Source organism: Platalea leucorodia (assembly GCF_965183815.1).
Source record: "Platalea leucorodia genome assembly, chromosome: 9".
Lineage (NCBI taxonomy): Eukaryota > Metazoa > Chordata > Aves > Pelecaniformes > Threskiornithidae > Platalea > Platalea leucorodia.
In genome coordinates this window covers 17,998,551-18,118,534 of record NC_138831.1, presented here as the reverse complement: position 1 = coordinate 18,118,534, position 119,984 = coordinate 17,998,551, and the positions used below count along the sequence as shown (strand labels likewise).

General features: G+C 50.2%; 5 protein-coding genes across 12 annotated transcripts; 3 read left to right on the top strand and 2 right to left on the bottom strand.

Annotated features, from left to right (window-relative positions):
• The first annotated feature begins 33,085 nt into the window (after positions 1 to 33,085).
• Positions 33,086 to 40,444, top strand: ALAS1 (5'-aminolevulinate synthase 1). The gene is made up of 10 exons (XM_082322141.1): positions 33,086 to 33,389; positions 34,087 to 34,293; positions 35,241 to 35,396; positions 35,478 to 35,700; positions 36,184 to 36,368; positions 36,980 to 37,159; positions 37,366 to 37,530; positions 38,645 to 38,913; positions 39,387 to 39,549; positions 40,146 to 40,444. The coding sequence occupies exons 1-10, from the start codon at positions 33,185 to 33,187 to the stop codon at positions 40,304 to 40,306; spliced, it is 1,914 nt and encodes a 637-aa protein (XP_082178267.1). The 5' UTR covers positions 33,086 to 33,184; the 3' UTR covers positions 40,307 to 40,444.
• A 6,702-nt stretch (positions 40,445 to 47,146) lies between these two features.
• On the bottom strand, positions 47,147 to 74,163 carry TWF2 (twinfilin actin binding protein 2). Of its 3 annotated transcripts, XM_082322227.1 has the most exons (11): positions 74,082 to 74,163; positions 73,684 to 73,786; positions 65,325 to 65,520; positions 61,765 to 61,842; positions 57,490 to 57,668; positions 55,777 to 55,872; positions 54,854 to 54,958; positions 49,508 to 49,633; positions 49,268 to 49,418; positions 48,701 to 48,822; positions 47,147 to 48,522 (listed from the first exon to the last, which is right to left on the bottom strand). In XM_082322227.1, the coding sequence occupies exons 3-11, from the start codon at positions 65,395 to 65,397 to the stop codon at positions 48,355 to 48,357; spliced, it is 1,098 nt and encodes a 365-aa protein (XP_082178353.1). In that variant the 5' UTR covers positions 65,398 to 65,520; positions 73,684 to 73,786; positions 74,082 to 74,163; the 3' UTR covers positions 47,147 to 48,354. The 3 variants fall into 3 exon arrangements, with proteins under 3 accessions (XP_082178353.1, XP_082178354.1, XP_082178352.1); XM_082322228.1 differs by lacking the exons at positions 65,325 to 65,520; positions 73,684 to 73,786; positions 74,082 to 74,163 and adding an exon at positions 71,991 to 72,118; XM_082322226.1 differs by lacking the exons at positions 73,684 to 73,786; positions 74,082 to 74,163 and having other exon boundaries at positions 65,067 to 65,402.
• PPM1M (protein phosphatase, Mg2+/Mn2+ dependent 1M) lies at positions 72,283 to 80,095 on the top strand (the record flags this gene model as incomplete). Its single annotated transcript, XM_082322225.1, has 10 exons — positions 72,283 to 72,497; positions 73,705 to 73,828; positions 74,500 to 74,754; positions 75,279 to 75,391; positions 75,959 to 76,043; positions 76,372 to 76,490; positions 76,944 to 77,007; positions 77,947 to 78,054; positions 78,354 to 78,502; positions 78,769 to 80,095. 10 exons carry the CDS (start codon positions 72,283 to 72,285, stop codon positions 78,911 to 78,913), a joined length of 1,377 nt encoding a protein of 458 aa, XP_082178351.1. The 3' UTR covers positions 78,914 to 80,095.
• A 4,298-nt stretch (positions 80,096 to 84,393) lies between these two features.
• Positions 84,394 to 100,728, bottom strand: WDR82 (WD repeat domain 82). 2 transcript variants are annotated; one of them, XM_082322229.1, is made up of 9 exons: positions 100,364 to 100,635; positions 94,589 to 94,686; positions 91,249 to 91,315; positions 90,954 to 91,053; positions 88,703 to 88,819; positions 87,157 to 87,312; positions 86,964 to 87,033; positions 85,035 to 85,177; positions 84,394 to 84,532 (listed from the first exon to the last, which is right to left on the bottom strand). In XM_082322229.1, the coding sequence occupies exons 1-9, from the start codon at positions 100,522 to 100,524 to the stop codon at positions 84,503 to 84,505; spliced, it is 942 nt and encodes a 313-aa protein (XP_082178355.1). In that variant the 5' UTR covers positions 100,525 to 100,635; the 3' UTR covers positions 84,394 to 84,502. The 2 variants fall into 2 exon arrangements, 1 of the variants encoding a protein (XP_082178355.1); XR_014229227.1 differs by lacking the exon at positions 84,394 to 84,532 and adding an exon at positions 86,297 to 86,450 and having other exon boundaries at positions 85,047 to 85,177; positions 100,364 to 100,728.
• Positions 100,729 to 100,884: 156 nt separating this feature from the next.
• Positions 100,885 to 119,769, top strand: GLYCTK (glycerate kinase). 5 transcript variants are annotated; one of them, XM_082321186.1, is made up of 11 exons: positions 100,885 to 100,981; positions 102,197 to 102,373; positions 102,843 to 102,939; positions 103,661 to 103,863; positions 104,475 to 104,521; positions 107,534 to 107,645; positions 109,661 to 110,056; positions 110,423 to 110,574; positions 112,437 to 112,612; positions 113,253 to 117,516; positions 117,906 to 119,769. In XM_082321186.1, exons 7-10 carry the CDS (start codon positions 109,770 to 109,772, stop codon positions 114,156 to 114,158), a joined length of 1,521 nt encoding a protein of 506 aa, XP_082177312.1. In that variant the 5' UTR covers positions 100,885 to 100,981; positions 102,197 to 102,373; positions 102,843 to 102,939; positions 103,661 to 103,863; positions 104,475 to 104,521; positions 107,534 to 107,645; positions 109,661 to 109,769; the 3' UTR covers positions 114,159 to 117,516; positions 117,906 to 119,769. The 5 variants fall into 5 exon arrangements, with proteins under 5 accessions (XP_082177312.1, XP_082177311.1, XP_082177309.1 ...); XM_082321185.1 differs by having other exon boundaries at positions 100,885 to 101,197; XM_082321183.1 differs by having other exon boundaries at positions 100,885 to 102,073.
• Positions 119,770 to 119,984: the final 215 nt, after the last annotated feature.

Below are 119,984 nucleotides of genomic sequence, written 5' to 3'. Positions count from 1 at the left end.
CCAACATCTTATTCTCAGAGAGAGAAAGAGGTGCCTGGCTGCTCTTCTGTGCTGTGCCAACAGGAGCTCAGCCTTTGCTGGACTTCTTGGTGCTACCATGACTTTGGCGCATGCCTGTGCTGGGACGTCTGTCTTGCTAAGACCACTAAAGGACAAGTGGGAACCCCAGCCGCAGAACTATGTAAGAACAGTGTTTTCCACTGTCCAAACAGGACAGGACAACTAGAAAAGGTTTATTGTTCAAACAGTTTATTACCAACTCTATTTGGCTCCATTTATTACTAACTCTATTAGAATCTATTTCTTACCTATTCTATTAGACTACTTATTACCAACTCTATTAGACCCTATTTATTTCCACCTCTGTTAGGCTCTGTTCACTCTGTAGCTACTATCCCTACCCTAACTACCATGTGCCACGCTGGGTCCAGGCCCATCACCTGCAGCTGCAGCGTTGGTGGCACAGGTGCAGGTGGGACAACGCGGGGCTGTTGGGCTTTGGCCATGGGGTGGCATTGGCGTGGCCATGGCAAGGGCTGCTGCCAGCACGGGCATCGCCAGCTGGGGGTTGCAGCAAGGAGAGAGGCCGGCCCAGGGGACCAGCCCAGCCGCTGCGCCGGGCTGCAGGGGGGGAAGGTGGGAAAGCCCAGCCCTGGTGCCCAAGGTGGCAGCTGTGGCGCAGGAGGTGCAGCCTGGTGCGGTGCCGGAGCAGCGCGCTGGAGGCCAGCCGGGGCCCGGCTGCTGGGTGGTGGTGCCAGGGACAGGGCAGCCCAGAAGCTCTCCCTGCCTGCTGCTCCAGCAGGGTCGGGAAGTGGGGGGGCAGCTGCCTGGGAAGGGGTTTGGGCAGGGAGGTGCTTTAGCCCAGCATTTTGTTGGTGGGGACCTGCGAGGGGGAGATGCCAGCCTGTCCTGTTGTGGAGCTGGTGCAAACACCTCTGTCTCCATCCCAGCAGCGGCTCCGCACGTAGGCCGAAGACCTTGGCTGCTCCCTGAGGGGAAGATGCCTTTGGCAGGGCTGGGGCTGCAGCCAGTGTCCGGAGTGCTGGGTTTGTGGGGTCCCTCCTCATCCGAGGTTGCTTCACCTTCCCCATGTGGTACCCTGACTAGGTCCCTTCTGGCCCCCTTTATTTCCCTCTGGGTGTCCAGCGGTGTGAGGAAGTCTGTTTCCCCAGCTGAATGAATGCAAGAAAATTGAAATCTCTTCCCATTTGCTGCCCGTTTCTTCTGTAGGCAGAGAAGGGCTCTGTGAGTTGAAGAGCACTGCTTCTGCAAGGGAATAGGCGTGCGCCCAGGCAATGCTCCCCTCCCAGATTTCAGCAGTCTCCCAGGGGCTGCTCTGTAGGATCAACTGGAAGTAACACCCTATGAAGGCTGTGCAGAGGAAATGGAAGAAACGGGAGGTGTGCAACCCCCCTTTCCCTGGTTTGGTTCCTCTGCTTCTCTTTGCTCTTTCAAAGGGAGGGACGAAAGCAACATCATCAATCCTGCTCTGTAAAGCTTTTGAATCAACCCCCTCTCTACAGGATCAGGAGCTTTTTCTGTAAGGAGAGGTCTGATCTTGAGGCAGTGGAACTGGGCGATTCTCTTCCCCTTGGCATTTGGATCCGGCCCTGGGAGGTTTGTGAACCTGTGGTGTGAGTGTTAGGGCAGTGAAGGTGAAGACACTAAGGATGAGGACAGTGTGGGCAGAGCTCAGTGATGGGTGTCTGGGCAGAGCAAGGAGCGTCTCACAGAACTGCCGGAGCATCCCTGAAGTCCTGGCCCAGGCAGAGGCAAGGCGCAGATCAGCTGGACTTTGCTGTTACCCTGCAGTGCTGGAAAAGGCCAGAGTCTGGAGGGGAAAAAGGAGTGGACCGAGTGCGGACACCAGCATGACTTCATGTCTTAAATGACAATGAAGCTTAATTTCTTCTTATTTTTTTAGCTCTCAAATAAATGGAAGGTCTGGTATTTCCTTGCTGCACCCCAGTGGTTATTCTTGCTCTCCCCTGGGGTTTGTGCACCCTCTTTGGAGCCTGGGGTCTTGGAAAAGTGAGTTGAGGAGCAATCTGCATGTCCTCTGCTGGGGAGCATGTTGCAAACCCAGTGTTTGCAGCACCTGGCTCAGTAGCTGTGATGGCCCCATCTCTGGGTTAGCATTTTTAAAAGGAACGATTTCATTGAGTGTGTTTTGGTCAGACCTGTGTTCCCACTTTGGTTTGCTTCTAGAGGAGCTTATGCAAACTTGGGAAGCTCTCAAAGTGCGTGCAAGATCTCTGATTTCTAAGAATCTCAGCTTGATTGCTGGGAGAAATGATTAGAGTGCTTGCGTTGGTTCCCCTTTAGTGGGTGAAATATAAACTCAGTCTGGGCTTCTGATATACAAACAGGACAGGACAACTGGAAAAGGTTTATTGTACGAACAGTTTATTACCAACTCTACTAGGCTTTGCTTCTTACCAACTCTATTAACCTCTATCTATTAACAATGCTATTAACTAAACACTATTGACTTGCTAGCAACTCTCTGTGCTCTCTCTAGGATGTGCCGTGCTGGGGTCCATCTGCAGGGTTGGGGCTGCAGGTGCAGGTGGGGCAGTGGGGGACTGTTGGGCTTTGGCCGTGGGGTAGCCTTGGCCTCGGCAGAGCCGAGGCTGCTGCCAGCACAGGCATTGCAAACTGTGGAGGAGCATGAGCAGCACGCTGGAGGTCCTCTGGGGTTTGGCTGCTGGGTGGTGGTAGAAAGAAGAGGGCCAGAGGGGTGAAGCTCTGGCTGCCTGCTGCTCCGGCAGGCTCTGGAAGCGTGGGAGCAGCTGCTGGTGGAGATGGATGGGTGCTGCCGAGGCCAGGAGGTGTGGCAGCCCATCGCTTGGTGGGTGCGGTCATCATGGGTGGAGATGCCTGCGTGTCCCCTGCAGGCTGACCACCCGGGCTTCTGGAGGGGTGCCTGTCGTCCACCTCCGGTGCATCTGGGGCTCTCCATTTGACGCCAACTCTCCTCTTGCACTTTTCCAGCAGCTGGGGATGCTCTCTGTTAAAGCTGGGGTTATAGTAGTAGAGTATCTAAAAAAAAAGCCAAGGAGAGGAGTTAGTTGACACCATCCCAAGACTGGAAAACACCAAGCTACGAGAACTAAGACTCTGAATTGCAAAAGATGAGCATGGCTATTGAAAAGGACTCTCGGGGGCCTTTGAAACCTAAACCTCAGGCTAAAACGTTACATGATGGTTCTGTCCAGTCATCGTCACCCTCGGGTTTTTGCCGTCTGGGAGCAGAGCAGTGTAGGAGTTCCAAAAGCATAGGAACTGCTTTTGAAAGCCAAACACCACGACTTTTCAGCAGCTTCAGTGTGGCTATGAGCAGGCAGGTAATACTCTGGTCCTTAGATGCATCTTCTTGGCATTCAGCAGGTGCCACAGAGAAGGTTTCAGATTTGGTACAGCAAGACACGTAGCAAAGGCATTACAAGAAATCAGGCTATGCTGAGTCTGTCTTTCCATTTAACGGGTTCAAACTCAGGGGATATAACTGAACTGTATTTTAGCTGCGTTCCTACTAGTCAGAAAGACTAACTCAAACCTTCCTGAAAACGGCCTGAGAAGGAAATTAAAACCAGACCGCTGGCTACCATCCTCACCTCCCATGTTTCAAGCCCTTATCTGATGTGAAGGTCCCTCTCTCCCCCAAGACTATTGTGAGCGTCAGTTGTTGTGCGGAGCAACTGCTGTACCTGGCTGTGAGCAGAAGCTGCTGCTTCTTCTGCCAGGAATTCAGGCAGGGAGGCAGATCGTTGGAAATCCCGCTGCGTTTTGGTGAATCCATAGAGGTTCATCTGCCGGAGGAAACTCTTCATGCTCTGCGTGGCAAAAACCCGCAGAGGTCCTCCCCTGCCTAGCACCTCCTCTTTGAAGAGTTCTTCGTTGATGGCCACGCATTTTCCACCCTCGCTCCACCAAATGGACCGAAACTGGTCGCTTTCCACCATTCTCCAAAGCTTCTGTGGAAAGCAGAGGGACGAGAACCCATTGGCTTTGCCCGTGCGCTTGTTGGAAACAGGAGGGACTCGTTTGGTCCCGTGCCCGCCACTGCCAGGCTGGACAGCCCACTCCTCCTTTCTCGCTCGTGTGGCAGTGTCACAGGGTGCTCTTCCCCACCGTCCTGGAAAGCCAGGAGAAGCCGTGTCTGCCCACTGCCCCAGGCTGTCCAGAGCAGAAAGGGATGGTGTTTCTGTGGGAGACAGCTCCCTTTTCATTTCTTTTGTCCCTGCTGTACCGAAGCTTCTCTCGCTTGCCATCGCCCTGGATAGCCAGGGCTGGTCCTGCCAGTCAGCAAGCAAAGGCCAACTGGCGCCGGCTGACGGTGGGCAGCAATGGGATATTCTGACATGCCACTGTGACGCCTGTGCTGCATAGTGGTGACATCAGAGCGTGACATCACGGTGATGTCTGACAGTGGTGCTCTGGCAGAAGGGAGCAGCCAGAGGAGACATTGCTGAAGAGCACTTGTTGCTTTTCACTCCCAGAGCCCCCGGTGGTGGGACTCCAGAGCCCAGAAGTCAATAAAGCTGTGTTGAACAGCTGTAGGCAATGAGAGGACCGTGCTGTGTCCGGCTGCATCCAGGAGTGGGTCCGCAGGGAGGAGCGGGGATGGCTGCAGCGTTGGGCATCCCAGTGCCCTGTTTGGGATGTTTTCCAGCTGGGCACCTCTGGCACCTGCAGAAACGTCCTTACGGTCTTTGTTGTATTGTTGCTGGACGCTGACTGTACGGAAACATCATCCAAGCTGTTAAAGCCGCCTAAAGTTTGCATTCACCTAAATGCAAAGAGCAGTGGCAAGTGTGTAGGACGAAGCCTCTGCCAGGCGCAAGAGAAGGTAGCCCAAGACACAGGGAAAGCCTTGGGGAAAAGGAGGAGGATTTCTCCAGTCCTCCACTTTTTCCAGTGGCATTGCAATACAGAGCCAGAGCAAGATGGCACTTCTTTCTGAAGAGCAGAAAGAAAGAAGGAGGGGAAACTGCTCGACAGGGACTTGCTGTTTCTCTTCTCTCCTGGGAACAGGGTGGCTCCTGTCTTCTCATGGGCTAGTGCAACGCAGAAGCAGCAGCTCCAATCAGGAGAATCCTTTTCCTGACATCTCCTGCCCTAAAGCAGCAGGGATTCCCTGCTGTCAACCCGTTGTTCTTGCAAACTGCTCGAAAGGGGTTGCACTTTTCTATTTTTAACTAATGGGTTCAAAACCCTCAGAAACTCTGCATGGAAGGTTTGGGAACAGGTGAGAAAATGCTGCTTGCAAGTTTTTCAAGTGTACAGCTGGCAGAGATGGGGTAGGTGACACACTTGCTTCGTTTCTGGCAGGAAAACCAAAAGCAGTGGCTTCTTCTCCACCCGTCAATGGCTCGGAGCAATGGAGTGCCATGTCCCGCCTCTGCTGGCAAACCCATGGGTCTGGGTGGGGAAGGGGCCACCCCGAGCACTGCCAAGGGAAGGGAAAGGTTGAATGCCTAAAGGGCAAACCGCACTTTCTCAATACCTGCATGAAGTGTGGAATACTTTCAATCAAGGTGCCACCCAGGAATTTTAGCAGGTGACCTCCGTGTCCATGTCGCTGCTGCCAGAGCTGGCGCAGGAGGGCAGGGAGCAGCTTGGGGGTGCCTGCCCCACGCTGCAGCCCCAGGCAGGGGGGTGACTCCTCCTCCGGCCTCCAGAAATCCCCAAACCTGCATGAGCAGAAATCCCGCCGTTGAGCAGCCAAGGAGCTCAATCCCTGGGCAGCAGTGCCGGGAAAGCACAGAAACCTCCCTCCCCACCAGATGATGAAGTGCCAGAAGTCAAAAGTGTTTGTCTGTGCACCTACCGAAGCCCCTCTTGGTGCCCCTGACATCCTTCCCCAGCTGGCCTTGGGCTTGGCTGCCCTGGCCCCTGCTTGCTGGGGCAGTGTCTCTGTGTTCCTCGCAGGTGACCTGTCCCTGCTTCCATCTCCTCCCCACTGCATGGTTGAGTTTGGCCAGGGGCTCCTTGCCCACCCGTGTGGGGCTGTGGGCACCTTTGCCTGACTCCTGCTCGCGGGGATGGACGGTGCCGGGGGCTGGCGGAGGTGATCCCTGCGTCTCAGTCAGCTGAGCATCACAAGCTGGTGCTCTCTAGTGCTAAGAAACCAGGCTGGGCTCTTCTCAGGAATGGTTCAACTGGTGGCAGATCAGTCGCTTCTGCTTGGTCTGTGGGTGGTGAAATAGGAACTCACCCTGGGGTTGTGCTGAGCAAAGGGGACAGGACAACTGGGAAAGGTTTGTTCTTCAGTTTATTACCGACACTATTAGGGACTATAGATTACCAACTGGAATAGACTCTTTATTGGTAACTCTATTGGACTCTATTTCCAAATCTATTAGACTATTTATTACTAACTCTACTTATTTTTAACGCCAATGGTCTTCATTAACTCAGTACCAACTACCTCCTCTCTGTCTCGTGTGTGCCATGCTGGGTCCACCCCTGTTGCCTGCAGCCGCAGTGTTGGTGGCGCAGGTGCAGGTGGGACAACGCGGTGCTGTTGGGCTTTGGCCGTGGGGCGGTGTTGGCGTGGCCATGGCAAGGGCTGCTGCCAGCACGGGCATCGCCAGCTGGGGGTTGCAGCAAGGAGAGAGGCCGGCCCAGGGGACCAGCCCAGCTGCTGCGCCGGGCTGCAGGGGGGGAAGGTGGGAAAGCCCAGCCCTGGTGCCAAAGGTGGCAGCTGTGGGGCCCAGCTGCTGGGTGGTGGTGCCAGGGACGGGGCAGTGTCGTGGTTTAACCCCAGCCGGCAACTAAGCCCCACCCAGCCACTCGCCCACTCCCCGCAGGTGGGATGAGGGAAAGAATCAGAAGAGTAAAAGTGAGAACACTCATGGGTTGAGATAAAGACAGTTTAATAAGTAAAGCAAAAGCTGCACCTGCCAGCAAACAAAACAAGGAATTCTTTATACGCTGACCGTGATGTCATATGGTATGGAGTATCCCTTTGGTCAGCTGGGGTCAACTGTCCCAGCTGTGTCCCAGCTCCTTGTGCACCCCCAGCCTGCTCGCTGGTGGGGTGGGGTGAGAAGCAGAAAAGGCCTTGATGCTGTGTAAGCGCTGCTCAGCAGTAACTAAAACATCCCTGTGTTATCAACACTGTTTTCAGCACAAATCCAAAACATAGCCCCATACCAGCTACTATGAAGAAAATGAACTCTATCCCAGCCAAAACCAGCACAGGCAGCCCAGAAGCTCTCCCTGCCTGCTGCTCCAGCAGGGTCGGGAAGCGGGGGGGCAGCTGCCTGGGAAGGGGTTTGGGCACTGCCGAGGCTGGGAGGTGCTTTAGCCTGGTGCTTTGTTGGTGGGGACCTGCGAGGGGGAGACGCCGGCCTGTCCTGCGGTGGAGCTGGTGCAAACGCCTCCATCTCCACCCCAGCAGTGGCTCCCCATGCAGGCCGAAGACCTTGGCAGCTTCCTGAGGGGCAGCTTTCCTCCAGCTCCAAACCCAGGCGTGATGCAGCCGAGGCTCTCCTTTTGTGGCCCACTCTTGGCTTCCATCTTTCCAGCACCTGGCGATGGTCCCTCTTAAAGTTGGGGCTATAACAGAGCTGTAGAAGCTAAAAAATGCAAAGGAGAAGAGTGAGTTGCAACCACTTCAAGCCTGGAAAACACAAATATATGAGAACTAAGACTTTTAATTGCAAAAGTCGAACTTGGGTATTGAAAAGGACTCTTAGAGGTGTTTGAAACCTCAAGCTTGGGCTATGTCAAATGTGATGATATGGTTCTGTAATGACATCACCAGCCCTGGGTTTTAACCTGAGAAATGCCCTGAGAAAGAAATGAAGGTCAGGACATTTATGGCCATCCCCATCTCTGTTGCCAAGGCTTATTTGATTTGAACATCAGCCTCTCCCACCAGTTCCCGTGCAGAGGAACTGATGTATCTTTCTTGGAGCAGGAGTGGCTGCTTCTGCTGGAAGTTCATCCCTGGAGTTAGACAAATCGGACACCTCTGGCAGTTTGCACAGCCCATGGTGGTCAAGCTGACAATGGAAACTTTCTGTGCTCTCCATTTCAAAAATTCTCCCAAGTCCTCTTCTTGCCAGTACTTCCTTCTTGAACATTTCCTCATTGATGGCAACAAAGACTCCATCATCAACCCACCGAATGGACTGAAACTCATCGCTGCAGGCAATTTTCCAGAGCTGCTTGAGAAAGGAGAGGTCCTCGGTTTTGCCAGCGGTCTCCTCAGAAGAAGCAAGATTTTCTCTTTCAGTAGTGTTGTCATCACTCCAAGCTTGGAAAGACTCTTGTTCCGTCATTGCTCCTACAGCAGCATCCCCAGTCACTGGATCATCCCACTCAGGAGAGGCAGGAGAAGCCAAGCCTGACAACTCCCCCAGCTCGTCCAAGGAAGAGGAGGAGCAGATTTCAGGTGTTGACAATGCCCTTTGAAACCATCCGCTCTCATTTGGGCTTAAGCTTTCTTCAGCAACCATTGCTCTGGCCAGCCAGGCTTGGTCCTGCCAGACACCAATCGAAGGCCAACTGGCCGACTGCAGGTTCCCATATGACATTCTCAAATGTCACGGTGGCGCCCATGCCACGCGGCCGTGACATTGTAGGGTGGCACCCATGACCTGGCAGAAGGGAGCAGCCAGAGGAGACATTGCTGAAGAGCCCTTGTTGCTTTTCACTCCTGGATCCCCCGGTGGTGGGACTCCAGAGCCCAGAAGTCAATAAAGCTGTGTTGAACGGCTGTAGGCAATGAGAGGACCGTGCTGTGTCCGGCTGCATCCAGGAGTGGGTCCGCAGGGAGGAGCGGGGATGGCTGCAGCATTGGGCATCCCAGTGCCCTGTTTGGGACATTTTCCAGCTGGGCACCTCTGACACCTGCAGAAATGTGCTTACGGTCTTTGCTGTGCTGGTGGCTCTTAAGCTCCTCCTTTACAGCCTTTGGCAGAGAGTGGGGAGCAGCAAGGCCGGGGCTGCAGCCAGTGTCCAGAGTGCTGGGTTTGTGGGGTCCCTCCTCATCCGAGGTTGCTTCACCTTCCCCATGTGGTACCCTGACTAGGTCCCTTCTGGCCCCCTTTATTTCCCTCTGGGTGTCCAGCGGTGTGAGGAAGTCTGTTTCCCCAGCTGAATGAATGCAAGAAAATTGAAATCTCTTCCCATTTGCTGCCCGTTTCTTCTGTAGGCAGAGAAGGGCTCTGTGAGTTGAAGAGCACTGCTTCTGCAAGGGAATAGGCGTGCGCCCAGGCAATGCTCCCCTCCCAGATTTCAGCAGTCTCCCAGGGGCTGCTCTGTAGGATCAACTGGAAGTAACACCCTATGAAGGCTGTGCAGAGGAAATGGAAGAAACGGGAGGTGTGCAACCCCCCTTTCCTTGGTTTGGTTCCTCTGCTTCTCTTTGCTCTTTCAAAAGGAGGGACGAAAGCAACATCATCAATCCTGCTCTGTAAAGCTTTTGAATCAACCCCCTCTCTACAGGATCAGGAGCTTTTTCTGTAAAGGAGAAGTCTGATCTCAAGAGCCCAGAAGTCAATAAAGCTGTGTTGAACGGCTGTAGGCAATGAGAGGACCATGCTGTGTCCGGTTGCATCCAGGAGTGGGTCCGCAGGGAAGAGTGGGGATGGCTGCAGCGTTGGGCACCCCAGTGCCCCCATTTCTGAAGTTCTTGTGATTCACTGGGAAACATCTTACAAGTCTTGGTCGCACATTCTTTAAAAGCCAAGCAAAATAGTCCCATCTCTAAACACTGCAGGACTGCAAAGCAGTAATTTCTAGTCTCTCCAGGCACTGATAGTATTTTTGCTCCAAGAGAAGCCTAATGGGCTGGTGAAAGATCAGCATCTTTCCCTCTGAGCTGCACAGCCACTTTCAGAGGAGGCCAGCACACAGCTCAGCCCAGCCCAGCATACCAGGACAGTCAAGCTGTGCCTGACATGGGTTGTCGTAGCCTTTGTCACAGCCACCAGGCACGCTTGTTCTCCAGGTATGTGGTGCCATGGTGCGCTCTGACCTTTCAGTGCACTCCCTCCCTGGCACTGGCTGCACTGTGCGCTTCATCCTTTGGCTTCTCTAGCCCTGGCGGAGTTTAACTGGGAGGAAGACATTTTGCCTTTTGTTTCTTATATTTGATGAGAAAGGGAAGGGGGTGCATGAAGAAATTTGCCCTGAAATACCCTGTCTGGATTTGAAGAGCTGGCAACAGTTTTTCCTGAGCCAGCTTTATGTGTTCGACATAAGCTATACAGACCCAATGCTCCAGGCACTACCACCACCTTCAGGCCAGCATTTAAAGATCTGTGAACAAGGACTCCTCATATGCCCTGAGATCTGTCCTGCAGCTGGAAAAGTTCCCTGGTAGCAAACTAACCTTTCAAAGAGGCTATCAATACTTTTGCCAAGCAAGGGGAAAGGGTTTCCCATGTTGAAACACATTGCAGCAAGACTTTGTGTGGCGTAAACCCTCTTCATGCCAGCAGGATCAAAGCAAAAGACCTGTCTATGGTACCCGGTATCTGAGCTCCCGCTTCTCTCTCTCTCTCGGCAGGTTGGCTGCAGCATTTTGCGAGCCCTATAACAGGGGAGGCTATTTCTAAGGTGACAGAGACCCAGCAGACAGCTGAGAGCCCAGAACAACCCCTGAGCTCACCTTGTTAGCAGTCCCAGGTTACTGTTCTCTAACAATCTGTTCTAAGCATTGGCCAAGTTTGGAAACAGTGCTAAAAGCAGGCTTGCTGCTATCTTGCCAATGAATGAAGAGCTTGTCAACAGAGAGAGACTCACCAGCAGCAGGGCAAGGGAGCAGCACAAACATTACTGTACAGTATTTCCTGTACAGAATGGTTTATATCTAAGCATGAGTCCTTCAAAATGCTGTAATAGAGCTTTAATACTGCATTAAGTGCTGGGAAATGAAGGAGCAGACGGTATTTCACTGTCTAGCTTCAGACTTTTGCAAACGGATGTGAATCCTTCACCCAAAACACAGATTCAACTAACAAGCTAGTTCCTAACACATTCTGACCCTTGAAAAGTGTCCATGTTCAGCTTTTGCCTTTCACTTTATCTCTGGAAAATCCTCAGCAATTTAGGCTTGCTCTGAGGGTGAAGGACACCAAGGAACAGCAAGCAACATGCAGTTGTTGGCAGCAGGGCAAACGCTTTGGGGTGGAGAGCCAGGACCCAGTGATTGCAGCTAGCTCTCCAATCTCTACCTTCAGGAAGCGACTCGTTCCGTTTTCTCCTGCGAAAGCAGAAAGGGGAAGAAAAGAGCTGGTTGTCATAGGAAGGCGGACAAGTCAAAAAAAAGAGAGGTGCTACAGATGCAGTGAGTTTGAGATGCACTGCTTTGAGTCATCCTGAGTTGCAGGAGACGTGACTGTCCCCTGCAGCACCTCAGGCTTTCTCAGAAGAATTTATTTCCCACCACAAGTCACCCAGCCCTGCATTTCTTGGTCAGGTTTACTCCCTCTTGGAAAGCAGACACATTCCTCTGCCTCTGCCTTTCAGCTCAATGCCAGGTCCGCAATGCGCCTGATAGATAAACCAAGCCCTATCAAGATCAAGAGTGTTCTTGTCTATCACGGTACCTTGACTCATTGTACAAGATCTTTTTTATCAACTCCTGGAGATGTGGGAAGCAGCTGGAACCCGGGATGCATGGGAGGAAGGGACAGCATATCAGGCCTATCAAAAGTAAAAAGATCAGAAAGTTTATGCTTGAACCAAGTGAGGCAGACAAAGCCCATAACCCCTGCCAGGAGGATGAGCAATGCAAGCAGTGGATGCCTGTATCTGAAGTAGAGATTTTTTCCCAGTCACAGCAGAGGAATGTGTTTTAAGAAGCTGGCTTTTGGCCTTCTCTTTTGTTTACTCTTCCAAAGACAAAACCAAAAGTGACGCCATATCCTGCTTTATTGAAGCACAGAAGGAAGCATCTGGGAATGGGAGGCAGAATACAAGTAAGTCCAGACCAGCCTAAAGGGAGACACGCACAAACCCTCCTGCTCAGTCTGCTGAATACGTAGATATTTATCTACACAGCCGGCTGCCACAGCCAAATGGAAAATACCTGCTGGGCTTTGGGATGCTCCAAGCAGCCAGGAGGAGAACAGCGGGAATATCACACTCAACTGCTCCTCAGGGGTTGCTTGGTTTCTTGAATAACCACCACTGCACAGAAGGACCAGACCCTCAGCTGATGTGAGCCAGCTCCACAGCCTCCACCATAGCTGCATTCATACTTAGACCAGTTCAACAGCCGTATGGCTACTGCCCAATTTTCAAGCTCGTGGTAAGTTTTAACCTGTGCAAGTAGAAGCGGAAGAGCAGAATGACAAAGTGATCCACTGAAACTTGCCCTCTGTGTGAGGGACTTCCCTGCAGAACCAGCACGAGAAAGGCGCTGCCGGCCCAGAGAAGTGCCACACTAAACCAGGCGCTGGAGAATGGCCAAGGACTGGTTCAAGCTGGGTGCTTCGTTCACAGAAGACAGTACCTCTGCCAACTGCAGGCAGTGGCTGAACACTGTTATAATTAGAGCTGAGGTGCCAGGCCAGTTGTTTCCAACTCCTGTTATTTTTATTACGTGTCTTTCAGTACTTTATATTCACCGGAAGAGAGCCGGTGTCCGATTTCAGGGGGTAGGAGAACTTCATGCTAACACATCCAGTGTTTTGTTTTCCTAGTTATGCAGAATGGTCCTCATCACAAACCTAGGTGCACCGCAAAGGCTTGTAACAAGAAGGCAGAGGGGAAAGACTCCACTTACGAAGTCAACTTCTTGAACAATTAGGGTTGGCAGCATTTAGTTCTGTCAAATTACTCCAAGGGTATTTTTTCTAATCAGCAAATGTTTATTAGAAATTGCAGAGGTACAGTAAGGGACTGGCACAGGGAGGGATAGGCTGTTTCATCTGCAACTGTCCTGACCTTCAGGGAAAAAACCCTCCAGCGTAACATAGTTGATATAAATACTTACACCATGACAAAAGATGTCAGAAATGCAAGCTGTTGACATTACAGGATACTTAGCCAGAATGAAACCTTATGCCTTTCAAACTGTGAGCTGTAAAGACCAGCAAGTTTTATGACAGTGCGATATGCTATCCTAGAGTTTAGAGGGCAGGAAAGTGCAGCTGACATTGAACACGCAATACTAATTTCTTTGAAGGAAGTTAATTTCCATGTGATACAGAACTGTCTAACTCATTGCCAAGTTCGGATCTAAACCAAACAAGTTCATAAAAGGGTTAGACAGATCAATGCAGAACGGGTTCACCAGCACTTTTGTGTCCTGGGCTGTATCCTCTGGCTCAGGGGATTGCCAGGAGCATAGTGCACACCAGCATCTTCCCTCAGTGTCTGCTGGTAGCTGGATGGACGTTTGGTCTGACTTGCTTGTCCCATACAGTCAGCCAAGACTCAAGTATTCGAGGCTCAATTTTGTTTGTGCAAAACAAAGCCTCCTTGCCTGGTGGTGTGGGATTCTACAGGCTTGTTTCTCAAAGTGTCTCACGTGTTTAGTGCTTCCTTCTGTCTCTTGTGAGCATGAGCAGAAGACAGGCCACCACCTCCGCACAGCGCTGCTCTGCTTCTTGTTTGTAAAGTATTACAACACACTGTGCAAACAAACAGTCTAACCTCGGATGAAACAGACGTCTTAGATAAATCCCATGCATGGGATTAGTCACGCTGATGTTGCAATCATTGGTGTCATGGATAAAAATGACCCAAAGAAGAGGAGTACGAGAATCTTCCATCACTGCTTATTTACATTAATTATAAACAAAGACTCCCAACTCTCTTGTGCTAGCCCAACAACTACATGCACCTATCTGTTGTCTGTTATCTTAGCTCAGGACTATGCTAGAGCAGATTTTCTGCCCCACCTCTGGAGTGGGCTGCCATGTTCTTACAACTTCAACCAAACAGCAAAAGCATGATTTCACTGCAACTACTTTATACATGTGTCTTGCACTGTTACAGGAGCAATTCCTTCCTGCTATAAAGACGTACCCTCATCTCACCTCCAGATGACATAATTATAAGCTAAAGGTTCCTGGTACCAACCACACCGTAAGCTCTTACATAGGTAAATGTCCTTGTTCAGTGTGGTACAGCACCAAACACTGCCCCTGAGCTGAGCTGTGGTTGCTGCTCTGCCGGTGATATTAGCACTCAAAACGGTTGCTCTGGGCTTAGACCGTGGAGAGGAGCCTTTAGCATTAAAAAGAATAACTAGTAAACTCATGAAATTGTTTTAAGTTAAACATATCTTTTATACAACCCCTCCCCTTCCCAAGTGAAATCCAGCTGTGCAGATGTGATGCTCTTACAGCTTTTGACCTAATGCTTTTATGCAGTAGTGGAGGTGGACAGATGATACAAAGTCCACGCATGCTAAACCACCTTCACAGCAGGAAAATCAAACCCCGTACATCGCAAAAGCAACCACAGAGAGTCAGGTCATTGGGCTAAAGCAATTGGTCAGGTGGACAAACTGAGATATCTGACTGCTTTTCTTAGGAGTGGGTGACTACTTACACAGATTGTGCAACTACTCTGTCTCTGCTTTGCAAACACAGCCTGATGTCCAAACACCAGTATCTGTAATAGCATTACTCTGTATTGATATAATTTGAGTGCATTTTGTAAATAAACGAACAGTGACTCATAACTGACGGGCCTGGAGAAACCCAGGGCAGGGGTTATAACACAGGCTAAGTCATCACCTTTTCGTTTGTCCAAAGATACCATCGTACATAATGGGACTGACTGCAGCAGGGTAACTCCACAGAGGAAGCAATCCTGGATGCTGAGGCCAAATCCTCCTGCCCGTGCTTGCCGCAAGCAGCACCTTGCCTGAGGCAGAGTCCCGCAGCAGCACGCGTTCGCTCTGGCAGCTCACTGGCATTAGGTCTAACTGGCAACAGCAGCCCTGGCCTGGCAGAATATCCCACAAAGGTGGACGTTCACGCTAAACCCTCACCCAAAGCATCTCTTCCCCCCAGCGCTGTGTGCCATCCCACCCTCCAGATAGCTACACTGAATTAGCACTGGGCAAGTGAAAAAAAGTACAGAAGGTACTAGATAGAAATTAATGTTTAATCTTTGTCTGCCTTACGCTACTGGCAAATAGTTGCAGGCAATCCAGAAATTTTTTCCACTCGCTTGGTTTCTAATTTGTGAGCAACTTTGTTTCCTCTGCCATCCAAGGAGCTCCGTCAACAGCAGACCTAAGGAAGCCTGGTCCCTCATGAATTTAGTATTTGGATAATTAGTCTCTGCATGTTTGGGGTTCTTTTATCTCATGGCTACTATGGTTCAAGTCTGCTACAGCCTCTTTCTTGGTCTCTATTGTAAGGTCTCTATCCACTGGCTATGTGGTTTCAGAGATCCCTTAGGGACCTTTAAAAGCTTAGGGACCTTTGAGCTTTTCACTGAACTGAAGCATGGCCACCACGTTCAAAGCTGCTGGCAGGCAGTCAGCACAACCACAGCACAACCGTGTGCCATCATGAGTTCAGCTTAAAACAGATGGAAAACAAAGCCAATAGTGAATCATATAATAGCCTAGCAAAAATCTTTTAAAATGCAAGAGAATTGCTATACCAAATCTGAAAAGGCATCAAATCAGAAAATTCTTGTTTGTAGCCTCATGTCCTCAGTTCCCAGAGATACAGCCTGAACCTCCAAAGCAAAAAGCTTGAACAGTCATAATCTAGCTACCAGATCTCCAGCCCTGAACGCCCAGACAGTAGGGAAGCTCTTCAGTCCAAATCTGGAGTCTTGTTCTTCTCTGACAAACAGTAGCCAGCCACAACTGCCTAGCATAAACCCTCCTGTCACAAGAGGAGAGTAAGTCCTTTATCCTTGCAGCCCGTCACCCTGCAGGACTGCCTGGTACCACTGGAGAAGCAGTAGCTGTATATAAATGGATGGCTGATTCATGCTGGGACACTCGTCTATTTTCTTGTCCCCCCCAACACGATCTCACCCAGCACAAGAGAGCTGTAAAGCCAGTTCCCTGCATGGTCCCACTCCAAGCTGCAGTGGCCACACTGGACTGAGCAACCAGAGATGTCAGTGGCTTACTGGAGGCTGTGATCCTTAAGGCTTTGTCTGGTTGTAATTAAGCCATCTCAGTCTTCTTGATGAAGGCTTGGTGGGGCGGGTATCCTGCCCGCTTTACTCGGCAGTGTCTGAAAATACCTGTGAGCAAGGGGGGAGTGCAGGGACAGGGACAGAGGCTGCTAGGATCTGCTTGCAGGCTGCAGAAAGAAGAGCAGAGACATGCTAAGACCATCAGTTTGAGCTTCCAGTGACCTCACCCTGCCTTCTCACCTCCCTCAACATGCATCCAGAGGCACACAGTCATCTCCACGTCCTTTCTTTCTTGCCCGGCAAGGCCCAGCTGTGCTCCTCACTCCCACCCTGGGCAGCCCAGCTCTGGGCTGGGGCTACTACACCACCCCAGAGGTGGAAGCCAGGACCTGAGCAGTGGCAGGGTGGGTGGCATGCAGGAAAGAGCAACCCCGGGTTGCAGCAAGCTCACTGCAGCATGAACAGCCAAGGTGTTTTACTCCTTCAAGCACCCTCTACTTTGAGATTAATTCAAATAAAGGTTGTTTCATTCGTAGGACAATTGAAGCTTGCAAGACGAGTAACTGGTGGGACCCACTAGCAGCCCTGGTTATTATTCAAGAACCAGGCTGGTGTTTACTTTAAAGACCCTCCATGTTCCAGTACAGCTCTTCCACTATCCATAATAATTCGGCAACATCTGAGGCTACAGTAACCATTAAACTGTTGTCCTGTGGTTTGGGTGAAAACCTGCATTAAACAATATCAAGACTTATCTTGAGATGAGCTAAGCAAAGTTGAGCAAATGGGAGATGTGCTCGCAACAGAAAGCTGTGCAGAGCCCCAGGCTAGGCAGAGTGTTGCCGGCACCTCCATCTCAAGAAGTCAAGTCCAAGGGCCACCGACCCTCATCTCTTATCCAGAGCAACACCAAATAGTTTCCAAGGAGGTGCAAGAACCCCAGCCTGCCTGCATAGATCTCAACGTGCCCTCCAATACCTCGGGACTGGTTTATGTCTGGACCATAACACCTGTTACTCACTTGGGAAAGTACCACCGTTCAACACCAGGCCACCTTGCTTCCCATTTAAGAACTTGTGTTAGACACTCCATCTTGCTAACAAGATGGCCTCCCCAACTTCTGAAGACAATGAGACACACATAAGTAAACTCATTTAATCAGTGATTAAAATGATTTTTTCACAGCCCAATCATCCTTTAGTTAAGTTCCACAGTTTCATGGGAACAAGCCCCAGACAGGCCAGAGATGTTTGGAACAGGAGGTTCTCCCCAGCTGCCTCACAATACCTACCATTCCTGAGTAGCTATTTGTTGCCACCAATCATGCTGGGAACAGCACTGTGCCCTGTGACACAGTGGATTTGCTTTATAATAAAAACAAAAAGAGAAAAAATAGGGCAGCCTTGACAAGATCTGCTTGACTCACCCCTGCTGCTGTGTTTAATATTGTTGGAGAATTGCTCCATGCAGGGAGAAATTTAGAAAAAGCTTGACAGAGGAAAAGCTTGTGATGAGGAAAACTCATCTGCTTTACTTTAGACCAGCTGCATGCCTGCCCAGGACAGATGCACTTGGCATGTATATGGAGATGGCTCATACATTCTGAAGGAGCAACTCATTCAATAACCACACATTTATGAGACAGTTTCTAACCAAACCCTTCCTCCAAGCAAAGATTAACAGGCTATCCTTGACGTCTCACCACGAGTACATGACCGCTCCAGCACTCTGCTGTCTACAACACACAGCAGCCTCATTGTGCAAGGACACACCAAGAAAACGTGACAATCCCAGCCTCAGGGCACGCATCCCCTGTCTAACTTGGAAAATCTTGTGCTAGGAACTTACCCTAATCCTACACCTTGAGAAAGACCTCCAAGCTGTCCGTGGTACACTGGCAGATCACATGGCAGTGCCTCCAGCTAAGATACATGCGTGCTTGCCTGCTTTCTTAATGCTCTGCTCTGCGTGGGTGCACAAAGCATGGGAGATGTCTTTTTACTCTAGGTGAAAAAAATGTCATTCTGTTCAAAATTTCATTGCTGTATTGCTTCCTACATTGAATTCTCTCTAGCCTGCTGTGGTGTGATAAGACAAGGAGGACTGCCTACCCTTGGGTTAGACAACTAATAAGCTACAAGCAACAGGCCTTGCCCTGGGAAGCCACTGAGCTCTGACTTGCACAAAACCAGTAGTTTAGGAGAGGGATCAGCAGTCTTTCAGAAAAGGACAGTCCTTTTTTTCTAAAGCAAGAATTGGACTTGGCTTAGGAGCAGCCCATGAGACTCTCTCCCAGAGCTGCAGCTGACCTGTCCGAGTTGCAGGTTGAAGCTCAGGGCTCCCCTGGCCACCGAGCTCCAGGCTCAGTAGCTCCAGCACTAGCACCCATGAGCAACCATCCACCACCAGCTGCTTTGTCTCCCCCCTCCCAGCCCCACTGCACATTGGTGGAGTCTGCCCATACAGTGGGAGAATGTGTGATTTACCTGGCAGGTGAACAAATACATTGGCACAGCCCCTAGGGAGGTTAAAATTGGAGAAGAAAGTTTTTTCACTGCTGAGCCTCACCAAGTTGGTGGGCCAGGAGTCAGAGATGAACATCCATGTGCTGGCTAAGGATCAACAAGGCAGGGCAACTGCGATCTGTGGAGACATCTTCATATATTAAATAGGAGCCACCAAGATCAAGATGCTGAAGAGGGAGGGCAGTCCAGTCACAGACAGATGTACGTGCTTTATCTAGATAGTGCAGCAGATGCTGGTATAAAGCGAGGAGCAATGGCTGCAGGAGACAAGGACATCTAAAACAAAGCAAGCAGCTCTACGAGAACCTGTATTCTGGGAAAAGATCAGTCGCACCTTCAAGCACAAGTCTGTGCCAGGAACCTCCTGCAACTGGAGAGGCTTCACTCAGGCTTAGCAGAGCTGAATGCAGCAACAGCACAAATGCCCAGCAAGGGGTTGCTCAGCCAGCCCTGCTACAGTGAGCAGCCACATAGCTATGATGGGAACCCCAGGAGGGGACCCAGCAAAAAGCAAAGCAGAGCCCTCTGCTCGCTGCACAACCCACCTCCCAATACACCTCTTCATTGCCAAGAACCTAGTGATTTCAGCTTCTCCTGGCGAAGCCTGGCTGTCTCAAAAACATCACATTTCTATGCATTGTGAAGGAAAAGAGAAAACCCTCAGTGAGCAGGTAGAGAGGGGAGCCACATTCGTGCTCCTGCTAAGGAAAGGGCTGCCTGCTGGCTGGCCAGCAAACACATACACACACTTCCCCAAGCGGGAAGTAGCCAGGGCACAGGGTGCCTCCAGCCCCTGGCTGGCATTTAGGGGATTTGGGAGAGAAGCGAGGATAGTGAGGGGTATTAAGAGTTACTGCATCAGAGGCAAGTATGAGTGATGTCGGACTTCACCAAACCTGTTGTTCACAGAGCAATTTGTCCCTTGCTTAGGTTACAGCCCGGAGTTTATGCTAAGGGCTTTCTCTTTTCTTAGTGGGTGACACAAGGTGTCAGCTCTGGTACAAGCAAAGTGGAGCAGCCACAGGGTAATGGCACTGGAATGACACTGAGATGAATTTTGGTTTGGGTCCCAGTTTTACTTTTGGCATCCAGAGGCATTTGCTTGTTCTGTGTCCCCTTTTCACCCCTGTGGGACAGTCTTGTCTCTCAGCAGGGACTGCTCCTCCAGCACATATGGCACAGGTCTCCACTGTGCAGGCATACGACCAAGGTAAGACCAGCAGAAACTACCTCCTAATTACCAAAACCAAGCCCAAGAAAGTCATTAAAGGACAAAAAACCCCTGACCACTCAAGTCAAGTTCCTATTGTCTACCTTAATGCATTGTTCCCCCATCACAGGGCACACTGGATCTGCTTGCTTTCAGGCTGTCACACATCGCTCCAGCTGTAGAGTTTCCCCTCTCCGACTGCTCTGCCCAGGGTGGGTGGAAAAGGAACAGGTCACGCTGCCTGCCACCTCCCCCAGCGCAACTTTCCCTGCTTTTCCAGAAAGAGCTGCTCAGTGGAGGAACCCTGCTAGATTTCTCGTACTTTTGAAATTGTTTTTTTTCCTTCCAGCTGACGATGACCTACATAATAAGCAGGTCACCAGAACACGAGAGATGTTTTCCGAGGCAGAGGAGAAAAGCCAACAGTTCCCCCGCTGTGCGTGCTTCTGAGGACAAAGTGAAGTCCTCTTTTCCCAGGGGTCCCACTCAACAGCCTCCTTCATGCTCTTCCTATCTGAAATCAGCGGGAGCTGCTGGGATCCCACCGGGGACACAATCAGACCCTGAGCAGAAAGAACATCAGGCTAGTTAAGGACCAGCTCCATGGGGGGCCAAGGGGAGCTTTGGGAACATAAACCCTCCTCATGTGAACAGTAAACATGCCACGTGCAGCCCCTGTGCACAAGGCTGTGAGCCCGTGCAATGGCCCGGCTGCGTGAGATTCAATCCACCAGGCAAGGCGAGCTCTCATCAAACAAGCAGCAAAGGGAGGGAAGGAGAGAGCAGGAAGATGTGAAGGGGACAAGTCCACACCATGATCCCTGCGGTGCAACCCCTCCCCAGCCAAAGGAAGGATCTGGCTGTAGGAGGGTTGCAGATAACAGGAATACGAGACTAAGTCATCCCCAGCTGTAACAGTGCTGTACCTGAAAATTTGGCAGGCAATAAACAGGATTAGAAGAGCTTGAACTCAATTTACTTCTCAAGCTCCAGTCATTTCTGCTCCTTTATGGGCAGCATTCCTAAAGGCTCGCTCCAATAAAGTACAGACTGGAAATGAGAAGGATTTGAGTAGCCGAGAGAAGAGAGATCCTGGGATATCACTTCAGCATTAGTATGGTTTAAGGCATGGCAGCACGGTACTGAACTGTCTCAAGATGTTGTCTCCAGCACCATCCTCTCTAATATTGCAGCTGATCTCTCCCCATCTTCAGATCCCCCTCTCAAATGGGAGACAACACTGCGAAAGATATAGGCCAGTACATCTAATTCCCACACTGACTGGTGCACTGCAAGCAGGCAGCAGCTAGCTACCTGCCCAAGGGCAAGGCAGGAATCTAGTAGAGAAATTAATGTAATGTGATCCTGCCTGGGGCTCAGAGTCAGTCCCAGAAGGATATATGGAGTGAGTAACCAGAGCAGACAAGGATAAGAAGCTCTCTGAAACAGCCTGATGGCTCAGAGAGCTCCAGTAACAATAGTGCAAGTCTGGTAACTAGGTCACAGTTATGGTCCTTAATTAATCCTGAAGAGACCCCATCTGCCACAGGGAACATGACAGATAAGGTAGCTCATTAAGCCCAGGAGCAGGCCAGGGGTAATGCTAGGCCCCAGCCTAGCTCCCAGAGGTTTAGGGACAAAATCCTGTTTGGCAGCAGCAACTGCTTTGCCCAGCCTGCTCTCTGCCAAGCTTTTAGCCAGCAGACACACCAGGCTCTCCCCACCTCCTCCAAGGAAGCGACTGCAGCCTGGAGCCTGTCACTAGCCACTGCCCAAACCACACTGACATAAACCATGAAACAGGAGAGAGACGGGACGGAAGACAGCCCGGGGCAGGCAGACATGGGGCTCCAGCAGAAGAGCCATAGCAAATCCTGTGAGACAGCTGAGCCCCAGCTCCCTGCACTGCGCATCCCCACACTCCTCTGTGCCGAGGTGTGCTATCCCGAGTAGCTTCCTCCCCTGACTCCTCTGGGAAAAGCTGAGCTACCAGCTTCTCTGCATGTGCTGCCTCAGCTTGCACAGAGGGTTAAATTAACATGCTGGGCTGGCAATCACAGCCCTGAGACACAGGTGCTGCAAAGGGGCATCAAGGCCAGTGGAGAAAGGGGCCTGACGCTGCAGCTGAAGTTAGGAGAGGTCATGTGCTGGCAGGGCCAGGTTGTTCACTTGGCAGAAAGAGCTGTCCCTGACCATGACAGCAGAGAGCCCATCTGGCAGCGGAGTGGCAGAGACCAGCTGAGGGCAAGGGCATGAAAGGCTGACACCTAGGAGAACAGTCTAGGTGCGTATGATCTGCCCTGGCGTCTACAACTAGCTGTGTTTTGCATCTACACATGATCCCTATGAATGTCTTGATCTGCTTAAATCCACTGGTGACAGGGAGATAAGCTGAGATAACGTTAATTGAGTTTTCAAGCCCCACTTCTGCTACCGGAGCAATTAAAAAGCAGCCACCATCAGCAAAGATGGCAAAACCTAACAGGGCTTCTGAGGACTCAGCACAGAGCAGGAGCATTAAAAACAGTTGTTTCAAAGGAGGGATGTGTGACTAATAAGCCGTAAACTGACAATTGTTGGGAGAAGGGGGCAGCTTAGTACTAAAGCCATGTCTCCAGGGACCCTTATTAAGGTGTCACTTGTGCTCACTACCACCCTCAAAGGCATTGTATTCAGCAACATGCACAACTGACAGCACGCCAGGGAACAGACGTGACTCCATACAATTAAACCAGAACAAGTAGCACGGAGAAAAGCTGCCAAGTAAACATAAAACAGTATTTCTACCCAAGGAAACTTTGAATAGCAGAGCAATCAAACTCCAGGCGTACGCACCATCACTATACACATGCGCTGTTCTTCCTCATCCAAGTGCAGCTGAGTGAGGGACTGCACTGCCACGAGATTGCTCCATGAAAACTAGGTCACTGGCTATCAAGCCCAAGAGACAGTGCAAGGACTTTGGGAAGGATGTACTGAAATCACTTTTTCCAATTAAAACACAAGCTTAGGAAGCAGCTCTAGTTTATTTGCTCTTGTAATTGGAGATTTAAATCTCAATTATTTGCTCAAAATCTCATTGTCCCTCATGGTAAATATATCTTGACAGGCTTTTTGCTGCGGAGGAGACATGCAGTTTTGGCAACCAAGCTGAAAGAAACATAGGAAAGGTTGTCACCTTTCTGAGGCAGTACTACAGAGAGCACAGGTAGTGTGGAGCAATCCGTGGTCCCAAAGGCTCACACGGGAACCCAGAGCTTGCCCCTTTCACTCGCCCACAGAAGAGCAGCACACTTGTTTGCTGTGCCAAGCACCAGCTTCCTCTCCCCCTCCTCCAGCCAAAGTGCAAGACCAGGCGCTACGCAAGCCCTGAAGACCCTTCTGGATTTCAGCACTAGATAGCACAAGGATCCAGAGGGTTTGCATACCTTTGCATATTAGAGTTGTTGGCTCCTGTTTTGTGGCTGAAGTGATGGCTCCTCCCCTCCCAGGTACCCCACCCTCCATGACAGGGTCTCATTCCTGCTGCAGGTTGGACAGGATGAATGTCTGCTTCATATCTTAGAGCCTGGCCTAGTAAGTGTGTGTTGCCCAGCATGACATCTCTCCCCAAAAGCGCTTCTTCCAAGACATCGTTGCCTCACAAAATGCAGCTTGGCAAAAAAGCCCTACCTCACACCCACCCAGACACAGAGATTGCTCAGCACACTCCATCAGAGGCAGAAGAATTAAGTAGTGAATGGGCTGGGGAAAAACGTAGCAAGGCAACTCAACCACTTCTCTGCTTGTTAAACACTGAAATAATACACACCAGCTGTGCTGTATTTGCAGACTTCAAAGTGCCAAACAACAGAAATACATAACTGTAATCAGGGCTTTTGGGGAAACAGTTCAACCACTGCTTAAACCTGAGCATCCCAGTGCAGTGGAGCCTTGTGCAGTGGAGTTAATCTGAAAGTTTGCTGGTGCTGCTGATGGCTGGAGAGAATCGGTTACCCTTCACCCCAAACCACCTCTCCACGTAGAGCCACCATGCCTCCACACCACGTTCTCACATGGCTCAGTACTTTCTCCCTATGTGATCAATCATCCCTTATCAGTGCTAAGAGGGGGGTGTCTCAGGAGAGGTCTCCTGTCCTAACACTGAATTTTTTTTTTTTTTAATTAACACATTATCAAATTTCACACTGGAAACAAGATGCAACTTTTTGAGAACATGAACTCTGAATTGCTTTTTCAAGTTAAACTTCAAAGCAGAGACTTGTCAAGACTAGAGGTCTTTAAAAATCAAGATTGGAAGTACTTAAAAAAAAAACCAAACCATCACAACTACACTCTAATTCTCCTAGGAGCTTGTGGGATGGCTGCAGGAATTCTTGGGCAAAGTGCTGCAACTTGCAAGTCTGAAGAGACTAGGTTTTCTAATGTATATAAAAGCTCCGTAAGATTGGCAGAGCTCTATATAAAACCAGAGCACACAGGTCGATCACATGATCCATCACTAATGCTAGGCCAGCAATAACCCTCTACTCTCCCTTGGTTTGCTCTTACAATCAATTCAACATGAGAAACCGGGCATGGAAGTAAAAAGAATGACTTAACCCCGGGTATTTTTGCCATTTCAGTCTTAATTTCTCAGCTGATCCCTTTCAACATTTTTGTTATGCAACGTTTGCTTTTCTCTTCTTCACCCAGGGCTGGGATAATGTGCATTTCCAAGAGAAAGCACATGCATCTTGCCTGATTAAGTGGAGGGATTCCTGAAAGAAGACATTAGATACTCCAGGTTCTTTACCACGTCTCCTGGAGATACAAGAACAACACATTAAACCTCTTCCAACCATTACCACCATCCCAAGCCAACACCTGACAAGACTAGGTTTGCTCAGCACACCAAGTCAGAGACAACTCGATCCTTTGAGTCCTCTAGCCCCATAGAGCTCATCTGGAATGGTGTTCAAAGCAGCTGCAAAACCATCAGGTCACACTACCCTAAGAAAGCTCCCATCCCAGCTGGCCTGGCTGGTCCTCACTTGCACTCCTCCTGGTACCGCCTGTGCTGCTTGGCAGGCAGCGTGGCCCAGGAGCCTTGAAAGTAGAGCCCAGAGCTTTGCGTGACTTAGGCTGTTTGTAAGACAGTGCAAACAGAGCACTTGCCAGCTTTTTTAAGAGTTCAGTATAAAGGCAAACAAGGAATGGAAGACTCATATGCTCCAATAACCTGAACATGTCACAGAGTTTCTCTAGTCTGCAGCTCCCAAGTTCAGATTTGGAGATATGATGTGCTAATTTCCTCCCTTAATATTTCAGCACTGGCCCCTTCTTCCCTATTGCTGAGACTCTTCTCATTTTAATACCTTATCACCACCCTCTGATTTTATCTATAATCTTTAGAGCACGAGGAGGAATAATACATCTTGCACCTCAAAGGTTAAGCAACAAGAGCTATTGCAAAACAGCACAGCAAACCCCATGGACAGAACACACGAACACTTACACTGGGAGATGGAAAGATTTGCAGAGGAAAGACACCAAGAAGGCTGTAGCTCATCCCTACAGCTTTCTGCTGTGGCACACAGGCTATGGTGTTACACAGACTCTCCTCCCACTCACAGGAGTGGGTTTGGCCCTTTGATGTTTCATATCCCCTGTTGCCACACACTTTCATGCTATTTTCATGTCTGGAACACCTCCACTTAGATGTGAGGCATCATTCTGCTCTACTGCTTGGCCACTTCCCTCTCAACCCTTTGGATTGTTTTTTTCAAGGAGCTAATTCTAATTTTATATACAACTATAGCAACTAATATTAACTATAATAACTAACTCTTTAAAGTTTCCCTGACCATTGATGGAAACAATAAAAGATCAAAACTGCTTTACACTTCCCTCTGTTTATTGCTTGCTTTCTCCAAGACAGTTCTTAAGACTGTCTCAAGACCAGCAATTTCTAATGCTATGGAATAGCTGGATAAGAAGAAAAGCCACCCAGGTAACAGAAGAGTCCTGTTGCCTCACTGGGTGCTCATTCATGGGATAACACCCATACAGGAATTCCCAGCTTCAGTCTAGTGAGGAGGGGGATTTTCCCCCTCCTTCTCATATCATCAACAGGTATTTCATTCTGAAATGCTTCTCCTTCTCCTTACTTCACTGAAATATTGATTCTTGCAGAAGAAATTATACTGGATGCATAAGAGAGGAATAAGCGTTTGTTGAAACAAACCACAACAACTAGCCTTGCTTGTAGGTGTACTGTACCTACAATAGACATTTTAAGGTTACAGCCTTTTGAAACCCCATCATTTCCACCTTCCCAAAAGAGATCAGAGACTAGTGGGACTTCACAGGATGCCTTTATCCCTATTTCCAGGCTGAAAAGGCAATCTTATTTGTATTACTACACCTGGGAAAGGAAAGGTAGCATGTACATCTGCAGGGAATAGTACTGATTAAAAACCTGCCTACTCAGGGACTCCATGTTTTGACAAACAAAACTACATCAATTTATACAAAGGATTTAACTCACTGTGTCAAACTGAGTCTGGGGTGACTGGGGAGGAGTGAAGGCACTTGAATATGCTACTGCCTTGTAAGGTGTCCATGGCGGGCCCATGGCACAGGTATACAAGTCGGAGAGATTATTTTTTTTGTTGTGGTTTAACCCCAGTAGACAGCTAATCCCCACACAGCTACTCACTCATTCTCCCCCCAGCAGGATGGGGGAGAGAACTGGAAGGGTAAAAGTGCAAAAACTTGTGGGTTGAGATACAGACAGTTTAATAATTAAAAAAGGGGAAAAAAACAACGGAGGGAAAAAACCCCGCCAAAACCAAGAAAAACAAGTGATGCAAAAGAAAACAATTGCTCACCACCAACTGACCGATGCCAGCCAACCTCCACCCCTCCAGTTTTATTGCTGAGCTTGATGTCATATGGCGTGGGATATCCCTTTGGTCAGTTAGGGTCCTCCCCTCCCAACTTCTCATGCACCCCCAGCCTACTTGCTGGTAGGGCAGTGTGAGAAACAGAAAAGCCCTTGATGCTGTGCAAGCACTGTTCAGCAGTGACTAAAACATCCCTGTGTTATCAACACTACTTTCATCACAAATCCAAAACATAGCCCCATACAAGCTGGTGTGAAGAAAATTAACTCTATCCCAGCCAAAGCCGGTACATTTTTACAGGGCAAGAGGGAGAGAACAAGGTATGCCCTTGATTTCTAGCAATCTTCTGCTTGACAGAAAAGTTCTAACATTTACATTGCTTTAAAAGAGACAGCCCATAGGCTCCAGCACAGCGTTTTTCACTGCTGGGGGTCAATTTCTTGTTTTCAAGGACTTTTACAATCCTGCCTCTGCTCTGACTTCCACCTTCCTGCCAATGCCCACACTAATGCAGATATGAGCAGGAGTAGGAGCTCACTAGAGCTACCTGATGTAGCAAGGATTTTTTACTGTATAAACATGACTTGAGTGTCTCTCTGGGCCTGCAGCATTTAAATTCAGACAAAGAAGAGACACCCAGTTCTTTCTCTCCTCTGTCAGCTGTCATTCCTCTATAGAGAGGAGCAGGCTATCTACTTAATTCCTTCCTGGAAACTCCAGTTATAGAGAGCTATAGAGAGTGCTGATTTCAGAGTTAAGTCCTTTCCCCACCCTCTCACACCTTGATACAGGAAGTGCTCCGATTCCCTTTTTCTAAGGTACTTCTGCTCTCTGCTGACTACGTAGAGAGTTCAAGCTCCTAAACTGGACATAGGCGGTGGTGGCTCTGCCTGAGTAGCTAATGAGGAGAAATGAGGGCTGAGATATGCAAGAGAAACGACAGGCTGAAGCCCAGCAATAATCCTAACTAAAAATATACTGGTTGGAGTCTACTGGTTCTTTCTAAGAGAAGAAGGAAACTGTGTGAGAGAGGAGCAAACAAGGGTGTGAATGCAAATCATTGCAAGTGCAGCAAAGCTCACAGTAGCTGGAAGGATTAATGTATCATTTCCTGCCGTGTGCTGCACAAAGCAAGACAAACTGGAGGATGCAAGATGAAAAAAAGACTATTGTGTGATTTTCCACATCGAAGCAACTGGAGGGATGTCAGGGAGATATTCTGGAATTAAGATAAATGACTGCTGGATGTGTTAATCAGATGGGCTGCAGAGCACAGCAGCCCCAGTGTGGGAGCGGTGCCCTTCAGCAGAAGGGCAGGGTACCTGTATGAGGGTGGCAACAGCTTCTGCTGTCCTGAATGAGTGTGAGTCATGCCCCTGTAATGGGACTTTGCCAAGAGACCAAACTCCTCTGCATCAATGGGCAGCACCTGGGGCCTGGCAGACGGGCAAAAGTGTCCTGACCCAACACCCTTATGAGGACCCATCATCAGTTCATGAATTTTTTGGGGAGAAAAACAACTCAGTGCTTGTTTGTATGAGATGGGGTAAGAAGCTTGCCTGGCCTGCGTCTGTGAAACAGGGGTGCTGCTCAGTCACTCTGCAACAGGTCGCACATGCCTCCGCATTCAGCAGCTCTTCCAGCTTGGTCAAGTTCTCTACGGATCAGAGGATCCTAGAGAGAAATGAGATTTCCTGTTCTATCCTGTAAAGAAGACACTGGATCCAAATGAGGAAAATCTGCTAAACAAATTCAGCATGGGAAGAATTTTCACTATGCAGCTACTATCGCAACCCTTGAATTTTGCCTTAAAAGGTAAACTAACTTCTCTCTAAGAACTGCCAGTCTCGGGACCGGAGGTGGAAGTTCTCAGATCTAAGCCTGGAATTTTAATCTGGATTAAATCCAGATGTCAGGATCACATCCACTCCCTTGGAAAATTCAGATCTCAATATAGAGACAGTGGCTTGTGCGTGGGGAGGGGGAATTGTTTTTCTGGCTCACCCTCCCATGACACTGACTGGGTGGGAAAAAATTAGGAATATGTGCAGCTCTGACTTCAGAAATGGGCAAAAGGGATTAAATGTTGCTAATGGTACAGTTATACGCTTTCATTTGGACAGGCTGAGTGCAAGAGGGGCTTCGACTCTTGCTTTTCTGCTGAAGTATCTAACTGCTCTCTTAAAAGCATAAAATTCATTAAAATTCCATGAAAGGAGCTAACTGCTGACAGATGTAAGGCCGGATGAAGGCTGCAAACCCATTAATCAAGTTGTTTCCAGGAATATTGGGCAAAACGTGCTTGAGAGAAGAGGGATGGGAAGGAAGTATTGAAAGTAACTTACACTTGAGCCTATACGGTAAACCAGTAACATGGAAAAAGACCATCTTCAGCAGCAGCTCTTCATAGACATCTGCAGAAATCAACTTGACCCTGTGGCAGGGGATTTCTTTTCCCCATTTCAATTTCTATATGGGAAGCACTTTCTATGGCTTCGTATCCACCTCCCAAACTGCTGGAATTTAACCTTTTTATCCCCTCTTGCAACTTATTTAACAAAGAAATGGACAAATCATCAGAATGGAATGGGCTTTAGAAAAATAAAATCAGCAGAGTGTTTTCTTAGTGTCCTCTTGATTTGGCGTGGGAAGGGGAAGGATTGAACCATTTACATGAACTGCATCATGTGGGCCTTTCAGGCAGATCGAGCTTCCTCTGCTGAATCCATCTGGTACCCAGCGTCTCAGGTACCAGCTCCAAAGACTGCTCCAAAATACAGTTACAGCTAGGAACTACCCACCTTCCGATCTAAACTTTGTCACGGCCAGCTGAATAAATTTGTTCTCACACCAATGCTATCCCCTCAGCTTAAACCATTTTCCTTCTTTATTACATGCTACTCTGCCCTTTACATATTCACAGGCAGCCATTGCTTCTCCCCTGCCTGCTGTACCTGCCGTCTCTCTCCAGACGGGCTACGTAAGCCCACTTTCTCTCTCAGGACGGGCTCCCTGTTCCCCCGTTGGCTGCTAGGGTACTGTCCCTTGTCACAGTCTGAAGTCCTCCTTCTGGAGTGTGGCAAACAGTATTTGCGTGACACTTCATGCTAGTTTCTCTTGAGCCCTGTAAGATGACAGTAATACATTGCCACAATTAACATCTTTAAATAGCATTTAATGAATCCACTGAAGCCCTAAGAAATATTAATTAATGGCAGCTTTATTAGTATTTACTTCACCTTCAACATGTAAGCTCTGGTAATAGTTTCAAAGGGAGGAAACTGGCAGAGCAGTTGACAAGACACCCTTTTCCCTGCTCTGTTGGTCCCACAGCTCACAGCCATCTCTGTGGACTGACAAGGACATGTTCCTTCGGCGGCTCTCCAAGATGAGAGTCAAGTTAATGTCATTCCATTGCTATTTAGCTCTACGCAATTCCTGCCATGTACAAGGTTAAATAAATTCACCAAAATCAAGCTCCAAAGAAGTGTTATTGCAGTGTCTGATTAATAGCACAGATTGTAGGGAAGTCTCACAGGAAAGCTGAGAGTTCTGCTCCAGTTGGAGATCTCCGCATCGTAGCCAAGGTCGCTGTGTCTCAGCTGGCAACCTTGAATGATGTTTGTGTAAAAAAGCAGATGCTCTTCGGGCTTCAGACTTCACATGCACTTTTGAATACACAACCACAAGATTCTGAACTCCAGCAACAGAGCAGACTAATGTACTTCATCCCTCAACCTTGCAACATGGTAAGATGCTGCTATTCAGATTATCAGGATAAAGAAGCTTTATCAGATTTTTGCGGGACTGAACCTGCTGCGGCAGGTGTCCACACAGATGAGCTCTGCAGCCTGTTCCAGTACTCTGCCAGAATATTTGCACAACACCTTTCTCTGGTGCCCCTTACAACAAAACACGTATTCCCTCTGTCCCTCTAGAGTTAAGTACCATGGTCAATCAATAAGGGAAGAATAGGAGGAGAAGGAAAAATACTATCAACATACTATAAATCAACCATATGGGACTGGATTTCTGTTGTTAAAACTGAAATTAATCCAAGGAGCACTGGAGTGATCGCTTAGGTTCAGACACATTCAGTCTGTGCTCTAAGGACACTCGCCAGGTATCTACAAGGTGGAATGTCGTTATGTTTCCTCATTTTTAAAGTAATCGATGTCATACAAAGCTTCAGGGTAGGGAGTCAAATGTTGACGGTCAGGGGAATGGGGAGAGCAGTAATCTGAAACACCGATCAGGTATCTTTAAGCTTGAAGGGCTAATTAACTATTATATTTTGCAAAATGTAAATATTTGAGGCATGTAGCACTAACTGAAAGCCAGTTGCGAAAAAACAGTGCCCTTCATGAGCAAACTGGACTAATAATTGGAAGTACTGTCCTGGTATTACCAAGCGACCAAGACTCTTGCTATCACAACTGCTATACAGGCTTGGGTCAAATACCATAGCCTTAGTTTAATCATTTATCTACAGAACAAATTAAAACTAGCACATATAAAGTTTAACAATGCCCACTGATGAAAGGCTGTTTCTTAGTGGTAACTTCTGCATTACATTGCTGCAATAATGAATTGAATTGTTTAAGATCTAAGCATTGAGACTTATTAAACAACGTTGTCTTAAATTCCTAATAAGCACGAAGTGAACTGTGTTTAGAAAAAAATCTAGCCCTACTAAAACCCAAATCCCATGCCTCCACCTTGTAAAGCCCTATCTGCTTTTTTCAGGGCCCTGCGAGGAGTTATGTGAGCGCAGAAGTCTGTCCCGTTTCCTACCTCAGAGCTTTGTAACGCACTGGAGTTAACAGTGAGTCTGCCATTTGACTATGGTTTAAGGTTGCCTCCCTCTTGATCTACTTACTCAGATCACAAAGTTTACATACTGCAGCCAGCATCCTCAAAGTGAGTCAGTGATGAAGAGGGTCAGGCAAATATCCTGCTGGTCCTCCCCCTGCCCTCCAACAGAGGAGTTATCTAAATATTAATTTGCAACGTGTAAATACTGACCAATATTTTCCGAATGCCTTTTGTATCCAAACTTGAGTTCAGCAGCCACAGTCCTACATAGGTTTTGTATTTCCCTAATCACTCTACTACGAGCACCTTCTAGTAACTACACAACGTGCCTACATGCAAGACACGAGTCAAGTAAGAGCGAGCTTTAAAAGAATTCTCCTCAAAACTCTGTACCTGTCACAAAAACCACTCTTGCCTCAAAGTGCCCAAGCCAGCTCTCGGCTGGCTGAGCGATGTGAGGCCAAGAGAGGCAGTACTCTGCCCGAATCCTGTCTTCCGTGAAATCACTGTTTCGCAAGATGAGGAAAAAAATGCGTCATCATCTTTCTTCTCCTTTCTTTCCACACTTCAGCAGTTAGTATACGCCTACAGGAATCAGTACTATGCAGCTTGGATGGCCAGATGCATAAGAGGAGCTCCTTTTATCATTACCCACCTGTGAATATTCTTTTAAACAAATAAACTTTAATGTCTGTTGCAAACTAGAGGATGCAGGATTCAATTTTACTTGCTGCTCTCATTCTCACAAGAGTCATTTATCTTCAAAAGCTGGGCAGTGGTACCATGCTTCAAAAATGCAGTGGTGGAAGTCTGAGCATCACCAATAGAGAAGCTGTTAGATTCATACTGGCTGTAGACAAAGTGAGAGGCGTTCAGGATCCCAGCATCACCAAGAGAGACTGTTAAATTCATACTGACGGTAGGCAAAGCGAGAGGGGTTCAGGATCCCACCACCACCGGTGAGACGACCCGCTGCTTTCTGAGCCCCTGTGCAAGGACTCTGCAGGGAGTCAGAGGTGCGTGTTTAGGAAGAAAATACATGAAATGTGTCTGAGCAAGGCTGGGTTTCCCCACTCAGCTGACTCAGAGCTCGTGTTTTCCAATGAACAGGCGCACTAGGGGCCCCCAAATCTACCGTCCTGGGGGTAAGGGGCTCCAGCACTTCTGGGAAACAAGCGTTGCACAGCCTGAGGCTGAGGGGAAACCCAGAGCAGGACAACTACCCGCCTCTTCTTCCCCTGTGGGCCGCGACCCCTGTTTGAGCCGTCCCCTCACAGCCCCCCGGGGCCGGCTGCCCCCCTCACACACACCCCCGGCAGCTACCCGGGCCCCCTCCGGGCCCTCACCACCCCCCGGGAGCCGCCTGGGCCCGCTCCGGCCCCTCACGGCCCCCCGGAGCCCCTCCATCCCCTCGCAGCGCCCCGGGAGCCGCCCGGGGTCCCCCCGCTCCCCGCCCGGAGCCGCCCCCAGCCCCTCGCCGTCCGACGCGCGCCTGCGCCGTGTGGCGGCGGGGCAGCGGCAGTGCGCCTGCGCCGCGCCCGGCGGGGCTATATAGGCAGCGGCGGAGCGGGCCGCTGCGCGCCCCGTGCCCGTCCGTCCGTCCCGGTGGTGGTCAGCGGCGGGCGCTGACGTCACGTCCGGTCTCCCGTCAGGCGGCGAGGATGGAGGCGGTGGTGCGGCGCTGCCCGTTCCTGGCCCGCGTCTCGCAGGCCTTCCTGCAGAAGGCCGGGCCCTCCCTGCTCCTCTACGCCCAGCACTGCCCGCGGATGATGGAGGCGGCCCCGCCGGCCGCCGCCCGCGCCCTGGCCACGTCCGCCGCCCGCGGGCAGCAGGCGGAGGAGGAGAAGACCCCCGCCGCCCGCCGGGGTGAGTACGGCCGGGGCCGGGAGCGGCGGCCTCGGGAGCCAGGCCTCCCCCGAGGGTGGGCGGCGGGGCGCTGGGCCGGGGCGCGGCGGGTGCAGCGGGGCGCCGTCCTGGGGACGGGAAAAAAGATACGTACAGACATCGTATATTGTAGAAGGAAACTTCTGGAATGGGCAGCTTCGAGGTGAGGGTTGCTTAGTTCTTTAAATGGCTGTGGTAATTAAGTGCGGGCACAGATCGGGCTCCACAGTGAGCTCCGGTTGGAGATCCATGACCGTGGACGGCGGAGCTGGGATTTCTCACGCTTGAGCGACTCTTCACCCCACCCGGGGGCATTCCTCGGGGGATTCTCGCTCTGGCACTCGGGGGAAAGAGTTGAGGCTTGCAGCAGGAAGGGCTGGTGGCTGAAAATAGCTGAACTCCTCCAAAGATAACCTCCCCTTTGGGAGTGGAAGAGAGAGAGTTGTTTTTTTTTTTTCTTTCCCCCTTCAAAGGGTACAGTGCTACATCTAGTATCTTAAATCAGATGCCCCTTGGGTGTTACTGGGATTTTGTGCTTGTATAAATACAATGTGACTGCTCAGTGAAATAGTTCTGAATGGCTTGTGCCAAATTAGTTGTGAAGGTAATGTATAGAAAAGCTTAAGTCACTATTAAAATGATGGCACTGAAGTGCTTTCCTTTCTCTCCCCCACTTCAGAGGCCAAAAATGCCAAAGAGGTGGCCCAACAGAATACAGATGGACCCCACCCACCTGCTGGCCACCCACCTGCTGGTGCTAGCCAGAGCTCTGCTACCAAATGTCCGTTCCTGGCAGCTCAGATGAATCACAAGAACAGTAATGTTTTCTGTAAAGCCAGCCTAGAACTCCAAGAGGATGTGCAGGAAATGCAGGCAGACAGGAAAGGTATGTATTGTGTGTGCTGAAGCGTTGATGCCTTCCGAGAGCTTCTGGTGCCTGACTTTGCTCTAGAGTGCGCCAAGTCTAACAGTCGCCACTTAAATCATGCAGGTAGGATTATGGGGGATGGCAAGAAATAGCTGTTGGGGAATGTAGGTGTTAATGGCATACCTGCAATATTGTGCAGTGTTCCCCCTGCGTGATTTTGGTGTGGGAATACTGTATGCTGTATTTTGATACACTGGTTCTAAATGTGTGAATTGAGCTGTTATGCTTGCACCCAAAGTGGATGCTTAGGACTGAGGAGAGCTTTACCAGGGTATAGACAGAGGTGGTATATCCAGAAACTGGGTTGAGGTACTAAGCAAGTACCAGCACAAATCCAAGCTGAAAAGCAAGCAAATGCTTTTTTTTGGTTTATGGAACTAAAGGGTGTTGACTGGCTCGTGATCCTGATGTGGAAGGGCTGTCCTTCAAAGGAAGGAACTCTCACCAATATTACTAAAGCCTTGCCGTCTGTCTCAGGAAGCTTCTTTTACTTTTCTGTTTGTTTTCTGTGGCATAGTTTTAAAAGATCTGTACTAACTGAACAAAATATTAGGAATTAAAAGGAAGTGGCTAACTTGAACTCTGCCTTCAGTTAGGTGTGTACCAACTCTTTCAGATAAATGCTGTAACTGTGTAGAGTGGGTTTCTGAGTCATGATGTACCAAATGTGTTGTAAGGAAGTTACATGTTGTATTGTCATTGAATAGCAAGGTTTTCCTTTTGTCTCGTACAATGCAAAATTATAAGCAAATAAAATAGTTGATCCTAACAGGGGCACATGGATTCAGGCATGTGGCTCCTACAGAACAAAGAGGTAGAGTTGCTTAAAATGTTTGCTTTGCTGAACTCACTTCATTTTGTTTCAAACTGATTAAGCTCACCGGAATTTATTAAAATGTCCGTAGGTACAGAATTTGCCAAAATACCAACTACTTCCACAGTGAGGAACATTGAGACTGAGGGAGAAGAGTGGAGTGGCTTGGTCAAGAAGCTTAAGGATATTGTGCTGAAGCAAAGACCAGAAAGCGTGTCTCATCTGCTTCAGGATAACTTGCCAAAATGTAAGATTGTCTGGCAAAACCGCCACAGGCCTGGTCTCTTGTGATTATTTCCTGTGTGCTTAAGTCTGTGTCTCATTTCAGCTGTATCCACCTTCCAGTATGATCAGTTCTTTGAGAAAAAGATAGATGAAAAGAAGAAGGATCACACCTACCGAGTATTCAAAACAGTGAACCGAAAGGCACAAATCTTTCCCATGGCAGACGACTATACTGATTCTCTAATCACCAAGAAAGAGGTGTCTGTTTGGTGCAGCAATGATTACCTGGGGATGAGTCGTCACCCTCGTGTGTGTGGAGCAGTTATGTGAGTAGTGCCGTATTCTTAAGAGGCAGCTTCAAGGTATAGTCAGAAGCAGAAGCTTTTGTGGGAAGGCATTTGAAGAATTGATTTCTGTACTGTGCTATATAAGCTGCTGCTGGTATTATTCTGGGTATAATTAAGCTTACGCTCTTTTGAGCTGAGGTAGGTAACTTAGTATTTGGCTCCAGGGCTGCAGTATACCTGTCAGTCACTGACCCTGCTCCTTGGACCTTCCTCAGAAGCCCCCAGATGTTATCAGATAAACTGGATGGTATATTGCAGCTGTACTTGGTAATTGATTTCTTAGCTTATCAGATTCCTGAGTTGTGCAGGTTGCTCAAAGACCTTAAACCTAACAGCTGCTTTTTGGAGGCAGTTCCTTTTTAGAACAATACTGATTATGTACTGGAATGTTTTTGGCAATGATACTTTATTCACCTGTGTGTCGCACAGTAATGCTAATGCCTCTCTTTGGGCCTTCTGTAGGGATACACTGAAACAACATGGTGCTGGAGCTGGAGGCACAAGAAATATTTCAGGAACAAGTAAATTTCATGTTGATTTGGAAAAAGAACTAGCTGATCTTCATGGAAAAGATGCAGCGCTGTTGTTCTCATCTTGCTTTGTAGCCAATGACTCCACCCTCTTCACTCTAGCTAAGATGCTGCCAGGTGAGACCTCAAACTGCAGCCTCTGTTTGCCACACAAAACACAACCCTGCCCTAAACAGTTGTGAGTACATTTTTACAAATGGCAACCAAAGTGAGGATTCATCCTACTCGATCAGCAAAGTATGGTTGGGTTTTTTTAATGCCATATTCAAATTATGTTCAACTCATGCAAATCATAGCAGCAGCCTACTGAGATTGAGATCTACGAGCTAGGAACTGCAGAAAGCATTAGACAAAATGCAGAGTCTTCTGCTCTTGCATGTAAATTCCACCTGAAAATGAGGCACCAGGAATTTTAGTGTCCTCCCACCTGTGGGTGTGAACATCTCTATCTAACTTCAGAAGTTAGGAGAGTTAGATAAAAATATTAAGGACTTAAGGAAATACAGAAGGGTTTTTCTAAGCTCAAATTTGTATTAGTTTAAAGACCTAAAATAAGCCTTAAATATTAATCTTGCTTCATGATCTGTAACTTGCTCTTTTGATGAAGAGCATTGCTTTCTAGAACATGGTACTGTTGCTGCCTGAACACTTCCCGTACATAAAACAATGCTGGGAATCAGTTAATGCGTTCTGTACTTGAAGTAAGTGTAACTGGGCTGTTTCCTCAGGCTGTGAGATCTACTCTGATTCTGGAAACCATGCCTCCATGATCCAGGGGATCCGAAACAGCAGGGTGCCAAAACACATATTTCGCCATAATGATGTCAACCATCTTCGAGAACTGTTGAAGAAGTCTGATCCATCGACCCCTAAAATTGTTGCATTTGAAACTGTTCACTCAATGGATGGTAAGTTGACATCAAACCCTTCTCTCTCTCATTCCAGTGCAGTTAGTGGTCAAACCATCTGTATTTTAGGTCTAAAAGTGTACAGTTCTATAAAGGTTTACATGAAAACAGTCTTCTGAAATGCCTAGTGTTTGGGGCTACTTCTGATACTTATCCAAGCTGAGGACAGGGAGTCCTAAACTGCCTGTCACTGCTTTGGTTCCTAGGTGCAGTCTGTCCTCTGGAAGAGCTGTGTGATGTGGCCCATGAGCATGGGGCAATCACTTTTGTGGATGAAGTGCATGCCGTGGGGCTGTATGGAGCTCGAGGTGGTGGTATAGGAGACCGGGATGGAATCATGCACAAGATGGACATCATCTCTGGAACGCTTGGTATGCATGGCCTGGCACTTTTACAGAAGCTAAGGCAGCAAAGCTTCTGAGCAGCCAAATTAAGTGGGTTAACTCAAAATCAGTCTATTCAAATGAACTTGCTAAGGGCTGTTGGGGAGCTAGGATTTTTCAGAAAGCCCAAAGGATTTAAGTATGCCCCACAGTTTGAAGAGCTTGTGTTAAGCTACTTACACTGCCTTACAGATCAGTTAAGGTAGCCTTCTTTTTTTTCTTTAAACAAGCTAGCAAAAAGTCCTCCAGTGGCATATTATACAACTCAAGAATAAATTCAGGTGAGAATGCTAGTAGAGTAGTACTCTATATTTAGTAGTACTTAATTCTTTTATGTGAAATGGAGTGCTCCTAATCTAGAAACCTGAGATGGGGAGTTACGTAAAGAGATTTGGCAAGAACTGAAGCAACTACTATTATCCAAGTAGGATGCAGGCTTATGAGTAAGTTTATTGCTGCAGATTGGGAAGTTTTTTAAACAGCTTCCAAAACATAAATAAAATTTAAGAGGAAAGTTCATGGCTTTGAAACTTACTTACAGTCTTGGGTTACAGCCTAATAAAACCAGAAGCATTCACCAAACACCCTAGTTCTACCTGTGGCTCTTTTCTGGTACCTGAACATCCCCCTATATTTGGAAAGGGGGACCGATGTCGGCCACACAATCACAGTAACACCCTTGTGTGCTCCTCAGGAGCATAGGCTATTTCTAGCATCTCTGGAACAGATTATTTTAAATCTGCTGAGAGACTTAGTGTTGATCTCTTGGGGTCAGTATTGATGTCTATGCTTGATGATTGGGCTTAAGGTCTTCCCCAAAATCAAAACTTGAGTATTTTAGAGAGTGTTGAACTGTCCTTGCTGTGTAATAACTAGATCCGTGTTACCAGGATTGGCTTAAAAACAAAGCTGTAACATGTGCTGAGTAAATACAAGATTAGCAGGCGGGGGCTAGAATTGTTGCCTGCCATGACTACACTAAGTATGTAATCAAAATAACTCTTTCCTTCAAGTGAAAAGAAAGAAAAGCTATAATACTTCATTCTAATGGGTGGAAGGAATAAGCTTGGTTGCCTTTTTCCCCCCCCCTCCCCCCTCCCAGGCAAAGCATTTGGTTGCGTAGGAGGATACATCTCCAGTACACGTTCTCTGATAGACACCGTTCGTTCCTATGCTGCTGGCTTTATTTTCACAACGTCCCTGCCACCCATGCTCTTAGCTGGTGCCCTAGAATCCATTCGAACTCTGAAGAGCGCAGAGGGGCAGGTTCTGAGGCGCCAGCACCAACGCAATGTGAAGCTTATGAGACAGATGCTGATGGATGCAGGGCTTCCTGTGGTGCACTGCCCCAGTCACATCATTCCAATAAGGGTGAGTACTTAGGATACTGTTGACACAGGGCTGTGGTGCCTGTTTTCCTGTCCATCATCCCATTATACTTTCAGGTATTAGTTAACATTCACAAAGTTCAAACCCGTCCTAGCATTCAGCAGTGATGTGCTAGGAGTCTGGCTTAAGTTGCCCCTAGCCTGCTATAAATGTTGTAAAGCAGAATGATAAAGTGCATGAAACCCACAATTTCAACAGTATACAGAAAGCAAGGAGACTGCTAACAAGCCATTGAAAAGAAGAGTTCAGGTATAAACAGCTACCCACCCAGGCTGCAATACTGTGCTTATGCCCAGGGGGCTCTACACCACAAGCTTTTAGCTCTTTTTTTCTGATGTATATGCTATTTGTAGAGGCACAAGGAAGACTAACTAGTCCTATTTGATTCTTGGGCTGACAGTTCTGCCACCTTGCATGTTTTGGTTGATCTTATAACTTAGAATTTTGAACTTTAGGTTGCAGATGCTGCTAAAAATACAGATATCTGTGACAAGCTGATGAGCCAGCACAGCATCTATGTCCAAGCAATCAACTACCCCACAGTTCCCCGTGGAGAAGAGCTGCTACGTATTGCCCCTACACCTCACCACACCCCTCAGATGATGAGTTACTTTCTCGGTGAGTGGCTTCCTGCATCAGTGCAATGAAAATACTAGGCTGTCTATGTAGTCTTTTATACTAAAGATGAGACTAGGAAATACATAAGTTTTAGATGCTACGAGCTGGACAGTGTCTTTCCACTGCTGCAGCATACATAGCGCATACTTCTGCACTTAACCTGCTTTAAGGATGATGTGTGAAGGCCCATGCACTGCGACCTGGAGTAGAGCGTGCAAGGCCAGTGCAGTCCTGTACCCAGCCAGTTCTGTCAGAGCCACCTCTGCTGGGGCTCTGCTCATGCATTGCCCAAACCAATCTTCACCTGTTAATGTGGGGTCCAAAGAAATCTGCTCTCCTCACTGAGCTGTTAACCTGTCTTAAACATGGATCTGTCTAGGGAAAGTAGCTACTTCCTTGATCCTGCCAGAAGAGGTCGTAATGAGGATAGCTGAGATTTAGTTGCTACCCAGTCACCTTACTTGAGGTAAATTATGTCACAGTGAATTCCTGTTATCTGTCCTCATTTGCTAGGAGAATAAGTATGCTGACACTTCTCTTTTGCTGCTCCTCTGAGGCAATCCACTGATCTTGATGAACTTTTCTGTTCCTACCAGAAAAACTGCTGGCTACATGGAAGGATGTTGGTCTGGAGCTGAAACCACATTCATCTGCTGAATGCAACTTCTGTAGAAGACCCCTGCATTTTGAACTGATGAGTGAACGGGAGAGATCCTACTTCAGTGGCATGAGCAAACTAGTATCTGTCAGTGCATGAAAGTAATGGTGTTACTTGTATTCTTGTCTAGTTCTAGTACCCAGTCAGTAGCATTTTTAAATTGCTTAATAAGTATTTTAATCATAGTTGAAGCACTAAGCTCTGAAAATAAATTTCTAGAGCCCAGTTGTGGTTTTGTTTGCTTCTCTACTTATCTTCCATAAGTAAGTGGTTGGAAGGCATCTGGTGGAATAAAAACAGTGGTCTATGGCTCCATGCCCTTCAGCTGAACTACTGCCTTTTCAATGAGTGTATGCTGAAAGAACTTCAGTAGTGTACTACAAGGGATGGGTTTATTTCTTATGAGAAGAGAAAATTGGTATTTATAGTTCCTCATAAGCTTCTACCTGAAAGCTTTTGAAAACATGCAGCTATAGTACTACATGCACACTAAAACTTAAGAGTACACTACTTAAGAAATGCTGTATAATAAGCTTGCATCCATTTTTTTGGAGGCAGGCAAAGATGCTGTCTCCCTCTGCTGCCATTCTCTTCCCTTGTAGTTTTGTGCACAAGCATTCCCCCTTTGGTGTACAGCGTGGTGCTCCCTATTAAGAAAAAAGTGCTAATGGGTTTTAAAAATGGTATTCTGTGACTGCTTGACAGTTCGAAAACCAAGGTGGGAGGGTGGTGTAGTGGCTGGGAAAGGAGGGCACGTTTACTACTGTGCAGATGGTAGATGCAAGTTGCCTCTGGCTGCCTATGCCTCTTCAAGTCTTCATGGTCTGCTCTCCAGTGCACTCAGAGCTAGAACTAAAAGCAGGGTAAAAACTGCTTATTGGTAAGCAATCTAATAATTCAGGTCTTTGACAGAAGGCATTGTAAGAGAACATTAGTGCTGCTTTTGCAACCCCTCTGAAAACTTATGCCTGTTGCCTAATTACCATGCTATTTAATGCTTTCATTAATAGCAAGGGCATGCTTTGAGGAGAGGGAAGTAATTTTGTGGGTGTATACATGTACCCGGAGGTCAGTATTGGCCTGAAGTCTAGAGCAAAGCACTAAACTGCTTCCTGCATGTACAGGCATGTCCAGTAACTGCTACAGTCTAGCTTTCACAAGTCATTGAACAGGTACTCTCGTTTTCTGGATGTAACAAGCCAAGCTCCTGGCACTGCTTGTGGCTGTTACGCTCACAGGCGTGCTGTGAAGCTCCCGTTAGGGACCCATTATGCTATCACAAATAGCCATGTGTTGGGGAGATAGAAGCCCAAGCTAGAGCAAAATCAGCAGCTCCATCAATTGGAAGTCGCTCATCATTTAAGCATGTATTGAAGCACGCTGCTATTCTCAGAAGCATTCCTAGCAAAATATTTGACTTCCCAAGCAATCAAGCTACTTTTTAAAAGCTGCTTGCCAGCCAGTCAAGTGATTGCTGCCTCTGTCACACGCAGGTGTTCTGCAGCGGGGAGGAAGCTACCCCCATCAGGCTATAGCATTAACATGGTAATTTAGCTCTGTTGCTGAACAAGGCAGTTTACGAACGGGTGTGCTCAATTCCACCACCAGATTATTGTATATGCAGGCAGTTACGTTGCTGTTCAAGTGGATTAGCATGCTCTTGCTGTGATGTTATTCTCATCTTACTGAGGCAAGTTCAGTGCTACTCGGGGGGGAAAAATACAGTGCCACACCCTGACTTCCTTGCCTTGCCACAAGCAGTTTGTGGCCCAAGACTGAATGAATATACATGTCCATTACAGAGCTTTTCTCATTATATATTAGGTTATATTACTACATTATCTTGAGACATCAAGTAAAAAGCCACAGATCCTACATCAGCCTTTCCTAGAACAGTGTCCCTAACACCATAGCGTGCCTTCAATGCCATTCCGAACTGCTGGCGTAAGCAATCAAGGGCAGGGGGGAACGCGCATGATGTGTTGACTAATATATAGCCATAATCTGACAGTACAAGGTTACTTGCATTTCTGGTTTCTTCACTGAAAGCATTCAGAATTGGCCCAGTGCATTTTACATACCAGTTAATAAGCCCCATTTTTCCTTCTAATTTTTACAGCAGCTACTGTACATTCCGTACTGCAGAGGAGAAGAAATAAGACACAGAAAGGGTACTGGCTATCACAAATCTTAAACGTTATTTCAAATGAGTCTCGGGAGAGAACCAAATCCTAAGACTTAAAGCTAGCACCCTTTGAAATGCCAGGAGCACAACTAACCTTGGCACATGGCAATTAGTACCTCTACACCCATTAACATCAGATGTGACAAGTTACCTTAAGTTCAAGCAAGGGTGTGAAAGCAGAACCAGCGTGCGTTAAGAGGCCGGCAGAAGTCCATCACTTAACTGCAAAAGAACGACAAATCCAATGACACATAGAAGGGATAAATTATCCCCAGTGAAAAGGACAAAGAATGAAAAAACAAACACATTTTTTTGCAGCAAACAAAACTTGAATGGCGGGTTGCATAATGAGGGAGGGTTATGTAAGCTTTGGTTTGGTTTCTGGAAAAATAATAGAGGAAGTAATCGGTAAAAGAAGTTTAAAATCTGAGACAAATGGTCCATGGCAGTGGCAGAGTAAGTAAGCAAGAATGCAGCTGTAAAGCCACTGCTGACATTTCTCTGGGGCAAAAATAATTCATCTAGTTGAACATGGCATAGCCCTATACTCATACCCTCCTCCATTTCTCAACCTCTTTACACAATGGAGAAAGCCCAGGTGGTACGGGGCAGTGAAAACATCCCAAGTGCAAACAGGCGCACGTGTTCCCCATCACTGGGAGGAGGCATCAGGAGGGTGCTCTTCCTACCACGGCCAGGACCTGGTGCCAGGCCAGGCAGGCTGTGGTGTCTTCCACCCCCTTGCTTCCTCTTCCACCCCAGTCCACGGCAAAGTCCCACCGGGCAGAGACAGCTAATTAGCAGAGCTGCTAACGTTCATGAAGCTTTTGGGGGCCTTGGTTTTCTGCCAAGCCCCTCGCTGCGTGCTGTAGGTGGTTGGATATAACCCGTGGGTTCAGCCCAGAAGGAGGACACCAGCATCACGAGCTCATGACCTTGGTTTCTTTAGGGAACTGGACTAAAAATAGCCCATCAGGCTGGGGTCAGCTTCTAACGCCGGCAGGACTTTGTTGCAGGAGAGGGAGGATGCTGCCACGGCTGCTGGGCTGCATGCTCCCACTGCCCCGTGCTGCACAAGGCGGCCATTTGCCTTACCCAGCCCCAGCTGCCCCTTGCTGAAACATACTCCTGCGGGGGAAAGAAAATGCCCTGAAAACCATTCCTGCTCTTGCTGCTGCTTTCAGCCATTAAGTCCATGCTGTTTCCTAGTCAGCAATAGTAATAATAACAACAACAACAATAATAAGAGCATTATTAACACCACCAGGTTCACAGCTCTTTTATCCCTGGTGCCTTGCACCCATTTATTTTAGGGCACACCTCTCACACTGCAGCCCCTGCTCGGTCTCCCAGCACTCACATTTACCAGGGTTTCTTTCCTAGCATGGAGAAGACCACGCAGCCCGTTTCTGCCCCCCACGCCAGAGCTTTAAAAGCCCCATGAACTCCCCAATATCTGAAGCTCAGAGAAGGGTCTCCTGCCTGGTAATGGGTATTTTAGAGCCCACACTGGTGGCTCACCACATGTGTTTCCCTTGGGGTGTGTTCAGCCCCTGAAAGACCTTTCCTCTCCTACTCCCAAAAAGCAAACCCATGCTTTATTCCCCTTAAAAATCTGGGCTGAACTGCTCCCCGCAGGACCCACCTCTTCTCACAGTCTCCAGATGGATGCACACAGCAGGTCTCAATCTAAACACCAGCAGCATGACCAAACAACTCCATCACAGGTCCAAATCTCCTGCTTCTCTTGTATTCAGATGGGTCACCTAGCTACACGTCAGCCTGGGGTTATGCCTTGAATTGATACTTGCTTTTAGATAACATTTATAACATTAGCTAAGCCTTAAATCATCAGGAACAACCCCCAGACAGGGCTTTGAGCAGGACACAAAGCTCTTAAGAGGGTGAGAGCTTATCTCCCTTTCCCGCAGGCACCTGTGGTTTCATAGCCTGGATCCCAGGCAGCTCTTTCAATTCACACATTTGGCTTACAACCAGGTGTAACTCCTTTGCAACTGCTCCACTTCAGCTCTCAGGGGAGCAGAAGCCAAAGGAGTTTCTCCTCTGAGATTTTGCCCTTTGCACTTTTCCACCTTGGAATCCTGTAGGGAAAAGCATCCCTGTCCCATCCTTTCCCCTGTGGCTCGTTTGCTGTAGGACCCATGAGCCCTTGTTTGCAAGCCCTAAAAAAACCTGAGCGCTTGGGCTGGCTGTGGGGATGCTGTGTCACACCTATCTGCAACTGCCTCCTCTTTCTGGAGCTGACTGTGCCCTGCTGCTCCCTCCCCAGCTGGGCAAATGCCACGGTGCGGTGGCCTTGGCCCCTGGCACACGTACCCCAAGGCAGCACCAGAGGCTGCTGACCAAACCCAGGTTTCCCACACATCAACTCAAACCCCAGAGCTTTGGGTACGCAGCAAGGGAGACATTTTTTAGCTCAAACCTTAAAAAGAAAGAGGAGTTGATGTTTGCGTGAACCCTCATGTGTATGCTGGAGGTAGGGACACAGGGTCAGGAGGCAGCAGCCAGGTTTGCAAGAACTTTAATTGCCCCAATAATTGCTCAGTGTTGAGCTGGGATCGGCTTTGAAACCCACTTTCCGAAGGGAACCTGGCATACATGATGGTTGGTGCTCTGCCCACAAGTTGTTTGTCTCTGCTCCTCTCCCTGCACTGCTTCAGCACTCTCCCATCCCACTTTATAGATTCTCTTCTACTAATTTTCAGTCAATCAATCAAAATTAACAGAGGGTGAGCTAAGGATCTGCCTAAATCCTGACAAGCCTTGCAAAAGCAAACAGCTGGAGGGCGTGTTCCTGCTAGGCTGTGCCATGGGAGAGGCAGCAGTCTGTGCTCAACCCTTATATTAGACACTAGAGACTCCAATGCCCATCTGTGCTCCCACCGCCCTCCTCCCCAAGCCCCAGCAGCAGAACTAACAGCCTCCCACTACACATGGTGGCCCTGCTGGGAGCTGCCACCCACCCTGGGCCACCAGGTCTGCAGCTGTGACAAGAAAGGTGTTCTGCAGCTGGGACAGGGGAGCAGCAGGATGGGGGGGGCTCAGGCCCCCCATGGCGCAAGGGGGTGCAGAGCCAGTGCTGCCTGCCCGCCCGCCTGCACCTAGCCCATTGACACCTAAGCCAGGTGAGGACGAGGGATGGGATGGAGGGGACAGGAGGGACAGGACAGAGTGGGGTGGGGGGGACGGGATGGGCTGGGATGGGATGGGGGGCAGGAGGAGAGGGGAGTGGATGGGATGGGAGAGGACAGGAGGGAATGGGCTGGGATGGGATGGGAGCTCAGCTGGGGATCTGCAGCCCTTGGCTGCTGCTGGCCATCTCCCCCACAGCCACACACAGTTGTCCTTTGGCTTGGGGACGGCTTTCATCTGGGGATGGCTGCGTTCGCAGGGGGATGGGGACAGTGGCAGGAGGGGAAATGGGGAACACCCCTCACTCTTCCTCAATATTTGGGCAAATTTTAAAATTGCCTAACATAGAAGGGGAGCAGGACCCGAAGGAGAAGGGTGAATGAGCTTGTCAGATGACTCTGGTGCTGCCAGCCCAGGATTATCAGTATTTGTATGCAGAGGGAGCTCTCCTGAGCTGAGGCTGCTCAGGCCCTCCTCCTCCTCCACACCAAAGGGAAGCTCATTTGGGGTTGGTTCTTTATTGCATTAAACCTTTTTTCTTTCTTTTTCTTCCCCCCCGCCCCCCCATTTTACAGCCAGCTTCCCAAATCATCCATCTCATCCTGGGTATGATGAATAAAGCCAGGCACAGGCACAGCCCTGACCTGGTGCAAACCCTGCCGGGCTCATTGCAAGAGCTCATTTGGGGCCCAGGCTGTGCCGGCGCAGCACACAGGGATCCTTTCTGCTGGGAAACCTGCTCAGAACACCATAATGAATAATAAAAAAAAGGTTATATCCAAATCACAGCCAAGCTCCTCTGGGCAAGGAAGGGAGAGGCAGCAGCTTTTGGTGGCTGCCTCACAAGCTGGGACACACTTCCCTGCTTTTCCATCAGGACCCGCTGTTGGGAAATTCAGACCCAGCAGCCCATCTGGTGTTACGAGATTTTGGCTGTAGGTCTTTTTTTGGATGCTGAAGAGCTCTGGCAGGGAGACTGCTCACCGCTGAAGGAGGGGTAGGGTCTAGTTCCTCTCCCATGAGCCTGGGAAATGCTGCCTGGCCCTGGGCGAGTAGTGGGAGGGATGGGGGCCCAGGATGAAGGCAGCCCCCATCGCCTCCCCACCCCTTCCCTTGGCTTGGCCTCCTCCCACGCTCCCTCATCATCACCACACAGGGATTCACTCCAGCCAAGAAAACAACAGCCCCAGGCAGCAGCGGTGCAGCCTTGCAAAATCATCGCCAGCCATTAAAAGAAGGAAAGCTGGGCTGAGCAGGGATGCTGCCTCCCACAGCCGGCTCTAGCTCTGGGCATCGCTGGAGGGGTCCAGCGTTAAACCCCTGTCAGGCATTAAAGGGTTGTCCCAGACCCCTGGATTAAAGTGTAAACGTCCTTGGGGGTGGTGAGGGCTGGATGTGACCACAGCAGGCAGGCTGTGATGGTTGCTGGCTCCCGGCTAGCAACGTCCGAACAATTTGCTTTGCAGTTCCAGCACCCGCAGCTACTAAATGCCCAAACCTGGGGAACCCAGGGGACCTTCAAAGAGCATCAGACTGTTTTAAAAATACTTTATTCTTTAGAAAATACAGCGTTCAGTACAGTGTGCTCTGCTCCCCCCAGCTTCAAACCCCCCCCACTGCCCACTCCCACTCTACCAAGGCCAAGGCAACATCGGCACAGCCGCCGGGGCAGCAGGAAAGCGGAGGGCAGGTTTCACCAACCCCATTTCCATCTTCCCAGGGAGGCGGGTGGCTTTCGAGCCCTCACTGGTACCCAGCAGCAAGGCGCTCTTCCCCCCTGCAGCCCCCCAGTGAAGCCTAATCCACAGCACCAAGCTCAGCCCTTGGAGCTGGTGACCACCCTTGGTGGCTGGGGACATCCCCAGGAGGGGGGCACGCAGGGGCTGTCACACTTCCCCGCATGAAGATTTGGGGTAGCCCATGTGATTTTTAAGACATGGGGCTGCCCCAGACCAGAAAGCCAGCAACAAACCAGTGGGGTGACAGTGGGGGCCGGGGCATGTGGAGGGGGGACCATGGCTCAAGGCCCCCCCAGCTCCCATCCTAAACAGCAACAGGTCCGAGTCAGGGCTGTAACAGCTCCCTCCAAGGGGAAAGAAAGGCCATATTGGTGGGATTCAAAAAGGGGATGCAAACATCACCCAAAGGCGGAGTGACCTTTCTCCAGGGCCAGGATGAGCTCAGGACTGGGGGGAACCCTTCCACCTCCCACTGGCTGGCTCCCCTCAGGGACAAACCCCTGCCAGCAAAGCCCACCCTGTGGGGAGGGGTCCTGCCCGCACCCTGAGGGGGTGCAGGATCGCTCCAAGCCTGGGGCAGAGGGGCCGTGCACACCGGGAGCGGGACAAGGGAGCAAAATTTGGGGGCTAGGGGAGCAGGGAAAGAAGCATTTTCTCTTTTCAAACAGGAATCCCCAACCCCATCCCCTTCTCTTTGCATAGAGCAGCTTGCAGGCAAGTGCATCCTTCAGTCACCCAGGGGACACTGAGAGCAGCGGCTGTAACCCTGGGGGGGGACAGGAGCAAGGCTGGGGGACATGACCCTGCCGCTCCCATCCTCCTCTGGCAGCTCCAGGGCTTACACAAGGATGCAGGGAAAAGAAACACCAACAACCCCGAACCCTCCCCATTGCTCTGCCCCCAGGTGCAACAAGCCATCCTGATGTTTAAAAAAAGGAATGAAATAGGAAAAAGAAAGGGGGGGGGGGGGGAAATAGGCTGAGATGGAGGGAAAGATCCCCAGGTCAGTGGAGAGGAAGCCAGGAAGCGCCGCAGGGATGCTGTCCGTTCACCGCCCGGTCCTGCGGGATCTAACTGTCCTCGCCGTTCTCACCCGGCCCCTTGATCAGTCGCTTCTGTCCCCGTTTGCCCACGGGCCCCTTGGGCTTGGCGAAGGCCTGCTTGAAGGCATGCTGCTTGGGGTGCACCTCCTCATAGAGGAACTCCGCCGTCAGCTCAGCTCCATCATCAATCTCGATCTGCGTCCGGGAGCAGCAAGCAGGGGTTAGCAGCTCCCCAGGGTCTTGACACCCATCTTTGGGGCACCCAACTCCCCCCTGAGCCCACCGGTGGGGCTGGACCAAGGCTGCAGCACAGTCCCTTGCAGATGCCTGGCATGGGTCTCTGCTCCATCACCTCCAGGTGGGTTGCACTTACCTTCTTGGCTATCTCCAGGCAAAACTCCTGCTCCACAGTGTCCAGCAACCGGCTCTTGCAGCTGGAGTAGAGCATGCGCTCCTTGATGCTGCATTTGTACCCAGGCATGGAGTAGATAAAGACTGCGAAAAGAGAGCAGGGCTTGCGACACTGCCTGGGCTCATGGCCAGGGAGCACCAGGCAGCCACATCCCACCCTAGTCATGGCTTTTCCAGCCCTGAAAGTCCCAGTTTACTCAGCGACAGAAGGTGAGCCACCCCACCCATCACCCCTCCCCAAATCTCTCCTGGTATGCCTGCAACGCAATGGCCACCAAACTGCCCACACAAATCCTCTGTGGCAGCACCCAGAGAGCCCTGCACCACATGTGGCGGCTTCTTTCAGCACCAAAGGGCTTGCCAGCACCCATCGCAAGAGGACAGCAAGTGGGAATCGACTCAAGGTCCCCTGCCGCACCATCCCTATCCTCAGCCTCATCCCCACTTGCTTCCCACGTGAGTGATGGTCCAGGGAGAGTGGGGACCAGCATGGGCTCTAACCAGCCGTCCCCAGGGCCAGGGCACTCACCGACAGACTCCAGATAGTCTCCCTCGTGCGAGTGCTTGTACAGGAAGAAGTGGTAGCGAGCTGAGTCTTGGGGGATCCTCTTGGGCAGGTCGGCGATCTCCGTGGGGCTCGTGTGCACCAGGTCAATGGTCTCCCGCTCCAGATCCAGCTTCTGATGGACAGAGGGGATGGGGGAGCAGACGGGAGTGAGAGGTGGCAGCAGGAGGCAGGGGGAGCGGGGGACCCACGCGAGGGACCTACCAGCTGGATGTAGTTGATTTTCTTCTGCTTGAGCGCCTGGATGGCTTGCTGAGCATCCAACTGCAAGGGGAAGGCCAGGCCCTGCAGGGTCTGGTGCTTGCTCTCCACACTGATCTCCGTCTTCACCTGGGGATGGAGACCAGCCCGAGCGTCAGGGCAAAGATTGGCAAAGGGTGGGGAAGGGAGAGAAAGGAAAACTGGCCAGTGTGGCGGCAAAAGGCTTCTCATCCACGGAGCCACCTGACACCTGGCTCATGGGACCGCAGCATTAAATCACTGAGAAGTCAACCAGGCTCAGGGTGGTGATGCTTGTCACCATACCGCCGCACCAGGAAATCACCCAGCCCCAGTCCTGTGCCCCCTCCCTTCACTCCCAGCAAAGACCATCTCAAAACCGATGTTTCTCAGAGAGACCGTGGCAGGGATGCTGTGACCAATGCTGGCATGTGTCCACCTCTAGTCATCTCCCACCACAACATGCGGGTGATGGGAGCCCTGAAATCACAGCGTTCAGCTGCACAGGTCCCCGTCGGTGGGGAGTGCAAGCCCGTCCTCGGTGGGTTTAACTGCAGCAGACAGGCAGCCCCTCCAATGCTGGAGCTGGGGAATGGAGATCCACACCTCATAAAGATCCCAGACGCTGTTTTCCCTGCAACTCCTGCAAGGCAGAGGCTGCTGCCCATACCCCAAGCAAACCTCCTACTCCAGGAGACTGAACCCCACTTCAAAGAGGGAATAGAGGTTGTGGAGACATCACATCACCCTGGGTGCCTCCATCCCGAGCAGATCCACAACAGGGGTGTCCCTGACCAGGACCGGAGGGTGCCATGAGCTGGCAGCAGAGAAGGGGGGGCAGGACGCGGCAGGCACGGCATACCTCCTTGGGACCAGGGTACTCTACCAGCGATGGGCAGCAGCAACAGCCCCCCACCATCTGCCACAGAATACAGGGAGACGGCGTCACCCCGACAGCGGAGGAGCCCGTCCCACCTCCAGACCCACCCCGCTCCCCGGACCCCCAGATAGAGCCTGGCAACACTAACCCAGGTGCTCTGCAGCGAGCGTGGGTCCCTTTCCTTTGGGATTGGTTTGGGGGATTTTGGATAAAGACAATCCAGCCTCTTTTTTTTTATTATTCTTTTCCCTCCCCCAATAGAGAAAAAGAAGAAAAACCAAGGCATGCCAAGAGAAACACAGGAGTTTAAGCTCACATCTCAAAAAACAGCTCGGCAGTGCCAAAGCAGATCTCATTACAAGGCTGCTCTTCGTTACAGCAGCCCCGCACGGTACCCACACCCCGGGGAGGTGATGGACCCGGGGTGCCCAGAGCAGAGCATGCAGAAAAACACCACCAGGAGAATGAAAACCAGGCATCAAGCGGGCAGAGCAGCCTACCATCTCGGTGCTCGAGTCCTGGGAACAGGAATCCTGCGAGCATGGGGAGAGGAGACACACTGTCAACAGCACCCCGCATGGTGACAGAAGTGGGGGGAGGGGGGGTGTCTCGTGTGATAAAAGAAGGGAGGGGGGACACAGGGACATGCTGGGAGGATGGAGGTGTACCATCTGTCTGCTGGAGGCCAAGGAATGCAGGTCCTGGCAGCATGGGCAAGGAGAGCAGCAAAAAACAACACGGGAGACATCAGCGCTGGGAAGGAGCGGGAGGGAGAGCCCCGGCCCCAAGCGCTGGCAGCCCCACATGCCATGTCTCTGCCGATGTCCCCGCACAGAGCCCATCCCTGCCCCATCTCCTGCCAGCTCCCCAGCCAGGGTGGCCCCAACCTAGGATCTGGAGGAGTTCCAGCAGCTGCAGCAATAGATTTTGGTCTATCCCCCAGGAAACAGTGGATACTAAAGGTTTGGAGGGAAAAAAAAAATGCCCAAGCATCTATCTATGCCAAGCATCCTGGAGGATGAATAGGGTGTGAACGTGCAGCTCTAGGGGAGCAATTACTCAAGGGTCGTCCAGTGCCAGATGGGCAAGAGGTCTGGCTGACCTCCAAGCTTTGCTGTCCCACCATCCCCCGGGGTGCTGTGGCACCAGCAAGGGCCCGAGGGCAAGCGCACAGGGGTTCTGAGGAGGCACAGAAGCTCACCTGGTCCTGCCCTGTGGAGAGGTGTGGTGCGAGGACACTACCACTGCCAACACCTCCAGATCCTCATCTTTCTCTCCCATAAATGCAAGGAGGCTGGGAGGGTTATAGTGGGACCAGAGAGAGCTAAAGCTGTGACACAAAGCATGCTGAAGTCCAAAAATCCCAAGAGGTGGAAAGTTGTCTTAGCAACGTCAACTCCCCCATATACCTCTGTATTTTCTACTCCTTCCCTTTTCAAAAACATTAAAAACTGTCTCACTGAAACACCCCCCAGGGCACAGCCCAGGAGCTGTGCATGGGATGGCCGAGCATGTGCTGCATCCCATCCCCCCAGCCCTGCTGACAGCAGGCTTGGCTGGGAGGTTATTTTATCTCTTTTTCTTTAGGTTAGGTTTTTTCCCCCCTCTTTCCTCATTGCTGGCACAGTGCTGACCTTGGCTAATGAGCATTTCTTTGTCTTATGGCGAAGCATTCGATGGGGGGTTCTGGCAAAGCCTCCGCTCTACCCACCCACCAACACACTGTGTGGCAGCCAGGGATGACACCCCCCTACATGCTGCAACGGCACAGAGACCTTTAGTTCCTCTTAATTCTTCTGCCTCATCCCCCAGCTCCGAAGCTGCCTTCCTCTCCTCCGCAGCCCCACGATGCAATACGCCTGCATTTCTGAGCCTGAGATGCTTCTAGAAAGACTTCCCACTCGTGGGTGTTAAGGTAGCTCAATCCCAAATTCAAAGCTATTTCTTAGCCCACGGTCTGCTGACAACTTCCAGCTCAGTAAAGCTGGAGATGCATTTTCCAGCTATTTAAGAAATATGTATATGTAAAGCAAATGGCAAATTTTTGCGAGCTCCCACCCATCTATCAAGAAGGGGAGTAGCTCACATCATCATCTCTGTCCATGCAATCCTCAAACCACAGGGGAAGCCTGGCTCATGCAGCCTAAAACTTGCTTTACCAAAGGATGGGCAGCCTGCCGGGGGACGTGCAAACCCGAGTCCTTCCTATCTCAGTGTAAAAGGCCGTTGTGCCAGCCCTGAAGCCACTGCTATGCAGCCATCACCTCTCCCCTCCTGCTTTGCTGCTGCCTTTTCCCTCCCACCCCTTCTCCGCACTCATCCGGTGGTCGAGGAAATGCAGCCACCTTCGGGGTGAAGGCTGCAAACCTGGTTGGCATCTTGGAGGTCGTACATCAACAGCGCTGGAGGGAGAGCTGCACCACCAGCAGCAGCTCCAGGCGAGGGGGCACAGCAAAGCACTTGTGAGCTGGTGGTTTTCAAAGAAACAATGTCCCTTGTGTCACTTCCAAAATCCTAACGGATTGGTTGAACCCAGGGGGACGCGCAGGGTCCTGAACCGCTAGCGGGGGCACGGGCAGGGTCCTTAACCGCTAGCGGGGGCACGGGCAGATATGCAGAAGTGCTGAGGTCAGGGCTGTGCCCAGGGGCTGCTTCCCAGGTTGCTGCCAGCCTTGGCTGCTCGCTCCCATTCACTGGATCTGCTCCCCCAAATGAAATCGCAACGTGCACACGCGTGCAAGGACTCTACAGCCTGTGCATGCACGTGCAAGGACCCTGTAAGCCTGCAGGTAACGTGCAAGGCTGGAGGCATCACTGTACTGAGCAGGGTGCTGCTACAGGTTGAGAGCTGCTCCCATAGAGCTCGTCTCAGTGAAAGCCCTCTGCTTCGCGTGGCTCCAGAAACTCGCTTAAAGCTGCATTTACTGTAGAGTCGTGAGTTTTCCCCGCCCTGAGGAGGTGAGCATGGCACCAAGCACCCAAGCCATAGCTCCCGCCACCTCCTGCTCTGTGCCTGGGTCCGGCCAGGCACAGCCCTCACACCAACATGGAGACCCTTCAGCCCACCCAGCGCTTGCCCGCTTCCCACCTTTAAATCCACAGGCAAAAATACATCAATTTTCCTCTCTTTCTAAACGCTAGTGACTGCTCCCCATGGCCCGGGCTGACACAGGGGACAGCATACCTTTAAAATAACCCCCAGCCAAACCAAACAGCAGCACCACCTTCACCCAGGTGCCGTGTCTCACAAAGGCGAGGGTGAGAAGCAGAGCACAGTGATCAACTGGAAAACAAGCACCATGAGCACCACTTACCCGGGCACTTTACCCTGCAAGACAAAGCCCGAAAAAAACCCAACAAAACTACTTAATCTTGCAGCACTGGCCAGCCAAGGTGACAGCACAGACACCCAAAGGTGCCAAACAACCCGCAGAGCCACCATGAGCTCTCTCTTCTCCAAGTGTGGGCATCACCTTGCACCTCCTGCACAAATGCTGCTCAGCTCCTCCAGGCTGGGAGCTGGGATAACCACGCCGAGACCAACGCAGTGGAGACCACCCCTTGGTGGCATCTCCCAAACACCCCTCAACTCCACCACCCCTAGACCTGCTCTGGCAGGTGGAAACCTCCTGCCTCGTCTTTGCCATTAATTAATGCCATCAGGCTGATTGGCATGTCCTGATCCATCCGTGAGCCCCGCAGCCCCAGCACAGGCGGAAGAGAGAGGGATACTCCTCTAGAGAAGAAGGCTTTCCACAGCATCCCAGTGAAATCCCCCCACCCCAAAAAAATACTGCTTCCAGGTGGTCTTCCCATCCGGCGAGCCGATCCCCTTCCTGCCTCAGTGTTTCACAGCACCACGGAGGTTGGCATGAGTGCCGCGAGATGCTGGTGGAGAGACGATGGTGTTACAGCCTTGCCTGCCTCCAACCCTACCCTGTGCTACTTCCACATCTTTTTCCAGCACAGAAGCCCCCAAATTTAGGCTAAGGCCTCTATTTCTTGGGACAGCATCCCTCATATTTATAGCCATAGAGGAAGAGTATGGGAAAGGACGCTGCTGCAGCCCAAAGATAAGCCTGAATTCTTCCTGCTGCCCCCGTCAATTCAGACTCAGCTCTGGCTTTTGCCCCGATACCTAGAGGTTAGAGACTGCTGCCTGCTTTCAGCCTCAAACTGTCTTCTGACTGCCAATTGCAGTGAGTGAAACAGAGCCCTGAGCGCATGTCCTAGCAAGGGAAAAAAAAAGTAGTCTGTAAATTCCTCCACCAATTTGACCGTGAGGATGCTCGGCAAAGGCAGGAACAGGTTAAACTGCAGAGGTACGAGAGCGCGCAGTAAAAATGAGCCATCCCTTTTAGCTGGATGCTCACTCCCACACCTCCAGCAGCAAACACATCCCTGCATCCTGCATCCCTGTGCTCCTTCTCCCCTGGCCGGCGGACACCCACCTCGTTGATGCGGATCTGCTGGAGCTCCTGCTCGGCTGCGGTCAGCGGGGCCGGGGCAGAACAGGAGGACACGTGCTTTTGGTAACCGCTCAGGGACACATCCTCCTGCAGACAGAGTGACAGGGACAGGGGGATGCGTCAGGGGGTGGTTATCATTGCAGTGCTGGATGCACCCTCAGCCTCGAGGCTGAGTTTGAGCAACCCAGCGGGTCTCAGGCTCTCTCCCTACCAGGAGAACCAACCCGAGCAGTGCTCTCGGATGCCTCTGTGCAAATCCCACGCTCAATTTTCAACAGTGCCCACGACTGCCTGTGCCTGTTAAGACCACCCTGCCCCTCCCTGGACACTCGTGGCTGCAGCAGCGTGGCTCCTCCAGCTGATTAACAGAGCTCATGAGCATGAAAGTGAGAGGGAAGGACAGAGATCGCGGCCTGAGAGCAGCCAAGAGGGGCACCGGAGCAGGAGGGCAGCAGTGGGGATGCTCCCATCAGCACCAGAAGCCCCAGAGGGGAGCTGATGCCTGGGAGGCCCTTGCTGTGCAGCCCCCCCGCAAAAAGCCCGTGGAAAAGAAGGTGAAACCTCCCGCCAAGCGCTGCACTGGCGCAGCAGCAGCTCTCGCTGCTGGAGTGACACTGCCACCGCCTGGCGCTTCTTTTCCCGCTCACAGTAAAGCTCCGGACCTCATCGGAGCCTTCCTCCCACCTCTTCCACGGTCTCCATCACAGACTGACCGCAGCCGTGCAGGCCCGAGAAAGCGGCAGCGGCCACCCAGGAGACTAAAGCAGCACGGGGACAAACCTCCGTGCTGTCCTGCCACCAAACGCCGGTGTCCCATGTCCCACCCAGCTTTGGCACCAAACCTGGGGCAGGCTCCCGAAGCTCAGGGTTGAACCGAAAAGGCTGCCCAGGAACCACCACCGTACCTTCACTGTTCCAAACATCTCATCCTTTATATGCCCCCCGCCAAACTCCTTCTTCACCGTCGCTCTGGTGGCAGCGTACAGCATCTTCAGCCGGACCTGCGCGGGGAGGGAGGCGGCAAGCACGGTCAGAGAGGGAGCCTGCACGGCGGGACGGGAGAGCAGCACCTCCGCGCAAGAGGTGCCCGATGTTTGTGGCCAGTGTCCCACCGCTGGCTCCGCAAACCTCAGCCATCCCTGGGAGCAACCACCTAGTTTCTATCCAGGCTGATTTCCAACCACAGCATCCCCGGGTAGGGAGCAGCCAGGAAAACCCATCAGCGCTGTTCTCAGGACTGCCAGCGCATGGCGCAGCCTCGCCAATCGCTGCCCGCAATCCGCTGGTTTATTCTGTGCTTTGCTTTCCCAACCCTGAGCTCCAGCACATCATTTCTCGCCCACACCTGGGTAAGAGGAGGCACAAATACCACCAAAGTCACCTAAAAGCAACTTTTGCCTTTTGGCACTTCTTTTGCATCGTTCTTCTGCAAAACACAGGGAAGAGCTTTGGCAAGTGCTCCTTGGCGCACTGTCTTTTGCTATAAGACCCTCCACAGTTTGTTGAGAGATATAGACAAAAAATATCCATTATTATTATATATATACACACACGTATAAGTACACACACACACATACATGTACACACACACACATACATGTACACACATATAAAATTACATATATTATATATATTACATTATTTTGTTATAATTGTATATGTGTGTGTATACATATATGTGTGTATATATAATAATATATATTTGTTAGATATATCTCAACAAACTGCAGAGGGTCTTTTTTATATATGCATGTTATAATATATAAAATAATATATAATAATAAAATATATTTGTTATATATAACAACTGTGTATATATATGAGAAGTACACGTATTAACATGGCAGTAAATCTATATAGATTATATAATATATAGCAAATATATATGTGTGTATATATATATACACATACACACACACATATATATGAGGAGACAAGCGCACGTGTTAACACGGCAGTAAGTCTTGGTCCTGCTGAAATATGTGCTCAACAAGACGGCATTTTCCAAGCCGTACCGCTGAAATCCTCTAGACTACCATCCCATCCAACCAGCCCTTTTGCACCCGCTCTCCAGCGCCGCCTCCGACCCCACAAGCCAGCCCAGCAGGTGGCAATGCCGGCCCGGCCACATGTGGCTTGGAGGGAACCAGCCAGCCAGGTCCTTTTTAAGACTGATTTTGGAGCCGGGCCCGGAGGTGGGCCAGCCACTCCGTGTCAGTGCTCGAGCAGAGCAGGCCCAGGCTGGCCACATGGCCAGGGGAGCCGGTGCCAGCACCAGCTCTTCCAAGTGATGCTTTTGGCCACGGTGGGACACCTCCATCCCTGCCCCGCGGTCCATACCGCTCCCCCCTCTACATCCCCGTCCCTCACCTCCTCACGCAGTGCTGCAAAGAGGACAGAGACACAGTCCCAACGTATCTTACTGTGTCTTAAAAAAACTCCCCCATCCCTAAAGTGGTCTCCACTTCTTCTTAACCCAGGCCTGGTGATGCAGGGTGTGAACGCTCCTACTCGGCCCCAGAGCAAAGTCAACTTGGCCAGCATCTCCTCCACCCTCCACCTCCCAGAGCACATCTGCGTCCCCACGCTGGGCTGTCACAGTCCGGCGCGGTGCTCACCGGGGAGCTGTCGGGGGACCAGGAGATGAAGAGCCACTCGTAGCCCTGGGCATTCTGGCTGTCCAGGCGGTACAGCACATAGCACGGCTGCTGCTCGTCCAGCAAGGGCAGCACAAAGGCATCATAGTCGGCGTCCCAGTGCCGGGAGAGCTCTTTGTGGGCTCCCAGCACAAGCTGTTCTGGAAGGAGAAGACAGAAAAGGTGCTGTTAGATGAAGGCAAGGCTCACCTTGCAGGACCATGTGGCGGCTCATCTAAGGGCTGGCTGCAGCTCCAGCACCAACAACGATGCCGTCCTGCAGAAAAACAAATTATGATCTCAAGCCACGTGCAGGAGTGTACACCCCCAGGGGTGACCCCCAGGCGATGCCGTTGGGGCTGTGGCTGCTGTGGAGGAGCTGGTTTTCTGCCAGCATCCCACTGCCTCCTGTCAGCCATCTCCTCCCCTCCCATGCTCCTCACCGCCGAGGTCTCCTCTCTGGTGATCATCTGTAGCCTCCTTCTGCCTCGCTTCCACCAAGATGATGAGCCAAAGCTGCTCTCATTGGATTCCCCATAACCTCAGAGGGGTCAAAATCAGAGCTGATATACCCAAAGCCCATGTCTGCGGGGACCAGAGCTGTCCCAGAGACCCCAGCCTGGGGGGGGAAACCATGCTGCCAGGAGAGCCCAGCCTCTGGAAGTGACCTACATATTTCATGCACGTGGTAGCGTCTCAAGTATCTGGAGGGTGTTTTTTTTCAGCTGCTACACAAGCGGTGGTGGGGCTGGGAGCCCCACAAGCTGGGCAGCGCTTGGCTGGGATTTAAATGCTGGTGCAGGCATCCCATGAACATGAACCCCCTCCCCTGGGAGGGTCAAGCCAAGCTTTGGGATGGCTGGATGGAAAAGCGACAGTGCTGGACACTATCAGCATAGGTTGCTGGAAAACAGCCTGTATTTTTATTCCACTTTTAGATGCAGAAAGGTCTCAGGGGAGATGTCGGGACTCAGAACAAGATGTAGGAAAATCCAGAGGTGCCAAAGCAAAATGAATTGGGGCCTTGGACAGTTGGCACTCGAGGGGATGCTCAGCCTGGCACGTGCCCTGCCTGGACCCCTGTCCGTGGCCCCGCTGCTCACTGGGAGCCAGGGAGCCCCTTGGCTGGGGCACAGCCCTCTCCCTCTCAAGCCATCCAGCTCAGCAGCTCCAAATCCCATGACAGGAAATCTTTTAAGGAAAATAGCTAGGGAATAAAGGGTTTGGGATGAATTACTCTCACCCCCTCTTTCCATCCGAGCAGGGCATCCCCCACCTATAGCAGCGTAGCCCTTCCCTGCCCAACGCTGCCCCGCCACAGCATCTGCCATCGCATGCTGAACCCATAATTATTTGCATACGAGGGGTACATGCTACCAGTATAGTAACAAGGATAGCAGAAGAAAAAGGTGCTGAAAATACTTTACCTTCAGCAAAACTACCTGTTTTGAGAAAGAGAAGCGTAAAAACGCCAATGTACCCCTAACATAAACATGGATTTGTGCATCGTAAAGACCTGGGATACCCAAGAGACTGCAAGGAATCTCACCCGGCCAAACCCACTGGCAGCTCGTGGGTGTCTCCGTCTGCCAAACATCCCGACACCTCCCGCACGGGGCAATCGGTGCTGAGTCACTCCAGGCTGTTCCCGGGCTGCACCCAAGCCAGACCCCAGCCATGCCGCCATAAGCTGGCAGCCTCCAGCTTTTCCCTGGGCTGGAGAAGCCACTTATTCCCCTACCTCACATCGGGCTCTTTGCAGTTCAGCTCAACCCATTCAGAGCCAAATTTTCCTCCCCAGGAAACATCGGGAAAGGGAAACCCGGAGAAGCCGCCCTTGAGCAAAGCATCATTGTCAGCATCGGCTATTTCAGGCTCCACTTCTGCAGGGTGCTGCTGCTGGAAAAAGCACAGCTCGGAGCGTTTCTGGCCCTCGAGGTGCCCCCAGCACTCAGCCACAGGCAAGCTGCCTTGCTCCAAAATGCCCGTACAAGGCAGCCCTGCCTGCAGCTCTGGCAGGAGCCGCGGTGGGACAGCACAGGAGCCAGGAGCCTGCAGAGCCCAATGCACAACATCACCTACACACAAAGAAATGCCCCCAACAGGGAAGTCCACAAAGGCCAACCTCATCTGGAAACCTACTGACAGCAAGGAGTAGAGCATGATCTAAAAACACACTGGACCACAAGCTGCTCTCATGCCAGGAAACCATTGCCGAGCCTTGGTGAGCAACCTGCTCCCCCCCACCTCCATCCAACCTCAGCTTCTCCCAGCAGGCCTCCATAGGCAACATTAGCCCAAAGAGCTCCCAAAGGGTTGCTCAGCCATAGCTGCTGCCCTGGGGATGCCTGGACACAGAGCATCTGCCTTTAGGCTCCTTGCACCATCTTCCTCTCCTTCCACCCACCATTGCCTGCTCCAACATGCCCCAAGACTAATGCCCCATAGGGCAGAAGGTCCTCTGCAAACCATCGAGCAGGGCTGGAGGCTCCTCTTCCATGTCCCCTGTGCAGGCAGGGCAGCTGGCATGTCTTCCCCAGCTGGCTCAGGACACATCCCTTCCAGGGTCAGTATGCTTGAGTCTGTCTGTCCAGCTGTGACATCTGCCTGGCCACTCATTACTGCTCGAAGGTTCTTCACTGGTGGATAGCAGCAGGCTGATGCTGTCTGTGTTACAGAAGAGAGTGGTGACCCAGAGGGACCGAGCACCTTGTCCCAAGTCACATGGGAGGGCAGACAGGATGTCCCTGAGCCAGGCTGGTGGGACCACCACCACCTTGTCCCCAGCAGACCAAGCCCTTCAGCACAGAGATGCTCCTGGCTCTCCTCCTTCCACCTGCCTCCCCACGGGAGCCTCAGGCTCTGCTGCATCTCAGAGGCTTCTGCAGACACCCAAGCTCCTCCAGAACTGCCCGTGGCTGGTCCAGGCCAGGGGAAAGGAGCTGTCAAGGTGGGGGAGCCAGACTGGGAAGCACAAAGTACTGCCGAACGATGCTGGTCCATAAAGCAGGTGCTGCCACCGACACATCGGACAGATAAATAAATATATCCCATTCAGCCTGAGCAGAGATGGTGGGACATGGCTTCCATTGATGGTAAAAAGTCTCCCTTGCTGGTGTCACTGGCCACAACCCAAAGCCGTAGTACCCTAAGTCCAGGCTTAGGGGCATCCATGACTTATCCTAACGCAAACCCGATTCCTACTTTTTAAAAGCAAAAGGAGCCAAGACAGCAATATCATTGCCAAAGATGCTCTGAAGAAACAACGCAGATGTCACACCCCAACACACGGGGACCTTGCCAAAGACAAAGCCAACACCACTGAAAATTGCGGTGGTCCTGTTGATGCATCCCATGTATTTCAAGTCGCACTGCTCTTCTAAATGGGGCTTCGCAGCCCCTCCAAAGGCCAGCATGGGGTCTGTACAACCACAGGCTCCTTACGACCATGTCCACCTTAGCATTTGCAAGCATGGTCCTGGTGGCTCACCCAAGGGAGGTGGCGACGGCAGTTTGGCAGGGCGTTAACATCCCTGCTGCCATGAGAAACAAGTCATTCATATGCAATTGTATGAGGCCAAGGCGATGGAAAACCTACACCACGGAGGCTTCCTGCTGGGATGCTAAATCAGTGCTTTGCTTCGCTTGCTTGGGTGATAGATGTAGAGGCCACCCAAAGGCACCTTTCCATGGGGCAAACCTGGGCAGGTCGGTGCCAGCCTGCAATCTGGGCTAGGGGCAGCCCCGTGCACAGGAGCACGGGCTGGGACAGGATGGGTTTCAGAGTGTAGCATCCCTCGTGGGATGCAATCAGGGCCCCGTGCTGAGCCCCGCACCAAAGAGCACCCCCCTGCCCAAAGTATCTCCTTGCCTGCCATGGGATGCCACGTCCAAGGAGGAAGGTGCTGTGCATCATCCCTGACCACGGTCCCACGGCACCCAGAATAAAATTCGATGGAATGGCAGCAACAGCCCCCCAGAGTCCACCACTGATCCCAGACACCAGTATCAGTCCACCAGCAAAGTCACTGCTTCCCCCTGAAGCCACCCCAGGGCTCCATTAGCTGCCCACCAGCACACAGAAATTTTGGGCTTGGATTTCAGCTTCGGGCTGCCACGTGCCAGGGAGCCCCAGCAGGATTTTCCTTTGGGTTTCCAAAAACATGAGCTGGCACCACAGTGGCAAAGAGGAAGGGAGTAGAGGCAAAACAGAGAACCAACACAGGATAAATTAAAGCACTTAAAAACGGGACTTACCATCCTCGATGATGACCTTGATGAGCCGAACTGAACCATTTCGGGCTTTGGCAAAAAAATCCCGTAATTCCGTGGTGGCTGAAAGAACCAGAAACATCCTGATCAGATTTAGCAATCAAAGCAGATGCTGGGCTGCTTGGTGACCGGCCGGGGAGGGGAGCAACTTGGCAGGATAGAAATTTAAAAATTTAAAAAAATAAAATCTTTGGTGCGAAAAAAAAATTATAATAAAAATAATAATACAAAACCCAAACAGCTGGGAGCAAAGTGCTGCGTCTGCCTGAGCCGTCAGAGTTAAATAGCAGCTGGGAGCGCATGTGATCCAGAGAACCCGATACTTGGCCTGGGTGAACATAATCACCCAAATTTAGACGATGGCTTGGCCGGTGCAGGCGGAGAGAGCTCAAGTGACAAGTTTATTCGCTTTACAGGAGCGGCAGGCTTTGCATACAGGGGGTGGCTGGAAGACGTCCCAACAGGCTGTGATGTCCTGGACTCATGACACACAGTTGGGATGCTGCTCTTGAGGTGGCTGGGGACCAGCATGGCTCCAAACTGGAGGCACTGGTTTGAAGCTGAGCCCCTGGAGAAGGGAAAGGCAATGGCCCCAGGGTTTTGCTCCGAAGCTGGCAGGGCTTTGGTTGCAGAAGGCTTTTGGGAAGTGTTTTGGGGAGCCACCTTCCTCCCCAGCCCCCCTCCTCCTCATCCCTCCCCCAAGCACCAGGCACCAGCAACCAGTCTTCAGCATCCTACCAGGAGGCAACAGCGGAGAGCAGATGTCGAAGGGGCAGCCCACAGCCAGTGTCAGAGGCCTTAATTTGCCCACCCTGAAAGCATCACCAGTACACAGCTCCCCATCCCACCCAGGACATGCAAAGGCAATGCCCAAGTGATGCAGCTTGGAGGGGCTGAGCCCCCCAACAAGGAGCATCTCCCAGCCCAGCTCCCCCCGAAAGCCCCTTCAATTATGCGCCTGACCCCCTTCCTGGATGCGGCCACGCAGGCAAGGGAGTCCTGTGAGTTCAAAGCCACAGGCAGCTCTGCGCTTGTTAGATATACTAAAGAAACCGGCATTGCAAAAATTAGAGACCCGGGCAGATGCCCCTCTTAGTCCACGCCAGGATCCGTGCTCAGAGTCACCGTCAGCAAGCCCCCACACCACCTCCCTGTTACCGATCACCGTGCTGAAACACCTGCAGCAGGAATGAGCCCTGCTTTGGTCCCTGGAGCCCGAGAGCATCCACAGCCAAGGCACTTCATAAAGAAAGCCATTGCTATGCCAGCTGGAAAAGTGCGGTGGCCGGAGAAGCCATCCTCTGCCGGTAGGGGCCGTATCCATTCCCACTTCAGTCCCACCGGCAATGGGTACCAGCCTTCGACGCAGCCCGCCAGCATCGCTGCAGGAGGACATTAGCCATCGCTCACCCAAGGGACACATGGGGCCAATGACTCTGTCACACGCTGGTGCCCTCTGTCCCGTGGAGGCAGACCCCGGGCTGGGGCACTGCCCGCAGCTCTCCCAGCCCCAAGGCAGAAGGAGCAGGCATGGATTTGTCCCCACACACAAACGCTGACAATGCAGGCAGAGGTGGACAGGGATGTCCTGGGGAGCCCTCTGGGGAACTCCTGCTTGTCCCCACCAAGCGATACATCTGAGATGCATCTGCCCCACCACCTCAAAGCCTCCCCTCATCAGAGGTCCGGATGGTTTCTCCTCCCACAGAGAGAAGAGGCACAAATGAGGAAGAGCTCCCAGGCTGGTAAACTGCAAACAGCGGCGCTGCCATACAAACCCAGAGATGCCACCCCAGCAGCACCCAGCGAGTACGGCCACGCAGACACCCCAGCAAAGGCACACCAGTCCCTATTTGGCATTTTAGGGGGGACACACAGAAGGTTTGCTGGGGTAACCCCCATCACGAGCAAACTATCCTCCTCCCTCCTATCAGCATTGAGGCATATGGCTCTCCCAGTACCCAGCGCAGACCTTCACCCTCTCCCAGTGCCGGCTGGGAGCTCAGCCCACTCCTGCCGTTCCCCTCCAAGGCTGCTCTGATATTTTTAGCCCCTTTCCCTGTTGAGAGTGGCTCTTTCTTTCCGGCAGCATCTGTGGTTATTCCAAACACACAAGGCGGAAGAGGAGGAGAGAGAGAAAAAAAAAAAAAAGAAAGAAAAAAAAAAAAAAAAAAAGAGACATTTATACACCCAGGAAACCTCATGCAGGAGACAAAAGCTCCTAATAAGCATTAAGCTTCACTGATTCCTATTACATTGCCAAAATAGGAGAGAATAACATGGGTCTTGGATGTTTCTATAGCATCAGCTTCAGGGGAGAAAGAGGAAAGCTCTGCAGCACTAACGGGCTTGCAAATCCCTTTGGCCTGACCCCATCCTTCCCAGAGCCCAAGGACGCACAGGAGTCTGGAAAATCAGGAGTCTGGGCAAATGCAACCCCCAGCCCACCTGGAAATGCTAGGAGTGCCCAAAAGTGTTGGATCGACAGCTGGGATGATTGACAGTTGAGTGATTGACAAGTGACGGCCAAGCGTTGGGACCTGTGTAGGTACAGAGGGGTTTAAGGGGATGTGGAGAAGCAAAGATGCTGCCGGAAGAGCCAAGCTGGGAAATACCACAAAGTCTGCCAAGAAGGGAGATGCTTTCCAGAGGAGACAGTGGCAGAGTTTTCAAAAAACGCAGAGCAGGCTTCCAAGCTCTAATTCTGCTGAAATAATAAAAAAATAATAAAAAAAAGCAATTTTCATTTAAATGAAAAAATCACCAGGGTGTCTTTGACATCCCTTTCTGTCTCTAACGAAGCAGCGCCAAGAGCCAGCAAGGAGGGAGAGGAATAAGCTAGCAAAGGTTTTCAGCATGAGCTCAGCGGCTGCTTCATTACAGCATGATTACGACTTAATTGGCACAGCAGACTTGACGAGATGGCTCGCATGCCTGAAATATTAATATAAAAGTCCACAGCTGGCTCTGGAAGAAAGGCAAGGAGGAGACCTTACCCTGGAGGTGAAAGCAAGCGGTACCTCCACCCTGAGGCAACTCCATGCCAGGAAGTCTCCAGGACCCAACTCAAGGGCCAAAAAACCCATATGTGGGAAAACCACAAAAATCAGCTTTTTCTGGTTCGTCTCCTTCTGCATTTGACAATGAGGCGAGGCAGGAAAGAAGATGCTGGGCACACGTCAGCACGGCCAACGCGTGGGGCCAGCTGCGACCATCCCCATGCCTGGATGGGGAAGGGAGGAGCAACAGGGCAGAGGACTGGAAGGGGACTCACATGTCCAACTCACCCTCTAGACATGGGTTCCTGGAAAATCCTGGAACAAATAATCCACAAACAAGCCCAAGGTGGGCTACAGCCAGCAGGGATCTACCAAGACCAAGTTGCATAAGATCAACCTAGCTTCCTCCAGCAGAGCCACAGACCTGTGGGCTTCAAGGGTCTCAGCTCAGCTTCCTAAGTGTCTCCAAGTGTCGGAAGCCAGCTTGGGAAACATGGTGGTGGTGAACCTCTACAGCACTGGCATAAAACTGCACGGATAACTCACTCTGGGAGGTATCAGAGGTTGGATCAAGCAAGGTCTCCTGGGGACCTGTGGTGGGTCCAGGTTTAGTCCACATTTCCAGGAACACTTCTGGCAACTGCAATAGTGCTTTCTGCAGCTGTAAGGTGGGAAGCTAGAGTAGATGCAAGCACGTGCTGGAGAAGAATTCACCGTTCTCTCAGGAGACTGGAGAAACGGGCTGGAAAAAAAAGAAATAGGATGAAATTCAATAGGAAGCAAAGTAACATAACTAGGAGAAGGACCAGCTACACTGACACAGGGGGTCCAGCAGCTCCAGAGAAGAGAGGTGGGTTGCAAGCCAAGTTCAGGTTAATTGCTTCATGTTGTTGCAGGCAAAGTCATTCCTGAAGGCACGAACAAGAGCATGACCACATTATTCGGTGCTGACAAGGCTGCAGGCACAGCACGAACAGCGTGTCCAGGCTCAAAACATTGTGCAAGGAGCAAGGCACAGGATGGATGGCACCTATGCCAGAGGGCGCAGCGTGCAGGAGCAACCAAAGGAACCAGGGCTGGTCGGCCCAGAGGAGAGAAGAAAAAAGATGAACAACTTGTACTGGTTTTCCAGCCAGAAACATCAGGTCCCACCTCAGCATTTGGGAAATCTCACAATGAGGGTGATCAAAGCTCAGGAAGGACACACATCTCTACCCCAAAAAATCTCCAGAAACCCTCCCGGGATGCTGCTGCTTTGAGGCAGGGTGAGCTCAGTGGCATCTTGAGGAACCTTCTGGCCTTTCTGCAAGGCGGCCCTGCCATCGACCCTCCTGGCAGACATGGTGGGCACAAGCATTCATGCCTCCTTACCCACCCCCCCATGACAATCCAAAAATTGCCTCCAGCCACTGAGTCGTGCAGCACCTCCCTCTCCCACCTCTTTGTAGGCTGCAGATGAGTTGTCCCCTGTTCATGAGCCACCTGCATTTAGCAGCCTGGTAACAGCGTGTCCCAGGTCCCCCTTGCACCACAAAACCTCCCTGCTCAGCGGCACCTGCCACCCATTTGGGATGGAGGGCTGAGCAGAGTCAGCCGGTGGCACCAGGGCACCCAGGCTGGGCAGCTTGTGGTGTGGCAGGCAGGTGATGGTATGGCCAGCAGTGGCCTTCAGGTGGCCCTGACCATGCAGGCAAGCTGCCAGAGGAGAAGAGTTCGTGGTGGGAAGGCACGGCAGTGCCTCCCCTCTCAGCAGCACCAAGCTGGCACAGACCAAAGCCTCAAGACCCCAGGCCTCGGGGACCAGCAGGGCAGCCAGATCCTTGCACCTACCCAATGGACATGCTGTTTGCAGCCGGAGCAGGCAGCTGCCCTGCCCCAGAATGCAGCCATTTGAATTGGTCCCCAGGAGATTTCAGTGCCAGGCTCAAAGCATCACTTCCCCAAAAATGCTGTGAGATGGAGCAACGAGATGGTGCTTGTGGGTACCACTCCGCCACAAAAGCCATCCCCAAAGCTGAGCTTTTTTTGATGTTTACAGCCCCAATTAGTTTACCTGAGCAGAGCGAGGCTGTAAGGAGGCTGGAGGGAGACAGAGGCACCATGCAGTGATGACAGCCGTAGCCACGGCAACGGGCCGGTCTCTCCCTGGGGATGCCAGGGTGCCAGCGGAGCCGCCTGCGCAACCCCCGGGGAAGCACCGCAGGGATGGGGATGGAAGCGACAGCCGCGCCACCGCCCCTGCACCTTTCCCTCCTCCTTCCTCTCACTTACTTGGGGGAGCAACAGGTTTTTGCTTATTCAATCTTTCCCAATCCCCCCACAACTCTACGACAGCACCCAGCTACAAGATCAATAATACATGCTCCCTGAAACAGATGCCTCTCTCAATACATCAAGTCACCTCACCCTCGCAACGGGAAACCTGAGCCTCTGGCCATCAATCTTTCATTCCCTGGACATAATCTTCAAGTCGATGCGACTCCAAGTGGCTGCTTCCCTTTCACAGTCCAGGGCACAGCATGCCTGGGATGCAACAGGGAAACTCAGCCAAAAATCCAGCCACAAACCTGGGCAAAACTTGTTCAAGCTCCAGGGATGCTTGGCCAGGCAGTAGTCGAGATGCTGATGGATGAAAGATGGTTACACCTGCACCATGTGCACCTTTGCTGCACAGGCAGCTCTGCCTGACTCCTGCCAGGGAGGCCAGGAAAGGGCACAACTGCAACAGGCACAAAATAGCTGTTGCTGCTGCTAAAATTCCTCCTTTTCAGTCTATCCCAGTGTAACTCCGTCACGCAGTGCCTGCTCAACCCACTCGCTGCAGAGCTCTTTTCTGCTGACGGACTTGGCTGGCCAGTTTAAGTGCTAAGAGGATTTTATTTCTCACCATGGAAAAAAAAAATTATGTCCTGGCAGTGAATCTTTTCTCAGGGAAAAAGCTACAGATGTCAGAAGAAAATAGAAAGAAGGGAGGGGGGGGGAAATCTGAGCAAGAGAGGACACAATCAAAGCTTTTCTCCCAATTTTCCATGGGCCTGGGCTGTATCCTGCAGGATTTCACATGTATGACTCCTGGTCCGTATTGCAAATCCCACCTGGAGACTTTCAGCCACCTGCTTCTCAACACCCAGTTTTCCATTTGCATGCCTGGGACCCGTCTTTTCTCCGCTTTGGCACCCTGGATCAGAGTTAGTCAGCCCTTCCCTTGCTCCGGGGTAGGCAGCGCCCACCCTGCAGGCAGCATTGGTCAGACCCAGACAGTGACACAGCATCCCAGAGCCAAGCATGCACAGTCCTGCTTTGCCTGCAGAAGTTGCTGGTTGCTGTTCCTCTTCTCTGCCCAGTAAAGCCACCACTGGGAGCACTGGTTTGGGCATCAGCAGGGGACAGGGACCCAGGGACAGATCCTGGCAGTGATCTCATTGCACTTAGAGCCTCTCGACACACGCTTTCCAAGGGATTTCCTCTACCCCATGACTTTAGACGCTTGACTTCAAGGGATTTGACATCTCAGGGTATTTGTCTGGTCTTCCATCCACGTTGCCGCTCTCGTCATTCTGGCGTGCCACCAGCTACGATGTGGGCCATCACCTCAAGTGAGGTGTCAACCTCTGAGTTGAGTGCTGGCCCCAGAAAAGAGCCCATAAGCAGGGACCGGCTCCTCAAAACCATCTTTGCAGCAGCCCAGTGCCCTCTGTCCCCCATGGACACCAGGGGCCATGGACCAGCCATCCCTTCTTCTCCTCTTCCTCCACTGATGGCACAGCGTGATGCATCCCCAGTGAGGGGGTTACCCCTGGCATCCCAGCCATGAAGCTGCCCCTGAATTCAGGTGGCCAGGCACCTCGGGAGCCAGCACTGCCTCCCAGCACAGCGGGAAGAGAGGGGCCAAGAAGTGGTGGATGGGGAGAGAAGCTCCTTCTTTCTTCTCTGTCTTTCTTCTTGCTGAAGAGCCAGAAAGCTGTCTGCTTTTGAAGGAGACCTTTGCAGATCCAGCAGCAACCAGGTGTCCCCCCCGTTCCTTTTTTCCCGCCTGACATCATTCCTGCCTGCACACATCATGGGTATGCTTCTCCTGAAGCAAATGGCCGTTCCTACCAGATGCTTTCCCAGTGCAAGATCCAGTCCTGGAGCAAAGCGGAGGCTCAGCCATGGACAGGAGCAAAGGTCCTTCCCTATCCCCATGTCTTGCCAACTCCCCCAGAAAGAGCCGGCACCAAATTATTTTTTTGTTTGAAGAAACAACATGCACTTGATTTCTTTACTTTCTAGATGAAAACGAAATCCCCTTTAAGAGACTTTCTCTTTACCCAGAGATCACAAAAGAACACCCAGTGGCAACTGGGTGACCTCCCATCAGCATCAAAGCCTTGGTTCAGCATTGCCTTCCTAAGGCGCAGCGGCCAGGCCTGGCTTTTAAACTCAAACAGTGAATGCTGTCCCCATCTAATGCCACTCAGAGCAGAACAAGGATTACAAAATTACTTGGCAAATCCTCCTAGCTGTAGTTAAAAAGCAGGTTTCCAGCCCCAAGAATCCCACAGCAACCCCTGATAGCTTCCAACCACCTCCCCAGCCCAGCAGTCTCCATGGCAGCCCAGTTTTCTTGCCAGCACCTTCAAGGGAGCTGCCACGGATACCTAACAAAAAATAATAATTAGCCTCTTGCCTCCATGTGAAAGGCGCAGCCCTGATGAAACACCCTGAACCCGCGGCTCTGCACCCCTGAGTGAGCGCTGCCATTGCTCTCCCTGCCGGGACCACCTGTTTCTCCCCAAAAGCCGGGATGACTCAGTAGCATCATGGCGGGGGGCTGCTCCAGGGGCTCCCCCATCACCACATCACCCTGCTCTCATGCTGATCTACCACAGCAGTGACCAAAATCTCTCACCGGCTTGCCCGCAACCTCCCCTAAGCCATCCAGTGGGTCTGATCATAATTCCCCCAGGAGCAGATGCCTTCCTGCAAATAGGGAGAAATGGGCATGAAAAAACACAGAGTGATGCACACACACGAAAATACCAAGGCCCCAGAAACCAGGAAGATGTGGAAAATCCCTCCTCTTCCTCAGCAAACAACAGACCTCAGCATCCCAGCAGAGGGGATGAAGATAGCAGCAGGATTGCTGCTCCTTATCTGATATCAAATCTGCTATCTGCCAAGCAAAAGAATTAATTTGATCACTGTGCCAGGGTGGGGAGGACTGAAATACCCCAAAATGCCCCCAGTGTGGTTCCCTTAAAGCCCAGAGCGCCCCAGTTCAGCATCGCAGGTGTTGGAGGGGCAGATTTGCATTCAGAGACGAAGCAGCTGCTTCCTGGAAGAGGGACCGCGCAGCAGGGGATGGAGGAGCGGACCCAGAGGAGCCACCCAGAGATGTCCAAGATGCTGGGAGAGCAAGGCCACCCAAGGCAAGTTATTTTTCATAACCACAGGCAGGTTTTTACACCACCCCCAGCTTGGGGATCTGCTGCCTGGGCAGAGCCGTTGGGTATATCCCCACCCTGCACCGGCTGCAGCTCCTCGGAGGAAGTCCGAGTCCCTTCCCCTTTCCAGCAGAGCGCTGCTGACGGAGCACGTTACGTCCTACGGGCAATGATAACTTGCGGCGATTCTCAGTGCTGGTCCCAGCAGGGTTTGCCAAGCGGTGGGCAACCAAGGTCAGCGAAGGTCGGCACTCTTGGAGAGCAGCTCATCAGCTTTGCCAGGCCAGCGCATCCCCTCGGCAGCCGCGGGGGTGCCAGGAAGGATGGCATCAGCGGCATAGAAGCAGATGGGCACAGCAGCAAGCAACAGGCAGCAACCTCTTGGGGCGCAGGCAGCGCAACAGGCCTCGCCTGCACCGAACCCCAAGGGAGAGCTCTGCAGAGCAGGGCCGGCACAACGAGAGTTCAAGTGGGTACTGGGGTCCATCCCACTGACTTTTTTTTAAGTTTGTTTTTGGTTTGGGTTTTTTTTTTTTGTTTTTTTTTTTTTTACAGTAGAGGGAACATTCAACTAGAGCCTGAACTTCAGTGTCTCAGCTTAAACTAGAAGCAACAAATCTGAACTCAAATGTTGTCTGCTACCAGCGCTCCCAGGCAAAGCAGGGGAAACATCTAAGCACCATCGCTAACCGCTTCTCAACTACAGCTGCTCCAGGAGCATCTAAAAGGGCAGGATGCTCTTGACCATGCACTCAAGCAACAAAGATGCTCAGGCCACAGCGGAACAGCAGCCACAAACTCAACACCCTTGTGCAAAGGTGCTGGCTGTGAGGAAGGGAGTTGCGAGGCCAACGTCCCAGGTCCGCTCCTGGGGCATGCAGCAGTGCTGGATTCACACCCGGCTGGCACGGAGCAGGGCTTCAGGGGCACCTGCTATCACATCCCTGCTCGCATATTGATTCGGTTACATAAATTATGCAGCGCCTCTACTCCTGATTAATACTGTTAATTGAGTTGGCCAGTGGGGAGCAGGACGGAAATACCGTGAGGACACACAGTCGTGCACCAACGCACCCATAAATGCAAAACCTGTCGTCTCAGGGTGCTGGCCGGGTCCTCCAGGGAATGAGCAGAGAAAGCAGGGAGCTTCCCCCCCCACATACAAGGGCAATGGTCGGGCAGGAATTTATTCAGGCTCCCTGCAACCCCCCTGGGAGGAGGCGCAGCGCTGGGGGCCGAGCATCACGCCAGGAGGGGAGATGTGGCCGGGGCTGATGGGGGGCTGCGGCGAAGCAGATCTGCGTGGATTACGGTGCTGCCGCAGCAGAAGGCGTCTTTATGAGCGGTGTCACGGCAGTTTATTGAGCAGCAGTTTATTGAGCATCAGCCCAGACAAAGGATGCAGGAGAGCCCCTCGCCGGCAGCATCCCCGGAGCCAGACCCCCTCCTTCACCTCCTAAGAGCCCCCAAATGCTCTGAGCCTGGCTCAGCGCCCCTTCCCCCCGGCTGCTCGCAGGAAAACCTGCCAGCTGCTTCAGGAAGCTTCATCTTATCGCCCTCATCATCGCTACCGCGACACCGACACCACCCGGCAGCCTGCCGCGGCGGGGCCGGAGGATGCTCAGGGCGCGTCCCCGCTGGGTGCCTCCCGATGGGGGTGCGGAGGAGCAGCCCGGGGTGAGGGTGGGGGGTCTGAACCCCGCCGAGCCCAGCACGGCAGCGGTGGCTGCGGGCACCCCGCGGGAAGGGGCAGGAGGGGACCAGCGGCTCGGCGGCCACCGCTTACCGTGGATGCCGGTCTGGTGAGTCATGGCTCCACTCAGCCTCCCTTCCACTCCGCTCCGGCTCCGCCGCGTCCCGGGCAGGAAACGGCTCGGCAGGCAGCACCGCCCGCTTCCGGAGTCTGGAGCCCGCCGCCCGCACCGCCCCGGGGAGGAGCCGCCGCCGCCGCCGCCGCCGCCGCCGCCCCGGGGAGGAGCCGCCGCCGCCGCCGGGAGGAGCCGCCGCCGCCGGGGCCGCACTGCGGCGCCGCCTAGCGGAGTGTGGCGGCGCCGCGCGTGCCCGAGCCGGGCCCCGCCATGTCCGCCGAGTGGCTGCGGCGCTTGCGGCGGGGCGGTTCCGCCGAGCGGCCCGGCGGCACCCAGGGGCCTGGGCCGGGGCCGCCGCCCACCGCCCTCCGCTACCGCCGGCCTAAGTTCCTGCGTGGCGGCGTCGAGGAGAGCCCGCGGAGCGGGCGGGCCGTGTGGGGCACCGGGCCCGAGCGGTCCCTGCCCTGGGGCACGGGCTACGCCGAGTGAGTGCGGGCCGGCGGCGGGGCCGCCCCGGGAAGGGGCTCCGGGGGACCCCCGGGGGGGGGGGTTAGAGGGGCTCTCGCGGTGCTGGTAGGGTTTTGGAGGGGTAGCACAGGTCCGGGGGGACTCCAGGGTCTGCGTGGGGTTAGGGGGCTCTTGGGGGGTGTAGGAGGTGCGTGGGGGGTTTAGAGGACTCCTGGGTGCTTGCACCCCACTTTTTCCCCCCCATACTGCTCTCCTCGGCCCGAGCACGGAGCTTCAGCCTTCCCCTGGAGAGGGACAGCTCGCAGGCAGAAATCGCCCCCCCGCCCGCATCTGCCTGCAAGGAGGGGAGCAGCTTCCTCCACCAGACACAGCAGCAGTGCGGGGTTCGATGTGGCGGCATGTTTTCCTCAGCCCTTCTCCCTCCCCGTCGGTGGCTGATGGCAGCGTGGGACACACCTGCCCACCTCCCTGCCTGCATTTAGCTGCCTGCACCCTGCCAGCCGCAGAGCAGGTCACCATTGCTTGTGACGAGTGGCAGGGGCAGCCCTGAGAGCAGCATCAGGTCAGCTCATCCATCCCCTAATGCAACCATGTTTACACTGTAACTTTACTGCTGGGATGTCGCCCGTCCCCTGCTCTGCACCCTGGTTGCCTCTTCCATGGGGCTGCTGTGTTGGGCAGCGACGGGCAGAAAACCCTCCCTTGCAGGGGGAAGGGATGGGGGAGCAGGGAGGATGTTTGGGGCAGGGGGTGGTTTTGGGGGCTACTGGCACTGGGCATTCATCCCCTTGCTCCTAGGAAAGCGCCTTAAAAACAAAGGCGAGGAGACCAGAATTTCAGAAATCTCTGAGCTGTGCAAAGAGAGCAAACTTCCATCCAGGGACAAACATTAGCAAGGCTGGAAGGAAAAACAGTGATGGTTTTGCAATTCACTCTGTCACCAAGGAAGTAGCACAGCATCGGCTGCCTGAGGCCAGGGTACTCCGAAACCACTCGTCCCTGTGTCCCTGGCCAAGCTTTTTCCTGCTGCACATAAAGGACTTGTTATTTAGGTCCCCAGCAAAGAGATCCTCGAGTTTGAAAAGGAAGCAGGGAGCATGGGGCTGGAAGGATGGGGCAAGGTGCAGCCGTTCGCCGTGGCTGCCAAGCACCCAGCACAGCTGGCTGGGAGCAGGTGAGGTGCAGTGCGTCCGCACACCTTACCTGGAGCATTTGCACCCCCAGGGTTATCAATGCTGAGAAGTCAGAATTCAACGAGGACCAGGCGGCCTGCTGTCAGATCTCCGTCCGGAGGAGAGAGCCGGGCCTGGAGGAGGATGAGGAATGGCTGATCCTGTGCTCCACACAGGTATAGCCCACGGGCAGGCTGTGCTCACCCTGCTGCCAGCCCTGGTCTGCACCCATGGGCCCAGGTACAGGGAATACAGGGTTACCCCATCATGCCCACATGCTGAAGCTCTTCCTTGGACATGTTTAGGGATCCACGTACCCTACGTCTGGCCAGCAAATGCTCAGCTCTGCCTGTATGTGCCATTTCGACTTCTGTGGCCCCTGCCTTGCAGCATCTGAGGTCGTCCAAGCCTTTTACTTGGTGCCCTCACCTTTCCTTTACTGTCCTCGCTCTGCTTTCAAGGGCTGGTGTGTGTTGTCATCACTCGAGGACAGCAGCGTGAAACCAGACGCACAGGATGCCCTCACCTGGGAGCGGCTCTGCCTCGCCTGTTGTAAAATGGAGTAGCTCCATCTGCCCTAAAACACAGAGGAATAGTGCATGAGGGTGGGTGGCTGCAAATCCAGCTGCTCAGAGCTCAGATGATGGGTCTGGCACAGCAGCACATGGGCATCACATGAGTTTGAGCTGTGCAGGGGATTAACTGGCAGCAGGGAAGGGTAGCTGGAGTGGAAGAGCCAGGCAACGTCCTGGCTGTGAGCCTGCCATCTGTACGACCTCTCTCCAGCCCCTGTCTTCCCCCTTTCTGAAGCTCCTCTTCGTTGTCTTGTCCCTTTTCCCCACTGCAGTTTCTGACTGGTTACTACTGGGCACTGTTTGACGGCCATGGTGGCCCAGAAGCTGCCATCATCGCCTCCAACTATTTGCACTACTGCATCAAGCAGAAGCTGGAGGAGGTTGTGGGAGGCATCACAGAGGCCCGTCCCCCCATGCATCTGAGCGGACGCTGCGTTTGTGACAGTGACCCCCAGTTCGTGGAGGAGAAGCACATCCACGCCGAAGACCTGGTGGTGGGAGCCCTGGAGAATGCCTTCCAGGAATGCGTGAGTACCCCATGCAGGGCACTGGTCCTGCTGCCCCAAGCAGTCAGTCTGTCTCTCCCTGCTGCCTGGGGTGGGCAAGGTCTGCAGTTCTGCAGCTCATCGAGCAGGCAGGAACATTCGGCCATACCTTTAAGCACACTGAGATCACATCGCACTGGGTCAGCTCCCCAAGAGCTGCCTCAGATCTGTTGCACGTCAGCAGTGCTGACCCAGTGCAAAGCTACAGCATCTGTGCTAAAGTGCACCCAGGCGATACGTTTCTTTAGGGCTAGACGGTGGCTATTGTCAGGCTCGTACAGCATGTACAGGTTTGAGATCTCCCCGTCATGCTCCTAAAGCGATCCTTAGTCCAGTAGCAACAGCTTTGTTGGCTGTGCCGAAGCAACATTGTCTTTTGCCTTGCTGGTTTCCCATGGCCCATCTGCAATCAGTTTTGGCTCTGGATTTCTGCTGGGAAGTACGAGGCAGCTGCAGAAAGCAGCAGCCTCGCTCACGTCACTCTCCAGACTTGTTTAAACCAACAGGATGAAGTCATCGGCCAGGAGATGGAAGCTACGAACCAGACGGGAGGCTGCACTGCTCTGGCTGCCCTTTATTTCCAGGGAAAGCTGTATGTGGCTAATGCTGGGGACAGCAGGTGAGCCACAGTAAAAGGGGGAAGTTGTTGGGGGATGGAGTTGGGAGATAAGCAAGGTTTCCAGCATCTTATTTAACCCTATGGAACATAAATATGCAGCCCAGCCATTTCCTTCCTGCCTGCCACAGGACCTATTGGATGGACAGATGCTCTCATGCCTCCTGGAAGGGTCTGGGGATTTCAAGGGACTGCCCAGCCACAGGGCAGCGTTGCGATGGTAGTGCAGCAGTAAGCTCAGCCTGGAAGGTGTTTAGAAGTGGAAGGTGATTTCCAAGCATCCTAAAGAGCTTCCTCATCTGGCCTTGGCCCACTGTTCCCCTAGCAGTGAGCTCTACCATTGTCAAACCAGGCAGGCTCAGTTCTCTGCTGCAACGGTGCAATTGCAGCAGAGTTATTTACAATACACCAGCATTTTTAAAACATTCCTGGGTGCAGAGCTATTCTCTGGCATTGCTCTGCTGCTGATTACCCCCGATCCCACACCTGGCTGACACTGGGGCTAACCTTGGTAAGAGGAGGGCTGCAGTGACAGACGCAGCTCAGCTCTTTGCCTCTTCCCCCTCATAGGGCGATTCTTGTTCTGAAGGACAACGTCGTGGCCATGAGCTGCGAGTTCACACCCGAGACAGAGAGGCAGCGAATCCAGCACTTGGTGAGTGACTCCTTCCGTGCATCAGACAATCCAGCTGCGAGCATCCCACTGGGTCAGAGAGGGCTTGCGGCAAGAGGACCACCAGCTTTTCTCAAAGGCCACTGTGTGGCCAGAATGTCATCTGGCACTAGCCAGGGAGGGCTGGGGGCAAGATTCAACGAACAGCCTTTAGTATGGGAGATGCTCACATCCTCCTTGGGATGTGCTTTCCCAATTCTGTTCTCCATTCTGCTGCTGGGAGTGCCAGTCCTGAGGCAGCAGCAGTTTTGGTGCCCTACTCAGCTGAAGCAGAACCTGTCCATCCTCACACCTTTGTTCCCTCCTCCAGGCTTTTCTTTTCCCCAAGCTCCTGGACGGTGAGTTCACGCGCTTTGAGTTTCCACGGAGGTTGAAGGGAGACGACGTGGGCCAGAAAGTCCTGTATCGGGATTACTTCATGGAGGGCTGGTGAGTCCTTTCTGTCTGAGGATAAGGGTGCAGCACAGGGCAGCTTTACCTGCTCGTAGCAATGGGGAGGTGAAGGGAGAAGGGGCATGCCCCACTGGTGAGAGCAGTGGGCTTGATGGTGCAAAGCAGATCAAGTGATGGATGCTGTGAGCAGCCTCCCCCCTGACTGAAGGACTGGGGCCCTGGCAGGGCAGTTAGGGAACAGCTGAAGTGGTCCTTCTGGGCTGCTGTGAGGTGGGGCTGGTGCAGGTACAAGCTGGGGAGGAAGGGGAGAGGGAAAAACATCTGGGCATTCAGCAAGGGGTCGTATTCACTGTATCTGCTTCAGCAAGTCACTTTTTCCCTGCCTCAGTCAGCTGCCTGTGCATGGGGGCACAAGGGTCAAAATGCTCTGCCTGGGTTGTACCTTCAAGTCAGACAAATGCCAAATCAACGGTGAATTCTCTGTTCTAGGGGATACAAGACGGTAGAGAAAGCTGACCTCAAGTATCCTCTTGTCCATGGTCACGGAAAGCAGGTAGCTTAATGCTTTACACATTGGGAAGGCAGAGGCAAGTCTGCTGGGGGTTCTCAGTGTCCCTGTCACTCACGGTCATGCTCCAGGGCACTACAACAGACTGGGGCTGCAGAGCACCCAGTGCTCTGGGGCTCTCCAGCATGGCACAGTCCCACAGCCTCGATAGAGCAGCTCCCTTCGCTAGCACCATGCTGCCTGGTTAGTGTAAACCAGAGCAGAGGGGTGGCACCCTCCTCCAGGGTACCTGCTAGTGGAGCAGACAGCAGCCCTGAGCCAGCCTGCCCTTTCCTCATCTCCCTTTGCACACAAGAACTCATTTCACATGAAAACTTATTTCATCAGACCCCACTTTGGACTGTCTCCTCCAACTCTAACTAGCACCTTTCCCACAAACCCTCTTCCTTGAGGAGAGGCTGAGGAAAGGAGCCTGGCAAGGGAAAGAGGAAACAGGGCAAAGCAATGACTGCACACATCCAGTGTCTGCCTGCTGGGGTCGAGCAGAAAGCCCCGTCACCTCCCCCAGCACTACAACCCACATCCCACTCCCTTTGCAAGGAGTCAGTGCAGAACCTCCTTTGCCAGGAGAAAGGACTCCTTCCCCTGCAAACTACCCCAGTTTTCTTCCTTGCCACCCCAGCTCAAGAGCAGATACCACCATGGGCTTCCTGAGGTCTGTAGCATTACCCAGAGTACATGTACTAAGTCCAGAGCACACCACAGGCCACCAGAAGCCATCCACGGTCAGGCTGTCTCCATGCTCTATCAGGTCATCGCTTCTGATCACTCCTCCATCTCTGAAGTCTCCAGGGGCTGTTCTGGGTGATGCTTGGAGAAGGGTCCTAAAGACAACACACAGATCAGTCAGGACAAGCCACACGTCAGCCTTTAAAGGTGCCACATCCTTATGTTTCAATAGTGTTTTGCTTTGTTTGGAGCCAGGCTCGCTTGCTGGGAACTCTGGCTGTGTCTCGAGGTCTGGGGGATCATCAACTCAAAGTTATCGACACCAACATTGAAGTCAAACCTTTCCTCTCCTGCATTCCCAAGGTCAGTTGTGGCACATGGGAATTGTAAGATGGAATTAAACAGGCTGCTCCTCCTCTATAGCACCCACCTTTTACAGACCTGGCAGGTCTTAGCCGTGTCCTTTTTCCATCCCCCATCTCTCTGCATGCTGCCCAGAGAATCCCCAAGACAGAGTAATTTAGAAGCGTAGCAGCAAGGGGATGTAAAAGATTGAAAGCAACCTGGTCCCACTTTAAGTCATCTCTCAGGGGAAGAGTCATCTCCCTGACCCCTCCGGTACATTGCAGGAATTGTCACTGATGTACTCCTGTGCTTTCCAGGTGAAGGTATTTGATTTTGCTCTGCATGACATTAAGGAAGATGATGTGCTCATCATGGCAACTGATGGCCTTTGGGACGTTCTGTGCAACAACGAGGTGGCCCATATGGTCAGGAGCTTCCTTGCAGAAAACAGGACAGATCCTCACAGGTAATATCAGCCTTGCCACCGTTGTCCCTTCCAGAGAACCTGGTCAGACCAAAAGCAGGCTGAGATCACTCTGCTGCTCGGTCAGCTCTGGCATGACCAAGCTCTCTTTCCTGTGACTCTGGAAACTGCCTCCGAGTCTTTCCCCATCCTAAAGAAACAATTATAAAGCTGATGCCTACTATTTGACAACGCAAAACCACATCTCAATGTTGTTCTTAAGGGACAGTGCCACATTAAACCAAACCTCGCATTTTCTCCACCCACAGATTCTCAGAACTGGCCAAGTGCTTGGTAGGCAGAGCAAGGGGAAAGAAGAGAGGCTACCAGTGGCTGCTGGATGACAGCCACGAGGCATCCTATGATGACATCTCTGTATTTGTCATCCCACTGCACAACAGGGATGAGGACTGACTGTTAGCATGACATGCAGGATCTCTGCGTCCCCCTATTATGGTGCTGTTCAGCATCAGCCCGAGACTGAGGGATTTCTGCTGTGCATGTACACCCTCTTCCAGCAAAACCATCTGCAGTGGAACCTGAAAATGCACAGCTAGCACTTATGCAGAAGATCAACAAGAACATTAACTCCTTAAGAACATGCAAGAGAGGAACAGTGGGCAACAAATCATTCCCCTTACTCCTTTCTCTTTGTTGGGCCAAGGAGAAATTGCAAAGGGGACCACGCAAGCTGAAGGGTACTGTTTCTAAGATCTTTGCAGTACAGCGAGACTCAAATCCACGTTTCCAGTGACCCCTCTCCCTTTTTAATATTGAAGAATGAGGATCAATTGAGATCCAACCAATCTCAAGAGCTGGATTTTAATCACACTTGAACTAAGTTGTGTAAAACTGGATGCACAAGCTGAAGTGTCCTTCGTATCCATTTGCTGTAACGCGAGATGTACTGAAAACCCAGGAGCTGCTGCTAAGACAGCATTAGGCACGGCCGTGCCTGCCTAACGCAAACGCTGAAGCAGTAGCCCAGGCCTCTTGAGAAAGTTGCCATTTGTAGGCAGCACCACCTCAAAACAGACGGTGTTAGCAGATGAAGCTACACATTGGTGCACAGGAGCCTCCTGTGTGAAGATACGTGCCTTACTGTTATTTAAGAGCATTTAAGTGTATTAGCATGTAATGCAACATACAGATTTCTAACAAATCTTAGTCCACAACACTTGCTAACACTTTTTCTATTCATTCAGGTTATTTCTGACAGCAAAGCTGGTTTTGTAGCAGTAGCACTAATGAGAACTGAAATGTTTACATCAGCTGACTTAGTAGAAGAGCTCAAAGTAAAATAAAACCGGTTTGTTCAAATTTGTCTGCAGTGCTGAATCACAAGCGCTTACGCTCATTACAACAGGAACAGCAGCGCAGAAGACGTGCCAAACGGAGTTGTGCGTTACGCTCCAAGGATCTTCTCAACCAGTTCATTATCCAGGCAAATTCAGGTCTGGACAAGCTTCCCATCTCCCCGAGTCCCCACTTTTGTTTTCACTACTCATTACACAAGTTGCAAGATTCCCCAGTGAAGCAGACAAACCTCAGTGCATGTTTAAGTTCCACAAGGATTAAAGTCCAAGTAAAAACTTTTTTTTTCCATGTATCTTACTGCAGTTTTATTCCTGTCAGAGGTTTTACACAGACCTGAGATGGAGAAAAACAGCCTTAGAAAAACACAGGGGTTTTTGCTTCAGATTTGTCTTCGCCAAAAAACAGCTTGTCACTAGAAGTATTCCCTAAGCAGTACTACCCCAAGGGTTAGGTGTCAAAAGATGATTTCCTGCAGTGGGAGGCCTGGACGCAGGAATGAGGCAGCCCTCTCAGCTATCTGCTCGTGGTTTAAGCAAGGGATAGAACAAAAAACGTTTCTCTCCAGCTTTGCTTTTCCCTCATCCTCTTGAGTTCAACCTGAAAATGATGCACATGAGGTTTTATCCATGTTAACCTGATGCTAGTTGCCATTCCCCCCTACAGCAGCTGTAACACTATATATACATTGACTGTAATGATGCAAGTCTCCTGTCACTCCAAAGCAAGAAGCTATTTCCCCACCTTCCTGCTGAGAAAGGGCTCAGCTCTCCCATCCAGACCACAGGCTTCCGTGAACACCCCTCTACCATACCTCAACAAGTAGCTGTCACAAGTCTGCTTCCTTATCCTGATACATTCCTAGGCAAGAAAAGCCTCTTAAAATGGGCAATTTCTGTAGGGATACCTTCAGAGCATCACAGTTTCCACTACAGAGCTTCTGACTTTCCAAAACCAAGGGGCTTTTTTAAAAAAATGGATGATTTTCCCATTCCTTTCCAAGAAAAGAGCAAGTCATATCACACCGGACAAACGCAGAATTTACAGCACTCCGTGATCTCTCTACAAAATATTTATTGGTAACAGCCACAACATTGAATTGTCCACATACGTAGTATTTTGTGACAAAGCATCATTTGACTTTATGTATTTACACGCATCTGGCAGATACCACCTAGGAGTCAAGCTCCCCATACCAGCTCACGACCAAAGAGACCAGTTTCTGGAAGGCTTGCCAGGATCCTAGCCCCTGACCCAAAACCAAGGTGAAGTCTAAAGTGCAAATATAGTCAAGAGGCATTGGAAAAGATACACTGCTGCTTCCAAATTTGTTCACTCGATTGCTCCCGTATCCCCCAAAGTAGGGGCTGGGGCATTAACCAAGGGCCTGGGAGCATCAAAAAAATAAATAAAAAGTCTCTCAAAGACTATCTTGGAGAAGAGAATTACACCCGAGATCTCCTACAGCCCAAGCAGATGTGCTCAGCCACCACCACTGCTTATTTAGATGTGGGCTGTTGAGTCTCACTTCCCCCTTGTTTTGAAGAAAGGTCTTTACTTCATCCCAAAGAATATGGCGGGGGGGGAATTAATCTTTTAAATGTCAAATTTGGAAGGGGAATGCTCTTTCCTGCTTGGCTTTACGTAAGGTTGGACACTCTGTTAGAGCCGAGAGCGCTGTTTTTAATGAGGTCCGTTTCTGATTAGCTGGCTGCCCTGAACAGCACAGGAATGGCAGTCCTGATACTTTTAGAGAAGCAGATAGAAGCTAAAAGCTTTATTCACCTTTCCTGTCCGATCTTCTAGAAACACGTGATACTCAAGTTCCGTGACAATGCTTGACACATTTCCCTCTTTTAAAGGCAGATGGAAAACACTCAGTGCTACATCAACCAAGAAAGATGTCTTTGCCTGTGTGGGTGGCGATCGGCCTTGGGAAGGCATTCAGCTTTAATTCTGAACTGAGCATTAGTGCTGTGTTGTGCATGAACCTGTAAATTTATCTTCACTCCAGAAAGCCACTGATGTTCTCAGTGTATGTGTCCTTCTAGATGGGTCCTTTGGTCCTCTTTTTCTTAAAGATTTCATGCTGCAATGCACAATGTTTTACAACACTGCAAGCGGAAGAGGAGCTGAACAACAGTCTTCAGACAAGCGCTCAAACCACATTAGCAAAGTGTTTTTTTACAGTAAAAGACTTCCAAAAGCTTCCCTGTGAAAAGTAACAAGAAAAATGGCTGGAGGATATCTGTTCACTTCTTCAGGCAACAGAGCTGGTAAAACCCTGAAAGACAATTTGCTACTGAATGCTGAAGTTTAACTGTTAAAATGCACTACAAACCCCTAATACCTGTATGTTACAAACCACTGCAAAATAGGGCTGCTTACAGAAACACCAACAATGGTAAAATAGCACCAAGCAGCCTGAAACGCAACAATACTGAGTTGAAGAGGTGGCTGTGAAAACCTCATCAACTGTGAGGACAGAGATAACCGTCTCCCTTCGCGCTGGGCATTTATAGGTGACAGTGGGACAGTACACGCAGGGAAGAGGAATGCTGGTGTAATAGTATGAATCTCTCATCTGCATCTCCAACAGCAGATCTGTTGGGCAAGATCAAAAGCATCAGTCCGCTGTTCCCTTCCCTCCTCCAGTCTGGAGGATGGCAAACTCGCATCACAGCCCCATGCTGTTAGAAATGGCTCTCAACTAGTGCGGTGGCATCAGCAGAGGCAAGCCGCGGAGCCTAAGGGAAGCTTCGTCCACAGCATGGATCCAAACATCACGTTTATCAGACTGCCTCATGCACGGCAGTCCTCCTGCCGACTCTCACAGGCAAACACTGCAGCTCAGCATGCGCTGCTACTTGAAAGGAACCAGCAGTCGAGAAATGCTCATTCCCCGTCCCCAGCTCTTAGCACAGCACATTTCCACTGACAAGGGCTGTAAGAAAATAAAAAGGCAAGGAAAAGCAAAATGGAAGAAGCTGCTCTACAAGCTGATTTACTTTTCCAGGGAGACATGCTCTGAATTATATACAGGGCCCCACAGTTGAGACGAACTTTGCTGTAACAGGGGAACATCCAGACAACTGACCTAAGGTAAAATGCTGGAGCACTGTTCTCCAGTATGGACTGGCACTTGAGAGCAGAGAGAACACGCCCGTAACTGTGCTTGTCACCTTACCAGAAGTTTACATTTAGGAGCGGGGAAGCACACGTGACTGGGTGAGGGAAAGAATGGACTTTCCAAGCCATGACCCAGCACATAAAGCCAAGTGTGTTTGGAAAGGCAAGAATACAATGAACACATTTATGCCAAGCCTGTCCCAACCTGCTGGTGGATGCATTTGATCAATGCAGCATTTCAGGGAAAAGAAACTGGAACCAGGCTTGCAGACCAGCTGGCCAGCCTTTCTGTGCCATTCACCCACAAGCCCCTCTGGAGCAGGAGAGCACATCCCTCCCATCTCTTTGCAGGGGTGTCCCTTGGCACAGGGCCACAGCAAAGCAGAGCCAGCACAGTCACAGGTGAGATTTTAAAAATTCAATTCTGAAGACACCATCTGACAAAGGAAGCGTTGCTCTTTCGGGGCTATCGCTGAAAACCTGTAGGGCCTGTAACAAAATGCATGATGAACTAACTGCACGTCAGTTTTATCAACAAAGGGATACAGGTCTAAACCTGGTGTGGGGAGAATTTAATGGAGCTTATTTACAAACCAGGAGGGGGAAAACTGCATTGGTGAAGGTAAACAGCCTAGACACCCCACAATACTGGCCCACGTCATATTCTTTAATATCTAAAAGTAAAAAAATATGGCCCATTCCCACTTCCCTCCCCCCACGATATTTACAAGTAAGATCAGCCAAGATGATACATAAGGAAGATACACAGACAGACTGTGCTTTCGGTCTCAGTTTGGTTTCTCCATCTTCCTGCTGACAGACTCCTTTATTGCTTGGGACACTGCCCGGACCTCATCAGTACTGTCTGCGCCCTCTGGGATGCTGGCACAGCAAACAGCAGGGAGGCTTCGGCAAGCTCTAGCAGCGGACAAAACCTGTACGGTTTGTTGCACGCTAAATCGCCAAAAAAAGGATGACAGGACATATAATGTACATTTACAGTCACCCACTCTTTCGGCACGTGTTCCACTGCAAGAGAATCCAGCATCTGCTGTTTAAGTTAAAAACTGTCAGTGTTCACATTTGGCACAGCAGTAACTTTGCATCTGTGGACTGCAGTGAAACCAGAGAGATCCCAGATGTGAAAAACATGCACTTATGGGAAGGAACTGCACGTTCCACCTTGGAACATCAATAGCCTTGTGCACTCACAGAAGGAAAACACACAATTACAGCTTAAAAAATGCCACAAACATTTTGTAAATAAACCAGACTTCATTGCTCTTAGAAATAATACTGTGTCAGTTCCAACTTCGGCTGAAGCCTGCTGGGCACGGACTGGAACGTAAGAACGTGTAGCATGCTGCTTCTGAACATGCTAGGAGGCCGAGTGGAAGAGTCCTCACAAAGGAATGCAGCAAATAAAGGTAAGACATATGGAAACATACGCAGGAACAGGAACACAGTCTAGGAGATCTAGGCAATTCCAATACTATGCTTGCAATGACGTGCTGCTGTTAGTAGTATGGAAGTCATCTGACAGCAGCTGCAGCGTAGGAATTAGTCATCAATAGTTGGCAACCAGAAGGCCTACAAAAGAGGAAAGAACGAACATCTTTTACAGAGCAGAACGCAAATCTCTCCTACAGCACACTGTAGGAGCTGATCACTGCTACCTTCCATAAGCACACAGGCAGACTACCGAAGAGGCAGCAACACCCCCCCCAGCACTTTAAGGTTACAATCCTTGCTTACGCTGGTTTGGTTTGCATTGCACGTTCTCCAGAGCAAGCCAGTCTTACACAAACTGAAAATACCAGCCACATACAGTGACCTAAAGAATTCATACTTCTGTTTGCACATTCACTCACCACTCTGCTTTCATGTGTGTGTTCAAATGCTGGCTTTGCCAGGTGTGCTGCCCCACATATCCACCTGCCAGGTAAGGCACAATCAAGGTGCAACAGACAGGGGCCTGGCTCTCCCCAAAGCCCAAGGCGATACCCATCAGTGGCACTGAGCCTTCTCAGGTTCATTTCTAAAAGGGTCAGCACCTCATTGAGCTAGGAGGAATTTAAAACACTTTCCTTACCATATTGGAACACGCGCTAGCAAAAGTCATGAATTTGGGATTGAACTGAAGACAGGTTATAGGACCTGTGTGTTTCCCATCCAGCACAGCCACCTTCATCCCACTTTCCCCATTCCAAACATGAATCTTCCCATCCTCCGAACCTGCAGGCAGGAGTGGAAAACAAGATATGCAAGATACATTGGAGAGGCCAGCAGAGAAAATTAAGTACATAACTTTTTCTGTCAGAGAACTGTAGGAACAAGTATGCCTCGTCTCCATAGCTTAACCTTTAAAATTCCCGAAGTATCACTAGGGCATTTACAAAACATCACTACAGTTTACACACCTGTATCCAAACAGCAGGTTTATATATTTGCACTGCAGAGACTCAACTACGCAACACAGTGCAACATTATTCTGGCAAAGAGGTTAACAACTACGGTCACACAGCAGAAAAGAAGAGCTGACACTATCTAACTAAGAAGGGAAGACCCTTGCCAACTTGCACCGATGTGCAAGAGGCCAAAAGCTGGGCGTAAGAGTCACTGTTCACGCAAGTTCTCGGTTCAGACACAGGAGATAAGTATTTCACTTGGTAGGCACAGAATCAAATCAAAAGCTTTACCATTGAAGGCAACCAGATTTCATCGTACTATGCCAAATATCAGAAGCTTCGCTGAAGATGTCAACTCTCCACATTGCTACAACGGGAGAAGGTCTTTCACTTTAAAATGGCATTTTGCAAACTCTGAGGCTGGGCACTTAACACTTTTATAATTCAGTTCTGCTTTAGTCTCATTTTAGATAGGATTCCTAATAAAAATGCAATGAATTGTCTTCTGCTTCTGTATTTATATGTATAGCCTTTCAGGGAGGAAAAATTAAGCAGCACAAGTTACAACTTAACCATGTGTGAAAACTGAACAGAAATAAGTGTTTTGGAACTTCTGCCACTATAGTTTTCATTTGGAAGGGCAGAAGAGGAAGGTAAATATGCACAATAAAGTGCTCTCCAGAGGCAGACTAAACAAAGAACCTCCCCCTCCCACCTCTTCTGCAATCGGGAAGTTCTCAGCCAGAACAAAAAAAAAGAAGTTTTGCCGAGACCATCACTCATTCAGGAAAAATGAGGATCAGGATACCAATTACCACAAAGTTAAACATATAAATAAGAACAAAAAGAAAGTGCTAGGACAGGGCAGCACCACACAAATGTGTCTGACTTGCGTTCATGGGTCCTGTTGGGCAGCAGAGTGTAGCAGAGTGACTGAAGCGCTTACCTTGAGGGTACCAGCCTGCAGCACCAGGCTTTACAAGAGCTGCAACTGCTTTTTGCCACCCACTTCACTCAAGAGGCCCGCCTGCAGGGGGTGAGGAAGGGGGCCTGGGCCACAGGAATCACGCTGGGAGCCATCAGGCTGATGCCTATTGCTTCTATCAAGGGTTAAGCAGAGCTTGTAAATCCCCATGTTTGTGGAACAAGAGCCACATGAACAAAATGCAGCTGCCCCAGCACATCACCAGTGTAGGAATGTCCCCGGGGGGTGTACAAATGCACCAGGCTAGGAGACCAATCGCCCAAGTACAGACAGGTGCCTTGTTCATCAGGTAAGGGAGGGCAGGCCACAACATACAGCCCCGAAACACTTTCAGAGGTAGCACATGAGTGCATCCTAGCCACAGGGTGAAGATCATTGATGTAAATTATGTGACAGATCTCCACACATTACAATAGGAAAATAAAAGTGTTCTTGCAGGCTCGTTTACACTTCAGTCTAGAAAACACTCAGTAAACTAACAAAACAGAAAACTGTCAGTGCAAAGAAAGCTTACAGCTGCATTGTATTATTTAAATACATTCTGCTTCCCAACACAGACACAACTTTAGTCCTACACAACACACTTGCTTTCAGAGCACTGAAATTCTTCCAAAAAGGATTATCTTACCTATCATGATGAACTGAGAGTCTGGTGTGAATGATGCCTCCAGCGTGACGGCCTTACTATTGTTATAACCCTATGGCACAAAACAGGAGAATATGTAGTAGAGAGTGTGTCCACAGTAATCTCACAACCAAAGGGCACCTGCTCCCAAACCTAAGGCCAAGTTTCAAGCAGGTAACACAGGCAACATACTCACCCCAAATGTATGCAGGACAGCTCCTTTAAAGGCATCAATCAGTCGAATGAACCCTCCATTAGTCGATATAAGGATGAGTTTGCCATCGTTACTGAACTTCAGGCCTGTCCACTCACATGTTCGATCATACTGCATTTTAAACGTAGCAAATGGCCCCTTCAAAGAAAAAATGGGAAATATGATGTAGACTCTGTATGCATTGCTGCTAACAAGGGTCTGCTTTTAACCTTAGCTCAGGAAAAAGTTTAAGATTTTTCAAAAGAAAATCTTTAGTCCTAAGATACCAAAGGAAAGCATCATGGCAAAAACACGTCACTGCATGTGTAAGTTTCAAAGAAGTACGAATCCACAGTTTCCATAGCAAAAGAGAGCCACAGTAGGGTGTTTCAATACCCAGTAGTCCCATACTCTACCACATTCAACTGCAGATTTAAGGTAGGATGAAGTTTTCAAACGAGGCTGCTAATGGAAGTTAGAGAAAGGCTTGGGCCACTGTTATTTTCATCTGACTTCTTGAAAACCATGGAACTAACTATGCTCAGAGCTTAGCCAGTTCAGCTGCCTACCCAATTACAGTTTCCTTTGAAATTTCCATGCTTTCTGACAATCCTGGCTCCATCTTTGCCAGTGTTCTTCCAGAATAAGCAGCAAGGAAAAAAATCCAAAACACCAAAACCCAGTGCCCTGGTTTCAGCTGGGATAGAGTTAATTTTCTTCTTGGTAGCCGGTATGGGGCTGTGTTTTGTGTTTAGGATGAGAACAATGTCGATGATATACTGATGTTTTGGTTCTTGCTAAGTAGAGCTAAGTAGTTGCTAAGTGGCGCTCACACTGGTCAAGGACTTTTCAGCTTCCCCTGCTCTGCCGGGTGCACAAGAAGCTGGGAGGGGGCACAGCCAGGGGCACTGACCCAGGCTGGCCAAGGGGCTATTCCATACCACATGACGTTCATGCTCAGTAGGGGAGGGGGGGGGAGGGGGGAACAAACGATCGCTGCTTGGGGGACGTGCTAGGCATTGATCGGCGGGTGGTGAGCAATTGTACAATGTATCGCTTGCTTTGTATTACTATTGCACTACTATTACTTGTTTTTATTATTATTGTTATTATTACTATTACTACTGTTCTATTTTTATTTTACTTTAGTTATTAAACTGTTCTTATCTCAACCCACGAGTTTTCCCCTTTTGCCCTTCTGATTCTCTCCCCCATCCCACCGGTAGGGGAGTGAGCGAGCGGCTGCTTGGTGCTTAGCTGCTAGCTGGGGTTAAACCACGACACCCAACAAAAAGAAAAAGCCTAAAGAGGAGTTTGGAACAGGTTAAAGAGTTAGTGGAAGTAAACTTTAACATTGGTTCAAGAGTGGATTTCAGGATTTGGTGACAGCACGTACCCCCGTGAGATGTACCTAGAGTGTTTTTGGTAAGTACACAAAGTAGGTACCTCAGATAGTAAGCTGGAGTAAATAAATCCAGTCTCTGAGCACTGAGTTTAGACTACTTCTTGCAAGCTAAAAAGTGTAAGAAGTGAAGTTAGGGTAGCTCACCTTGTCAAAAGAACGGAGATCGTAAAGCTTCACCATTTCAGAATTGACTCCAGCAGCAAAAATCAACCCTTCTGGGTCAAAAGAACACACAGGCTTCCCCTGGAGATGCATTAAACCCTAGAAAATGGAAGAACTCCAAATTATTTTGCGAAACCAATGCTCACATTTCTATGACCACCCTTTGAGCCCACTGTGAGTAGGACAGCAGCCTATGGGTGGAACAACTGAATTTCAATTGTAAATATTGAGGTTTTACAAAGGTTCAGAACTCAGCTTCTCAAAAGCAACTCTGACTACTTCAGGTCACCATACGGAGCTTCCAGTTTGCTGCAGTGACAAAGTTTACATCAGAACAAATCAAGATCTCATTCGAGCTGTCATCCACTCAAAAAGTACCCAGAGGAGAGATGATGATGTGGCTGTATCAATAACCATACCAGACAGTGCCACAAAACACTGCTGCTAGGACTGATAGCAATGCTCTACCAATTATGGGCGGGGGGGGGGGGCGGGGGGAAGTATTTTGAAAGCAAGTAGAAACAGCTCAAGTGAACACTACTGCTGAACCTTCCATGCCTCTTTAATGAAAACTCATACCTCCTGGAAGCCAACAGACCTTACATACTAAAACTGACAGATTACTATCAGTGCTTGTTTTTAATGTTAACTCTTCTTTAGTTCATATAGTAGAAAAGACTTGATAAAATTTGGTAAAAGCCAATAAGATATATAATTTTCTGTATCCTGACTGGCAGGTCCGTGCGTGTTAGCCCAATGTCTTTATGTAATTGTGTGCACATAAGTAAGAACACATCTCTGATTAAATCAACAGTACACTGAAGAAGTTTCTGTATTTCTGAAATACCATTCTTCTCTAGAGAAGTCTAGAGACTTTACTACTTCTCTCTTCATTCCAATCTAGGTCAGTTTTCCCTGTGATCTCCGAAGGCTAGGCAGTAAGCTAGCCAATATTCTAGGCCCTCGCAAGTGGGACATCTACGTTTCCCGGTAATATTTCTACGCACTAGGGCTGCCATCTCATGGGCAAATTGAAAATTACAAGTAACACTTCCTCAACCTGTTTCCCAAACTTTGCCGGATGCAGCTTCCAGTTACAAGTCCTAGTTTTACCATTCTTACAACTTCAGGCATTAGCATAAACCACAGAACTGCTACTGAATTTACAACCCTATCTCATCTGTAGCAACTCTGAGACTGAGATTCACCCCAAGGGAAACTTACACACTGGCATTAAGGCATACTCACGAAGAAAGGCAAAATTAAGACTTCTTGTCAGAAAAAGCTTGGTTTTAAGGCCAATAAAACCATTTTGGAAGAAATGTAACGTTTTCTTCCTTTTGCATTTACGGCTACATCATTTAGAATAAGTAAATAGCCCTCCCTCCTAAGCAAAATGGTCCCAGTGAGATGGGAAAATATTGGAGCATAACACTACATGTCCAGATACAGGGACAAAACAGCTCATCACCAATAAACGGTGTAGATTCTACTCCTAGTCTTTCATTCCTGCCCCTGCTGCTGCCAGCTCTGGTACTCCTCTCAGCCCACACAAGCCTGCTTCCACTAAAAAAAGTACAGTAAACTATTCCAGCAAAATAAATAAATAAAAACAAATAGGGTTTTGCCTTGCTAGAAAGTTAAATCTGCTCACGAACAGGTCTGATGAACAACAAAAGTGACGGAAGGAGGGGGTAGACCATATGGCTGCTGTGTTACTTTAGATAATCAGTTTGTTAAATTTATCATTAAATTTATCTTAAATTTCATCAAATTTAATTGCATCAAGGCATCAATTTTAAATACAAACACACTATAAACACTTGGATAAAATGCACCTCCCAATGCCCCTTCTGCTGCCATTCCCAACCCAGGAGAGATGCCGGCTAAGAGAGAACACTCTCTGCATGGGGTAGCAGCCTGATGAACAAGCTGATGACACCCAGCTCTTCTCTTGTTTCATCAGCTGTGGGTGTTATTTCTTGCTCTTCCCAGCACCTCTCCAGCAGAGACATAGGTGAAAGTGAGTGGTGTTACACAATGCGACATACATATTTCACAGAGATTTGTGATCAAGGCTCCTTCAGCATTCCAGGAAGGTGTCAACACTAAATCAGCAGCATACATTTCTGGCAGTATTTTTGTTTTATAACAAGCATGCATCCATTTTTCATCCTTCTAACTGAAAATGAAAAACTTCTAACACACTATACACAGGAATTTGATATCCTACCTGGCAATTTGGAGAGCGGAGATCCCAAAGTCGAATGGTTTTATCCAGGGATCCAGAAATAAAAGTATCATCCACTGGAGACATTGAAAGAGCAACCACTCTGCAACACAGAAGGCCACATGCATCAGACACACACAAAAGAAGTGTGTCCTACCCCAGCAGTTGTGTACAAGCTCATAATTGCCATGAACAGTTCTACAAAGTGAAAACCAGAGTGAATTGAGTATAACATAACTCAAGCTCATTACAATCATTATTTCAATTTCTTCTGTACTGTTCCCAAGCCACATCTTACCTTTTTGTATGCCCTGGGAAATACCGAATGTATTTGTTGTCATGCAGGGAGAGGTATCGGATTGTATCTGAAACCATAAACAAACCATAAGCTTTATTATGCCATAAACGCAACGTTATCTAAAAGTGGTCACACAGTAAACTTGCTCCCCAGAGCAACAGCAATCTTGCCACAGTGAGTAAGTCTGGTCATTTGATTTCAACTCAGACTTTGAAACACAATCAAGTTAGAAACAGACATAAAGCAACTTGGTTTCCAAGGTAGAACTGGAAATCAAGCACCAGGAAAGCTACTTCCCACAGTCTGAAGTCGTATTACATCTTAAAGGCAAACTGTCATGTGATATATGCAAGTTAATTTCAAAGTTGCTAAAATTTAAGTACCAGTAGGTTTTATTCCATCCTTCTCACAAAATTGACAGTATCAAATCTACAAAGTTGATACTACCACTTTTTTTTTTTGCTATACAGCATGAATCTTGCTGTCTTACCTATGCACACATCCAGCATATAAGTCTCAAACTAAACAGCAAGCATAGGGAATGTGTGAATTCTAGCATTTAGCCATAGAGGAGATAAAAATATGAACTCCAAAGCCAGGACAAGACCATTAAAAAGTAGCAAATGTATCTTCTTTTTTTTTTTTAATCTGACAATCAACAGCTTCACACAGTCTCTGCACTTTGAGCAGTTAGGCTTTCAGAACAGGATAGAGTAGCAATCTAAAGCTTAGTCCACTTACAGCAATCTTAAAAATATATTGAATAAATCAGAGCAGCACCACAACATTTCTCAAGTGGTAATTTTATTCTGAGTATAGATGATCATACCAAGAGTAGCCCAGAATTTTGGCAGATGCTCTTAAGACTTACTCCCAAGATTAAAAGACATCTTTGTAAGAGGAAACAATTATTAAAGCACAGAAGCCACTATTGCTGGATGGAAGAGATTGGCATTATGCACCTGTACCATACAGTGCCAAGAGACTCCGTACTGCTGTAACAACAAGTCCTGCTGAGGCTCCAAAGATAAACTGAGGGAAAAGGACATTTTTACTTTTGACTCAGAAGAACAAGAGCCAAGAGGATGCAATATGCACAGAGCATTTTAACACTTGTAAGGGCTACTCTGTGCAGAGCTTTTTGAAAGGCTCATTCAGCAAAATTTAGTTTCTGTGAAAAAATGATCAAGTTGCCATTTTTGCCTGAGGTTTCACATCAAACTGAGATCAGAGTTCTAGACCACCCTCCGGTATTTGACAAGAAAACTAAAGCTGACTGATCCAGCTGGAAACACGATGCTGGTGACACACCATTCTGAAAGGCTCTAAGCGACCTGAGGTGACTATCGAAAACATAAATCCCCAACACCAGTGTCACATCCCATCACGGCTAGAACCGCTATGCTTCAAGCATGTTAAGACACATCTCTAGTTTTTCCTGCAAGAACTGTCGCTACCTGATTTCCAAAGTATCCATGTAGAATTTCATCTTCCTTTGCTAAAGAGGAAGTACTGGGAAACTGTGATCCTTTGTGATCCTTTTTGTTGGCAGCGCTCTGTCCCAGGCAAGGCAGTGGCCTGTACAGTTATCTCCTGTACCGGGTGGTATCATAGACCCTCAAACTGTACAAACTACTACCTCAGCCTGGAATCAGGCAAGAGGAACGAGGTTCAAAGGTCTTGAGGAAATCTTCAGAAGTGGATCGGTAGCAACTCCAACACACAAAATGCTTGGGAGCAAGCGCCAGCCCTCCTGTAACACATTCCTGTGGTACTTTTCCCTCCCAATAACTGCATTAACAGGTTAAATACAACGCACCTTTAGCTGCAGGCATTAGGGACTACAGAGTATGTGGACCCCTACAGAACACATTGCTGGTTTTATTAGGCTTACGGTTCATAACAGCAACAAATACTTTCACATTCTATCTTTTCCTTTTCTTCTTATTAAGTATTTATCATAATGCTACCCTGCAGGATGAAGACTCTTTAAGTTTTTGTTTCTTAAGGGCTTACCAGTGCTTATAAAGAAAAACTCACAACTCAAAATGGCATTAAAAATGGCTAATTAAATTGTTACTTGTTAATTAATTGTAAACTAAATAACAGCCAAGTCAGAAATGTGACATAACAAAGTAATAACTTAATTAAAAAAAAAAGTAGGCTGCAAAACAGACTAAAAAGGCAAGCGCTTCCTATGACACTTTTAAGCCTTTTACACCATTAAATCCAATTCTGTTGGAAACTTCCTTGTTTCTTTAGTTTCAGGCCCAGCTTGTTCTAGTTTAAGATGACTTCCTAAATCTTCAGTTCCATCTGCTCTAAATTCATACTCTTTTAAATTCCTTAAGTAACCTAGCACACACCACAAGGCACCAGTATCTCTACTGTCAAGCTCCCTCTCTGCAAAAGAAAAACCAAAACAAACCCACTATTCCAGAAATTATTATGAGTTTACAAATACAATGTCAAAACCCATTTATAAAGTGTTGTGCTAAGAGTCTTGTTCACTGAAAAACTCTCAGACACTGACTACAACAAACAAAATTGAGACAAAATTTGAAATTAACACTAGCTGTTTCCAACCTTAGGAAGCATTGCCTGATAGAAGAATTACTGTACCTATCTGTGCCAGTTCTTAAATTTGAATTTTAAATTAAACTCAAATACATTAATAGAAAGTCTGTCACGAAGCTCTAGAAGCCCTTCAATGTCACCGACTTACAGAGTGTAGCTATCACAGATACTAACTGTGGAGAAATAGCATGAAAATGGGGTTTTGTCTATTACATGGGAAAAACAGATGAACAGAAGCAAAGCTAGTCTCAGAAGAGCTCTGTGACCTTCTCCAGGCTTGGCTGGTGATCTGCTGAGTTACCTGAACTTCCTGCCCTCCCTGCTGCGTACGGAGAATGAAAAAACATTCCCTTCCTTTGCAATTGACTTGTGTGTGTATCGGACAGAGCTACACAGCATTTAGCCACGTGCTCCTTCTACCTCATTTCACACATAAGAAATTAAGACACAGAGGCTGATGGCACTGGTATCAAACAGCAAAGTGAACAGCAGAATCAAAACCCGAACTTTTATCACACTAACAATGTTTACTCCCTTAGTTATTGCAGCAACAAACAAAACTCACGTCAGCATGCTCGAGAGAATATCACCGAGCTGTGCATTAGAGTTGAACATTAATTCCTCTGCCTCTGAGCATTTTTTCAGCCCGTTTATTAGAGCAACTTTTCAGTGATTTTTTCCCAGCTCTTTACAGCTATTTATCCAGGCATGCAGTTTTAAGTGTAAGGAGATTAAATGCGCTCAACTCCAGTGGATCACTTACCATCTATTTTGTTGGAGCTGTACACAACAGTGTTGGCAGCATGTGTGTATCTGATGAGGTCCACTCCATACTTCTTACTGTACAGTGTTCTCTTTGGTCTGTCAGAAGGAAGCAGAAATAATTGCACTCACTGCAACAAAAAGCTCAAACAGAAACTCACCACGTTAACAAGGCCTGTTTTCATTGAGATGTTACAAGATTGTTTCAAGTAGTCAGATGTTTTTATACAAAGAAAGAAAAGCATTTGTATTTGACTTTCAAAGGAGCACCTTGGTGCTTTCTCCAAGACCATCCCTAGGCTTGAAGAGTTCCCTGTAACACCTGCAAAATGCACTTATTTGTCTCCTCCAAAAATTCTTTTTCCCATGATGCCTACTGTAAAAAGAACACGAGGAGCTAGCATAACAAGCCCTTAATGCCAAGCAGGACTGCCTCATTGTTCCTTTGCCCATCCAAATCTCAAATTCCTCTGCTGCTTATTTTAGATTGAGAATAATTTGTCTTTTTGTTCTAAGTTACTTCAAAACCTAGAACAGGGTGTCTCATTCAGAATAGGACTTCTTGGTATTAACACAAACACATATACATACCAGTAGTCTAAAAAAGCAATGGTAACACAGGGACTCTCAAACTACTGCAGAATTATACTCACATCCAGTCTTAATTAAAGCATGAAACTCAAATGTAACTTTTGCAACAGAAATAAAGACATTCTAGTGAGAGTGAAGAAAACATACAGAACTGGGGTTTTAGGGGTCTGGTAAGCAAGTGTTGTACTGCAGTACTAGAAATTTAAACGGCAAAGTAAACGTAGAAGTAGCTGGTTAATAAGCATATCTTGCAGCAGCACCTGTTTAAGCAGTGCAAGGTCACCACTACCCTCCTTCCCCTTTCTCCCTCAACTGAGGTAGCACAGTGGTTTCAAAGCTGGGCAGTCACCCAACAAGGGTACTGATCAACATCAGAAATAATACAATCTCTTCCGGGAGTTATTTTTAATCCAGAAATTCATAACTCTGGTAATTACGCAGGCCCGCAAAATATTTTACCAACACAAACCAAAGATGACAGCATGGGAATGGACACAAACAGCAGGAGCAGTTTAAACTGCTGCTGTCAAAAGAAAAGTTTATCAGACTACACCCTCAGACAATCTGAATCTGAATTCTCTCAGTGCCGGGAGGCACACAAGGCGCGAACATCGTTCTTCCACTTCGATCGGTCCGCGGCTGCATGCTCTGGAGTCAAGGGCCACCGCGCAGTCTTCCGTCGGTTTCCCCCTCAGGACACGACTGATCCAGCTCCATCTCCTCCTCCTCACTTCGTTACCGATTTTCTCCATCCCCGCCATTTCTGATGCTCGTCGGTTCTGCAACTTTTTTTTTTTTTTTTTTCCGGGAGGAGGTAGTTGGCCTCCTGCCCAACCCCCATGACTTGGAGGGCCAGTGGTTTTTCTGTCAGGGTGGTCTTCCCTTAGGCTGCGTTGGTTCGCAGCACCTTCTTCAATTTTATCTGGTGCACCCTCCAGAGAGGGATCCCCTATCCACCACCCAGGGGATGCACCTTCTAGCCGTGCAGCCCCAGCCAAAGGACCCTCAGACAAGGTATTTATAAAATGCTCAACTTTTTCCTTGTTTTCATTAGCCTCAAACTGACACACTCAAACAAGAGCACGAGTTCGAGACTTTTCATATCAGAACAAAAATACACATTCATTCTTAAAGATTAATTCTCAAACAGCAGAAGCCATAGGTCTTTGACTTCAAACAAACTTGCTGGGGACAAGCTTCCATTAAGTGAAAGCCCATACAGCAAGTGTAATTAAAACCCATACACCACCTGTACCACTTAGACCAAATCTCAATAGATTCTTCCTCAGTTCCTCCAGTTAACTTTTAGATTAATTTTTCAGATGCAAACATGCTACAAATTGAAAACAGCAGTATAAATACGTGCTTTAAAATATCAAATGTAAATTTAGACACCAACATTCTGTAACATTATGTCTGATATAGTTCCCCATACTGCTCTTTGTAGTTACCTCAGCTACGCTGTTGACCAAATTGAAAACAAAACAAAACAAAACCAACCAAACAAAAAAAACCCACCCCAAAAACACAAAACATACTAAGACTCTCATGCCTAGTCTGGCTCTTTGTTACCTATGAAAAGTTTAAAGCCTAGAAGTTCTAGTCAGAATAAAAGAATATACACCAAAGAATATACAGAGAGACAATAGAGATCGACAGATGGACAAAAAAACGAAAGTACTTCTGTGTTTTAAGAAAGGTGAAGTTTTCACATAAGCTGATACAAGCAGAAGCATGTCACTTCACACAAGACTGACCACCTGTTCCCAGCTGACTATTTAAAAACACAAACAAGAAAACTAAGTTTTACATATTTTTTTAAACAAATGACAATCACTAAACGTAATTCCAAGTTTAAGGTTAATCTATCCAGCCCACTTGCGAATCAAGCAATATCGTCAAAGAAAAATGCTTTACGAGATCACAGTGAAATCTGCTATAAAGATGAAACAAAACACAGGCAAAGTTTGTAATAACATCTGTGCCTTGGTTTGAATAACTACTACTGCAGGTAAAACCATCATCCAAATACCAGGCTCACCAATACATCTAGTAAACACCAGGGCTAAGCAGGAGTCCAGATCCATCACCCCTTTATTAGTATGAATAATACACAATTGATATATACTAAAATACAAGCTAAACCTCTGCTAGACCACCATTATATCATACCAAGGCTACAAATTTGCAGCCATGAACCTCCTGTTCTCAACCTCAAGGACTGCTGTACATCCCAACACACAACTCCGTTCTAAAAGTTTTCAGAGTTCGTTCTTAAGCCCCAACAGACACAGGTAAGCCTCTTCGTTATGCTTTTGAGCCAGCCTATTGCAGAGGTATTTGGTGATGCAGAATGGGTTAAAAAACAATAACAACAATTTAGTTGTTTACACATGTTGAAGTAGAAGTGGAATCTCAGGTCCAAAATTATTGGATGCTCATGAAGAAGCAGGACAAATTTTTCAAGCTTGTTGCCTAAGCTCAGAATATACATGATAAGGGCATCTGTGTTTCAAGGAGACAATCTTGTCAGTCTGTCAGCCCTTGGCTACACATCACCGTTGAAACTGTCCTGACCCTTTTAGAAACTGAAGTTCACTGAGATGGGGCTTGGTCATACTGGTAACAACTCTTGTAGCTGTATGGCTCATTTTGGTATGGCAAAAGAAAGCAAACTAGGTGAGGGTGTACCTGAACTCTAACAAACCACAGTTGCATTTTAATTCTACCAGCAGAACTGCTCATTAATGGGGTGGGGGGGAACAAATTTTGCCACTTTTACATGGGGAAAAGTTTTAACATTCAGGCCATTTGATGAAGTAGGGTATCTTACACTGAAACCCAGCAAGCAGGACATTTGCTCCTGGCCGTTATATTCATTAGCAATGGCATATATTAGAAGGTGAGAGTTCCAGGCCCTTGAAATGGTGGTTTAAGAAAAAAAAATAAACTACAGACCTGAAATGGCCAAATTCTGCCATGTCACAATGATCATTCACAGATTTGATTTTTATCTCCACATGAATCTCTAGGGACAAAGTAATTCACAGCTAAAACTTTCCAGGTGAGAGAAAAAACGTGCCCTGCATCCCTAGGTACCGCTAAAAATCAGTTACACTTTTAAGTCAATTGATAGTACCTGAGAAACTTTCAAATTCATTTTATAACCACTAGAGAACTGCGTCCTGAAACAGGGGTTACCTTGATGAAACCACTCTCATTGCCCTGTAGCACTGCAGCAGACAACCATCGATCTTCTACATTTAACTTAATTAAAGCAAACCCTCTGACTGTAAAGCATACATCAGGACTAGATGGAAGATAGGGATGAAAGGACCAAATGCCTCCCAACCCATCAAACTATTCTTTACAAGTTTGAAAGGGGAAGAGCAATCGATACCATGTGCATTAACATCACTCAGCCCTTCTACTATTGTATATAATTAGGATCTAGAATATAATCCACGGCAGACACCATATGTATAAAGTTACCTATTCTTACATAAATAAAAATTAAATAATTTCAAGTAAGAGTTCACTCTATCAGATGGGGAACACAAACGACTTTAACATGTAAAGCAAGCAAACTACATAGAAGTGTAAAATAACATATAAAGAGTGGTCTACAAAATTAAGAGAATATGCAGGATGCAATCTTTCAAACACAGCAAGTATGATGTCTTGGTCTGCTTGAAAAAGCAGGAGGATTAGGAATACCTGGTTTACTAGAAAATACACGCAACACTGACACATCGACTTCCTGGTACTCCCAAGACACTTCTTTTTCATTCCTGCACTACCCTGTCTTTTTTATTCTCTCTCCTACAATACACATGCTCGGTTTTCTTCACAGTCTATATGTATGTGATGCTCTCTAGTCCTGACAGTCAAAACACCTCAGAAGTACATCTCTACACCAAGAAGCACATGAAAATTAAAATTTAAATTTTAAAAGAATTTAGAGCAGCCAAATGCATACTTCCACCAACTGAGAAAGATTTTACTGGAATAATGACATCATTTGGCTCAATTTGTTCCAACTCTCAGAGAATACAAATGCCTTTTGTGCATGTTCCAAGACATCAACTGCAAGTGTTACTGGTGGTCTTATTTGCACATTTTTATCCTCTGAACAACAGCACCATATCTCAAGTGCTGTGCAGATTTCTGGGGGTTTATCTGCAAAACAGGACAAGCATCGTGTGATCAATGAAAGAAGAAAGATAAACTGGACAACTCTGTTCAGCAAGGAACACACACACCTTCATTACCTTTAAGTAACAGAAATCAATAAACACCTTGACTGATTAAATATAAATTAAGACAATGTTTGAAGATGCATGTAAATCACACATGTACTTTAACTGTGCTTTACAGATAAAACCGCAACTAGAGAAAGGCATTTAAAGCACAGAGGACCACCTTTATCTGCAACGTTTCCAGACACCACTTAGGAACTAGGTTTTAAGGAAAACACCATCAAGTTTTTAGAAGTTACAGTAAACACACCCCACACCATCTTCACCTTTTGGCTTAAAGCACTGATCCAAGAAGTTATACTCAAATTAGGTTGTTTAAAATGGCACATCTGGACACTGCTCACAGCAACTGCTTCTGTTTTAATTAGCGAGACTTAAGCCCAGAGAAGCCTGAGAAGTCAGTTTGCATATTTGTAACAATCCCGAGGCCTGGAAATGTGACCAGGCTCAACCCCTTAAGCTTAACAACTATTTAGTTCTCACAACAGCGAACTCTCTCACGCTTGGGAAATTACCATCGCCGGCTCCAGCCTCATCGCTGGCTCCAGCCTCCCAGAGATAACAAGTAGAGACATCCGTACTGCAGACAAAACCATGCTGCTCCCATCTCTGCGCCCCACCTCAACCGTTTACAACAACCACCACCCCCCCCGCGTCAGTCATCGTTGCAGTTCCACTTGTAAGCCTACGCTAAAAAAAAAAAAAAAAAAAAAAAAACAACAACAAAAGAAAAGCTAAAGCTCACCAGCCTGCGGACAGACCTGCCACCTCCTCAGCACAGCCGCAGGGTGCGGAGCCGGGCACAGCTTCTCTCCGCACGCCCCAACGGGCAGCGGCCGAACCGGCGCCCCTCACAGCCCCACCCTGCCCCAGGAACCCCCCCGGCCCGGCGGCGGGGCGGGCCAGGCCGGGTCCCCGCCACTCACTTGCCCTCCTGGCAGTCGTAGAGAACGATGGAGTCGTCGTCGCTGCTGGAGATGACGGTCTCGCCGTTGGGGCTAAAGTCGAAGCAGTTGATCTTGTCCGAGTTCTCGCGGAAGACCTTGGCCACGCGGAAGCTCCGCAGCACGTTGTCCGTCAGCTTCATCCCGCCGCCGGGCCGGGCCGCGCCGAGGGCGGCGACGGCGCTGAGGGGAGCCGGGCGGGGCTCCGGGCGGCGGCGGGAGCGGACGGGCAGGGCCTGGCGGGACGGCGGGGAATCGGCAGAGGGCGGGGAGGGGCGGCGGGCCGGGGCGGGCGGTGCCCTCCGGCTCGGCTCGGCCCGCTCAGGCCGCGGAGAGGCGGCTCCTCCTCATTGTCTCCGCCATCTTGCTGCTCCGGGAACGGCAGGGGGCGGCGCGCGGGGCACCCTGGGAAGGCGGGGGGGGGGGGGGAGCGCGCGCTCGGCCGCTGCGGGGCGTTGGGGGAGCTCGGCGGGGGGGCGGGGCGTGCGCACGGCCTGCTGGGATCGGGGAGGGCGGCCGGTGCCTGGCGGCCATGTTGAGTGTGGCAGGAAGGCCTGGCCTGGCCTGGCCTGCCCGCCGCCGCCCCTCGCGGGACCCGAGGTGGGAAGGGGCGACCGAGGGCGGGGCCGGGGGGGCCGCGGCGGGACGGAGCTGCCATTACCCACCCGCCCGTGCCTCGCGGACTGCAGGGAAGTCGGGTTGTGGGCGTGACGTCAGTCCGTAAAGCGGGCAACGGCTTCGCGCCGCTGGGGGGATGGCGTCACTTCCGGTGCCGCGCAGGGCCGCAGCAGCCCCGCGTCGCTCGGGGGACGTGAGGTGAAGCCGCGCTCCCGCGGCGTCCGGGGACCCGCGGCGGGGTTTGCGCTGGGCGCAGCGTGCCCGGTGCGGGGTGTAGCGTGGTTTTCCGCGGTTCCTGTGGCAACTGGCGATAAAGCGGGGCGTGGGGGGCGCGCGGCCTGCGCCCGCCTCGGGGGGGTCCCGCAGGGGACTGCGGTGAGCGGGCGGGGGCCCTGGGCCGCCCGCAGCCCAGCTCCTTGGCGGCGAGAGCTGTTCTCGCCCGTATCCGCGCCCACTGCCAGGCCAGGGTTAGGTACTCCTCCTTGGAAATGCACAATGGTCACTTTCTCATTCTTTTTGCCTCTGCTTTCAGGTCTATTATTATGCATTTTTATTTCCCAGTGTTTTTTATTTTTCTAAAAACTGGCCTCCAAGCAGTACTACAGAAACACCGCAGCTATAGCATTACGGTCTTACACCACATCGGATAAAGATGAGCAGCACGCACTTAACCTTTGAGAAAGATGCCTTAGCTTTTGAGGCTGGTGCTCCAATACAGACACCTTGGAACAGTTATTCTATCATGAATCTTAATGTCGGGATCTGTGTTAGTGTTTTTGTACATCTCATACCTCAGACAGTTATTCCTGGAGTATAACTAGCTGTGAGAATCTCGCACCCCACGAAGATTTGCAGCACCCTGCTATTTTAATTTTAGAAGAACACCAGATCTTTTGTCATTTCAGCCCCTCAGAAACTCAGAATCGAAAGAAAAAAAAATAAACCATAGATGCCTTCATAACAGTTAACTGCATTTTCCTTTCATAGCCTCCAGAATAGATTTTGATTTTGCTTTCAGAATAATATTGCCCTCCTGTGGTCAAACAACAGTAAGCCCGGGAACTTTTGTCTAAGGTCTGCTTGCACATCATTCAAACATGCTTAATTATTTTATGTGTACATACGATTTGGTGAAACAAGTGTCTCTTCTGAGATTACTTGCTCTTACTGTTTGCTTACTAGAGTTCACCGTTACAGGTTTAGGCATCTAACTCGATTCAGCCTTTCATGCTGTGATGGGATTGGCTCGTCAGAATGATTCACCGATTTTTACTTTGAAACGGAGAGAAGATTTTCACACAGGAGCCTAGGGAGACTCAACAAAAGACGCCTTCGTTATTTCCAAGGGTCTCAGGGTCAGCTACCCTGTTGCAGGTCAGTTCAAATCCTACAATTGATTTTTGTGTGATGAGAGATTTTAGAGAAGCACAGAACAGCATGCCTCTTGCACACTGTAAATTGCACCATCAAAGCCCAGATTATCTCATGTGGGCCCTGAAGGTGACTCACCAATACCATCATAAGACAATTTACTTCGAAACACCTACAATACTTAGCTAAGTTTTAGAGTTGTATAACACCGTGGGTCGTTGATTTGATATTTTGTCACTCCCTTTTTATTCTTTCTTCTGCCTTTCTTCCTAATCATTGGAACTTAGTTTGTCTGTTTATACCAACCTGGAATTTATCTGGCAGGATAATTGGATCTCCTAGCAAAATGTCACATTAAGTAGGAATTATGGATAATGCCCCTGCAAAACTAGTTAATGGAAAAAAATGTTTAATTGCTGCTTGAGTAATATTGATCGAATGCAGTCATTCTACCTATGCATTTCTATATTAGATACTACTGTAACCTGCACAATACAGACAGACCCGTGCTTGCTCAGACGGGTGGATGTGAATTTTAGAGAGATGCTTCTGGAAACAACACTGCTCAGGTGAATACATTTCCTTTGGACTCTGTGGGGAGTGATGATTCTGGGTGGGTAATGGTTGTAACTGAAGGCTTGTGTGGAGGACTTGTATCCTACAACTTGGCATCTCTTTATGGGCTCTTGAAACTAAGCGTGGTGCTCTGGAGCATCAAACCCTGTCCCTGCTGTTACAGCACGGAATCACAGAAGCGTGGGGAGAAGGGACCTCTGGAGCTGCCTGCTCCACCCTCCTGCTCAGTGCAGGACTATCACCAGTACAAGATCAGTTTGGCCGTGGCTTTGTCTAATCAAATGCTGAAAACCACCTAGCATGGAGACCACAGCTTCTCTGAATGGCCTGATCCAGCCAGCGCTGTGCAGCCGTCTCTATAAAGAACTTTTTGCTAATGTCCAACGTGAATGTCCTGACTCGCAAATTGTGGCCGTTGCTCCTTCTTATACTTTCTGTCACTACCAAGTAGGGTTCATCTCCACTATCTTTATAACCGCCCTTCAAGTAGTTGTAGCTACTATTAGGTTGCTCCTTAGTTGGTTACACCACTTGGTTCCCAGCCCGCCCTGAAGCACAGGGATCCTGCCCCAGCAGCAAAATTTCACACTTCTCCTTGCTGAGCGTCATGAGATTTCTGTTCTGTTGGCCGTGACCTTGACTTTATCACAGTTCCTCTGGAAGGTGGCTCCGTCAGCACTTCCCCCAAATTAGGCACTCTGCGCTACCCTCTAGGTCGCTAATGAAGCCGTATGGTGACACGAACCCCAACAGAGTCCCCGTTGGTTACCAGCTGTCAACTGGACCCCGAGCCACTGATTTCTACCCTCTGAACCCAGTGGTCAAGCTGTTTTTCAGCGAGTCTAACAGTGTGTTTGCTCAGCCCACACCTCTTCAGCGTGCTCATGAGAATGGTCAAAAACCTCACTAAAGTCAAGGTAGATTACATCTGCCGCTTTCCGCTTTCCCCGTAGCCTCTTGTCTCAGCCTAGAGGGCAGCCATAATTGTCATCCTGTGACTGATTAATATTCCTGGCTCTTTCTCCTCTGATGTTATTTCCAACTGAGTAGCTCATAATTTTTTGCTATTAATCCCAAAGAGCATGACCTTGTATTTTGCAGTACTGAATTTCGACCCCTTTCTATTATTCCAGTCCTCAAGGCTGGCAACTTTTCATCTTCTCTAGAATACTATGATCCTTCCCTGTATATTAAATGACTCTCAACTTTGATTGCAAGTTGACTCAGAATAGGGAGTTTGAGAAATTACAGCATGAAAGGAAGTAGACTTGGCATGGACTTGGCTTCAGGGTAGTGCTGTTCTGTGTTGAGCTACAGAAGGATTTTTTAGTGAAAAATTTTTCTTCCCTGCAATCCCCAGTGCATGGGAAAATCATTTCTAAAAGGTATATAGGGAGTGAAGGGAGTGTGACCTAGAAAAACTAGTAAGGTGCATATGTCAAACCCAGTTAATTTTTTTACTAATGATACTGATCTATATATATAAAATGCTGAACAGAACACTTATCTTCCCTGTGTTTGGCCTTAGGATACATTCCCCATCAAAGGCAAAGAGACCCTGTTGACACTTTCCTGGTGAGTAAATCAGTCATGAGAGCAACATATTTCTTTTCCAAGAAACATATAGAAAACCATGTTTTGGAAATTAGGACTCCTGGGTTTCCCAGAGCTCAGCATATTCTTGAAACAAAGGTATTCAGACTTCATCCTACTTTGTCACTTGCCTGTGCAGCTCTCCGGTCTCATTGTACTGCTTCTATCCACCATCCTCCTCCTTCCCAGTTACCAATGCAAGAGCGCTACAGTGAGTGGGGACAAAAGGACCTTTCACCCCGTCCCTGCGCACCTGCTTGTGTACTGGACCCTTCGTAGCTGACCAGTGATGAGTTGGTCCATCCTAGCTGCAGGCATTTTCTCTTTTACAAAGTGTGAATGAGGCAGTGCGGTAATTTTATGCAAATCCATGTGCAGATTAAAAAATTAATCAAATTCTGAAATTTTCATTTAAAGAGATTAGTCTTGAAAAATCCCCCATCTAATCCTCCCAGAATAGTCACTTGGAACAAACCTTCACCGCTTTGTTTTCCTCCTGCGTTCAGTGCATCTCCTGGAAAATTTTCTCGTAATGCTTTTGGGACCATCTGGAGCAGCAAGTTTGAGTTTGAGCAGGGCTCACCAGGCAAATTAAAGTTGATATATCAAATGATAGAAAAGATGTGTCACTAAGTGGGAACATGGGAGTTTAAGGCAGTAAAATCTCTGCTCTGTTGTACTTCATAGGTAAACTCCCATGGTAATGCATGAAAAATGGAAGCAGTAAGCCTCGGTGAGCCTAACGGTAATTTACGTACCAGGAGGCCAGAAGAAAGTCATGTAGCAAGAAAAACGAGTAGCAAGAGAGACTGCTAAAACTTGCTGTGCCTGGTAGTTTACTGCTGTAACAAAGATGTAATCTGTCTTTTAGAGCTTGAGCTCAAAATTATCCTTGAACAATTGGGGTTTGATCCAGTGCCATCTGAAATATTTTCCAAGCCCCTCAGGGATTTTGGAGTTGACCCTGTGGTGGGCCAGCCACCGATCACTGCCATACTGGGGGAAATCCAGAGAAGTTCCGATGACATTAAAAATAAACTAACTTAGAGCCCTGAAGATCTCAGTTAAATTAACCATCACAGCATCCTCCGATCTTGCAGCACCTGAAACACTCGGGATGTGTGATTGGGTTGGCCTACAACAAGCCCAATTGCCCCAACTTCAAGAAAACCACAAGCCTGTGATGCAAACCCTTGAACAAACCTCCAACCACAGCACCTGGAATAGCTCAGCTCTGCCCAGTGATGGCAGACTGGCCCCTAGAAGGGAATATTTTTCTGGCTTTCAAGTACCTGCTGTGGAGTGAGGTGCTGGCTCATTTTTCTCACTGCACGTCCACGGCCAGCTCGTTTGTTCACTCTTTTCCTCCCCAGTGTGACTCCAAGTTTATGGCTCAGACTATGCCCCGCTATGTTCATGCTTTTGGTCTCATGCCACCATCCAATTTACGTGGCAGCTTACCACATTTCTGCCTCTAGTGCTGGATTGTTTCTGTCTCCCTCTGACTTTGGCTCCTTGCCTGCAGAATTGCTTTAATTAAAAAGTTAATGAAAGGTAATGCAAACGAGTGCTTTGGCTGTATTTTATCACAGTCCAGCTCCTCTCCCTCCCTCTTTCCCAGGGATGGTGAAAATGAGGAGCTGGGTTTTTGCTGCTTTTTGTTGTGAGAGTTAACAGTGGAAATTTCTGCAGACTTAGGAGGAGCCCTATGAAGAAAGAGCTTATAATGGTAATGCATGCAAACAAGTATGTAGATGGTGAACATTATTCATCAATGAAAGCTGAGGAAGTTTTCATTTAAAGGGGATTAATCTAAACCCCTTACAGTCCTCCTGCTCTCTTTGGAACAGGCAATTCTTAGCATCATTTTCCACCTAAGCTTAGTGCAAACTTCTAGAAAACTTTCCAAAAGTCTATCTATACCCCAACTCCAAATTATCCTGAGCAGGGACAAAGGGAAGGAGTAAAACCCAAGTCCCACTAGTGCCTGTAGCATGTCACCTTATATCCATATAGAAGAGGGCTCATTCATCCGTATGTGATTTCTCTGAGAAACTGGGGAACAAAGATTAGTGTGTGAAGCAATACGAGTCACATCATCAGCCCCTTCTCCCAGCCCAGATTCCTCCCAGCCAGCAGTGGGAAGAGGCAAACGCAGGGATGTGAGGATATAATTTCCCCACGTGCGATATGCAGCAGCTAACTGGCAATTACATCATTTCTAGACCCACCATCCATGGAGGTAGCCTGAGAGCTGCCATTTGGATTATTTTTCTTTCCAAGGCTGCCTGTTCAACAGTTGGACTTGATGATCTTAAAGGTCTTTTCCAACCTAAATGAGTCTATGAAACAAAATGAATCTATGTCTTGGTGTGGGGTGATGTTCAGTTCTCTTGATCTTGTTTTTAAAGCCCTAGTAAAATGAGTAGGATTTTTATTTTTTGTTAGTATCTACAGTGGATTTCATAGCACTGATTTATAGTTGTTCCCTGATGACATTTAATACCCAGTGCGTGAGACTGTATAAATAAATTACATAAGAATGGATTTGTGGCATCATTAGCAGCACCCCCATTCCAAAGGGAGCCTCCAGTGAGCCTGTGTGTCTAATCAGAGCTGACAAGGAGCAGAGTTACACACCGAGACCTCCAAAGCTAATGGGTCTGTGCCAAATTCAGCTCTCTGTTGCGTTGGTGTAAAGTTGGATAACCTCTGACTGCAAGGGGGTTTTACACCGGATTTACTCTGCCTTTACACCTGCGCACTGAGATCAGTGTCGGACAGTGTGCCCTAAAATCCTTAGAAGCAATGGAAAGACACGTGCTGACTTCAACAGACTCTGGATCGGGCCTCAAAGGTTAAAATATAATCTGAGTTCAGAGTGCAGAAAACAGATTACATGCCTGCTATTGTAGCGAAATGCTTTCCAGAGCAAGCATTAGCAGTATGTACACAAGTGCTAGATGAATTAAGCTGGCATTTATTTTTTTTCAGCTCCAGTAGGAGAGGATTGCTTTTAAACAACTTGCGCCTGCTGTGTCGTGTCTGGAGTTGGAGCCGAGCGGAGCCGCTGGGAGGGCACGTGTGACAGGAGCCGCAGCTGCAGGTCTGGTTGTGCTCAATTCCCCTGGTCTTCAGGGTCAGCCATGCACAGAAACATCAAGGCAGAGACAGAGGCTGTTAAAAGCTTTGGGGCTTTATTTTCTTAAAGTCCCCTGGCTCCATTTAAGCCTTTTTCTCCAACCACTTCTGCAAACCCTGTATCGCAGCTCAGACGAGGCGACCTGGGGCGTGATGCACCTCTGTTTTGTAACACCTTCCTCTGATTGCACTGTGTTGCCAGGTGAATTGGAGACCTGCTGGGAACGGAGATGCTAATCTCAGTTCCTGAGAGGTCTACAGCTGACTTCGCTGGTGTTAGCACAGTCACTCTGGCCCTCATTGTAAGAGGGCTGAGGCTCAGTGGTTTAAACTGCTGGCAACACCAGCTGCCATGAAGTTTAGGAGTCTAGTAACAAAGTGATCAGGACACCCTGTCTTTTATCTCCTCGTGATTGAAAAGCCAGTCCTGACCAGTATCTAAAGGGAGTGTAGATAGGTAGTTTATCTGCCCTGTGTTTTGCCTTTAAAATCTGTTTCCCTGAAGCATTGAATCATTTTTTTTCTCTGGCAAACCTATGATTCTCCATATAGGGACCTGCAAGTCCCTTGTCCAGTAGATTTCAGAGTGTGCCCAGGTTTCGTTGCCTGAGAAGGCGCTTGTGTGGAGGTTTTCACAGAGCCTTTGGGTCCTTGCAGCAAAATAAGGCAGATTTAGACCCAGAGGGGCTGTTGGAAAGCTTGTCTGGCTTAATGATTAACACTTTGCAATGCTATGGGAGTGTTAGGACAAAGAGACCTCTGGACTTGGATCTCTCCCAGAAGAAGCCAGCTACTGGCCTTGCACTGAAACATATACATTTACTAGAGAGATGATTGACTCTCTCAGGTAATTTGAATGGGTCTGTGATCGAGTGTGTTGCCTGAGCTGCTTCAGCCTCCTGGCACCCTGCCTTAATTACCTGCACCATAATTGCCATGAGTGGGAGAGATGCAGATCACAAGGATCTTTGATCCTGAGAAACCAGCAGTGAACTTGCTGCCAGTTAACAGAGGGAAGGAGAAATGCTGGGAGGGAACAGATGCATGCATGCTGGCAGGGGCTGCCTTTCCTCTGTCAGGACAAGTGTCTGCCCTTGAGCAGCTGAGATCCTTTGGTCCACACTCATCTCTGTTGCATATAATGCTAATACTCAGTGGAGACTAGCTCAAATGGGCTTTCACAGACATGGCTGGCAAATTTGCCTGGATCTGACATCCTATTTGGGCTCGAGTAGACATCGTGCTTGAGGACATGGTTTAGTGGTGGACTTGGCAGTGATAGGTTAATGGTTGGACTCGATGATCTTAAGGGTCTTTTCCAACCTTAACAATTCTATGATTCTATGATTCGAAATGTGATTTTAATGGATAATGAGAGGACTAAAAAATAAAAGCAAATGAAGCCTTGTGTTAATTTGCTGTTTGGTGGGGAGACTTCATTACTGGTCTCTCTGTGGCCACCAGCAGCAAGGGATCAGGCAGCCAGCAAGCCTGTTGTTTCTCCAAAGTCCGTGCGTGATGCTGCAGGGACACATGGGGCAATGCACAGCCAGAGAATGACATCAGCATTTGGCTAGCACAAGTAAGGGAGTTAATGTAGTGAAAAGCTCTTCCACCCAGACACCCTGCTCTCTCCAGGAGAGAGAGCAGCTTCCACAGTTTGGAAAGGCATCAAACACTGAGCAAATAGAAATGATGGCTTGCCAGTGGCAAATTTACAGTGATGGAGAAGCTGGCTGGCAGGGCTCACCTTCCCTGCGGGAGGTGATGGGGTTGCAGTGGAACCACAAGCTGACAGGTAGTTTGAATGTGACACTGTCCTCCTCTCCCTCCTGCCTAGGCAGAGGTTTGAAAATGCTGATGATATGGCACCTTCATCTAGAGGCAACAGGAATTAGAGCTCCATGGTTCATGTTTTGGCCTCCCTACTCTCCCTGTGACAGCCCTGTCTCTTCTGCTAGTGTTCACCTTCCCTTGCAGGTTGGAGGGTGCCAGCTGCCTCAGTTCTCGAGGCCTTACCAGTGTCGGCGGAGTGTGTGCAAGCCCACCCCACCCAGCAGATTGACTCAGCCCAGCCCCACTGTGCAGCATGTCCCTCCGTGAGCACGCACTGTCCCTCTTCCGCAGCGCGGTGGGCACCGTCCAGCCAGCTCCGATGCTGAAGAGGGCTGTGAAGCTCCAGGGAGACGGGTGCCCTCATCTGCTGGTGAAGGGCCAGGCCTTTCCAGTGAAGAGGGACCTGTACCTGGTGGGTTTCGGCAAAGCTGTGCTGGGGATGGCCGCGGCAGCAGAAGAGATCCTGGGAGACCACCTCGTTCGGGGGATCATCAATGTGCCACTAGGCATCCAGGAGAGCCTGCAGCGAGCAGGAATGCAGTAAGGGGGGCTGTGTCTGGACAGTTTGGGGGGATAGGCTGCCAGATTTCTCCTCTGCGGGATGTTGCTGTGAACCCCTTCAGTCCTTTCCAGCTGCCCTCGCGCTGGTGCCCACCCCGTCAACCAGACTGCCCTGGTCTTCAACCTCCATCATGTCCCAATGGCACCAGTGACACAGCCCATCTCTTGCGCTAGATGCGCTGCCTCCCCAGCCCTGGGGAAGACGCTCAGCAAAGGCCATCTCCCTGTCCTGGTCACTTGCTGTGCACCTCTGGTGCACCAGGCCCATTTGCCTGCTGAGTGACAGCCTGGCTGGCTGTGTAGGTGCGCGTGTCAGTGGTGTGATTGCCTCTCTTACCTCACCAGGGAGATGCTCCTGAAGCCACACAGCAAAATCCAGGTCATCGAAGGTGCCAAGAACAACCTCCCGGACCCAGAGGCTCTGAAGGGAGCAGCTGCCATCCAGGAGCTGGCTGAGGGTCTGACTGTGGACGACCTACTCCTTGTGCTCATCTCAGGTAGTGTGGGGATCCCAGGGAATGGGCTCTGCTGATGACCCTCCAGCCGCTTGCCCACACGTGGCTGTGCAGCAGGGGAGCACTGTGCTGTGTTGGCCCTTTCAGCGCTGACACTTGCACCTCTGTGATTTTTCCCCTCCCTTCTCCTGCCAGCCTTTCTCCAGGGATGCAGCAGGGGAGAGCATGGGGCTACCTGCTGCTGCAGTGGACACGCTATCTCCCAGCACTGGGGAGAGGCTGAGCTGCGCAGGCTGGGTCCTGCAGTTGTGCTACCACCATGAGATGGTCCCTCTGGGCACAGCCTGCCAGCTGCTCTCACCCCTTGGCAAGGAGACACTTGCTTCCTGCCCCCTCCTTACATTTGGGGATGCAGACTTGGAGAAGCAAGCACTTGGTAGACTTGTGTGCTCCAAATTTGTGCACGGATGTGAGTCTGTAAGCTGAGATTCGGGACTGACCCTTCCCAGGGCTTTTCTGCTGCCCAGCCAGTGGAACTGAGGCCCCCAGGTTCCAACAGAGTGAGCTGCACACCTTGCACCTCCTGAACACCCCCAGGTCCTGTCTGCTGGGCCCCCGGCTGTCCCCAGACCCAGGGCTGTGTAAGGAAGGTGGATATTGTGCATCAGAGGGATGCAGTGACGTCACTCCAGCCCGATCTCAGCTGGGTGAGTGGGTGTCACAGGGCAAAAGCATGCAGGGGCTTGGAGCAGCTCTCTAGTAACCCCTTGGTCTCCTCTGCTCAGTGACTGTTCCTCTGTAGATGCTGGAGCCTGATCTGGTACGGAGAGAGTAGTGCTGTTAGGCAAACACCCAAGTGCCTGGAAGCTAGCTGCGCTTGCTGGGGATTCCCCTGGGCTTCCTCCTGTCCTTTGGCTACAGGGATCTCCAAGAGACTCCTCAGCCCTTCAGGGAGCCGGTACAGGATCTCCCTGTGGCTGCGACTCCCTATGCATGTGCACTCCCACACAGCAGCCGGTCCCCAACTGCTCCTGCCTCTCAGCTAGATCCCTGGCTATTGACTGAAACACAGGCATTTGCATTTGTTTTTCTTGCTCATCATGTTTTATTGATGCTGATTTGTCTCAAACCTCTGAGCAGGCTTTGCCTTTTGACAGTAGCTTTCAGCTGTATTCCTGTGCATGTTCACTCTCTGCTCAGATCTTGCTCCTTTCTACTCTGTATTTTCCATCCATTCCACTTTTCCAGAAGAACCTTTTTTCTTTGCCTTCTTTTCCACATTTCCAATGCCCGCTTGTATCAGACTGGATTCCCATTGATGAGGCTATCACCCTGGACTCTGGGTGTGCTTTGTCCTTTGTGTTACTGTCTCCCCCTTTCCTCCCAGGCCTAGATGAGCACAGTTCAGCAGTTTCTGATCTTGCTGCAGCCATAGCTCGTATTTTTACACAGTTCTGAATAAATGGAGCCAGCAAAGCAGGCAGTGTCTCCATCTGCCTAGCACTGCTGTGTGAGTCGTGGAGCCTCTGCCCCCTGCTCACCCATCCAGGTAGCCCTTGAAAATCAGTGTGATGACACACTAGTAGCCTGGTGTAGTGGGGATAGTAATTGCTGGCCCTTCTCTGTCATCCCTGCAACACTGCAGGCATGCAATAACCTGGTCCGGTGAGGTTTACACTGCCTGGGTGAAATGTAGCTGACTGCAGACAGTGCAGGGCAGCAGTGATTAAAACCCATTAGTGAAGAAGACTGAATTCTCCAGAGGTGTTAGCACAGTTCCCCAACCACCTCTGCCTTCCTGCTGTGCACTGGTGAGGGAAGAGGAAAGGCTCAAGGGTTGAACAGCCTTGCTTTCCTCCTTTCCTTCTTTTCCTGCTGCCCTTGCCATCTCTTCTGCATCCTAGGGGGTGGATCAGCCCTACTGCCTGCTCCCATCCTTCCCATCCTCCTTGAAGAGAAGGAGAAACTCACAAAGATGCTGGCTTCCCGAGGAGCTGCCATACAGGAGCTGAACATTGTCCGGAAGACTCTGTCCTTGCTGAAGGGTGGAGGGCTGGCCCGGCTCGCATATCCCGCACAGGTAACCGAGGGGAAGCCCCTGCTTGCCCAGAGATCACCCATCTGCCCTCAAAATACGGGTTTAATCAACCAACCTAAGCATGCTTGCAGGGTTTTTCTCCTGAGTGAACAACCTTTGCAGATTGTTTTGGGACTCTCTGGCTCAGATTTCACTGAGGACCCAAACTCTCAGGGAGACAGAGGTGGAAGAGGGGGAATTCAGACTTGGCAAATGTTGGCCATCCCATCAAACCACTCAGCAGACCCCAGCCCTCACCCAGCAGGCACTTCCAATGTGCTGGTGCTCCACCACAGCGCTTTCGAGGCTGGGTCCGACCCTTGGCTCCCCTGGGGGCTGTTCTCAGCACATGCCATCCTTGAACCCACACTAGGTTATCAGCCTGACAAGCGCAGCGGCACAGGTTACTTCTTCCACTGTGATGGTCCAGCATCAAAGGACATCATAGATCTGTGGGTTGGACAAGGGCAAGGTAATGCTCACAGGACCATAAAACAAAAATGGGCCCAGATCTGCCCCTGTTTCCATCTGCTTTGACATGGGGGTGGTGCAAGTATAACTCAGAGCAGCACTTATGCCAGGGCTCTTGCGTGGTCACCTGTCTCTGCCTCCCACAATAATCCATGGGCGTTTCTTTTTGTAGGTGGTGAGCCTCATCCTTTCTGATGTGATTGGTGACCCCCTGGACATCATAGCGAGTGGGCCCACTGCCGCCAGCTCCCACAGTGTCCAAGACTGCCTTCAGATACTCGCCAAATACAACCTGCTGCACAACCTGCCCAAGTCAGTGGAAACGGTCCTGTCCAGCTCTCCCACCAAGCCCGCTGCTCTGGAAGACTACTCCCATGTTTGCAACATCATCATCGGGTCAAATACGCTGGCTTTAGATGAGGCCAAACGCCAAGCTGAGGGCCTGGGCTATGCAACTTTGATTCTGAGCACAGCAATCTGCGGGGAAGTCGGCCGCATTGCCACGCTGTACTGCCAGCTGATCCGGCTGGTCTGCCTGGGCTTCGCTGGCCTCGGAGAAGGGCCCCTGAGTTACGAGGTGAGAGGGAATCTCCTGCAGCTGGCGGCAGAGCTAGAGATCCCAGGCTTGAACCTTGCTGAGTTTCTACAGGCCCTGCGAGGATTAGGGCCTGAAAGACCAGTCTGCATCCTGGCCGGTGGAGAAACCACAGTTCAGCTTCAAGGAACCGGCAAGGGAGGGAGGAACCAGGAGCTGGCCCTGCATGTGGCACTGGGGCTGCACAGGGCACAGGCTATGGAAGCCAGCAGCCCCCCAGGGAGGTGTGAGATCCTCTTCCTCAGTGGGGGAACGGATGGGCAGGATGGGCCGACGGAGGCGGCAGGGGCCTTCTGCAGCCCAGAGCTGGTAGATAAGGCGCTGCAGGAGGGCCTCAATGTGGAGGCCTTTCTCAGCAACAACGACTCCTATACGTTCTTCAGCCAGTTCCAAGGTGGGCATCACCTCCTGGTGACAGGCTTGACCGGCACCAACGTCATGGACATCCAAGCCATTTTAATTAGAGCCACAGACAGACCATGAGAGCTCCCTCTGCAGATATCCAGATGTATTTAATTAGGACCGGGGGTAAATGGAGGCATCAATGCTGCAGACAAATGTGAACTACTTAAATTAGGGCTCGCTATCGAGGGTGCTAATACCTTTGACAGAAAGAATCCACTAGACACAAGTGGATGTCCACAGCAAAAGCAAGCACTTGTAATTGGGATCAGAGGAAGGTAAGAGGTCACATTACAGACATGGAGGCCAGATTTAACACTTCTGCTGAGAGCCATCACTCTTGTGACCACTGTTAAAAGATGTGGGGAAATCAAGGCCGTGGTAGGGCTGCCAGGGAGAGCCCTCACTGGGGCTCTTGCACCTCCAGCGCCCCCAGCTCAAGAGCAACTCATTAGGGGGCTTTTGCAGGTTCGCAGAAGTGCATTACAGTGACTGAAGGATGTAAAAGCAATAGCAAGGCCTGCCCAGCTGGAGGCATGGAGGTGCTGGGGGAATGCAGTGGGAAGGGGACACCCAGCACCTGCTCCATGTGCCCACGCAGTGCCCTGCAGCTCTTCTCATACCAGGGTGCCCGAGGCGACACAGAGACCCCAAGCCCAGCACAACGCACACCCAGCAGCGTGGCTAAGGAGCACGTTGGCCGAGAGCAGTGTTTCATCTTGGACGCATGACAGAAGAGCGGTGCCCAGTGGCACAGAGGGTGGTATACCTTCACTGTGCAGCATAAGGAAGGGGATGATTGAGGTGCAGTGGCGAGCCAGCTGAGTGGAGCACTTCGCCTCCAGCCTCCTTCCCTCCGCAGGGACATCTTCCCCGCTGGTCCCTGTTGGGAACGCCTCCATGCCAGCAGCACGTATACTATAAGCATTCACGGTGTTGTTTTCCAACTGCCTAGAAAACAGTCACGCAGCCAGCCTGAGCCACTGACCTTTCTTCTGCGCTGAGGCAGAAGTCGCTGTCACTCTGATTAACTCTGCTAATTCTGCAGAACAAAAGGGAAGGAAACCTTCATGCTCGGCTCTCCTGACCCATGGTGCTGAGCTGATCAAAGGGTAAAGCTGCTGGAGCCGTGCTTCGACAGGGAACCGCTCCCCCACATGCATAAGGACGTAGTGGTTATTGTGTGCAATATGTGGGAGAGCAGAGATGAGCTGGGTTTCCCAGGATGTGGAGCCCACACTGGGGCTGGATTTCAGAAGGGCTCTGCCTGTAGCAACAGGCACAGTGACGGTTTTGGCTGGATATTCAAAGGACTTCAGCTCAGCAGCCAGTATGACCCAACACGTCTAACTCCTTTTGAATATCTGCCTGTTTGTTACAGAGCCTAAGTGAGAGCTGAGCTCCTTTGAAAATCCAGCCCTAATTTAATAGGACACGCTTGACTCAGACTCTTTCCAGACAGACAGACCTACTCCGTGTGGCTGATCTCATCTCGTGACATAAATACACTGTCCTGCCAACACCGTGAGTCGTGGCGTCTCACTGAACTCTGTTCTGCGCCCCGCTCCAAGATGGATTGGAGGGTGGATTTTTGAGGAGGATGCGACACCTCCTGCTTTGGTTTCGAAGCCAACATCTAACAAGCAGGAATATCAGCAGGACCGTCACGGGGCCCGGTATCGGTGCCAGGCTGGCAGCTGGACTGTCTGGGCCACAGCCCAGGCATAGTGTCAAGGCACAAGCCTGGGGATTTCAAAACCCTGGTCTTACCCCAGTGGTTTAAACTCATCCACGCATCTCATTTGTCCTCAGAGTCTGAAGGTCTTCTGTAACCTGCCTGAACTTGCTCGCGCTGGCAAACAGCTTTGAGATCTGCTGGGGAAAACCTGCCAAGCGTTATAAAGCTCGCTGTGCCCCCGTAATGTCAGGTGGCGGTTGCGCAGGAGAAGCTGCTTTGTGCCTTGCGTTTTTCTCCGGAGGTCGCCAGCAGGTCACCTCCTCCAAGCCCAGCATGCCAGCACCGCGGGGGCACTAACACGCGCAGTGATACAGCCAAAAAGTATGGGCTGCGGCCAGGATAACTGACTAAAGCTGGCTCCAAAACATTGTTAATGCTTCCCGCCCAATTCTGCTCCAGTGAAATCCAGAGTGACTCCAGTTTTGGGCTGGGGTGCCTGGTAGAAGGGTCACTGGCATCTTCAGCAGCAGGTCAGGCATGCCAGCCTGGGCACGCTGTCACCGGCCCACCATACCCCTGCGCTCTGCCTGCAGCCCTGCCACATTGCTGCATGCCGTGCTAGCCCGTGGAGCTGCTGCTTGCACTGTGTCACAGTCAAGTTCAGAAGACCTTGGGCTAGTGCTCGCTGGCTTCTCCTGGGAAATGCCTACTACACATAGGCCTCCTGAGCAGTGTCCTTGCTTTCTAAACAGTGGCTTTTCACCAATGATTAAAAAGAGTTTGTGTCAGAGAGGAGAGAAGGCTAATAAAAGGTTTGTTGAAAGGATGGAGTTGTTTGAAGTGCACTTCACATCTACATTTGCTTGGCCTCCATATACAGTTTTTGTTCTTGTGCCTTCTTTCCTAATGAGGAGATAACAGGACAGGGGGAGGTTGACCAAGGACACCCAGGTTACAGAAACACTTTTCCTCTTCTGATGCTTCTACCTGGATAGATCAAAGCTCCATTTCTGAGGTGAACCTAGTGCATCCTCTGCCTAGGGAGGAAAGGAGCTTTGGAGTGTGTGCACCCCTAACAAACACGGCATCGTTTTATTCCTCTGGACAACGCTCAGCACAGAATTGCCTGTTACTGCTCCAGCTGACCTGCAGTCCCTTCGCTGACAGCAAAAGACCCCACGCATGAGCCAGCATACATTTGGGCCGCACGGGTCGGGTTTTGCAAGGATTTGCGAGATAACAGTTGCATCTAAAGACTCAATAGCTTTGCTTACCTGCCAAGTAACGATTTGCCTCTGGGTTGTCAGAGCCTGCCGCGAGTGATGACTTTCCCATCGGGAACTTGAGCGAGTCACCACAGGGCTGCAGCTTGCCCGCACTGTCCTGGATGGGATATTAGCATCATGTGAGCGCACCCCGGGCAAATGAAGAAACCCAGAGCACGACTGTGGTCGCACCGAGCAATCCCATTGTGCGGGCCATGCCGGGCCCAGTTCCGCGCCATCCTGGCTCTGGGTGCTTGCACCTAAGGAGACAAGTCACAGAAAGAGTGAGGACGATAAGAGCTGCTTGGTTTTGACGCTCCCAGTCCCTTCCCTTTTTATCGGAAAAGCAAAACTCTTTCTACACCAGCCAGCCTCCACGAAGGAGGGAGATGGGTGGAGATGGCCTAAGAGCTCCCTGGCCACGTCCCAGTATGTGGGCAGGGAACACAGGGACAGCCACCTGGAAAAGCACGTTCAGCTGCTGGGCAGGGAGCAGGTGAGCAAAGCCTGGGTGTGTTTGGGGTCGATTTGCTCTCCTAAGCAGGCTGCTCGTAGCCAAACAGTGCTAATGGCCAGGAGAAGTAACTGCGTTATTAACAGCGCAAGCTTTTGGCAGTAAATTAAAAATCTTGGCTGCCGCCCTTGGCTCTGCTCTTGCCTCTTAGGAGACATTAATATCACAGCTCCCCAGCATTCCCATTATCACTTCATTAAGGATCCAATAATGATAAATGTGGATGGTTTTATTTTTCACAGAGCCTGATTAATGGCTAATATTTCACTAGGTGTTAATGGGGCCCTTCCTTTATGGAGGGATCGGAAGGGGGCTGCCTTTCATCTCCTCCACAAGCCGGGTAATTTTCACTATTTTCGCTAATGTGACAGATTTAACGCAAACCTTGAAAGAGCGGCTGAGGCCTCTTGAGAAACTTTGAAGAGCATCGTGCTTGGGGCAGCCCTTGCTGCCGTGGCTGTTCCCCAGCTCCTTTCTTATCATCATCATCATCATCGTCGTCGTCGTCATCATCATCATCTTCCTCCTCCTCCCCTGTCCTGCTGGCAGCACCTCCTTCCAGTGCCTGCACCCAGAGGCTGTTGCCCATCTCCCGGGACAGTGAGGGGCAAAAGCAAAGCAGGGGTCTCCCCAGGGATGAGCCCACCAGCACAGCCGCCAGGGGCTCTCTGCAGCAGAGGTGGTGCAGAATCAAGCGTGCCCTTGCAAGGGGGTGCGGTGCAAGGAGTGGGCTGGTGCTGCCCTCACCCCAAGCCTGCTCGGCACCCCTCACCTGCCCCCCAAGAGGGCTGGGGAGCCCAGGATGCAGGACAGAGCCCAGGCTGAGGCCAGCAGCCCTCCTCCAGCACCCCAGGGGATAGCTTTGGTGGCTCCTCCAAGACTGGCTCCCGTGGCACAGGGGCTGTTCTCCGGCGTAGGACCCTGGCGTATTGCACGGCTTCAATCCCTATATGAAGTGGGATGTATAATCACATAGGAATAAAAAGCCATACAAGACAGCAGGCCGCAAGTTGCTCCATGCTGGTGGGGTGACAGGCCAGTCCCTCTGGAGTGGCTGCCATGGCCCCCACTGGGATGGGACGGGGCTGGGCCCTGGGGAGCCCCCCCAGCCCCTGTGCGGGGGTCCATGGGGACACAGAGGAGCCCTGCATCAAACAGAGAAGAGAGGCGATGTTTCAGCCAGGAGAAAGCATGGGAGGCCCCAGAGCCGCTGGAGAGGGAGCCCCACGGGGTGTCAGCGCTTCCTCCCAGCTCTCCCAGCTAACGGGGGCCTCCCACGCCAGGCCCCCCCTTGGAGCTGAGACAAGACATGCCCTGTGGTACACCCAGACCTCCCCTCTGCCCATCCCTGTCCCCAGGCAGCACCCCCCAGGGGCTCCTCCATCCTGGGGACCCTCTGCTTGCACTACCGTCATCCCCAAGACTTTATCAGCCCCACCAAGGCAGTGGGTGCCACAACCCTCCAGCACCATCACAAACAGCTGGTGGGGGGAGAAAAAGGAGCCAGTCCCCTCCCCACGGCAGTGGGAGCATCCTCTGCTGTCTGACCGAGGAGAACTCTGCGGGTGGAGCAAGCAGTTGCAGGGAGCTGTCAGCGCCTGGCTGTCAGAGCACAAATCCCCTGGCAGCCCATTAGGAGCAGCTCCCGGCTGCCTGCAGGAGCTCTTGACAGGGGGCCAGGCACTGGCGCGAACAAGTGCAGCTCCTCCACTAAGAAGCTGGACGTGGGTGGAATGAAAGCGGGAAGCTATTGCCCCGGTGAACGCTTACTGAGCGGCGCCAGTATGGCCGCCACGGGCAGCCCCACGTGCTGGGGTAGGAGGGTGACCAGGACAGGCTCCCGCAGGAGCCCACCCAAGCGATGCTGGGGATAAAGCCAAGTGGTGGCCAGCAGAAAGGGGGTTTTGTGCTGCCTCCTCTCCTCCTGCCTTTCTCTGGAAGCTGATCACATCCCAGCAGCGATTCTGGCATCCGCGGGATGGGAGACCCGGAACAGTGCCTGCGGCAGGAAGGGATGGGTGGCAGATGCAGGCTTGTGCAATGCAGTCCAGACACACACCAAGAAGGGATGAGCTTCTTTTGGCTAAAAAAGAGCAAAGCAGTGATGCGCAGCCATGCTCTGCTCGCTGAGGGCACCAAAAACCTCTTTTCACTGGCCGAAGAGACCACAGCTGATCACCAGCCTCCAGCCAAGCATCACAGCAGGGCCTTGGGCAGCACCAGAGGGGCTGAACCACCCCAGAGCCATCACCCTGGGCTCCCCTTAACCCATGAGGAGGAACTTCAAGCTCCAGGCTGCCTTTCCAAGCCACATGGCAACACTGGGAAGCATCAATACCCTTCAAAACACTCCCAGGAACGTTCCTCCATCCCCAGGGCTGGGGTTTCTCCCAAGGCCAGAGCAGCTCAGCAGGTTGGACTCTGCACGTCATCCCTTGTGGGATGCTCCT

Bases quoted from the DNA above. Each gene is read 5' to 3' on its own strand.
- ALAS1 (XM_082322141.1), top strand. From the start codon at position 33,185: ATGGAGGCGGTGGTGCGGCGCTGCCCGTTCCTGGCCCGCGTCTCGCAG. The intron at 33,390-34,086 runs GTGAGTACGGCC...CCCCCACTTCAG, and splicing joins GACCCCCGCCGCCCGCCGGG to AGGCCAAAAATGCCAAAGAG. The intron at 37,160-37,365 runs GTAAGTTGACAT...TTTGGTTCCTAG, and splicing joins AACTGTTCACTCAATGGATG to GTGCAGTCTGTCCTCTGGAA.
- TWF2 (XM_082322226.1), bottom strand. From the start codon at position 65,166: ATGCAACTTGGTCTTGGTAGATCCCTGCTGGCTGTAGCCCACCTTGGG. The intron at 61,843-65,066 runs GTGAGTTGGACA...TGGTTCTTTCAG, and splicing joins CAGGAACCCATGTCTAGAGG to CCACCACGGAATTACGGGAT. The intron at 55,873-57,489 runs GTGAGCACCGCG...CTCCCCGCGCAG, and splicing joins GGTCCCCCGACAGCTCCCCG to GTCCGGCTGAAGATGCTGTA.
- WDR82 (XM_082322229.1), bottom strand. From the start codon at position 100,524: ATGAAGCTGACGGACAACGTGCTGCGGAGCTTCCGCGTGGCCAAGGTC. The intron at 94,687-100,363 runs GTGAGTGGCGGG...TCCTTCTGACAG, and splicing joins TACGACTGCCAGGAGGGCAA to ACCAAAGAGAACACTGTACA. The intron at 87,313-88,702 runs GTGAGCTACCCT...TTTTCTTTGAAG, and splicing joins ATCTCCGTTCTTTTGACAAG to GGGCCATTTGCTACGTTTAA.
- GLYCTK (XM_082321186.1), top strand. From the start codon at position 109,770: ATGTCCCTCCGTGAGCACGCACTGTCCCTCTTCCGCAGCGCGGTGGGC. The intron at 110,057-110,422 runs GTAAGGGGGGCT...TTACCTCACCAG, and splicing joins CTGCAGCGAGCAGGAATGCA to GGAGATGCTCCTGAAGCCAC. The intron at 112,613-113,252 runs GTAACCGAGGGG...TTCTTTTTGTAG, and splicing joins GGCTCGCATATCCCGCACAG to GTGGTGAGCCTCATCCTTTC.